The following is a 132095-nucleotide window of genomic DNA, read 5'->3' as shown; positions in this document are numbered from 1 at the left end:
TATGTCAAATAGTAAATAGTGGAATTGTATTCATTTTATTTACTGCCCTTTCTAAGTAATTCATTGTTAATGGTCATTCAAATATGGCATTTGTGTTCCTGGTTTCAATCCAGCTAAAGTTGAAGTGCAGAGTGAAAATTTTTTTTGTAGTATTCCCCAAATGGTGTAATACTTATAAACTTGGAACATTTCTCAGTTTGGAAAGTTCCATGCAAGCACTTACACTTGGATTCAAATTCTCTAGTGACCTCCACCAGGCATAGCTATCTGGTTAAGAAGCTCTCTTTGCATCCATGAGGGTTTGGGTTCAGTTCCACTGTGGGTTAGTGTCTTCTACTACAGCCCCAGTCCAACCAATGCCTTGTGAATGTATTTAGTTGTTGGAAACTGAGTGGAAGCCCATTGTATATATATATATATATATATAGAGGTAAACAGTAAAAATATTACAGACATGGACAAGAACATGAACACCACAGAGACGACACAAGAACCACAGGACGGACATTCGAAGCCCTCAGTCATCAGTCAAGAACCAGATCATCTTAGCAATTTCGGCTGATTAATCTTGAGATTGCTCCAATATGGCCAGCCAGCCAAGGGAAATCTAAGCCAAGCGCATTAGATCCCCTGGAAGAAAGCTTCGAATGTATACAACGCGAGGACGGAAAACGAACGAAGTACATAAACAAAAATACAGAATACGTGACACCAATAAGAATACAAAAACGTAAAAACAATAACGGTAAAAATAAAAATAAAAAATAAAATATATATATATATATATATATGTAGTGACGTCTGGAACCAGGCGTCATTACAAGGTTTTTTTTTTGTGCATGCTCATTTATATTGTGATTACATTTTTTTTTTTGAGTTGTCATATTTTGTGCCACATCTTGTGGGTGATCGGTAGCCATCTTGTTCTGGCGCCACTACAATCTTTCTATTTTCATGCTTCCACACTCGAGGGGGAGCCTCGTAGTGATGCCTGGTTCCAGACGCTATTTTGGGATTTTCATCCACACATGCACAAGGATTAGTGTCTTCCGGAAGGCCTGCCAGAAGTCCTTTATGCGCATGTGCAGTCATCAGCAGCTACTAGGCTTGACCGCTATTCTCTCTCTTCGCTCCTCCCGCCGACCAAACTAGACACAACCAAACAAGCTCTGTGTGTAGGCGATCCACGACTTAGGCGAATCTGTGAAGAATGCCTTCACAATTGTGATTAAACTGACTCTGCTGCCCCCCCCCCCCCCCCCGGCATCCAGGCTATCGATGTCCAGAGATGAAATGCTTATTTCAACGAAAATAAATTATTATTGTTATTTGTTCAGAGATTCTTGTTCCCGCTATTTTCCTTTCTACAACTATGTAAGGAATTGTGAGGCACCCAACCAGTGCCAATCTCACTTCCTACACATATCTTTATATATAAAAGAGAGGTTGTGTGCTGTCTGTCTCCTACGATTTAGATTCCTAATGAGCCCTTCTGGGTATTAGCGCGCGTCTACGATTTAAAAAAAAATTTACCATCAATTTCCCCCATTTTTAATGAATTTTTGGCATATATAAGGGAAGTAACTCTCTAAAAATTTATTATTAAATCTCAGAACGTAAAAAGCTACAGTAACACCCCCCCTTTGTGGTTAGCCATATTGAGATGGCTATTATACTTTACATCTCTAAAAATGCTTATATAGTTATTTCCCTTACAAACCTGAACAACGCCGGGCGATACATTTTTAGAGATGTAAAGTATAATAGCCATCTCAATATGGCTAACCACAAACTTACAGTAACTTTTTACGTTCTGAGATTTAATAATAAATTTTTAGAGAGTTACTTCCCTTATATATGCCAAAAATACATTAAAAATGGGAAAAATTGATGGTAAATTTTTTTTAAATCGTAGACTGATCGTAGACGCGTGCGCTAATACCCAGAAGGGCTCGATATGAATCACGACTATAAGATACCCAGTTTTGGTTAAACTGCACAGCAAAATGTGAGAGTAGTTAGGAATCTAAATCGTAGGAGACAGACAGCACACAACCTCTAGTATATATATATATATATATATATATATATACTAGCAGTATCGCCCGGCGTTGCTCGGGTTTGTAAGGGAAATAACTATATAAGCATTTTTAGAGAGCTACTTCCCTTATATAATAGCAAAAAAATGCATTAAAAATGGAAAATAATGATGGTAAATTTTTTTTTAAATCGTAGACTCATCGTAGACATTTTTAGAGAGTTACTTCCTTTATATAATAGCAAAAAAAATGCATTAAAAATGGAAAAATTCATGGTAAATTTTTTTTTAAATCATAGACTCATTGTAGACGCGCGCTAATACCCAGAAAGGCTCGATATGAATCACGACTATAAGATACTCGCTTTTGGTTAAACTGCACCGCAAAATGTGGGAGTAGTTAGGAATCTAAATCGTAGGAGACAGACACCACACAACTTCAGTTTTATATATATAGATATATGTGTGTGTGTGTGTATGTATATGTATATGTATATATATATATATATATATGCATGTATGTGTGTGTGTGTGTATATATATATATATATATATATATATATATATATATTGCTTTTAAGTGGCACCTGCACTGACAGGGTCACCAAGTACTTGCAAGAGAAAAAAAAAGAGGGGATGGGGGAATTGGAGGAGGTGATGTTGTGTCAGATGATGAAAGGTGTCTTGCCGTAGAAACAGGTGTTGCCATAGAGGAAGTACAAGGTTACCTGGCTGGAGAAAGAGAGAGAGAGAGAGATCAGGAATGAAAACAGAAACAGGTGCACTAACGCAAAGGAAATACATGGTTACCCAACCTGAGGGAAGTGCAGGAGGAAAGATAGAGAGTGGGAGACAGCAAGACAGAGATGGTGGAAAAATGCTGGGCATACTCACAATGGATGGGGATCAGAGTATAAATGGGATGGTTGAGTAAAGGAAGAGAGAGATATGGATGGTGGCAAGTGCCAGGGCATACCCTTGAGGTTCGAACGCCATAATATAAGTGGCAGTATATTACAAAGGATGTGTGATTAAAGAGTGTGGAGGGGAGAGGAGTGAGTGGTGAAAATCTGGGTATATATATTGAGTCAGGGGGCTACCAGATAGCAATGATACAGAGGAACAGGGCTGTAAGAACAGGATTGGGGAGTGAGAGCTAGGCATAGTTTATGAAGGAGGAAATGTGAGAAAGAGATGTGAAGATATAGATTGGTTTGTTGGGGTAGGGTGAGTGAAAAGTTTTCTTGTTACTTGTGGGTGGAACACACAGGTCTGGTGGCATGATATGGTGGCATAGGGCCAAGAGGACAGAACTGGGGAGTGGGAGGTAAGCATAGTACATGAAGCAGAAATGTAAGGAAGAGAATAAATGTAGAGACATAATTTGGTTTGTTGTAGTAGAGTGTGTGAGAAGTTTACTTTTTAAGTGTAGGTGAGACACAGTGCTTCTAGAACTCAGTTTCACTGACATGGGTGCGTCTTCTCTATAACTTTATATCGCCAGACATCTCAGTCCATTATCATATAATTCATGAGGCCCAACATCCTGAGATCAGTCCTTATCTCTTCATTCCACATCTTCCTGGGTCTCCCTCTTCTGCACATACCATCCACTTTCAGTGATTGGCACTTCTTTATGCAGTGCCAAAACTCACCTAACCTCTGCCTGTGCCACATAAAAAGCACTAAGTCCATTCTGCTGAGTGGTTGGTGTTAGGAAGGGCATCCAGCTGTAAAAATCCTGCCAAAACAGTCACAGAAGCCTGGTACAGGCTTCTGTCTGCCTGGCTCTTGTGAAAACGTCCCACCCATACTAGCATAGACGGCAGATGTTAAACGATGATGACAATGATATATGTTTTCTGTGATGATTTGAGACAATTCTGTAAATAATAATATTTTATAAGCTTAAAGCTTATAAGCAATCACTGTATATTGACTAAAGAAAATAATCTCATATTGGAGCATATAAGCCCTTGACAGAAAACCCACTTTTTTCTATTGAGGGCTTATATGTCTCAATGTTAGACTATTTTCTTTAGTCAATACACCGTGGTTGCTTATAAGCCTTAAGCTTATAAAATATTAATATTATTTACAGAATATATATACACACAGACACACACACACACATATATATATATATATATATTTGTCAATTAAAGTTACCAACAATAGTGTAGAGAAAGATCATTTTCAAAACTGAAAATGATTAAAAATGAACTTAGGAGCACAATGAGTCTGTAGCAGACGCTTAGTGAAATTCTCTCTCTCTCTCTTTTATATATAACATAAATACGGATGTAGCAGATAACAACTAACCTTTGGCTGTTTGGACCCTGTTGTGTCCACTACTCTGATTGGTTGGTATTGGCGCAATTTGTCTCTTGCTCTATTACGTGCCAATGTGCAACCCAACCAATCTCAGCCTTCTGACAAGGTCCTGTGACACAGTCTTCTAAATTCCCTGTTGGAGCCTCCTAATTCCTATAAAAGCTAGTTAAAAAACCATATTTTGTCTTTGGTTCTAAACCATCTAAGGTCTAACCACTGACCACAGAGCACACAGCCAGTTCTAGTGACTACACCAGCAATAACTTGGAGAAACATCAACACTTCGTTCAGCAACATTCAGGACCTCCATCTCCATTGCCTTCATCTTAACGTCGTCAGCAACATCTCTACATACACAGCAACATTCGCTCAGGTTTAACTCCTCACTGTTTGTGAATTACTTCACTGTGGTTAACAGAAAGTACTACCTGTGAGATCTCCTGTATCAAGTGACCGACAGCAGCATTGTAGCCACAACTGCTTACACGACACATGCTTCAACTGGCTCTGCTTTTACGTCTCAACTTCTTGTTACAGCTCTTCAACTACTGTGTACCTTACTATGAACTGGTATTTATCTTCATTGTGTCTGAACTTCTTCTAGTGTTCTGTTATAGACTCTTTCTATGCTCTGTATTTTATCTCACACGCATACACCCTTGTTTGTACACACACACATTATGTATGCATGACGGCCTGTATATTGTTATTATTATTATTATATATGTACTTATGTCACACACACAGACACACACTCTGCTAACACATAAATAAAACCTTTCTCTTAATATTCTATGGTTGTATTGTCTTTCTTTTCCTTCTGGCACTTGTACTCATTTATCCATTTTTGGCTTTTATTGTAAGCGATCGTGCGGTGTATTAAAGGAGTCATTCATTCGTTACCTCTCCTTTCGCTCGGTCATTCTACAAGTCAAAACAGATTGAACAAACTCCTAGTAATCAACATATTTGCTAATGCTAAAGCTAGAAAATGTAAATTTTAAATTGCAGTTAAATTGTTAGTTAAAATTTCATTTCAATATTTATATATATATATTCTTTATTCAAAGGTCCCTTATAATATTCCTTGATATTATCACAATATTATCAGAATCAACATTCCCATTTTATTTAGTGCAAAGCATTGCATCATTTCATGCCATCCACAATTAGTGAGATCTATTTTCTGGTAAGTTCACTGTCATCAATTTACCATAGGGAAAGTCCACCATAAGGAATGTTCACTGTGAGCAAAGTGATCGTCATTACTTTCGTTTTTTCCTCAATAAAATAGTTTTTAATTATTAATGGTGAGATACAATTGATATATTTTCTAAGTAAACTTTCCCCACAGTGAATTGATGGCAGTGAACTTTCTTCATGGTGAATTGATGGCGGTGAACACTTCTGCGATGAATTGATGGCAATGAACTTAACAATAATTGGTGAGATCAATGCACTTGGTGAACATTTTGAACTTTTACACATTGATATATATATAGGGAGGAGGTGACAAGTGAGTTCCAACCTATCATAGTTTGGAAGATGAAGGAGTGGACTGGGAAAAGACTGGATTATGTGATAGTAATTGTATGTTGATATGTGAACATTTCTTAATCAACCAAATGTTATTAGAGTGAATGGTGTAGAATATTTGTGTGTAGAAGATGCATCAATAAACTATTATTACTATTTGTAGCTAGGCATGAAATGATAAAACGTGTGTGTGTGAGCATGTGTATCATTCAACTATGGTTGTAGTTGAATAATATTCTTAAGGCCACAATTTACTCACATGCAGCATATTTCAGAGCTTATCGCTAATTCAGTTCTTAACCAAATTGAAAACTATTAACATTTTTGAAGAGGACTGGTCCCTAGCTACATTTTGGCATAAACAAATTGAGATTTGGTCCAGTAGAAAAAAGTTTACTTTAAAATTTGTAGCAACATTATAGGAGAGTAAGTAATGCCACCAATCAAGTTTAGATGTAAATAACTTTTTTTATATTTTAAAAGCAAGATATATTTATCTTAGCTTCAATGATAGAAGAATGCAGGCCAAGTTTCATAGTTTTGGCTCTTGCAATAAAAATTTGCATCAAAAAAGTTGTGAGGTAAAATACCACATAAAAAAATATTAGGCAAAAAATTGGATTTAAGTATAATTAACTTTTTTATTTTAAAAACAAACTATATTTTAATTAAGCTTAAATGAGAGAGCTCAATTTGAAGAATTTCATGGTATCAATCTCATGAAATGAACTTTTAAACGAAAAAAGTTATGAGTGTTTGTTTCTCAAATTTGAGGGTGATAATATAGTTCTATACTTTTATGAAGATAGTTCTATAAGGGACTTTTAATATATGTCACTGGCATCATTGGGGTAAGGTATCAACGACACCGCTAATTCACACATTTGATACATTATTAATTAGCATAATAGGATAGCCTGGAAGAAACATGGATTACATGGAAAAATGCAAGCAAGAGCAATAATATTCTTAAGATTATAAAACTGGAAAAGTACAGGACAAGAAAATTTTTACTTAAAATATTGCAGCTAAGGATAAAATTTGAGTATTAAAAATTATTTGATTTTAATTTAGAAAATAACATTATAATTAAAAAAGGTACCATCATTTTGTTAAAATATTGACACACTAGAATACTTAAAAAATGAGAGCCAGAAGTACCAATATAGCTAAAGCTTTAAGCTAAGAAGAATAGTATAATGGTAGGCAAATCCATTATGTAAAAAATAGGCAAATGAGAAGACTTGGCAATAACTTAGGCAGTAAAAGCTAATATTTTTTAAATCTAAAAACATTATTTGAAATTTTATCCTTAGCTGCAATATTTTAAGTAAAAAATTTCTTGTTCTGTACTTTACCAGATGTAATAAGTTGTCCTGGACTTTTCAAAGTGAAATAATTTGTCCTGTACTTTTCCAGTTTTATAATCTTAAGAATATTATTTCTCTTGCTTGCATTTTTCCATGTAATACATACATATGTGTGTATGTGCGTTTGTATGGAAACAGGTGAGGGCTGGTGACAGGTGTAGAAAATTCACCTTAACAAATTTCTTCTGACCTATGCAAGCATGGAAAAGTGGGCATTAAGGTGATGATGATGGTATAAGTAGTTGATTTATATAATGCAGTTTAGATCCTTGAGTGATGCCATTTTAACTTCAGTAAAAGCAGAAGAATTTTAAATAGTTGGCAAGAAATTATTGGTAACATTCTGATCAGTTAAATGCCATAACCAGTAATATACTGCTTAATGTTATAAAAATATAACCACTCAATTTCTGTTTGAGAGGGTGTTTTTTTGTCTGATTTATGGACAGCTAACTGATAATTAATGTGCCCCTTTGTCCCAGGGTGTATTTAAAGAGGCCACCATGTGGTTTCTGTTTTATAGCTGCTTCTCCAGTCGGGTGCTTTATGTAGTTATGAAAAGAGTTGTATTATATTCTTCTTAGGTCAATATTACCAAGTGAAATTGTCAGTATGAAGCCATCAGAAACGTTCTGACTAGTTATGGGCTATAATCAGAAATATACTGTTCAACATAATGAAAATAATAACCACTTATAAATTTTCTGTAGCCAACTTGTATAGTGAAGGTTTATAATTTTATTCACAAAAGAACCATTTAATTTCTCTTTTTAGAGTGTGCATTTAAAAAAATTATGGATAACTAACTGACAAGGCATGGCTGTGTAGTAAGAAGCTTGCTTCCCAACCACATGTTACACAGATTTAGTCCCACTGTGTGGTGCTCTGGGCAAATGTCTTGTACTATAGCCTTGGGCTGACCAAAGTCTTGTGAGTTGGATTTGGTAGATGGAAACTGAAAGAAGCTTGTCACACACACACACACATGCACATGCGCGCACACACACATGCATGCGCACGCACACACACACACACACACACACACAACTAATTAGGGAGAGAGTCTGCTTAGACGAGATGCAATTTGGTTTTGAGCTCGGTAGAAGCACCACTGATATGACAACTGCAGGAGTAATACCTAGCCAAAGATAAATCCCTATCCTTGGCTTTTGTTGACTTGGAGAAAGCCTTTGATAGGATCCTCCGATCCCTTATCTGGTGGGCAATGTGGAAACTGGGGATTGACAAGTGGTTAATAAGAGCTGTACAGGGATGCTGTTAGTAAGGTAAGGGTTGGCAATGAGTACAGTGAAGAATTCCTGGGACAAGTAGGGGTTCACCAAGGATCAGCCCTCAGCCCTCTGTTAGTCATCATAGTCCTCCAGACAATAACAGAGGAATTCAAGACAGGTTGCCCCTGGGAACTCCTCTATGCTGATGATCTTACTCTCATAGCAGAATCACTATTAGAACTAGAGGAGAAATTTTAGTTGTGGATGCAAGGTTTCTAATCAAAGGGCCTTAGAGTTAACCTGACAAAAACCAAAGTCCTAGTAAGTAGGAAGGAAAGCACATCACAAACCTCTTCAGGTAGATGGCCCTGCTTGATCTGTAGAAAAGGTGTACCTAGTGTAAGCTATGGACATATAAGAGGTGCAGCAACATCAAAGGAAGGTTAACCGGCAAGATAGCTTTTGTGTGCAGCAGATGCATGGGCAATAAACACTGCAGATACTAGAAGTAGTTGATAGCTTCTGCTACTTAGGTGATCAAGTCTGTAGTGGGGGTGGATGCTCAGAGAGTGTTGCCACTAGAATAAGAATATCATGGGCAAAGTTCAGGAAGCTCCTCAGAGTGAAAGGTAGATTGTATGATGCATGTGTGCAAACTGCCATGCTACATGGCAGTGAAACATGGGCCATGACTGCTGAAGACATGCGTAAGCTTGAAAGAAATGAAGCTAGTATGATCCACTAGATGTGTAATGTCAGTGTGCACACAGAACAGAGTGTAAGCGCCCTGAGAGAAATGTTGGACATAAGCATCAAATGTGGTGTGCAAAAGAGATGACTGTGCTGGTATGATCATGTGCTGCATATGGATGAGGAAAGCTGTGTGAAGAAGTGTTACTCCCTAACAGTGGAAGGAACCCATGGAAGAGGTTAGACCCAGAAAGACATTTGATGAGGTGGTGAAGCATGACCTTTGAACATTGGGCCTCACAGAGGCAATGACAAAAGACCGAGACCTCTGGAGATATGCTATGATTGAGAAGACCAGGCAAGTAAAGTGAGATCACAGCCATAGCTTACACCAGTGTCGCATAACCAACCCACTTCAAAAGTACCTTTGAATCGTCAGATGATATGCCGTGCTTGAGGAGACCTATTGAGTCAAAATCAAATCAAATGGAAATTGTAGTTGTGGCCACTGCTAGTGCTGCCTGACTGATTCCTGTGCTGGTGGCATGCAATAAGCACCATTCATGCATGGGTTGTTGCCAATGTTGCCTGACTGGCTCCCCATGCTAGTGGCACATAAAAAGTACCATCCGAATATAGTCAATGCCAGTGCTGCCAACCTGACTGGCTCCTGTGCCGGTGGCATGTAAAAAGCACCATTCGAACATGGTCAATGCCAGTGCTGCCTAATGGCTCCCATGCTGGTGGCACATAAAAAGCACCCACTACACTCTCAGAGTGGTTAGCATTAAGAAAGGCATCCAGCTGTAGAAATATTACCAGATCAGACTGGAGCCTGCTGCGGCCTCCTGGCCTGCCAGTCCTCAGTCAAACGATCCAACACATGCCAGCATGGAAAACAGACGTTAAACAATGATGATGATGATTATATGAGGGGATGCTGAAAAGTTCCTGGCTTTGAGGGTATCTCAAGAGGCCTGGTTGGAGGTCCAACCTTCTGAGTTCTTTTATATGGCTTAGAAAAAAAATGAAGGACTGCTGCAATAAGTATGTGAATCTGAGAGGGGAATATGTTCAATAAAATCATAATTAACTGATCCTCCTATATTTTCTTTTACCTAAAATCAGAAAATTTTCAGCACCCCCTTGTATATCAGGGAGACTTAGAAACCAGGAGACTTGTATATCAGGGAGACTTAGAAACCAGGAGACTTGTATATCAGGGAGACTTAGAAACCATGATGCAGACCAATCATGAAGGTAAAGAGTGAGGCAGGAGGGGAGTGAGACCTGAACCCTGATGGAGGCTTATCTGTATGCTAAATCCATCACTGTACTTATTGGTTAACTCTCACCTTACTAACAGAACCTCTGTACACTCATCTACCTCTAGCCCACCATATCCACCACCATGTCACTCTCCATCTGACAGTAACTTTGACTGAGCCATAGATTTAGTCAGCAACTTTTATAAAGTTGTACCTTAAGAACTTCCAGCTACCTCTACATTATATGCCAAAACCACCTCTCTCTTTCTCATCAAATGCTTTAACCAGAATGTCTCTAAATCAATGACTGTTTAATGGACTTTTGAGCTTCCATAATTTCCTTTTCTAGACTGGTTTGCATTTCTATATCCATCTAGCTCTAACTCTGAAGTTGCTAACCACTAACTCAATGTTGACTCATTGGGAAAGGACTTTACATTTACAAGCATCTGTCTATCCCCAATTCTGGTGAGAATATAGTCAATCTGGCTTGAGTGCTCACCAGACTGATAAATGATTAGATGGTTGGCTAGTTTCCTGAAGTTAGTGCTGCAGACCAGCAAGTTATTTAAATTACAGAACTGTAGAAGTCTTGTTTTTTCCTCATTTCTAGTGCCAAATCTGAAACCTCCATGAACACCATAAAATCCATTTGAGTGTTGCCCAACATATTATTGAAGTCACCAGCTATGATGATATGGTCATTGTCCTGTATTGTCGAGGTGGTCTGCAGACGAGACTCAAAGTCCTGTTCATCAGGCTTTTCTCCATTTCTGTCAAATTCATTCACACAAGGCTTTAGGCAACTCAAGGCTATACTAGAAGACATTTGTCCAAGGTGCCCAAGCAGTGGATTGAACCAAAGACCACATAGTTAGGAAGCAAGGAAGTTTCTTATCCACGCTGCCACTCCCCTCCTCTCTCTCTCTCTCTCTCTCTCTATATATATATATATATATACATACACACACATATACATCTCTCTTTCTCCCTTGGGGTCGATTTGATTGACTAAAGGTGGTGCTCCAGCATGGCCACAGACAAATGACTGAAACGAATAAAAGAATACACACACACACACACATATATATGTATACATACACGCACATATTTAAAAAATTATATATATACACACACACACACATGTATATATACACACGCACATATATAAAGAATTTCTATATACACACACATATATATACACATGCACATATATAAAAAATTTTGTATCAAGCACTTTTGCATTGCACATCAATAATGTTTTTATAAAAAAGAGTAATACACTATTCAAACAAATTTAAACATGGTGAATTAAAAATATAGATAAAAAGTGAAGACTCATTGAAACTAATAAAAATGCATAGTGTTCAGAAAGTATAAACAAAACGTCTCACAGAAACTAAGTTAAATAACAAAGCATTTATATTACACTTTCTTAAAAAAAAAATTGTAAAAAATTAACAAAAAAAGATGCTTGTCAGAAGTGGGATTCGAACCCACGCCCACATACGTGGACCAGAATACTCATTGTTCTGGTTAAGGATATTATCCTTGAGTCTGGCGCCTTAGACCACTCGGCCATCCTGACAGCTGCTTTTGCGGATCGCAAAATTCTTATAAATACCATATTGTCGATTTTTCTTGTAACTTTGTTCATAGGTTAATGATTATATATTTTTTTATATATTCCGATATTGATTTCTATAACAAATACTGCCACTTTCTATAGACGGATTCCATTTTCTTCTACTCGTAGCTATTTTCATGATGAATTAGATTTCTAAAACACTCTTTTCGATATCCCTTACCGGCTTAGGCATTTTTAAAACTAATTATAACATCATACATGTTTTTGGTGAACGTAAATATAGTCAGAGATAAAAGATTAAACAACACAAGAGTATCAAATCTTGAAATAAGTCGGAAATAAAACCATTTGTTTTTGGTTGATATATTTTACCCAACAGTCTCAGAAATTGATACTAACAGTTATGAAAATTAATTAAGGAAATATAAAGATTGAAGCCAACAAATAATGTTTTAAGTTGCTTATGAACTAATAATACACATGAGTTGCATAAAATGTCAACATAATTTATGTATTATAATACGTATGCGAAAAATATCACGTTTTCGTATCTTAAAATAGAATAACGAGACGAACCATGTACATACACATATGTATATCTATATATATAATTAGTGTAATATGTATAATAATAATGGTGTGAAATATGAACGATGACAAATTTATCGGCTGCAGCACAATATTTTATAAATGAATTGTCGATTTTAATCGACAAAAGTTATGAAATGACTAAGGACCGCGAGTTTCGTCAAGGTATAGACGAAACTCTCGGCCATTAAGTCACTTTGTAATTACCGCTGATTAAAAATTAAAGTCGTATTTCTACTGTTTCCGAGTTTTCTTTGTTCTGTTTATTTTACCAAACCTATTTCGATGGATAGCTTCGTGATTTACGATTTTATTGAACATTTTCATTAGATATTCTATTTTTAATTTAATTATACAGTGAAGTGAAAGTAAATTACATTTGATTGCAGAGAAAATAAATTTTTTAATATGTACAGGAAAAAAGGAAGAGATTCCTTTTGATACTGCCTTTGATAGACTATTTAATACATTAACTGCCTTTATTTTTTTTTCTTCTTCAATGAAGATATAACTAGATACGAAATTTTACCATAAAAAATAAAAAAACAAAAATGCTTGTAGAATAACAACAATTATTGAAAAAAGATGTTAATTCTGAAGTTAAGGCTACAGTACAAAATGTTACTTTATTATCATCTGTTGCTTTCAGAATATATATGAATATATATATATACACGAGTTGAGAATATTTCTGGTTCATAGAATTTATATAATAAAAATTTCTTAGACTAAAACATTGGTGAAATTATGGCGATATCTTGTGATTTCGGAATATAAATGCAACATTAGTGGAAATGAAACCAACAACAATGGGGAAATCTACATTTTCCTTTTCAGTCTCACACTACTCTGGTTGAGTAGGCTTATCATCAAAGGCAGCTCCAGTCGTGACTATCCCGGAGATCTTGTATATTAGGGACAACACGATCAAATGTATATATTGTTTTTATTTGTGTGATTTGAGGAAGAGATGCCTGCTATTTCCAGCAAGCTAACCTACCCCCCATATATAAATATATATATATATATTCTTTTATGTTTCAGTCCAATGACTGTAGCCATGCCGGAGCACCGATATATATATACATACACACATCAGGGGATCCCTTTAAAATATATTTGATAATCCATATGATTTTCAGTGAACGCCAAAAAAAAAAAAAAGGCATTAGTGATATATCTTCGTTTTTCATTGTAATAATTATACGAAACTAAAGCCCTGAAGAATTTTTACTATAGTATCACCTTTGGAGATTTTTGAAAATACTTCCGCCTACTACAACATTCACCTCTACTTCGACTACTCCTCCAACTTGTTCGCACGTTGTTTTTTTTTTCTATTTGGTGGAGGCAACATCAACTCCCGCTTCTAGTTGCCATCCTGCCACCACATTTGTTAACATTGCACCAACTGCCACTCGTTTCTTCGGCAACCTGGAGCGGTCCTTATTACTTCTGCAAGTTGCATGCCAAACTAAATTCTTCCGATTCATCATCTTATTCTTTATCCGGTAGGTTATTTAGTAACTCATTCTGCATAAAATTTTTTGTTGGTTCCCCCTCCCCGTTTATGTATTTCACTGTGGTTGCCTCTTATTATTCAATTCAAATGACGCCACTTGATCGAATTATTCACTCGAATTATATATAAATATCTAAAAATTAGGGAATGGAGTAGATCCAGGGGAAAAATTCACCTTCTGCGCTGAATATCATTGTATCTCAAAGTATGCAGTATTATAGATCCATTTTCTGACTTACGGATTCTTAGACGATTATATATAGGCGGTCAGTTTCGGAGGTGGTGGTGGGGACTGTGCCAGGTCCGCCTATATATATATATGTGTGTGTGTGTGTGTCTAAGAAACTATAAGTCAGAAAAAATATGCACTCGTGTATTTGTCACTTGAGTGGGTATATTAATCGAAGTACACAATATCGGCTGTAATGGCTCTATAATACTGTGTACTTCGATATATATACATATATATATATATATCAGTGGTACCCAATAATGAATATTTTAAGAAGAGAGATTATACAATGAAAGAGAAAAATTGAAATTAAATTAGTATATTTGGCGTATAAAAGAAATGTCTCTTTACATTTTCCCTTGTTCGTTGTCATAGAATCTAGAATTCTCCTTGTGTACAATGAGTCGAATCGTTGTGGGGTTAGGTAAAAAAGAAAAAGTGGAGCATTGTAAAGTCTAGCTAAAATTAAGGGAATTTGAATGGAAATGGCATAAAGATACCTTTATAATCAGCTGGTGAAAAGGCATTTGAGATAATTGTATTAGTAATTAACAATATAATGTAATAAATTTACTTTCCACCCTATCCTGTTTTTGCTCCATTCGTACTGTTCTTTTAATTGGTTCTCTCCTTAAAAATTGTATGCAAGAAAAGTGAAAAATCGGTAAAAAAAAAAAAGTGGAGGAGGGCAGGAATGAAAGGGAATATTCGTTTAGAAATCGCCATAAATTTGATGAATAAATGTTTCGAACATTTCACTAGTGTAACCCTTATAAATATATCTTAAACCGTTTGGTCCGCAATCCTTTCAAGCTGGTAAAGAGTAATGGTTCTTAAATTGACATCGTTGAATTAAAAAAGAAAACTATGCTATATCTTTGGTCCAGTTCATGTGAATCTTCTAGATTATGCTAATTGTCAACATTCTCTCGAGTACTTTTTTTACCCATTCAAATATGTGTGTGTGTATATATATATATATATATATATATAAATTTTTTCTATTTTTCTATCGTCTCCATTCACATTTTCAATAACTGCATCGATCTATTTTTATCGATCTTTATCATTATGTAGACCTTCTTGTTTCGTCGTTTACCACAATTATGTTATGGACAAAGTAACGCTTCTACAAAGATTCATTAATGAAGAACAACCATTTTCGCTCGTTGACTTGTGTTTTAGTCAAGATCGCATTTATTAATTAATGTAAGCTGTGTCTTCCATCAGAAGGTAATTTTGGTCAAAAAGCGATTGTCTTTAGATTAGTATTTAAAGAAAATATTTAATAATGAAAGTGAAATCGATGGCATACTCGTGTCGTGGTAGTGAGTGGTGCCTTCGTTTTTGTAATACTTCATAATGTATTCCATTATCTCCTTTTATTTCTATTTTCTTTACCTTTATCACATCATGTCTTTCATGCAAACAAATTATAATATTAATTAGCTTCCTTGACCGATTAACATAATTTAACGATTAATTTACCTGTAATTTTTTTCATTTTTATGAGTAAAATTTTTTAAAATTCATGGAAAAAAAATACGTTATATTTTTGAAAAGAGATGTTGGCGGGATATCGGAATAAGCACCCCCCGCACTCAAACGATTTGTTTAATATATATATATATATATATATATATATATATATATATATATATATATATATATATATATATGTGTGTGTGTGTGTGTGTGTATATATATATATATATATATATATATCTTAGACAGATGAATCTAGACATATACAACTTGTGAATTTCAGTTGTTGAAAGCTTGTATGCAAGTTGGCATTGTCAAACAGCCAAGACAATCTAACATGAAAACTATTGAGTAATGATAATATAATGGCTTATTAATTTTATTCAATAACTACATTAGTTTTTCCCCCCATATATATTTGTATATTAATATAAATTGGCTTTGGTTTATATTTATGTGTTATTTTCTTTGTGTCAGAATAAATCTTATTTTCATCTCCTTGTTGCATATATTAAAAAAAAAATGAAATCATATAAATTAGTGAAGAATAGTTTGAAATTAGAACAAATTCGCCGGAGCTAATTAAGAATTGAAACTCTTCTCACTGTCAATTGTAGCGCTCTCTAAGCACTGTGGTGAGTAGATCAATGTTTCGAATTTTAATTAAGCTAGTTGCTTTGATATGCAAAGCCATTATGTTTTGCCCTCAACTGTCTGCTGCCTACCATTACCCAATATCGATTTATGACATCGAGTTGTCTTCCGTACTTCTTGTTGAATAAAATGTCAGCTATCCGATTATATCATTTTTGCATTGGGTGCCTTTTTTATTATATTTTTTTTTAAATCTTCCAACTCAGACCTATAATCAGACATTCTAGTCACGAATTGTTCGTCTTCTATATGCAGGATTATATTATACAATGTTTCCATTTTAAAATGATGGAGTGTTGTCTGAAGGAGATTTGGCTTCTATTTCTAGCATTTTGATCTACTGCTTAGAGATTCTCATAGTTCCGTGATGGTACCTTTAGTTTCTCAGGTGTTAGGAAGGTTTTTTAGCGCCATTAAATATATATACTATTCTTAGTGCCATTGAATATTTAATATTTTTCTTATAATTTTTACATTGTTTTTTTAAATAGTTTTTTTTTTCTTTAGCCATTTATTTCATTGGGGAAAAATGTCGAGTTGAAAATTTCATTTTAAATTGTCATTCTTTTTGATTGATTTATTATAGAACTACCAATATTTAGAAATATATTTTAAAAATAAACATTTAAATTTGTAAATTTTGTTGGAAGTCTACAGTTTGTAAGAAAGCAATTCAAAATGTTTTCGATCTATTATAAAAGTACCTCCATGTAGTTGTGAAGACTAGTTTTTGGCTAGACCTTTAAGTCTGAAATGAGTTAATACTTCTCACTATTTTTATTTTATTTATTTATTTTTTACAATCAGATGTTTAGTACCAGGTCATCTTATATTTAGGTTCAATGCCAGAATATCAATCAGACACCCTGGTTATGATAATCCAATATATTTCTTTTACTTATTTTTATATGCAGAGGTGGGCACCGTTAATCAAAAAGTTAACTTCGTTAATTCTTTGAAAATGTAACGGAAATTAACGTTAATCTGTTAACTTTTATTGAAAAAAGACATAAGCACAGTTTAATACCCCACCGACTTTGTTGCTTCATAACTTCCAGAAAAATGGATACTTTTAAACGAAACTTTCACCCCCCCCCCAAAAAAAAAACCGCTTATATCCTGTAGATTAAGTACATGTAAAGATTTGTTGGAAAAAAATTTTTTTCGAAGGGGTTGAGGAGAGGAATTTCGGAAAATTCACAGGACCCGACATTTCCCCGCTCATAACTTTCTGGAAAATAGGTATTTTTTAATGAAATTTTATACAAAACCTTTGAAGCGATGTAGATTACGATTACAAAGAAATCTGTAGGCAAAATTTTTGGAAGGGGGCGGGGATAGGGAGGAATTTCTGGAAAACTGAGTTTCGGATCAGACGGCCCACATAAGTTGGATTTTCTCCGTTTTGACGGGGATTTTTTGCCAATGTTTTTCACCAAAGTCTTCAGAATGATGCGAGGCATCATTCACGAAAAAAAAGGAAATATTTTGTCACTCCCGCCACCCCTCACCACTTCAGTCCGAAAAGATTTTGGCCATTGTTATTTTCACTACGCACTTAAAACCCGCGAGAGAAACATTTTCGGTTTAAAAAACAAATTGTTAATAATTTCAGAGGAAAATGTGTGATTTAAGGGAGATCTGGCTGTTTCTAGCACATCCCCAAATCTCCCTCCTAATTTCTTCATCATTTACACATCTATTGATATTTTTCAGTATTCTTCCCATAAACAAATTTTATGGAATGATGATGTCAAAGTAACACACGTGAAGTCCCAACCGAGTGAGGCCGTGTTATGTGTGTGTAAGAAAAAAAAACATCTATAGTGTTCATATTAACCTGTCAGATGTAATGCTTATTTGTTTACGTTATTTTGAATTATTCAGGGTCATATTTGCTTGTAACTAAATTTTTTACATAGATTTGAAATTTTGTCAGTGGGTGCTTTATATACCACTGATTTATAGTTGTGATTTTAGCTGATCTTGTTGATCTTATGGGCAGGTAAATTTAATTAACAGGTATAAAAACAATAGCATTATGGATAAACACTAAAATTTAAATTCTTATTGGATCTTACCTGTTTGACAAAACTTTTGCCACTTTTCAAGATGAGGTACATTAATTTGAATTAATTAAAATACAGGTATAATTGGTACAAGATTTTATTCTTTTGGTAAATATTTTGTACCTCGGTGTGGAATAATTTTTTTCCACAGTATTTTTTTTTCAGGTGTATCTAACCTCCAAACCTGCTGCAAGCCACTTTTTTCTAGAAAAGAAAGGTTGGAGGGGTGGTGGAGACTGTTTCCTCTTGACAGAACAGAGAAGTTTCCCTGCTGTCTTTGCAAGCAACAAGTGGGTGGATTTGGTTTCAAATCCAAGCAGGGCCAAATGAGGCCCTACAAGTTATTTATAATAAGTAGCGTTATATCAGGGTTGAAAGAATGATATGTACAATATTAAATATGCTAGGGCAATCTGAAAACAAAAGAAACTTTTAAACGTTTACCGATTTTTATGAAATTTTTGGGTTAATGGACTTGAGTTAGAAGCTAAATGTAATGAAAGTTAATTAGTTCAATAATGATTTTTTTGGGATACACATTTAATGTGTCGTTTTTGTTACTTATAAAGACGAGTTCCAGTTGAGATTTGACTGTCATTCTCAGCAGGTCGAATGACCATGCAAAGACAGTGGCATACAGACAGTTTTTTTTTTTTTTACATGTTTTTCCTTTACTTTTTATCTTTGTTTTACAAATGAATTTGATGTATAATTTTAGAGGCTTGAAAATACACAAGCAAATTAAATTGCATGCGTGCATGTGTATATATATATATATATATATATATATATATATATATATATATATATATATATATTTCCTGTGAAATTCAAAGCTGGTACCTATTGTTACCTCAATTAACCTAATCGGTTAACAAATGTTGGATAAAACTAATATTTTAGATAACATTTTTGGTTAAATATATATGCGAAACTCCTACATTAACACCCTCTTTTCCAAACTAAGTTTTTTTTTAATTACAATTAAACTGTGTGTGTGTGTGGTAAAATCCTATTCTAGGTTTTCATTAAAATTTTTGTTTTCAAAACAAACCTGCAAGCACTTTGTATGATTTCCACTCTAAGACCTTACGCTAGTGTTTGTTTTCTCCCTTCTCTTACATATTACCAATTCTAAGAGTACTGGAGGGTAGCATTACTATTGCAGTTGTTTTATTTATTTATTTATTTTTATTTTGGGGAAGTAATGTTTCGGTATTTAGTACATTACATCAGTCATGAGTGACTGTACTAGTGTGTGTTTGACTTGAGCTCTATCAAGCAGATGAAAGACAATGTCACACTCACTCATGATGTCATAGACTTTTATCGAAAGATTACCAAAAATATTCCGAGTGTAATCTATCTCAAGTGCTTTTGTCATCCTTTATATATATATATATATATATAAAATATAGGATAGGATTTTTCGAAATGGCCAGCATATTAAAAAATACCTTTAAAGGTTAAATTTATAAACAATTTATAAGTAAGGGCAAAAGAAAAAATTTCTAATGCCAAAATATGCCGAAAATAGACATAACGTCAATAACCATGTAATTTATCACTACAAGCATGTGTTTCAAAGAAAGCCGACAGAAATTTCTAAAAAATTCCGTTATTACCATATTGGACCCGATTTCAGAGTTGGTTCATAAGAACCTTAGTAAGAAATAAGTGAAATACTTACTTATACCTGGGTATAAGTAAGTATTTCACTTATTTCTTTACTGCATTTATCACTGATGAAGAGAAGGTTCTTATGAACTAACTCTGAAATCGGGTCCGATATGGTAATAACGGAATTTTTTAGAAATTTCTGTCGGCTTTCTTTGAAACACGTGCTTGTAGTGATTAATTACATGGTTATTGACATTGTCTCTATTTTCGGCATATTTTGGCATTAGAATTTTTTTCTTTTGCCCTTACTTATAAATTGTATATATATATATATATATATATATGAAAAAAGGTTTGAAAATGCAATTTAAACGATGTTTATTTACTTAACCGGTTTCACTCTTTGGTAAAAGATTGTCAAAAGTAACATTGAATATTATGGGTTCAAAAAAAGTTTTTTACATAATTGTCACATTGAATATTATGAATTCAAAAATGTTTTTTTATACATAATTGTCACATTACATGTATAAATATAGTATAAAAAAGTTCAATAGTGTGATGAGAATATTTGTAAAAATTGGCAGAAAAGAATAAAACAAATATATTATTGGAAATTTGGTTGCGTTAATTATTGGTTGTCGCAAATTGTCACATTACATGTATATATATACAGTCTTTGGTAGAAAGGACATGTTAAAGACATAAGGAAGTGTAATAGTTTGGTGAGAAAGCTTGTAATATTGACAGAGAAAATTAAAATGGATATTTTAGACATCTCAGAATATTTTGAATCGAAGGCGAGAATTTGTTTTTTACTGACCTGTTTGTTTCAGCAGAAAAGTTGAATTGAGAGAGAAAAAAAGATGTGTACCCAGTTTGGTTTATACTTCCCCTTCAAGCATCAGTGATTTTGGGGTTATTGGGAGGTGAGTATGCGGGTGTGAATAGATGTGTCCGTGTGCCTGCTGGTCAGACAGCGTCTGTTTGTCACACACATATATACACACCCACAACAATACTATATTTATACATGTAATGTGACAATTATGTATAAAAAAACATTTTTGAATTCATAATATTCAATGTGACAATTATGTAAAAAACTTTTTTTGAACCCATAATATTCAATGTTACTTTTGACAATCTTTTACCAAAGAGTGAAACCGGTTAAGTAAATAAACATCGTTTAAATTGCATTTTCAAACCTTTTTTCATATATAATCCCACTCGTACGATACCCCACAACTCAACTTTTTTATATATATATATATATATATATATATATATATTATATATATATATATATATATATATATATATTATGTCTGGGGAGAGTCATTCTGTTTTAACGCCTAATTAATTAATACGCTCACCGATATATATATATATACACACACTTAATGTGTATTGGTAACAAATTTTCACCTTCTCAAAATCATAAATTTGCTTTTGTTCATATTTCATAATATTTTTATGAATAAATTTTATAAGATAGCTAATTGTACTAAAAATGGTGATGCCTCAAACATTTTACAAATATGGTGACATGACCCCACTTCTGCTTATGCTATTACAGGTCTATCACCAAAACTCGCCCCCACTTCTTTTTTTTTTTTTTTTTTTGAGATATGACTGCACAAACTACTCAAAGCTATGCAGTGCTATTATACTATAAATATATTTTAGTTATTTCATGTTTGTCTGATTTGGTTTGCTGATAAAATCGTGTTGGAATTGATTCTGCTTTAAATTTTGAAGTGAATAAGTCCTAGGATTGATATAATTGACAAATTTTCTTCAATTAAATGTGCCTTAACGCTTAATAGTCAAAAGAAAATAAATTGTTAATATTTGATAAAGTATGAGAGATGCTTCCAAAGCATTGTATTCTAACATTGAAAATGTTATCGTTTATCTGTTTTTCAGGTAGTGCCAATCTCTTTGTCAGCTGAGTATGTTGAAAAGTTTAATTTCTAGTTGTTAGTTGTTTACTTTTTTCAAAATGGAGGCAAATGTTATATCTAGAAAGAAATGAAGCTGCAATGTACCTAATTAGTTGAATATATTACTCTTAAATTTTTTATATATTCAAATTAATTAAAAGTTTCTCACTGAGACATACGTTTGAGCCTTCATTTATGCTGTTTACCTTTAGTCTACTATTTTCCATGTAATAATAATAAAAAAAAAACACCCATTCTATGTCAGAAAGAAAAATCCAGTCTGTAATCTAGTACCTTTGGATTAATTTTGGCAACTTGAACACTTTTGATTTATTCTTAGTTGCAAGCATGAACAATGCAGCAACTGTCTGCTTAGCAAATTGTCAATGTTATGAAGGCCTAGTCACATTTAAAATTAGAATTGATTGACTACATATTGAATTTAATATTACCAAAATGTAACATGCACTATAAGGAGTACATATATGAGAGAACCCGGTAGGACGAGAACTCATGGACTCACCATAAATAAATCTATTGAACCTAATAAATCATATAGTAAACTACAAACAGATTTCTTTTCAAATGGTCTGACAGAATTGTATGACCTGTCTCTACTTTATATTAGGAAAATAATTCAGGATCTAATCAAGTGGAAGTCAAATCAAAACATGCCAGTGAAATAAACTGCAGAAATAATAAATGGGTGGCCTTTCAGAATAGCTATCAGTACCACATGAGGAAGGAAAAAGACATGGAAGGGAAATGGGAAACAGGAAATTGAAATGTTTTTGGGATAAAATCCTTTCAAAATTGTAATTTTTAGTGTATGGAACACAAAATAAACAAAAACGAAAAAGTAGTCTCCCAATTCTTTGCCCTTTTCCTCCCCCATAATGTTATAGCCATTCCAAAAGTCTGCCACAAAATGTTGAATGTAGGTGTTTTATTCTCTCTCATATATGGCCTCTCTCTCTCTCTCTCTCTCTCTCTCTCTCTCTCTCTCCATCTCTATATATATATTCCGTTTTGTTTAAAATGCAGATATGTTAATCCTAAGTTAACCAACAATAAATTTTACTGGATTTAATTTTACATTTCTAGTAGTATTATTGCATTTCTTAAAATGCTATCTTGCATGATGGACTTAACCTCATACTTATGGCCTTGCATAATAAAATGTTTCTTTTAAAATTTCTTGCACTTCAAAAATGTATTGAGAATCACTAATTAACTAAGTTGTCTCCTGTATCTATTTTAATATGCAAATCAACAACTGTTAAAATTAATCATATGAATTAAAGTAGATCATATTTCTAAATTAACTAACTTCATCTGGAGTTCATGAAAACAAAGTAGCTTGCTTTTTTCTTTTAGTTGATCCATTTTTTTCCTACACACACACACACACACACATATATATATGTGTATGTATATATATATATATATATATATATTTATATTTATATTTATCAGCAAGTCTTTATATTTTGATTTGTTTTCAGTAATTCCAAATTGAAATCTCTTTGAACATTGTTTTCTGTTTGCCTTTCTAAAGGTTATTTGAAGCATCTTAGAATACTGTAATTATTTTTATAGCTGTTTTTAAGTCTAGAGATGTGATTAGATAATATTTCTGCTTGGAGCCACATTAATTTTGCAGTACATAATCAAATGTCATATTTATAGCAGTTAGTGCCTAAATCTTAAATACTGTTTTTATACCTTAGATTTTCATGAACAGTAAGATGTTAGAAGTATTTTAAAACTTTATATGTAAGACTTTAACTACTGAACTATGAGGTTATAAGCAAGCAAGTATATCTAAAGATTGGGTGGATGAATCAAAGTTTGAACTCAAGCTCTTGTTTTTTAAATCCCAAAATGTTAATTATCTTTTATTGCTTTATTTATAAACCAAGAAGACACTTTTACGATATCTTATTCCATGTAATTTCTGGTTATTTTCAATGGAAATTTTTTGAAGTTCTGATTGCTATTTTTTAATCAGGAAGTGCCAATGTATTGCTTAAGGGCCATTTTAGTACTTAATTTAATTTCAGTTATCCTTTGTGTAGAAAATTATTTCTTCATAACATTTTTGTATTTATGTGGTTTAAGAGTTTTTGCTAAGTCTTTGGTTTTTGTCTTTATAAATTAGTTTCTTGCCTGTTTGAGCATACTGAGAAGAATTTTCAGATCTGATATGGTTTAGTATTCATGTGAGTCAGTGACTGTGGTTAAGGTACTGGGCTTTGGGTCCAGAATGTTCTGTTGCTTAGACCTCATTGCATTTACTTCTGTAAACCTAGCTGAAAATATGTACCATGTCCACTTCATAGTTGGATATTAATGTATTCAGTTGGTGCCAATATCTTAATTCGTAGAAACATCGGTTAGCATGGTAAAAAGTTTTTATTTCTATTGAATTTGAAGGAAAACAACAGCATGAACATGAATTAGATTTTATAAAAATAGAATGTGTAGTATTAACTATTATAAAGTATTTTTTAAAGGTTTGTTTTCTTTTATGTCAATTATCTAAATTAAAACTCATTACTAAGTAGAAATTTAATCATTCACCTCTCTATTTAATTTTTATACTTTTCTTTCTCCTTACTCTCAAATCTTTGATATTACTAAAAGCATAATAACTATATGTCTGTTCAATTTTCTATTGTGCTGTTTGAAAATTTGGTGTGAAGTAAAAATTTCTATGTAATAAATTCTTAAATAAGTTAATTAGGGATGCTGATAGTTTGAAAATATAACACCAACCTTTTCATGTTTCTTAATTTAAAAAAATAAAAATTATTATGCAAGTTTATGAATTATATTTAAACTGATTTCAATGTTTCTAGGATATGTATGATTGTTACTATTATGTATTCCACTCAATATATATTCAGAAGTATTATTTCTTTGAAGTTTCACATGGATGAAGATGCACAAATTATCTATTTTATGGTTTCTTGATGAAAATAGTTCAGCCGCATGTGCAAACTTGTTTATCTACATCAGGTTAAATTGGATCATTATCAATGAAGTAATCTCTCTTTTTTTTTTGTTCACTGAATCTCTAACATATATATATGTATATATATGTATATATATATATATATGTATATATATGTATATATATATATATATATATATATATATATATATATATTCACACATATACACAAACATAATGTAAATCTCAAAAAATTTTGCATTCCAGTTTCTGTTATTTGCACATGTTGATATAAATGCATGCAAACACTATTTTGTTAAACTAGTTATTGAGATTAAGATGAGCCATGCCAAATCATGTTTGATCTTAGTGATTTGTGATATTTGCCTTCTTACAGAAGTCTTACCCTATTAGCTATAGCCACTGTTAATTCCACTAACTATTAATGTAACTCTTAATTCATTGATGATCATGTAGCACGATGCTTATTTACTGATTATCATTGTTATTCAGGGTTGTACTTCGGCATCTGACGACCAGGGTACTCTATGCTTGAAGTGCATAGCGAAGTATGCTAGTAAGACTGATGACTTTTTGTCTCTGCTCTCAGACTTACTGGCGTGCGTATCGCCATTCACTGTTGTCATCTGGTCCGGCAGAGGCGAGGGCTGTCACACATTGCACTCTCCTCTTGACCATGGTCGAGCCGGGTAGATTCTGTTATAACCCACCCCTTGACTTTCTGGTCATGTAGGAGGTCGCAACACCTCAATTCTTGGACCTGGTGGCATCTCTGACTACATACTTGTTGTGGCCTTGTGTTTCTGTCTACTGCTAACATTTACTGCTGAGTGTCTGCCTTGGTTTAGTGAACATCTACATTGTGTATGATCATCAGAATCAGCATTTTTCATGGAATACTTCAAGTATTTTGATGCACTGCTTGTGATCCTGTACTGGAGTAAGTATAAATGCTTTGTGAGTCAATGTTTAGTTAGAGCAGATGTCATGGGGTCTATCATGTTTATATAATGTTAACAGATTTAATATTCTCGACCCCACTGTATCTGTAAAAATCTTTGTAAACATTTTTATTTATTTTTACTTCAGTTTTTTTTTTCATTTTAAGTCATTTTAATGTTTTATTTTAATTTCTTCAAAAATTTAGTTTGAGTTGTCATTTAATATTCTTCTTAGAGAAAATTAATTTTATAATGAGTAAAACATGAAAGCATTTTTAAATACCTCTCTTCCAAATTATGAGAAAAATCATAGAGATGCTAGCTGAACTGGTTAGTTTAGTGAATTGTGTTACCTAATGAAGTTAACTAAGCTTTACTTACTAACTTAATATCAATGCTTACTATCAGTATTTGAAAGGATTAATTTTCAGGCATTCTAATCTCAAATTAACCATTTTGATTCCAAGCTGCCTCTGGTTCACTAATATGAACCTTCCATCATAATTTCATTTAAGAAAATTTCCTAAGTTAGGTTTTAAGTATCTTAATAATGAAATTAGATATTTTACTAAACTCATTCAAATTTTTTTTATTTGTTTTCAAAATTAATTGAAACACATGGACAGTGTATTTCATTAGGAATATTATAACAAAACATTGGAATGATCTATTTGAGAACAGATCTGATTGCAACAAAATGATTGACATCTCTTTTGAGGAAAAAAAGTAATTTTAGTATTTTGAGGTGTTTTAAACATGTTAGAATTGTTTAATTGCTATTAAAGACAAACCAACACTGGCTAATACAATGAAATAGCTATTAAATATTAAAAGTGCTTGTGCATACACGTGTACACATTTGAATATTTGTCTTTTGAAATAGTCAAGCCTTTATAAAAACTTTACCTTTTTTTATAAAATCATAGGTAAAGCTAATCATTATATATAAATTCTTCTATATTGCATTATAAAGTTAAAGCAAGTTCAAGAAATATTGATATTGTTATGTACTAGCATTACATAACACTTCTTTATATTCTGTCATGGTAAACTGGGGTTTTGCTTAGATCATTTTCATCCTCAAAGTTGCTTTATAATTCTTTCCAAGAATTTGTAAAGTAGGAATTACAGTTGTTAGATCAGGAATGCATAAGAAGTCTTTCATTTTTATTTTTGCAGAAGTTCAGGAGTTACTTTAGCAAATTGACATAATTGGTTCACCACCAAAATTGGGTGATTTTTCAGTCAAACCAAGTGAGTTTGAATTTATACACTTTTAATATAGTCAATTTATTTAATTAGACTGCTTAATAATTTTGATAACCCTCTTTGCATAATGCAAAAAGGTTATAAAGCTAAAAAAAAAAAGAATAAATTTACAAAACTTGAAAACTTTACATTGGTATTTTTCAGAAAATGTAATAGTTCCACTGTAAAATGTTTGCTTGTTAATAACTTAAAATCTTGTCGAGCTACTCTTAAATTGGTTAATACATGTGTTAGAGATTGAACAAAAGCCTTGTAGCTGTTACAATTCTACATTTCTGCATATATTTTATATTTATGTCTTTTGGATTGAAATCATTATTTGATTGCATCTCACAAAATCAGAATGTTCTTACTCATCTGAGGATGACCAGAGAATATTCTGATTTAGCTATAACATGAAAGATGGGAATGTTTAAATTATTAGTGGTCATGTAGTTTGTGAATTTTAGTGGACAGTTTGTTTAGAAAAAATTTTTAGAATAAAATCAAAGCTAAAATCTTCTAAAAAGTAGAGTCAGTGATAACATCTCACATTTTTATAGAAGAATGATGGGCATGAATGTTTTGGGTTAAGGTTAGCTATTCTGCTATTATCTATAAACTAAAGCTGTGAGCCAAAGATAAATCTTTGGTGAATGATGTAAGGGCATAGTGGATTAAAATGCAAGCAATAATTATGAAATACTTGCAGAATGGAAGTACTTTTTTTTCTTTTTTTTTTTCTTGTTGAAGAAAAACACTCGGGATAAGAATATTTAACAAGTATTAATATCAAAAATCTGTAGTAGCTGTAAAGTTGTAATGAAATAATGTTAATATATTAGTTTGAAATAATATGGTTAAAGAATCAAATTTCTGGTGGATTTTTGAAATGGAATTTTAAAATGAAAATACAAAAGTTTGAGCAATACCTATGTAGGAGTTTATGTAAATGTTTAACATATCGTATTTAAATACTTTGCTGGTGTTAAAGTTCATTTACTCTGTTTTCAGATGTTTTCTGCTAGTAGATATATTTCGAAATAACCAAATCCTGTTTGGATATAAACTTTATTGGTATAACTTTATAAATACATCGACATTCCAAATATTTTTATGTTTCCCTTGTCAATATTGCACCATACATTCTAGACCACAAATGTTTTACTACAAAAACTCAAAAACAGCACATATAGCTACTCAGTATCCATATTATTGTATACCCTTTAATCTTTGTTGTCTCTTGTTCACAAGATATTTGGCAGGAGTATATTTCCTTCAAATAGCGAAAAAAAACAAAGTTATTTCTTTGATAATTTGTATAACAAATTATTGGGTAAAATGAATATGCCTTAAGTAAAATTTGTTTATTTGCAGAACTTGATGAGCTAACATATGATCAGATTGTTCTCAACTCTTTCGGTGATGTTAGCAAATAGATATTGAGTGAGATATACTTGTATACAATTCTAGTGTCTTTAATTGCACTTGTTATCTAAGAACTATATTCTCCACTTGTTCCTGCCTTGTCCAAGCATTTTTCTTCATCAATATGTATCCATCAAGTTCTTAGTATTTTCTAATTAATGATTTGTTTTCTATTTCTTTGTCTCCATTGTAATATTCACAATTATCAACCAACATTTCTTCAAATTCTTTGTTCTTTTGTAAATCCTAGGAAGACTTCCATAGACTGAAAATCTTAATCAATGTTAGAGACAAATTTTTAAGAATATTTGTTAAAATCTAAATATCACTTTGCCAGTCATTAGATATAACTATGGTGTTACATACCATTTCAAAGCCCTGTAGTTTTAGAGAGAGGGTTAGTTGATTACATCAATCCCAGTACTTGATTGATACTTTATGTTATCGACTCTGAAAGGATGAGTGGCAGAGTTGACTTCGGTGGTATGTGATCTGATAATGTGAAGAGCTGGGAGAAATGCTGCTATGCATTTTGTCCACTATACTAGCAATTCTGCTCACTCACTGCTTTATGGTGTAGTATATTAATAACTAAGGTTGGCCTTTAGTTGTCAGCAAAGCTTTTCTACCCTACTGAGATGTTCCTCAAAATCCTCTATGGAGGCAATACCCACACTGTCTCTAGTTTGTCTAAAGCTTCAGACTCATCTTTTATCAACAAAGACTTTGCAAGTAGCTTCCTGTGGTTAAACATTCTAGTAATATCATGACACAGAAATAAATTCTCTAACGATTACATCATAAAATTACTTACTATTTCACATTTTTAAGCTCAATTATTCCCAGTGACCCTTTCAGGAATATGTATTTTGACATGTAAGAAACATTGTTCATAGCAAAATATAAGTGACATCAATCTCTACAAGACCTATTTTAGTTAGATTAATTTTGCTTAAAATGCTCCCTCTTTCCTTCTCATTTTATGAGATAATAGCTATCTCATAAAACCCCCTTACACATACTATCCTAACTCTAGTTATAAATGTGCTTACCTTAACTCCAATTACTTTATTGCCTTAATATCATCCTTTCTAAACCCATATCTATATCAACAGAAACCTCTAATCTGCAGGCACATTTTTAGGTCCCTTACACAACTCTCAAAGATCACCTTGCTCATATCATGGATTGTATTCACCTCATCTTTTTACTTCATGCCACCATTTTCATTACACTTAGGTATAATACTTCTGACGACATAGTTATATGGCAAGAATATCGCTCTATTGTCAGTAAGTTTTTTGAAGTCCCCTCTATATCTTTATTATTTCTAGAAGCCAGCACAATAGAAGTCCATCATTGCATTTCATTCACCATCAACTCATAAAAAAAATATCACAACACGTAATTCATTCATTAGTTGCAGTGTTTGCATTGAATTAAATTCTAACATAAGCAGTCTCCACCACTATTGTTGAACTGGTGTTGGTAATGGAGCAATATTGCTTAGACGTCCATCTTTGATTGAAGTTAATAAGCAAACTCTTCAATTCTTGGATTAATTCTTACAATAAACATCAAGTTAGTTAAAGTAGGTCATGGAAGACTTAATACAAAATAGATAAGAGTTTTAGATAGAGGATTTCCAGTTTTCTGCATGTTGAGGTAGGTGTATTGTTTTAATTACCTCAGTCTGCCCTTGCTGGATATTGTTGCCACCCACTCCTTGTAATTAGGTGGTTAGCATGAAATACAGCATTCAACTCTAAAAAATATTTTAATTACCAAATTTTCCTGAACATAAAAAAGTAAAATAAATTATTAAAAATGATTGTAGGGCCATTTGAGTGTGTATAGTTCTCTTTTAACTTGTAACTTTTCTGCTTAGGTAGGTCTAATCACAAAGTAAATTTTGAAAAAGGACTGCTTAAACATTTAATAGTAAAAGAGAAGTCTGAATTAATATGGTGTTAGACTACCCTTTGAAAGGGTCAACAGTTCATCTGTCATCAGTGCCATGCAGCAATCATGGCTAAGATTCTTAACTCAGATCATATGACTATTGTAAACATCTACAGTAGGAACATTTGACCTTTGTAAGGAACGCTATTTATGAGTTGTTTTGTATTAGGTTATGTCTGATTGAGCAGATGTATGATGAAGTGTTCCAGCCATGACCATCTTCTGTTTTTATATAAAGGACTATATTGTCCACATTATCCTTTATTTTAGACATCATATAAGATTTGAAGGAGATTTGGCTGCTGTAGCCAAGCAGTTCCCTTACTGGGTCAGCTGTTATTTCTAGCTGGTCAAGTGACTCTGTAGAGGCTTGTGTCGCAGTAAAGTGGTTGGTAAGCAGAAAATATTAATAAAATCTCTGGATATTTGCTGAATTATTCTAAACGAAATATCAGGACTTTGTACCATAGTGTTAAAATTAACCTAATACACAGTGATAAACATTGAAAAATCTGTATTGATAATTTACAAAGAACTTAGTGAGGTCTTTGAACAATTAAAATATTTGTATGTATTGTAAAGTTATTTCTTTAGTCTGAAGTTGTCAGAATAACATTTCATTTAAGGTTATTTAAATAAAGAACAAAAAAAATTTTTTAATCTAGTTCTACATTTGTTATTAAGGATAATATATCAAATTTACAGGTTGATAACATTCAGTAGCATCTCCAATTTAGCAAAACTTAAATTACAGTAAAATAAAATTGGTAGTTTTTAGTAGATTACTTCAGTTACTCTTTTCATTGATATTATGTCTTTTTTTAATTTTTTTTATTTAGTTTGTTTTTCATTTTCAAAATCTACAGTTTTTTTTTTTTTAAGTACTCACTACCCCACCAATAGAAAAGACAATCCTGCAGTTAGGTAGAATAAGGAAAATGTTTTAGGTATGTTTATATACGATGGTGACGTTGATGATAATGAAGCATTTTATAGATTTTTATTTTATAGTGATAAGGCAATCTTGTGCAACTTGTGGCCTGCAGGAGTTTCTGAATGGCATGCCTAATAAAAATTTACCTTGAATTTTTTAGTTGTATGGCCTACCAGATGATGAGCCATGTTTCATGCAGCCTGCTTCTCGAAAATGTTGCCCATGCCTGTTTTAAGGGTTAAATTATGTTGCTAGTATTGATTTTGATAGATTACAAGAGAAGGGTATTTTTGATACCTCAACTTTTGTGATATCATACGGTAGTAGTGATTATAGTGAAATATCACTGTCACACTGCTGTTTGAAATAGTCTGTTCATGCAACTTCGATTATTATTTTTTTTTTTTAGATAATAACATTTAGTGACATCATTATTATTTCTGTACAATATTTGATCCACATTTTTATCAAAATTGCTGGTAGATTGTCAAAGTAACATTTTGCTGTAGTAAGTGCTTTTCAATTTCATCATCTTTCATCTACTTGAATGAGTCTTCTTGAGGACTCCTCCAATGAGTCTTCTTACAGCCAAATTTTCTTCCTGATGCCAGCTTTTTAGCTTTCTTGTTTACAAATAAGATACTTGATTCACATCTTCCCATGTTGAATCAGTGTTACTGGACTCTTAAGTCCTGTGAGAGATAAATGTCATCTCTGTTGAAGTGGTGTCAATGCAAAGATACAGGTGGACAAATGCATGTATGCAGGCATACACACACAATATATGTGACAATTTTCCATATAGTTTGTCTATCAAATTTCACTCACAAGGTTTTGGTCAACCTGAACTCATGTGGTTGCGAAGCAATCTTCTAGGACCACACAGTCATGCCTGCATCTATTAATAGAGTTTAGAAAGCTGATTTATAGAAAAAAATTACCCTAGTATTTGAGTTTAGCTATGGAGGGGACTGTTTTAATTTTTTATTTGGTGAATCAAGTTTACACAATATCTAGGTATGCAGTTGGCTATAAATTTTTCCATTGTCTACTTGGAAAAAAAGGGCCTATAAACTTTATGAGTAAATGTTTATCCTCTGTCATGTTAATCATGACACTGTAACTGAAGAATAGAAGTTTTTCTTTAATTTACAAACAAAATCATTTTAAGCATTACTCATTGGTTCATTGTTAATGTAGGGTTGTGATTAAAAAGGGAAAATCAGTATGTAAGCTAAAATTCCTTCAGTTTATTTTATTTAAGCATGGAGAAAGCTCTTGCTTGGTATCTTATCTCACTGATCGAATTTAATAAGTTTGTACTGTTTAATATCTGTTTTTCATGCCTTAATCAGAAGAAAATTGTAGAAGAACTTTAATGGCTGGATGCTTTTCCTGTTGCCAACCTTTTATTCAAGAAGCATTTGAAAATGGCTACTGGACAATTTGTGGACAGGAAATGTCACTAGTTGTAACCCAACCAGAAATGATGTCACTGGTTGTTGCTGAGCCACAAATGGTGACATCACAAGTTATAACTCAGCATAGTTTTGTAAATGTTCATACAGACACACATGACTGACAAGCTTCTTTCAGTTACCATTTACCAAATTCCCTCACAAGGTTATTGCTTGGCTTGAGGTTGTAGTAGAATAAATACACTTGCTCAAGGTGTCATGTGGATTTTGCAATTGATGTGCAGTTTTGTTATTTACTTTCCAAAAAGGCAATGATACTCAGATATATTGCTGCCATTTGGATTGGTGAAAGTCCTGAATATTGTATAGATTTTACAGAATTTTCACTCTTTGATATGAAGTAGATGCAAAGGTAGCTGAATGTTCTGGAAATTTGGTGGAAAACTGGGAAATATATTAACTTTGAGGTTAGGGTATATCTGTTTAACAATTTGCTTTTTTAATATTTAGTAAGGTAATAGTATTTTTTAAAACTTATACCTGGTATTTTGGAGGAGCTATAGCTTGTTAGGTTGAAAATTGGTAATAAGTACCATCACTGTGTTGACTTCATTTCACAAACTAAATTTTGCTGTTATTACCCCCTTGCATTGCGGTTTCTACTTTTCCACATTCAATTTTACAGCATTTGAGGTGCTTCTAATCCTACAGTGCTACTCTTTAATTTTTAGGCAGAAATTTCTCTTAACCGTTTTCTTCCTGTGGACCAGTAACATATGAACTCAGAGGAAAAGAAAAGCCAATTAAGATATTTGCGAAATGATACCAACATTGCATGTAGCTTTCTCCTAGTTACCAGGACAAAGTGTGGAATAATAATTGCGGCTACTTTTAATAGTTGCCATTTGTTAAAACCCCAGAGACTGGTGGCTTGGTTACATTTAACAAATGCCAAGCAATGGCTTCTTAGGTTTTAACAGTACTTTACAACTGCAGAACTGAAAGTATAATAGACTGCGAGTCACCTGCTATGAAGTCTCCCTATTCCAAAACTCCTGACCCTTGTTCCTGCTCAAGGTAAGTATTGAGGTGGTCCTCAAGGATGGATGGGTTGACTAACTGCTCCATCTTTCACAATATCTCTTTCTTACTCTGCTACTTATTAATTTCTTTCTTTTTGTCCGTATCTAACTAGTTGCTCCCTATTCCTTTTAAATGTATTCATGAAATAGGCAATGCTAATAGACTCATCACCTCAGATCTTGTTAGAATTGGAAAAGTAAGAAACCCCTTCCTTTCTCCTCAGTTTCAATATTTTTTCTTAACGGACCTTGACCTTCACCTTTACATTAAGGTAAAAATAAAGATAAATAAGTACAGGATCACATGCAGCTTTATTGTTGTTGTTCTTGTTATACCTTTTTAAGGTTTGGCCTGTTTTTTTAGAATTACTTGTTTTTAAAAACTAATGCTTCCTACATTTACTAGCATTTGCTGTTGTGTTTGTTTGTTTGTGTATGTGTGTGTATGTCATATGTATATATGCATACGTACATAGATGATAGAGTTTACAATTTTTGTTAAATGAAGAGATGAGCAAAAAAGCCTTAAAGGTTCATTTTAGAACCCTAATATTCATTTCTTTAAGAATTTTCTCAAATAAAGTCTTCAAAAGTGACTTAGGAAAAATATTCAAGGTAATCTCTCTCTCTCTCTTTCTCTCTCTCTTGTGCGTGTGTGTGTGGAAGTGGATTTGTGTGCACACACAAAACCATTCATTTTTTTTTATATATCCTTTGATACACCTAATTCTCAAAAATACAAGAATTAAACCTTTAAGTAGAAATATCAGATCCTGGTTGTGTTGAGTGACTTAACTTTCTCATTGCTTTGGAGTCTCCCATCATGTGTTCATCCTTTATTGAATATTGGCTTCCATTGAATTCCAGTATTAATAATGTAAGATGTTGGTGTCATTTACTTAAAGAAGCCTGTTATTAGAAATGAAGTGTTAGTATGAAACTTGTTTTTCAAAACCTTTTTCATTTATTCATTTATTTATTTTTGTAAAAATGGTTTTCTGCTATTTATACAATAACTTTTAAGGCTGTCACATGAATTGCTGCTCAAAATACAAATATCTACTGAATTTTTTATTTTGTCACCTAATTTTTAAAAACATTTGTATTTGTATTCAATAAAATTGTTTTTATTATTTTGATATAATTTTTTCCAAAAGAAATTTACAGTTTTATTTATTGTAATCAATCCTTCACATGCTTTCTATAGGTAGTTTCATGTGTGGTAAGGCTAATGTAAGGGCATCTCTCTTTCCAGATGAGGCTTAATTTCTTTGACTAGTTAGCAAGAGAGAGGTGGCTGAGCAGGTCTGTCCGGTTAACAGTCCAGCTCTTTAGAAAAGAAGCTGATAGTCAAGCTTGGCTCTTTTATAGCACAGGTCCACAGCTCTGGCTTTAAGCTGTCTCATACCTTCAACAAAAGTGATAGACTGCAATGGAAGTCCCTGGATCTCCATGCAATGCAGATGACGATGAAGCACAAAACAGCAATGATGAAAACTGTCAGAACCACATACTGCCACCATCAACGCAAACGTCCAATCTAACTAATAATAAAAGGTTGTACTTTGACAGTGATGATGGTAGAAAAAACGACATAGACTATGGCTGCACTCCTGAAAAACGTCCACTAATTATGGCCCCTGTTTCTAGTGTTATTACCTGTGTTGAATCCTATTTAGACTGTGATCGAGAATCTAGACTTCCTAGTGGAGAACATTCTGCACAAACTTCTCATGTGTTTGAAATCATAGATGATATTGAACTGGATGATGATGGACTGGGTACTGATCTGAGTGCTCGGAGTTATATTTCAAACGGCCGGGAATCACTTGATCTTTCTAGTGACGATGATGATGAAGAATACTTGGATGATAATGAGGTCTATGCATGGCTGGAAGAGGGGGTTGACTCCCGCAAGTCTGGATCAGATGGAGAAACAAAAGATGACGGATCGCAGGGGCCAATTGAAGTACAAAAGATTGTTTTAAAAGGTAAACTATTATTATTCTTTTTTTTTCTTTTTCTTTTTTTTACTTTGAAGTGTCTTTCATCCCCATAAGAAAATTTTATAATTTTTATTATTTCTTATCTATTATCTTATAACTGCATTTCCTTTTGAATTACACAACTTTCTTTCAACATCTGCTATGATATCAGATACATGAAAAACTTAGACAATTTTATTCATCATTATTCCTAATTATGAGATCATTGAACTAAAAAGGTTGCTTTTTATATGTATAAACCTATTTACTTTTTAAAGAACCTGCTCTGATTAAAAAAAAAGTTGTGTAAAATTTCTTCTGATTAATACAATCAGAATTTACTAGCTACAACTATAGTTAATTATTTTAATTACAAATATCATGTGAAATTAACATTAATATTATATTGTATTTAGAACAAAATTTGGTTAATGATTTTATACTGAATTTTAGAATCTATTCAGTTTATACCTGTATCAAACTGAACAGATTTATGTCAATATTATTTAACAATGCTTTTTCTTTTATATAAATAAAATATATTGTTTCAGAGAGGGGCCATGATCCATTTGACATTCTACCAGAAGGCTGGATAATAGTAACTCATAATAGTGGCATGCCAGTTTATTTGCATAAAGAATCAAGAGTATGTACTCTCTCCAAACCATACTTCTTGGGACCTGGTAGTGCCAGAGTAAGTATATATACATACATATATACATTTTATTTTTGCAGCCTTTTATGGCTTATTACTTAATTTGGCTTCATACAATTTTGTGTTTTTTTTTTTAAAATAAAAACAAAACTTTCTTGTAAGAGGCAAATAGCATTACTTTTATATAAATTTCAATTTATTAATATTATACTCTTTTAAAGGTGCTGAACTGGCAGAATTGTAAGCATGCCAAGCAAAATGTCTAAGTCGCATTTCGTCTGTCTATACATTCCGAGTTCAAATTCCTCTTGAGGTCAGTAAAATAGTACCAGTTGAGTACTGGATTCGATGCAGTTGGCTTACTCCCTGCCCTGCAGTTGCTAGCCTTGTGCCAAAATTTGAAACCAATACTGTACTCTTCTAAGTATGGTTAGTACACTGGTTTTGACTTTTTATGTAGCAAGTTGTCTAAGACATAAGGCAATTACTGTTTACTTTTGGGGTTCTCTTGGAAAGAAAAGGTGTAGAGGAATTGTAAAATGTTTTTATGTTATTTATATGGATGAGGTACTATGGATAAAAAGAAATCTTAAAAAATTTGATGCTAAAAAGATGTTATGCTGTATGATAGGAATGGAATAATATTGGCTAGTATAAGGACAAAAGGTCGTGGAGACAACACAGAACTGTTTTGACAGTGCTAAAATCATAAGGCTTTCAAAATAGGTGTTAGTGTTGTAGCTATTCATGAGCAACTTTCAGCAAATAATTTTGTTTAGAGCACAAAGAGTTTGAACTCATGCACTTACTGCCATGTATCTATCTACATTTTTTGTGATAATTACACATTAAAAAAGACTAATTGTATATTTGAAAACATACTGCAGGACTTGGGCTTTGTTCTTGGTCAGAGTAGATGGTACTACTTGTTTCAATGTTTCCACCTTGTCAGTGGGTTAGTATTTACAAATGATGTTATTGTGAAAAGGGTTCAGTCATTTTGGTCACATATCTGAATGGCTCCTATTTAATCCTTTAGCCTAACTTAGCAAAACATATATCTACTTGTTTCAGCCCCTGGAACTGAAAAAAAGGTTATATTGCTATTCAAGTGTTTAGAAACACATTAAATTATAAAAGCTTATGCTGTTACAGTATGCAACAATATACCAGATATATTGTTGTATACTGCAACATCAAAAAGCCTTGATACCCTGTGGAAAATGAATCTTTAAAAGAAAACAGTGTAATGATCCTAGAATAGTTACTGGCAATCATTTCAGTTGATTGTTTAACCCTTTAGCATTTAAACCATCCATAACTGACTCAAATATTCTACCTGTTTTATGTTCAAACCTGCCAGTGTTATTCTAAAAATAAACAATCACAAGATCAAAATTTCTTCACTTTTGTATTTTGTTTCTATTTTGCTAGAAACATGACATTCCTGTAAGTGCAATTCCTTGTCTTCATTATTCCCGTGAATTGGAGAAAGAATGTCAGCGAGGTAATCTTAAAGATCTTGAACCCTTAACTATCACTGAAGAACTTGAATGTACAGATAACCAAAATTCTGAACCAGCTGAAAATAATGATGAATCAGGTGAGCTTTTCTCTTCAATTCAGAACACTGGCTCAGCTGTGTATCTTACATATCTGACGTTTTTTTTTTTTACTCTTTTAGCTCCTACCACATTTTTCTTTCCAGTTCCACAAACCCAGATAACAGAACAAGCAATCTTCAACTTCTCTGTCCAAAGCAAATTAGGGCATTCACCTATAACACCTTCATACACCTAATGAAAACTTTTTAAAATAATGTGAAATTTTTTCTTGAATATATTAATTTTTTAATGACATTTTTAGTAAAATGTTATGCAAACAAATAAAAAATAAAATAAAAAATCTTCATGGCAAAAGAGGAAACCTGTCCCATAAAATTCTAAAAGTATGACTTTCTGAGGTGGAAAGACTAGGTGTACTGTTCAGTTTGGTGTTTCACAATATGGTTAATGAGAGGTGGATATGAATGAGTAGGAAGTTAATAAGTGCATTTGTCAAAAAGAAAACAAGCCACAATGATAGAGGGGTATAGCATTTGTTATCATCAGTGCTCTAGTTTGATACCGCATATATGAAGGGTAGGGTGGGTGAAGTTTTGGGTCATCCCATAAATAATGCGGTTTTTTTATACTTCTTTTATTATTGAAAATTAAGATAAACAAAGTAGATCTCCCTTGTTGATGTTTGGTTTGGGTTTAAAGTTCAACATGGACTAAACCTTTCATATCCCACCAAATAGATAACAATACTTTACATGGGTGAAGACTTTCTTTAGCATGGAGTGTCAGTGTTTCTTTCTCTACCCACTGTCTTTGGTGCTTGACATTTTTATAGAGAACCCATTTCTCATCACCAGTCACTATTTGGTCCAAAAAAGGTTCATTCGTGAGATGTGACAGCAAAAAGAGCATACATTCACTCTCTACATGCGATTAGACTTGTAAAGTTTGTGAGGAACCCGTTGACCCTATTTGGTGACTTTTCCAATAGTACACAGGTGTCAATGAATGGTTGAATGACCAGATCCAAGCATCTCTGCTAGTTCCTCAATAGTTACGATTGAATTTTGTGCCACTGTATTTGCAGGATGTCCTTTCTGAGTTCTAGAGATCTTCCAGGACAAGGTTCATCTTCTAGGCTGTAGTCCGGCTCGGAATTTCTGGAACCACCATTGACATTGGCTTATGCTTATTGTCCAATCTCCATATGTTACATTAATATTCCTTGCACTTTCCATTTTGTTGTTACCTTTATTGAATTCTTATGAGCAAAATATGCTGAATATGCTCCTTTGTCACTTCCATTTTAGCTTTGAAAAAATAACTGTTAAAATCGAACTGCACTCTTCAAAACTTGCACTAAGAAAAAGTACAAGGTAAAATTACTACCTGCTTTTATAGCAAGTTGATGCAGGTAGTTTACCCCATCTCCCTCTGACTTTTAGTTCATGCAATTGATAAAAAACACATTATTTATGGGATAACCCAATACAACAAGCATTATTTTAAGACCACTTTTTTCTACTAAAATATGTTAGCTTTGTGAATCCCATGATGTTCTTCTTTATTTTGCTATATCTTCTACATCCTCCCACCACCAAACACCTTACCCTAATTTCCTCTGCTATCATTAGCTATATTTTTCTTGGTCATTTCTTTCCTTTACTTCTTTCCACATGTATTTCCATCACTCTTCTCGCTAAGTCACCTTCATCCTTCCTCAGTACGTAACCCAGCCATTTTATCCTGTTTCACTTCACAACACCCATCTCTCACTCCTATAAATTAAAGCATTTTTCACTCAGGCAGTGTATATCTCTCCCATCAGTTTCAGCAATACTCCCCTCATTAGTATGTTACTCAACTCTAGCTACCATTGCTAAGTTCAGTCTACTTTCTCCATTCAGTGTCTCCTAGGTAACTAAATGGTATCCTACCTTTCATCTTCATGCTGTTTCTAAGACCTAGTTCAACATGCTCTCCATTTGCAGCTGCTTGCATACATTCCTTAATGTACCAACTTATGTAACTGCCACATAAGTAAATAACACTTTCACACCACATTTTTTATGAACCCAGCTAGTGCATGTTGTACATTTAAAACAGCTTACTCTGACATGCTTCTTGTACATGGCACCTTTCCTGTTATTTTCACCTAACCATATGCTTTGCCTTTCTCTATCAGCTTCATCTTTCATTTGCCTTTATCTATTCACTTACTTCTTCAGTCTACCCACACTCTCCTTTGTTAACATCAAATCATCAGTGTACAGCAACCTCCATGAAAAACTTTCCTTTACATTTCTTGCCAGAACTTACATTGCAATTATAAATAGTAGTGGGCTTAATACTGCTGTCCACCATCTTTACAGTTGTACAAGCTCTCTAATACATCATCACCAATACTCTAACTATTCTTCCACTCTTTCTCAGAGTCCATCTTGTCACTTCATGAGAAATCTTATTGAGAGTTTTCTCTTTATCAACAAACTCAATAAACAATTTTTTCCTGTTTCTCTCGTACTTCTCCTGCAACTGTCTTACAGTAGAAAATTATAGTTGTTCGTCTTTATGTCATAAATCCAAGCTGCATCTTAACTTCTTCCATGTCCTCTTCTCAAACACACTTTAGAATTCCTTCATTCCATGCTTCAGTAATATAATTATTCTCTACAAACCACAGTCCAGAGAATCATTTCCCCCCTTGTGCAGTGGAATGAAAATACTTAACTCTCAATACACTGCAATACTGTGTTCATTCACCACCAGCCTAAAGCTCCCTGTTATTTTCTTGACACCTTTCCTTTCTATTACTTTTAACCCTCTAGCATTTAAACTGGCTATATCCAGCCCAAATATTCTACATGTTTATGCTCAAACTGGCCAGATTTGGCCTCTCACATCTACTTTACAATGTCATACTAAAAATATACAATCACATCTTCAAAATTTCAAAGCTATGAGATAATTTGTGATTAATTCAAAACAATGTGAATAAATAACCATCACATTTGGCAGAATAATCTGAATGCTAAAAGATTAATATATATATCTCTTCAACTTTTGTTGGCTCTCTTGCTTTACAAACCTACATTTTTTTATTGCTTCTTCATCTTTCTCAGTTATCACCTTTGCTGGCCCTTAGAACCAGACTGCTCTCTATGTTACTATCTCATTTATTCTCTACATTTAACAACCTCTCTATATCTCTACCATCTTCCTTTAATTCAGTTTGGATCCACAACAATTTATTTGAAGTTCATCCTTTAAGCAACTCACTTCTTTCATATCACATCTCCTTTGTTAATTGCTTTGCAATCTTAAACATCTCTTATTGATTCTCCTCTGAATCTATATAGTTTCTGAACATTCTCCTGTGTACATTCTGTCTGTGCGCTTGCTCCCCACTTTGTTTACAACCATATAGGCTGGCTTGGAACTTCCATTGCTGCCTCTTTTGCTATCATACTCCTTACCCTCTGTAATTTTTTTCATCATCATCATCGTTTGAAGTCTGCTTTCCATGCTGGAATAGGTTGGATAGGTTGACATGGAGCCAGCCAGCTGTCCAAACTCCAGTTGTTCGTTTCGGCATGGTCTCTGTACTGGATGCCCTTCCTAATGCCAACCACTGAACAGTGTTTGCTGGGTGCTTATTACATGTCACCAGCATGGGTGCATTTAGGCAGCACTGGCACAGGTGCTTTTTATGTTGCACCGGCACCTGAAAGGACAAGCCTTTATGTGTGGAAGACAGTGATCTTAACTTGACATGTCTTATCAAGTACAGCAAATCGCTACACCTGTCATTTCCTCAGTGAGGCCTAGTGTCCAATGATCCTTTCTCACTACTTTGTCTCATTCACCACTCCTCTTTTCAATTTCCTTCTTCAATCCCCCTATTTCCAAGTGTCTTGGTGTTCCTCTTGTCCATCTATATACACATCACCAACAGCTTGATCTGTCCGTAACTTCCAACGAGTTTCATGTTAAGCCTTATCCTCTACAACATTCCACATCTCTCTTAGAATATCAATCTGCATGCCTTCAGTCATGGTATTTCATTCAATGAATTCTCTTCACACCTGTCACTCTCAGGTTATAGATAGTAATAATTTCTTGATTATTTGTGTTGTTGAAGGATACATGACTCTCATAAGAGGCCGTTTTTGAGGTCTATTTAGGGAATTAGTGCAGATTTGGTATGAAGTTGCATGTAGGCAATGCTTGAATGCAAGAAGTTTGGGAAGAATGAAGGGTGGTATCATCTGCATTGTTGACAACATTCAGGCATTGATATATAGGAAGAAGAGTGAGGGAGACAAAGCTGAACCCTGGAGCACAGCAGAATTGTTAATGTGTGGATCAGAGAGTTCCATCAGCACATAGTGTGAACTGGCAGGAAGCTACTGATTGAAGAATGAGTTACAGATGGACAGTTTTACCTGGAGATTTGTATGCTAGACACTGTCAAAAGATTTGATGCCAAGGGTAGCAATGTTGTTTTTATCAAATTTCTTTTAGTAGAGCTGGCTTTATGAAAGCTATACTGGTGGTGATTAAGGAGGGAAAAGATTCCAAGTGGGGGTGAATGTTATTGTTTATGATTTTCTTTATCACCATTGAAATATTGGAAGTAACTGTGATAGGACAACAGTTGGCAGGGTCAGAGGAATTATTATCTTGAGAACATAACGCTGTTGTATGTTTCATATTAGGAGATCTGAAGGAATCGTTTGATTGGAGTGGAAAAGACATTGTTAGGACCAATATTTATAACCTTAGTTTGTGCAACCACAAATGCTTTCATATTTAGTGTACGTCTATGTGGTAGTGAGTCTGTAAAAGTGGAAAGGGGTAGTTTTCAAAAAGATTTACCTCGTGTGTGCAATCTGGAGTTACATGTATTGTAGACAGTAAATGTTGAGGCTTTCTCCACTGGAATACTGTTTATAGAACTATCATGACTGAAAAGTAGAAGAACAGATTCTACAAAATCATTAAAGATCTCTTGGTAAGGGACCTAAAATAATTATTGTAGTTGGGTAGATGGGAGAGATTGCTGGTTGTATACTGCATAGAGACTTCCTTTGTAGTTTGGGTGATGGTGTTGCTGGAGGGTATAAGTTGTCTAGTTCATAGTGGTGGGTAGTTTAAGTATTGTTGGTTACATTCTTAATCTGAACTATATAGCACTGCATTGAGTGAACTACTTAGTGTAGTATTTGAGGTTGTGAATTTTGATTTTGATTGTGTGTGGGGCATTCCTGAGAGGTTGGTTTCAGTCACTTACCTAGCTGTTTTTGATGAATCATGGGTAAAGCATGTGGGCTATCAAGGCTAGTTAGTATAGAACTGGCAGAGCATTAACCAATCAGCTGACATGAAATACCATAAAGTTTGTTAGGGCAGGGTGTATGTTGTGTGTGTGTGTGTGTGTGTGGTTGGTAATCACAATATAGCATTACTCGGACAACTTAGTAAATGCAGAAATGATGATGAGTTGATAGAAGTTATTTTGGAGATGAGAAAGAGATCAAGAGTGTTTGATATGTCAGTTTCTTCAGTGGAAAATGTGAGTTGAGAATGCTACAAGTTAATATAAGTGAATTGAGTTTCTGCCCTGGCAGCATTAGTGTGGGAGGAGAGTCAAGAATTGTGAATGTTAAAGATGATGACTTGAGAGAGAGGGTGAGGTTAGATAGATGTCCTTGATACAAGAAAATATAGTCAAGAAATTGGTAGCTGAAGGAGTTTAGAGAGCACTAGAGGAAGCAAATGTATTTGGAGATGTGGTGGAGGGAGACACTTTGAACCAGAGTTCATGGAAGGTTTTGTTACTGATATCCAGATTACATATGTGTAAACACCACCTTTCAGAGTGAAGTCTGAATACAGATTATAGGGTGTTACTTTAACATGTGGTCTATTGCAGTATCTGTAGTCTGTGCTGTGAAATGATCCAAGCTAGGTTAGGGTTAGACTGCATGCTAAAGTGTAAATTACCAGATAGATTGCATGTTAAAGTAGCACCAATTATAGACTGAACGCATCCTTGATCCAGAGATATAGAGAAAGGTTGAGGTATTTGTGTCTTGAAGAGGAGTATGATGTGTAGTTTGCATGGTGGTAAGAGGTGATATGTGGATCTATGCTGGCTTAGTATCTACAGATGTTAAGGTGAAATGTCTTGAGAGTTCATTTTTATCTCTGACATCTAGAGAATTGAAAAGGCTATTGGTGTCTCATGAAGTAATGATAATTCCTGCTGGGATGAAGGATTCCAACAGAGTGAACTTCATTCACAAAATGTATGATTCAAAAAAGAAATAATTGGCTGAGTTTGATTTGTTCTTTGCTCTCAGCTTAATCCACAATACCACATGCTTGTTTCATATCGTCATCATCATTTAACATCCATTGTCCATGCTGGCTTGGGTTGGATAGTTTGACCAGGGCTGGTAAGTTGAGGGGCTGCACCAGGCCCCAGTCTGATCTGACATGGTTTCTACAGTTGGATCCCTTTTCTAATGCCAACAACTCTGAGAGTGTAATGGGTGCTTTTGTCTGCCACCAACATGGGTACCAATTACATGACACCAGTATCTGCCACGACTACAATTTCTCTTGGTTTGATGGAGCTTCTTCTCAAGCACAGTATATTGCCAAAAGTCTCTGTTATTTGTCATAGCCTCTGTGAGGCCCAATGCTCGGAAGGTGTTTTTATGTGCCTCCAGCACAGATGCTAGTTACATGGCACCAGCATCAACCATGTAGCCTGTGTGAGGCCCAATGCCCAAAAGGTGCTTTTTACGTTCCACTGGCATGGGTGCCAGTTACATGATGCCAACAACCGCCACAACCATGATTTCTCTTGGGTTGACTGGTCTTCTCAAGCATGGCATATATTTATCAGCATATATTTATCGTTTTTGAAATTTGAATAAATTTTACCACTTTTCAGACACAACAATGGAAAGAGCCAAGCAGAAAAAAAAAAAGAAAATTTATTTGAAAACCCAAAATCTAAACTAACAACACACAGATAGGTGATATGTATAACAAATCAACATTTTTTGACATGATGCTGGTAGAAAAATAGGATTCTCATATTAAAGGTTAGTCATGGCTATATAGTTAAGGAATTCACTTCACAATCTGTGGTTCTGGATTTTATCCTCTGCACAACCTTGGGCTTACCAATACTTTGTGAATGCAGTTTGGTAGATGGGAACTGTGCAGAAGCTTATCATATATCATCAGAATCATTTAACATCTGTCTTCCATACTGGTATGGGTTGGACAGTTTCACAGGAGCTGACAAACTTGAGGAGTTTGCCAAGCTCTACTGTCTGATTTGGTATGGTTTCTACAGTTGAATGCCCTTCCTAATGCCAGCCACTTCACAGAATGTATTGGGTGTGTTTTATGTGGCACCAGCACCATATGTACACTGAACTGTAAAAGAAATGCGAGATGTGTGTGACTGAAATATGTTTTAATTTCATTAGGTCAGAGATAAATTTTGATAAATCTGATAAAGTCAATTTCTTGGATGCACTTTGACCACAGTCTATAGGTTGTTGTCATGTGTTCTGGTAGTGGGCGGATCCAGCACATCAAGATTGTAGGGCATGACATGTTTAATACTGTGTATGCCTTCCCTGGGTGTTCAAAACGGCCATACACCATTGGTACATGGAGTGCATGGGTTGGTTCATAAAAGCCATTGCTACCTATGCCCACACCCTGAGGAAAGCTGCCTCCAGTTCCACACGAGTTGTCAGCCTTGGGACCACCTGGTTCAGCTATCTCTGAATTTCATCCCACAGGTGTTCAATTGGCAGGCTGAGAGCTGGCCACAACATGGTTCTGATGTGCTGATGTAGGAAGTCCATGGTGACCCTGGCCGTATGGGAAAGAGCATTGTCCTGCTGAAACACATGGCTTTGGTGACATGCAGAAAAGGGCACGATGTGAGGTCTTAGGATCTGGTCAACGTAGCACTGTGCTGTGATGCCATAACAATGACAATGACAGCAACCACCACCACTACCGCCATCATCATTATTTAATGTCTGTTCTCTATACTGGCAAGGGTTGGATGGTTTGACAATAGTTGGCCAGCTGAAGAGCTGCCCAGGTTCTATGTGTTTGTTTTTGATTGGTTTCTGTGGATGGATGCCCTTCCTAGCATTGGCCACTTTACAGAGTGTACTGGATGCTTTTAACCTGACGCCAGCCATGGTCCTTTTAAGTGGAACTGGCACAGGTACTTTTACACAGCACTAGCACAGGTGATTTTACATTGCACCAGCACCCATGAGTCTGCAAAACTAGGATCTCTCAGCTGAGAGAGAGACATAGAGAACAAGCCTGTATGCATTAATGGCCATGATTTCACTTAGCTTGACGTGTCTTCTTGTTTATTATTATGTAGCTGTTTTCATATTCCACTGCCATTTGCATTATAGACTGATGACACACACATAACATAGATGGGCTATATGTGTGTGTAAGTAGATGTGTAAACACATGACCACGCACACACGGTGAAAGCATTTTTTGTAAAATGTCCTGTTCTATTATTAAAATTGGTACTGCTGTACAATCACTATTACTATCAAAATCAACCACAAGGATATACGTCTTAAGTTTTTCATTTGTTGCAACAAATTATTCTCTTGAAATTTTTTCAAACTAAGAGTCATAGCTACCAAAATTAAAGCTACTATCTGTCTTAGGTGAGTGGAATATTGTCAAAACGCTTTGATTAGCACTGGATCAATTGAATATGGAAGCCTATGATCAAAAGCATTCCACTCATGACCATCCTGTCTTGTATATCTAGGATTACATTATGTAGTATGTAAAGACAAAGGGTGTAATTAAAGGTAGATTTGGTTGCTATTTCCAGCAGGTTGGGTGACCATGTTGAGGCTTTTTTTGCATTAGCTAAGTGGAATATAGATGTGGAGAAATAGTGAACAAAGCATGTTAAAGAACAAAAAGTATACATTGTAATATTGGTAAATTTTATACAATAAATGTTTATCTATTAAAATCTCATGTTAACAGTAATGTGATAGCATGATTTTTGATGTTTAAACAAGACAACATTAAACTGTCAGTTTTGGGAAATTAGATAACATGTGACTAAGGAAAGTCTGTGGCAGATAGCTTATAAAACAGTTGCATTTTTCTCTCATTCTGTATAATACTTATATTGAGTTGTTTTTTTAATTTTATATAATAATGTGGAGTAATAAATGTGTTCCACATGATTAGTTAACCACTAGAGTAACCCTAAACAATCACATCATTTAAATCTTAAAGCTACAAGATAATGGATGATTAATTCAAAACAATGTCAATAAGCATAACATTTGACAGAATAATCTGAAAGCTAAAGAGTTAATAATGACCCACAAACTAAACATGCTTAGTATATTGTGCCACACTAACATGAGTTACGAAATTTCTTAAGAAATAGTTTGAATGATTTTGTTTAGCTCTTTTAATGTAGGTTTTCTTATTATTGTTACTGTTTCTGGTACCCAAGCAGTATTTATCATTGAATTTTTTTTTTTTTTTTTTTTTTTTTTTTCAGAATTCCCAGCCATTAGTGAGAATGACACTGATCAATTGAACAACAACCTGGAATGTAATACTTGCCCTATGGTAGATGTTGATGGCAGTTCAAAAACTCCAGCAGTTAAGATTGAGTGTGCTGAAGAAAGAAAAAAGGAAAATTCACTTGGTAATTATTATTAGTAATGTGTATAAACAAATTTGAATTGACAAATTAGATTTCATTTCAGTGCCATACTGTAAGGCACTTAATGGGTGCCACAAATATAACACTTTCATAGTTGCTAATAACAAAATCTGAGTTTATAGGTGTCCTTCAAAGCCTTCATGAAGTTCACTTATTTTTATCTTGTTATACTTGTGTGCTGATCTACATAAAAAGCACCCAGCACACTTTGTAAAGTGGTTGGTATTAGGAAGGGCATCCAGCCATAGAAATCAGGGTCAAATTGGGCTAGAACCTGATACAATTCTCCAGCTTGCTAGCTGTGGTCAAACCATCCAACTCATGCCAGCATTGAAAACCGATGTTAAATGATGATGATGATATGTACATAAATAATGCAATATGGTTTGAAGATGGGAAACCACTCTCAGAAATATGCAAAATTTAGATAAATACATGTATTCACATAAATGCATTGTGAACTTACATATAACTATTCATACACATACAAATATATGTTAAACATTTAAACAGGTACATAGGTACACATGAGTAGACAAAAAATATGAGTTAGATAACTGGACTTTTTTTTTTTACTTGTTTCAGTCATTTGACTGCAGCCATGTTAGGTCACCGCCTTGAATGGTTTTAGTAGAACAAATCAACCTCAAAACTTTTTGTTATTAAGCCTAGTACTTATTCTATCTGTTACTTTTGCTGAACTGCTAAGTTATGGGGATGTAAATGCACCAACACCAGTTGTCAAGTGGTGATGGAAGATAAACAAACACACACACACACACAATAGGCTTCTTTCAGTTTCCATCTATCAAATCCACTCACAATGCTTTGGTCAGCCTGAGGCTATAGTAGAAGACACTTGCCCAGGGTGCCATGCAGTGAGACTGAACCCAGAACCATGTGGTTGGAAAGCAAGCTTCTTACCACACAGCCACACCTGCACCTGGACATCTGTGCAATGATAAAAATCCAGACAAAATATAAGCCTATAGAGGCAGATTAACTAACAGACACATTTAGAATACAGAGTCAAAGTATCTAATTCTCATGAAAATGTTATTTTCTACTTTTGATGTGATGGCTTTATATGCAGGTAAGGAAAAAATTAAGGAAATTAGGGAAAAACAAAACAGCCTATGCCATGAGATATGTTGAGATGTGATGGAGGTTATAAAATTGTTGACAGCTCCCTCCTTCTGCAGCATCCTTGTAAATTCACACACACATTCACATGCATAGATATATATGTATATATATTGAGAAACATGTATTATCTATCTATCTATATATATATATATATAGATATATATGCATGCATGTACTCAAATACTCACTTTGTGTTTGTGTATGTAGATAGATGCATATATCCATATACACCCACACATATACATACACATGCATACTATGCACCAATGGTTATATACATGCAGGGAAATAGACATATATTGGCACACAGACATATGAATACACACATATAAAGATATACACATGTGTATACACAAAAATAATGGAACAAATTGTCAGGAGAAAGCTGATCACATTCCTTAAAGATAATAACTTGCTCTCTAAACCCAGCATGGCTTCTGCTCAGGAAAAAGCAGCCTTACAAATTTTCTGCAGCATTATGACTGGGTGTTGAAACAACTTATTACTCAAACATGGATAACTTATCACTCAATTATAGATATCTTAATTTTGGAAAGGCCTTTGATAAGGTTGGTCATGGCTGCAAAGATTCAGCACAGTTAGAAAACTTGGAGAGTAGTTTACATGAATTCTTAAAAGCCAGAAGCCAGGCTGTAGCAGCCAATGGAGTTCTCTCCAAGAGACATTAATAGCAAATAGAATGCCTTGGGGAACTGTCTTTGGGGTTGCTGTTGTTTGTAGTAGCCCTCTCAGAAATGCCATCAGTTATACAGGTAGCCACTCTTACTAGCAATGCTGATGACACAAAAGTAGCACAAACAGTTAAGGGTCATCTTGATGCTTGTACCTGGCATCTAGATCTTCTACAGAAGGAGTTATATGCCATGTACAAATAGGTTGAAGAAAACAACATGCAATTTAATGTAGGAAAATTCCAAACCCTCTGCTATCAGCCAACTTGTGCTAACATACTGCATCAAAAATGCTTTAGTCCAAAAGGAGAGATAAACATAGTGTGAGACTGTGGATTGATATGACCAACAATGCATTGTTTAATGTACATATCATCAAGATGATGACAGTGTGCAGGCAAACAGCTGGATGCATTCTGAGAACTGCAGGATAAGGGACTAGGAAACTATGTTGGTTCTATGGAGGGCATTTATCTTCAGCTGTCTGGACTATTGTTCTCCATAATGGTCAATACACAGTGTCAATTCAATACTCAGGGCAATTTTGCAGTGCTACCTCGAGAATTGCATCAATGAAACTCTTGAGCTATTAGGGGAGACTGAAAGAATTGAGACTCTTCTCTCTTGAGTGAAGGTGAGAGAGATATGTGGTGATATAGAAGATCCTAGAGGGGCTGGTACTGAGAATTATACCATTCTTTGAACAGGATGCAACTGTTCTGTTCCCAAGTTCCCACCCATCCCATCTAGAGTAAGAGACAGGTACTGCCAAAAACATGCGATTCAAAGGCCCACAGCTATTTAATATTTTGCCAAAAAACTTGAAAGATCTACATGGAGTGAGAGTAGATGTTTTTTAGGGGCACCTTGACCTGCTATCCAAATTCCCAGATGAACCTGTATCACAGCAAAAAATTCAAGCAAGGGCAGCATTATTATCAACTTGCTCATTCACCAGAAGCCAACCAGATAGGAATGGTTATTGAAAAGCTGATGATACTGGTGGTGCCCTAGCATGGCCACAGCCTTTAGGCTGAAACACAGAAGAATAAAAGAAATATATGTATGTATGTGTATGCATACATACACACAGATATAGTATAAAGATAAGTTGAAACGACTACTAAAATCCCTACAGCTTAATTTAACATCTTAGGAAAGTTATTGTTTAGGTTAATCTCTGGCATAAAATGTGTCATAATGCATCTAAATGATTGCAGCTTCTTTTTTTTCTAATCCCCCTTTTGTTATTTTTTAATTCTTTCCTTCAAACACATACATGAAAATCAATGGGAGTGACCATCATACTATACATACATACATTCGTACATAAACACACATATTATCATTTTGCATGTCCACTTTTCTATACTAGCAAGGATTGGATGGAATTTATTGAGGCAGATTTTCTATGGCCAGATGCCCTTCCTGTTGCCAATTCACTTCTCTTTCCAAGCAAAATAATAGTTCACCATAGCCAGACATGTTCTCACAGTATATATAATCAAACGGACACTGATTTTTAAGTGGTTGTAGGGGGACAAGTACTGACATACGCACACATACACATTATATATATATATATTATATATATATATATATATACACACACACACACATACATGCATACAGGGTTCCACACAGTTTCTGTTTACCAAATCCACTCATTGAGGCATTGGTTGGCTAAGAGCTGTAGTAGATGACGCTTGCACACAGTGCCACACTCGAACTGAACCCAAAACTACATGGAAAACCAGCTTCTTAACCTCACAGCCATACCTGCACATGCACACATATGCAATCACATCCATGCATATATGTGTGTGAATGTGTGCATGTGTACACACACATATCTGTATCTAATATATCATTTCACATTAACTTTTTTATGCTTGCATGGGTCAGATGGTAAGGTTAATAATTTCTCCATGAACATATTTGCATGTTAGACTGGAAACAAAGGTCAACCATTAGTATGATGGTTTACAGGTCATATGAAGTCAAAGCAAGAAGACAAATAGCACATACATATATACTCAAGTTGTCACAGAGTGGGACTAAACCGGAGACCATTTGTTGGGAAGCAAACTTCTTACAACACCTGCACCTACTACATGTACACACACCATCATCATCATCATCATCATTAAATGTCCGTTTTCTATGCTGGCATGTGTTGGACAGTTTGACAGGATCAAGCTGCTGCAGGGCTGCATTGAGCTCCAATGGCAGCTTTGGCTTGGTTTCTATGGCTGGATGCCCCTCCTAACACAAACCACTCTACACTGTGTATTGGGTGCTTGTTTCATGCCACATCATCTGCCAAGTAATTGCATGAATGGAAAAAGAAAAAACTCCCCCAACCAAGTGGGGTTCAGTATTTGAGAGAGGCTTAATGCTAGGCATTGAAGAGGACATGTCCACATATGTTGCTATAGAGAAGCTACATGACAGCTCTGCATTAAATAAGGGTGAGCGTTGCTAGGAAGACAAAATGGTAGTGATGGGGTGCCAGAGCAAGCCTTCAAGATCTGTAATAAGGTGAGCATAAGAAGATATGAACAGTGGATCAGTGAGGGCGGTTAGGGTGGATAGTTTCATAACAATGTGAGTGGAGAGTGACTTCTGCTGAATAGTGCCATAAGTAGAGAAATAATAGAAGGATGGAAGTTAGAAGGGCATGAGATGTGGGGAATGCTTAACAGGTCAGCATGGGCGTAGGGGTAGAACCTGGCATACACAAGCATAAATAGCATTTTTTAGGACCTCGTTTTTGCTGTTCATTTACCCCTATCTTCCTCAGAGACCATCAGATCACAGAGCGAGGAACTCTGTTGACAGCTATCTCCAGGTCAATGAATGCCAAGTACAATGCTTTACTTTCAGCTAAATACTTCTGCCATTGTCTTTCTAAGATGTGCCAAGTTGCAGCTTATTTTAATCAAATTCTGTTCCTAATCAATTGGGCTATAACTCTCTCTCTCTCTCTCTAACTTTTGTGACCTAAATCAGCAGTTTAATACCTATGTAATTACTCCTTTCTTGCTTCTCCTTTACCCTTGTAACAGTTGATTGTGATGCTGCTACACCAGTCAATTGGTATGACACCTTCCTATATAACCTGATTATATGAGTAGGCTGTATCCTTGTCTGCCAGATATTTTAAGCATCTCAGTAGTAATTCCTGATGGATCAGGGGATTTCCTTGTCTTCATATCCTTAATTGCTTTATCTATCATACTGCTGTCAACTGGGATAGTTAGTCCCTCTGTGCGGTTCATGTTTGGAAGGCTCTCCTTCTCCTATGCATTTTCCGCATTTTAATAACCTTTCATAGTAGCAGTTTCATGTCTATTTCTTTTCAGAATCATTAAGTGCAAGCATACTGCTGTCTATCCATACATCTTGACTCCCTTTGATATACTGTCTTGCCATCTGGAGCACCTCGATCCTCATGCCGTAACATTGGCAAGCTTCCTTCCTTCTGCCCTTGCTAAATAAACCTGTTGCCTAACTGATATAGTTCTTTACTGCTTCCATTTTTCTGGTTTTTCCAAGCCAATCGGTTTCACACAAAATACAGTGGAGTGTTAGGTAACAATCCAATTAAATAATTACGCTCATCAGAGATAGTTGATATGGAAGGGAATATGGTGACTACTCAACCGGTCAGTGGCTGCTGCAAAAAATGTGGAACAAAAATGAGCCAGGAGATTTAGCTAAGAGTTATGTCCCTTGGTTAAATATGGTGTGAAGCCAGCAAGAGTTATCTTGAAGTGTTTATTAACGTGGTGTCCCTGCGTGGATGGGGTGTGTGGTATGTGTAGCAGTGTCATATGTATAATTTTTTTGTGGGTGTAGGTATGTATAGTGCTGTGTTTGTTAGTCTGTTTTTTCTGTAATGGGTAAAGTTGTGGGGTTCTTATATTAGCGTGCGATGTGTAATGTATAATGGTGTGTGTGGGGGTACAATCTGCATGAGGGGGTTTGTACTGGGGGTAGTGGGGGATAGTTATATGCAGGATGCCTGCCTTATAGGGGTGTGCGTATGTGTACATAGGTGCATTGGTGTGTGTCTAAGTCAAACTTTAGCCAAATCCCCAGGCCCTTTTTTTTGTTCCAGCACTTTTTTCGCAGCAGCCACTGACTGCTTGTGCTAATCCATCTCTGACAATAGAGAGCAGACACCATATTCCCTTCCATATTGGCTACTTCTAATGAATGTAATTATATAATTGGATTGTTACCTAACACTCCATTGTATTATGCCCGAAACCGATTGGTGAGACCAGCCATGATGGATACTTAATGCTACAAAATTCAGATAATATACCCACTCTACTAACAGTTATATGAGTGCATCTTCTCCCTCACTTGTGGTCTCTTAGATGACTCACGTACATATATATATACATACACATCCATGTATTTTCATATTGTCATCATTTAAGTAAAAATAGTGATGCTTGTTTATGTCACCTGTAGCTATGTCCCACAGTTTGGTGCTTTTGTTTTAGATATGCAAAGACAAGTCGAATCCAAATACCTCACTTCAGCTACAAATACAGAATGGTGATAGGAAGGGTATGCATTCATAAAAAAACTGTCTAAATATGTCTTGTTCAAATCATGTTAGTATGGATAAAGTGGATATACAGAAGAAGAAGGTGGTGGTGGTGGTGTGTGTGTGTGTGTAGACATGGCTGTGTGATTAAGAAAATTTGCTTTCCAACTATGTGGTTGGAAAGTCTTCTACTTTAACCTTGGGTTAACAAAGCCTTGCTGATGGAAACTGAAGAAGCCCACCCTGTGTGTGTGTTTGTGTTTCCTTGTCTGGACATCATGTGATAGTTATGAGCATCACTGTCTTCCATGAAAACATGTCCAGCCATGGGGGAAATTTACTTTAGAAACATGAGAATTGGCACTAGAAAGGGTGTCTGGCCATAGAAAGTCTGCCTCAATGAATTCCAGTAACACGTGGAAAAGTGTATGTTAAAAAAATGATGATAGAAAACAATTATTAGCAACTAGTGAAAGTTGTTTTTCAGTTATATGATGTGCTGGAAATTGTGATAATTTTCAGCTTAACTAGCTCATACAGTGGCTCATAAAGAAGACAAAAAAAAAAGTCTGATGTCACAAAATACTATAAATGTAGACTCTGACAACTTTTAGAAGAATTAGCTGCAGAGAGAACTGCATGAGGTACCAAGTTTTTACTCTCAGTTAGATCTGAACTATTGCAACAAGTATCAGTGGAACTTAAGCGAAAACTAGTCAAGTGATTCTTAGTAGTCTAGTACTTGATTAATAAACTCTGTCAATTAAAACTCTTGCTTGTTTAATAAACTTCCTGTTATTACTCTGTTTCAATGAATTCAGGGTTCTTGTTCAATGAATTCTGTTTTTCTTTCAAACTTTGGTTAATAATTTATTTTCCTAACTTGAATATTTAGGTATCTTGTGATCTAACTAAAATTAACGCTTTAGTATTTAAACCAGCCACATCTGGCTCAAATATTGCACATGTTGTGTTCAAACAAGCCAAAGCTGGCCTCTCACAACTACCTTACAATGTCATTCTAAAAATGATCACACTGAAATTTCAAAGCTACAAGGTAATATATAATTAATTCAAAACAATGTGAAAAAGATAAGCTTTGTATTTGATAGAGTAATCTGAATGCTAAAGGATTAAGGGATCATAATTTTGTACTTTGGTATGTTATAATTTAAAATGATTAAATATTTTTGTTTTCAGATCCATTAGAATTGAGGAAGTATTGTGAAAAGAGATTTGAATTCAAAAAAATTACAGTTAAAAAATTTAAGTAAGTATTACAAACTCTTTAAAATCTCAGTGAGTGTTGGAAGCAGAAGTGTGTATAATATTAGTATTTTGAAAGCAATTACTCAGAGGGTCTAGTTCAAAACTGCTTTAACTCTTTTGTTACTAACCCGGCCAAAAAATTTTTGGTTCATAATACCAACCCGGCCGAGAGAACCTATTGTTATTTAAATGTAAATTTGAACCCAAATCTCATTGGTACATTCATTAAAACATGTGATTTCACTTTCTAAATAGTTGAGTTATAGTATCTGACATTGCTTCAAGTAATATCTCAACTCAGTGAATTTTGGGATATTTTTTTCCACATTTTTTTCGGCATCGATTTTTCTTCAACTTTGAAAATGGATAGGAGTTTCATGTTATCAAGCATTGATTCCAAATTTAAAGCTTTTTCAACGGAAAATAGGGAGATATCGAGAAAAAGAATGAAATAGGTACAAAAGCACGTGATGTACAAAATAATGAATAGGATATTTTTTTATCCGAAACCGAAAGCGGCAATGGCGACAGCAAAGACGATTTTACATCGGAATGTAGTAAAAAATTTTAAAAATGTTTTTATTAGCAATTTTTCTGAGGAGATAGTTTATCTATAGTCTTTCTTAGGAAGCAAAACCATTAGACTTTTATTTTTTTCAGTATGCTAGTTTGAAGCGATCAACGCGGAAACAAAATTACGCAGATTGTAAACAAACACAAAATGGGGGATCAAAGTTTGGAAAATTTGTGAAGCAAATACTGGGTACTGTTGTGGATTTAGTTTTTTATACAGGGAAACTAATGTTAGTCAGCATGGCTTAGGGTATGATGTGGTCTGGAAGTTATTGTTTGAAGCGATCAATGCGGAAACAAATTTACGCAGATTGTAAACAAACACAAAATGGGGGATCAAATTTTGGAAAATTTGTGAAGCAAATACTGGGTACTGCGTGGATTTAGTTTTTATACAGGGAAAATAATGTTAGTCAGCATGGCCTAGGGAACGATGTGGTCTGGAATTTATCACTTCCATACCATAACCAGGGCCGTATATTATTTTTTGACCGATTTCTTTAGTTCGGTCAAACTTGCGGTGGATTCCAGTATTTCAGTTTATTCCACCTTTATGGTACACCTGTTGTGCATTAAATTCAACTGATGATCCAGTGATGTGCACAATTCTTCTTTATCAAAATTTTGTTGCATATTCATTTGAATATTAGCTGATGATTCATTTTCTATGGTGATGTTTAAACAAAATTTTAATATTTTTTACCTTTTACTCAATTTACCTGGATTTACCTGTAATTAAAGTTACTTTGAGACAAAAGTTATGCAATAGAATTGATTAAGAACCCTTTCTTTAATTATGTTCCAAATATCACATTAATATGTTGATAAGTAAAAAAGTTACAGTTATTTAATGAAACAAGCCTAGATTCATGATTATTTTAGAATTTAATTGAAACTCATGAGGGGTGTATTTTGGTCAGAAATATAGTAACGAAAGGGTTAAGGCCTAGTTTGACAGGTTGAAGGAGCTGTGCTAATGTCCAGAGAATTGATGGGGTTAATGTTTTTGAACATTAACCACTGGGTACAGAAAGATATGGTTGGGAGTGAATTCCAGAGGAATGATATTCTGGGAGAAAATGTCTGGACAAACTGTTTAGCATGGGACCTGAGGGGAAAAAATGGACACAATATGGGTGATGAAGACAGGAGAGATGAATGAGTTGGGAGGACCTCAGTAAAAGTGACACAGATCCAGCTAGTTTCAATTAGTAATGGTTGTAAAGAAGAATGAAGGGAAAGCACATCTGTTAGCCTAGAGCAGGGATCACCAAACTACATGTGAAGTATTGGTTTCAACCTAAAAACCTTGGTATTAAGAGTGCAGCAAAATGTGTAACAATGTAAACTTGTCCAACCTATACTACCTTGTACAATCATGTTCAAATGGTAATGATTGATACAAGTTCAGTGAGTCTATAGACAGTCTCAAGTTTTGTTATTTGCTTATTTCATAAGCACAAGTATAGAAACAAGGATCAAATAGCCATAAACTGCGAATTTCTGTCTTGCCCTAGCAGAAGAACAACCAACAGCAGAACATATGAGAAGGAGTAACAACATCAACCGTAATCTTGTAGGGATGGAATCAACTATGTGTCCCTGTTTATTTTGATTGCAATATATAGAAAAAAAACCGACAAGTTCACATAAAATTTGTGCATGTGACTGGCAGTTTTTAATTATTTAAACAAATGCACAGCATTTGTTATATATTGATTAAGAGTTCAGTACACAATACATGCCACCACAATAAGAAAGTTGATTCAGTGGGTTGCAGCTGGTATGTAATGATCTTCCGAATAACCTTTCCCCAGGAGAAGCAGCTTTCCACCTGGTGAAGATTGGCGATTGAGTAGAACTTGCTGTAAATAGGGATACCAATCGATGACAGGATTCCATGCAGATAAGGGGCATTCAATGGTTTGGACAACTTGCTTGGCCTGCTCATTTGAATGTGGATGATAAGGAGGTGTATATATGCTCTTTATGCCAAGAGATGATAGCCAAAATTTCAATGTTGTAAATTCAGTACATACAGTCTGATACAGTAACTTTTGGCAGTCCAAACAGAGTGAAGAGACACGTCAAGCACTTTTTTATGTTTTACTTTTTGCATGAGGTGCAAAGGATAGCATCAGTGTCGTTGAAATATGAATCGACGACAATAAGTAAATTGCCAATTCAGTTCATGAAAGCCCAATCCATGTAAATATGTTCCCAAGGACCGTCTTTGTTCCATGTCACTATCAAATTGTCTTTCATACTTTGATTCTGCTGCCAAGTAGTGCAATTGGAAATGAAGGTAGTCGCATCTTGAGACATATTTGGCCACCAGAGCTCAAGAGAAATTTTATTGAGCATTTGCTGAACAGCCAAATGTGTATCATGACTGTCGCGAAGCACACTGTCACATAGTTGGTAGGGAACAAACATTTGCGTTTGCAAATATAGAATTCTGTCTTCTATTGTTAGTTGATCACGCACACATTTCAAAGGGAGGTTGCAGTTGTTTTGCGAAGTTCATTTTCTGGATTTGAGCATGCGATTGATTTGCTGAATGTGTCTGTTGCATTCAGTGATATTTTTCACATGATCAATGTACATGGCTCAACTGCAAAGACAATTCCCTCGTCCTCTACTTTCAATCTCAACATTGCATCAACATGAGGAATTTTAGAGCCAGAGATATGGGATATATCAAAAGCAAATGCCATTAATTGAATAGCTCATTGTCTGATTTTAGCAGAAACATTCATTGGGATCAGCTTTTTTGGGTGGAAGATATATTTTAAGGGTCTATGATCCATATTGAGTTTGAACCTTTTACCTAGCAGAAATTGTTTGAGATGGGTAATGGCCCATACGATGGCAAATTCACATTTGATATTTGACCAATTAGATTCAGCAGGTGTCAATTTTCTTAACACACATGGTGACCATTTTGTGAAAGTATTGCAGCAATGTTGTTCATTGATGCATCCATCATGAGCTTGGTATAGATCAAATGGCTTCAACACTGGTTCTTTGCATAGCTCATCTTTAATATTCTTGAATCTAAATTAACACTTGTTTGTCCACTGAAAACAATTGGCAGTAGCTAGTTTCTGCATGCTAATTGTTTTCTCATTGATATTTGAAATGAATTGCCGAAAGTATCCGATTAACCCAAGAAAAGATTGCAGTTCCTCAGTGTTTTTGGCTGATTTAATGCTATGATTCTGTGAGTGAGTTCCTTTGCAGGTTTAATTCCTTCTGCCAATATCCCGTGGCCTAAAAATGTGATGCTTATAGTATTTTGAACACATTTTTCTTTTGTTGACACAGCCTTGTTTCTCATGTAGTCTTCCGAGGATGGCATTTAAAAGTTTATTCAGGCTCTCTTCTGTCTTAACAAAGACAATTATATCGTCTTGGTAGGCAATGAAATTTTTTAGTCGCTTGAGCATTACATTCTCTATAGCATGCTGAAAAATTGCAGAACTATTTTTCATCCCCATCTGTATTCACATAACCAAGTATACTCCTCTTGTAGTATTGATGGTGCAGAGTTTTTGACTCTTTTCATTGAGTTCGATCTGCTAGTATGCATTGATTAAGTCAATCTTAGTGAAGAATCTTGCACCACTAAGCTTGCTGAACATGGTTTCTATTTGTGACAAAGGATAAGCTTCCGTGCATATTTTTTCATTTAATTGGGACACATGTGCAGTCGTCCATTTTTCTTTCTAATCCACATGACTGGAGAAGTTTTGAGTATACCACCCAGAGCACAGTTTTTAATTACACCTTTGGCTTCCAGTGCATCTATTTTCTTTGCTACATCTTCCTTGAGAGTAATAGATATGCTTCTAGCAGCACAGTATCTATCAGAGGCATTAAGTATTAATTTGACAGAAGCTTGCTCTCCTTTTATCATTGGCAGAAATGACACAATACTGCAAATTTTTTCAAAATTGAGCAGGTCACAACCTAGTAGACCATATCTGTGGTTACCTTTAATTATTTTAAAAGTATGGAGGAATTACCAACCTCCTTGTTTCACACTAAGGCAAGCGTCCCCAATGCATTCCATGTGGTGTACATCATACGATTAGTTTGAAGTATGTTGCCATGTAATTGTCATGCTATTATCCTTTGCTATTACAGATGAGGTAATGCTGCAGGGAGCACCTTTATCATACATCATGTCTATCATGTGCCCATTAAATGAGGCAGATTCAAACTTGGGCTTTTCCAATGCGTGACTGATAAAAGTCATGATTTCATCCTGATGACTCATCCTGCGATCATTCTTGGCGCTTTAGCAAACTTTTGTATAGTGGCCTTTCTTGCCACAGTTTTTGCAGATAGCTTTTATTGCAGGGCATTTATGGTGTGGAAACTAAAGTTTTCCACAGCAGTAACAGGATTGGTCTCTCAAATTTTTTCTTTTATTTTGCACATTTGTTTTGGAATAGGCATTGACTTCTCCTTTTGAAGTGTTGTTGCAAAATTCAGATATTTGCAAAGCATGTTGTAAAAATTGTACTGTAGCTTCTAAACTGAGTTTGTTAACATCATTAGCTTGAAGAACTTTCTCTCTTTCCTTGGTGCTGCTTTGACTGACAGCCAAGACAGTGTAAGTTTTTCACTCACTGGCATTTTAGATGTTTTCAGACTTTCAAAATCGCAGTATTCACTGGCATGTCACAGATTTGAAAGAAATTGAGAAATTGATTCATTGGGTTGTTGAATAGTGGAGAAGAATTTTGTTCTTTTGGCTAGTATCAGTTTCTTTGAATGAATAATGTGATATAGAATTGAATTTTTTAGATCATTGTAAGTCATTTTCATAATATTCTTCAAGATATTAATATCTTGGATAATTTTTAATTACGGAATTTCTACCAAAGAAATGAATTTCATAGCCATAGGACTTTGGTCATTACTTTGTAGGTTATCCTTTAATTCGTCTGCATAAACTTTTGCTTTGAATGCCATGAACCAGGTTGAGATGTCTTTGATTGACTGTAAGTTTATGTCATCAAGAGATTTTCCTTGCTCTATCAGCGATGACATTGCCAAGTTTTGTTGTTTGTGAATTCCTATCTTGCCGTAGTGGAAGAACAACCAACAGAACATATGAAAAGGAGTAGCAATATCAACCATAATCCTGTAGAAATGGAATCAACTATATGTCCCTGTTTATTTTGATTGTAATGTATACAAAAAAAAGTAGATAAGTTCATATAAAACTCATGCATGCCATGTGACTGGTGGTTTTTAATTATTTAAACAAATGTATAGCATTTTGTTTGATACTGATTAAGATTTCAATACACAACGGACAGCTTCTGAACTATTGAAATTCAAGTAATAGTGTTGTGCTAGTCCTTTGTGTTTGTTTGAGTTTGGTTCCCAGCATTATGTTTTAAAACTTGTGTTGCTTTGTGTTTTTATCAAAGAGAAATACGTTCTTCTGCAAACAACCAATATGGATTTGTAAACAAAACATTTAAGGAATTGGTTGACTTGTCTACATAAAAGATGGTACTTAACTTGTCTTGTATCTATGTTTGACTGAGAATCGCCTGTTGGTGTTTCAGGAGTCTCTATGTTGTTGCTGTACCTGCTACAAATAGCAACCTTCTTTAAATTGCATCCTATCATCTTAAAAAATAAAAACATTGGATAACAGTCTTAGATATACAAAATGGTATAATAGTCATATGTAGGACGCCTTTTATGGTAAGTTGGTTTGATTATGGTTTACTTGAGGCTAAACAACAACAATCATTTCTCTGTGCCCATTTGTTAGTGATTTATGCAGAATATCTTTTATACATAAACAGTGACCACATAAAAGACAGAACTGACACTTCACTTGTCATTTCATACCTTATCCATCTATTGAGTATCTTGGCAGGATTCAAGGGGTTTATTGTCAGTCAATTGAATCAGTATTTTTCCAAGCCACTAATTTCTTGCTACCTAAGTAGAATAATTAAAAACTGGGAACATCATAGGATGTAGGTTGAAAACTCTTGATTCTTTTAAATTTATTTCATTATTGCCACTCCTTTGTGTAATCATGATTATCTTTTGCAGAACATGGAAGGAAAGAAGACGTCACATGAGTTTAATGAAAAAGCAATCACGGCCAGCTTTAGTAAGTAAATTTATATTATGCCTTTTGTCATGGAAGTTTGTTTGTGGCAAACTTCATCATCAGCATTACCATCATTATACATCTGTTTTTCCATGGATTGAATTTGATGTATTTGATATTTCTCTATATCAATTTTCACATTTGAGTAACATTCTTTTCATTAATTACAAAAAGTTACCTATGAAAGTAACTCAAGTGGGGCAATTGCGTGATTTTAAATAATTCAAGTAGATAATGATCTACTGAATAACATGCAATTTATATTGTCATGCATTAATACAAAATTTTCTTCATCCTCTCATATAGCATATCAAAATTGTTTGAGATAATTCTGCAAATTTTAAAAGCTTGCAGCAAATTTGCAACATAAATACTTCGCTATTTCTAAAATGTTGAAAAATAACACACTTGATGAAAAATGCAGTTATATTTAAAAGGAATATCCTTTAACCAAAAAAAGTCAATTTTTCTTTATTTGTGTACACACACATGCACTTAAAATGAGTTTTTTTGGTTAGAGGATATTCTTTTTAAATACAAGTGCATTTTTCATCAGTGTGTTTATATATATGCGTATACACACACATACATACCTAAGTTTATTTTTCTGTTAAAAGTATTTCCCCAATCACAATTTATATGAATTAAAGTCCTTTTGAATTAATAATGAAAAAATTTGAAACATCTTGAGAGTCAACAGAAAGAAGGTCAAGTAAAAGTAGATGAAAATGTGACTTTTTCATTCCTATTTCATGCTGTCCTTTTTAATTGGTTTGTCAGAGAAGGGTATTGGCCATGGTCCTTTTCAAAATCTTTGAGAGTGGTGGTGGTGGTGGTGGTGGTAGGAGGAAGTTATCTGAATTCTTGCAATGTAGTGAATTCTGTTTCAAGTGGTCTTCCATACCATTTCCATCTACCATATAAGATTTTTGGGGTCCATGCAACCAAATTGTAAATTGGGGATCCACAATAGTATTTCAAGAGCCCCTGAAAAATTTTTTACTTTAGATGTATGTATCAATATGTATTGGAAGAAACACCTAGATTTCTTTCTTTAACGTTTTACATAGTTCAACCTACACAAGTTAATGTGAAAAACAAAATAGAATTTTGAAAGAAATTTCTATAAGACTAGTTTTTAAATATTGAATGGCTATGGGAGTTCACCAGAATAAAATAGTAATCAAAATGGTCGAGAACCCTTGCTTTAGTTGATCTGAGGTTATGGTGCTGTGCAGTGGGATTGAACCTGAGCCTACATGGTTGCAAAGAAAACTTCATCACTACACAACCATACATAGATTAATTCATATGAGTCTTTTTGAGGGGAAAAACAGTCTTTTTATCAAAATTTTGAATACTGTTTTGGTATATTTTTTTTTTTTTACTTACAGCCCTCAAATACCAAACTAATAACTTGCCCTGTTCCTTCAAGCAAGGGTGATGATAAAGTGAATCGACGGCGAGGTAATTACTAAATATTAAAACATTAGGATTGTTCCAATGATGGATTGATTACACACCACAAATTCATGAGGTTAAAAGGTTAAACCTTACAATATTTCTTCTAGTGTGACCCCTGAGTCATTTATTCTCTAAAATATGCCAATTAATGTGTAATGTATTTTTTTAGTTAGTAACTATCTCATCACTATTTTGTTGTGCATGTATAGTGAAGTTTTGATTAACTCTGAGATCTAGGAAGAGTGAAACATGTCAGAAGTCATCTCCCATACATGCCAGAATAATTAAAATAATGTTGAATGAATGAACAGGGCCATCCTCACGGCTGGAAGTTGTGAGTCTTGAACACAGCTGTCACCCTTGCCACAGATTGCGGTCTTCTGTCATTGACTAATATTGTCTTCACTCCAGGCATATTTCTAATTAGACTTTTTAAAGTTAATTATATTAAATGCTAACGCAAACTCATCTATTGTTTTTTATGTGAATGGTATTTTTGAGGAAGTACTGCCACAAAGGTTTTCTTTGGTTTCATCATCATCATTGAATCTTCTTCTGCCATACTGGGTTGGATTGGACAGTTTGACAGGGTCCAATGAGCTGGAGAACTGTTTTGGCATGATTTCTAAGGTTGGATGCCCTTCCTAGTGTTAATCACTTTTGTAAGTGTACTGGGGGCTTTTTTACATGATACTGGCATTAGTGAGATTGCCAAGTAACTTGCAAGACAAAGAAAAAGAAACCCCTACACTTAGTGTGGGAGGTGACTGTATGCCAGATGTTTAGAGGCTAAAGTATGACAGAAATTTGCACAGATGTCTTACTAAAGAGGAGATACAAGGCTGCCCTACATTATATAAGAGTTGATAGGAAGAGCTGGAAAGAAGACAATATTGATGGTGACAAGGTGTTAAAGAGTCCTCTCAAGATACAAGAAGGTGAGTATATTAGAGAATATGGATATAAAATTGGGAAGGGTGAATGGATAAGTTCATTAGAGTGTGAGAGTAGAGTGACAGGTAGTCATGGGCAGGTTCAGAGGTGACTCTAGGAACTAGAACAAGGCGTAAGTGTAGTTGATGGTAAATAATAGTATGAGAGGGAAGGTAAAAGAAATGGGTCTAGTTCAGAAAAGGTGATAAGTGGCAATACCAGAAGTATGGAGAATGGCAGTAGAATAAACTTGTAGATAGATCAGATAATGGGTAATCAGAAGGTGAAATTAGTCCCACACTCCTACTTTACAGGTAAGCAGTCCAAAGTTTATCTCTGAATTACTTGTTCCAACATATATAAAATTGCATGAATTTGCAAGAAATAGTGTGATAGGGTGAGATTTACTGTCCTCTCATTAACTACACTCTTTTCGCTGCTTCATAAATGTAGCATTAACCCTTTCGTTACCAAACCGCCCAAAGCCGCCCGAATTTACCTATTCATATTTAAATGAGAATATCAGAGCAAATCTCTTCAGTACATTCGTGAAAACACGTATTATACTTCGTAAACAGTTCAACTACAGTTTTGTACAATAATCGAAGTGTAATTTTAATTCCGTGAATTTTGGGAGATTTTTTTCCGAAATTTGTTCCCATTGTGTTTTCAAAATTTGTAATTCTGACAAAAAATGGATACGAATTTCATTATATCAAGCAGCGAGTCAGAATTCGAAGGATTTTCTACTGAAGACCTTCATAAATCTAACTCTATGACTGAAAAAAAAAAGCATGTGGTATTTGATAATGAATCTGATGTTTCATTTTCCGAAAGTGAAAACATTGAATCTGAGATCTCCGATAGCAATAAAGAAAACGAATTGGCACCTGAATGGAGTGAAAATTTAAAAACTTTCTTTCGGTGATTTTTCTGAAGAAACTGGACCAAGCCACAGACTTTCCCAGAAGGGTAAAGCCTTAGACTATTTCTATTTACTTTTTCGAATGAGCCTATTTGAAATCATTACGGCAGAAACGAACCGTTACGCTAAACGTAAACAAAGCGAAAGAAAGGATAGTTTGTTATTTCCCACAACCTTAAATGAAATTAAGGCCTATTTTGCCATAAATATTATTATGGGTATCAGAAAGTTACCCAGAATAACAAATTCTATCGTAAAATTTTGTTGTATACCCAATTGAATATTAGCTAATAACCCATTTTCTATAGCGATGTTTGAACAAAATTTTAATAATTTTATATTTTGTGGAATTTACCTGTATCTACCTGCAATTAGAGTGACTGTGACAAAAATTATAGTATAGAATTGGTTGAGAATATTTCATTAAATTATCTTCCAAAAATCAGATTAATATATCGATAAATAAAAAAGTTATAGTTGTTTAATGAAACCAGACTAAATTTATGATTACGTTAGAAATTAATTGAAACACATAAGGGGAGTAATTTGGTCAGAAATATAGTAACGAAAGGGTTAAGGTGGTTTATTCCCCAAATAAAACTCATAGGTATGATACTGTCAGTTCTACTCATATAGATTAGCTTGAGAGTTGATGTACAACTTTTTATTTCAGAATTTGTTCTAAACCCTAGTGGCAAGTCTTATGTGTGTATACTACATGAATACGTCCAGCATACAATGCGGGTACAACCACGATATATTTTTAGAGAAGTCGGTAAGTTTTTTTTTTTGTTTTTTTTACGTTCCTATTTTTCTTTGCAATTTTTAAAGCTATGAAAAAAAAACATTGCTTAATTTTTGTGATTTTCTACTGTTGTTTTAATTTTGAAAATCCATAAAACTATTTTCTTTAATTTTGTAGAAAATGCTCAAACTCCTTACAGTGCAACTATTGTGATAAATGATGTGGAATATGGTACGGGATTTGCTGGAAGCAAAAAAGCTGCTAAGATGGAAGCAGGTGAATTAATTTACATTTATTCATTTACTGTTCATTTAGATTTTGCTTTAAAATATATTTAATATTGGGAGCCTGGGCAGCTTTTCAGCTGGCCTGCTCCTGCCAACTGTCCAGCCCATACCAGCATGGAAAATGGATGTTAGATGATGATGATTGAGACAAATATTAAAAACAAGCTTATTTCTGCTTGAGTCATCCTTAGACTTTTTGTTGCAGAGTACATTTAACTATCATTAAGCTGTAATGCTAATTCTTCTTTCTGAATCACAAAGATATATAGAGGTGGTGCCTCTCTCTCTGGTTCCTGGAGTGTCGAGTTGAGAGAAAAAATATTCCCTTGTAAAGAATGTTTGTCACAGCTTTTCTTGAAAAGTGCAACTGAACTCTGCTCTCTTCACTTACACAGTGCTGAATCTGTTTACAACAAAGAATTATTAACATTTATGATACCTTTTTACTGTTAGGTGAACTTAACCATTACAATTTGTCTTAAACACAGATACAACACAATACTGGCGACTGGATATACAGTGCAATCCTCTCAGCTAGTTATCCAGTACCCTAGTGATTGAGCCATCTTGCATTCTCAAGCAGTGTTGAGTGTGTTCAAAATATATTATTCAAGTAGCTTACTGAACTTTGCTATCTAGTCTTTAAGGTGTATCTTATTGTATAGATTATGGCCTGAACACTTAGAAATTATATTTAGTTTATTAGTGTATATTGGCTTATTAAGTAAATTTTATTAACCCTTTAGGATTTAAGCTGGTCAGATCATACCATCAACATTTCAAAGCTATGAGATAATTTATGATGAATTTGAAGTAATGTGAATAAATAAGCATCACATTTGGCAGAATAATGTGAAAGCTAACAGGTTAAAGATTCTCCATTGACTTGTAATTGATATTTGTGTATGAAGATTTCAGCTTTATTACATCATGAAACAATGTTCAGTTAAATGTTTCTTTTTTTTATATATATATATATATTGGTTTGGGTTGAACCAAACTGTGAAACATTGTTTCAATCTCTCTATTGTTTACATGAAAGCTCATTATTTTTGGCTTTTTTATTTCTCATTTTAGCGAAAGCAACACTTAAAGTGTTAATTCCTGAAATGAATAAGATGACAGAAGACAACAAGAGTTATGAATCTGAAGATCTGTCTGTAAGTAAATTTTATCATGTTATTATAATGGCTTAATACAAGACTATATATACTTAACTGAGAATAACTAAAACAAATGTATAAGAAATTTAATGAACTGTTGTTGTTATTAACGACTCAGTCAGTCACTCTTTAATACTAGTAAAGTACAGATGATCTATTAATATAGACAAGTTAAGTACATGTGATGAATAATCTGTGAATGTTGCTGGGATTTTAGTAGTACTGTTGGTGCATGTGAACAAAACAACTGTGTTGAAATGGAGATGGGAGGAAAAAGTGTGTTCTGGAAAAAATGGTAATTGAATATTATAGAATTGTAATTTCAGAAGTGCCTAAAGGAATGGTTTTTTTTTTTTTCCTAAATCAAATTATTGATTTGTCAAATCTAAATTTAAGTCTGTTTGAAATGTATTGAAGTTAGTGTTGTATCTATTGTAATCCTAAGTTTGTTTTCATTAAAGCATATTCTTTTTCTTCAGCTTGTGTTATCCTAGAATCAGTTTATGCAGTTTGTCCTAATGTTAAATTTTCTGAAATCATTTAACAGAATAATGTTCATTTGTTTCAGTTTTTTGATGAAATTAAAATAGAAGACCCCCGTGTCTATGAACTTTGTAATAAAGCTGGACAGCCAACACCCTATCAGATCTTATTAGAATGTCTCCGCAGGTAAGCATTGGGTTTCAACAAGGAAAGCTTTCTCATTTTTTTGTTTTTATGTGAGGTCATTCTTCTGAGGATGAGAGATATTTCCTTCATTAAGGATAATATTTCATTGAAGTTGTTGGGAAATTAGTAAATAGTGGAAATGATTAGTTGTTATAGTTTTAGAAGGAACAATTCTCAATCTCCCTAATTATATTGCATATAAATTCAACAGTTTCCAGTGCTTTTCTATAAATCTGATATATATGCAAGTTGCCTGGATTGATATAAAGTAAGAATGATAACATTTAGGGCAATTGTGTACAAATTGGATTTTATGAATGGCATCATTGTGTTTTGTTTTTCTTATTTTTTATCCAATAAATTTTCCTACTGTAACAGGAGCTAGCTTAAAAGTCCGCATGGAATGTGGCTTTTAAGATAGTAAAAGAATATAGGTCATTAGCATTATTAGATCTTACTCAGATCTCCTTGCCTGTTTGGAATATGTAATTTTAAATCTAATTTTTCTATAAGTTTCTGTAAGCGATATTTTGTTTGTTTTTTAATGTAACTCATACTCTGATTTGTTTGAGCATGAGTAAATTAATTCTCTCAGTATAACTCTTCAAGTTTTAGTGATTTATTCACTCACCAAAATTTTGTGCCACTCCACATTGCCATTCAGTCACCATGCACATATACAATGTACTCTTTCCTGAGCCAAAAAAAGAGCCTCTGAGCCTCTACATGTCTAATTGACCTGCCAGGAATAACACAAATTTTCCTTCGATCACAGACTGCTGTCTAAGATGATATTTAAGACTATGTTGGATATTGTAGTATTAGATACATGGTGTCTTAAAGATGGGATGATTAATGCTGGCATGCTTTTGCTCATATGTCTGCTTAATCAGGGTCAACTTGGGGCTAAATGACTACAACAATGGATCTGTTCAGTTTGGCACAGATTTTTTTAATTAATTTTTTTTTAACTAAACAATTTCAAACTTTGGAATTTCTCACCCAGAACACAGTTTACTTTGAACATTTTTGACAAAATTTCGTATTTTAGAAGTTATTTTGTGTTGAAGTTGTTGTATTTGGGTAATTTTAGCCAATCAATGATGTGTATTCAGTTGAAGAAAGCTACTGCTGTTTGTGATAGTAATCGAAGAGGAAAAGCTTCCTGGTCATCTCAACTAAATGTCACCACTCTGTTCTATTTTATTTTTTGTTTACTGCCTGGGTTGCATATTACATGCTTTTTTAACTATGAGATGTATTGTTATTGTTATAATTTTATCTTACTATAATCAACAACAAACACATTTTGTCATTATAAAAGTCTTTATTAGATTAAAAATAACATTATCAAAATATGAAGGTAAAACAAGTATGCTTTGTTTTCTTCCAGGCACCAATGTACTGTTGCTATAGTCTTTCACATTGTTCACCAACCGATCTTTCCTCTGAAAAAAATCAGTGGAATCGGTCAATCTCCATACACAAATTATTTTCCTCCTGAAACTTATAAAAAAAGTACACATATTAAGCGCACTTTTCTATAAGCCTCACTAAATTTCCCAAGTAAAAAATAGCAGTTTATACACAGGAAAATATGGTAATTGTAGTGGCAGTGACAGTTTGGTTGCTAGTTGATAGTGTAGATGTGGCTGTCTACCTGTAGGGAGGGAAAGAGTAAGGAATGCAGGGTCCTGACTAGAAAGGATAAAGGTGGCACCTTCTTCACTTGACATACAAATAGAACAGAGTAGTGACATTTAGTAGAGATGACCTGGAAGCTGTTCCTCTTTGATTACTATTGCAAACAACAGTAGCTTTCTTCAACTGAATACACATCATTGATTGGCTAAAATTACCCAAATATGACAACTTTAACATGAAATAACTTCTAAAATATGAAATTTTGTCAAAAATGTGCAAAGTAAACCTTGTTCTGGGCAAGAAATTCCACCAGTATTCAAAGTTTAAAACTGTTTAGTTAAAAAAAATTAATAAAAAAATCTGTGATCCAAATTGAACAGATCCACAACAATAATCCTTTCCCTGTTTTTGAGATTGATTGCACCAAAGATTATGAGTAAAAAGTAAGATAGCTTTTAAACACAAAATTTACTCCTAAACTTTGGGTGATTAAACTCTTTGATTTAAATATAATTTTTTGAATTTTTTTTGTAGGAATTATGGTATGGGAGACACTCAGTGTCAAATGGAAATGAAGACTCTCAAGCACCAAAAGAGTGAATTTACTATGACTGTTGGGAAGCATAAAGCATCAGTAAGTTCTTTTATCCCCTCATCACCACTTGTCAACTGGTGTTGGTTTGTTTACATCCCTGTAATTTAGTGGTTTGACAAAAGAGACTGATAGAATAAGTACCAAACTTAAAAATAAGTACTGGGGTTGATCTGTTCAACTAAATCCTTTAAAATGGTGCCCCAGCATGCCTGCATTCCAGTGACTGAAACAAGTAACGGATAAATGATAAAAATTATTAGGAACCTTTGATGAAATTTTTATAATAATTGAAATATAATCTTGACTTTCCTCATGTTACTATTTATCAGTTTTGCTTAAAGTTGTTCTCTAGTACAATTTATTGTCCCTCTAACTTTTCCACATACAATTTCAATTTTTGTCTTCTATAATTAAAGGTTATTTTTGGTAAATGCTCTAAATCAATCGTTCTCAACCATTTTGTACTTATGGACCCCTTTGATACTTTTTTCACTCTACTGGACCTCCATAGCCATTTGTTGTATATAAAAAAAATCCTATTGTATTTTTATAACTAAATATTATTAGGAACTGTATAAAATATTAAAATATTTTGCACATGGTAGAAATATGATCGATTCATTGTACATAAAATCTTATTGGGTCTCCTTTTGTTTTGTTTAACTCTTTAAATTTCCCAGTAATTTAACTACCTGGTATATTTTTACTTTCAGGTTGTGTGTAAAAATAAAAGAGAAGGAAAACAACAAGCTGCACAGGCTATATTGCAGGTACGTTTTACGGTGTTGACAATTTATTTAGAAATTAGACTTAATTTTCCTTTTTCTGAAGGATAAAAATTGTTTGTGTTTATTTCATTAAGGAAATTTGATACAACTTTATATATAAGATAATTCATAAACTTTTTTATGAACATGTTCATTGTATAAATTTCCAATACAAAATAAATACTTCTACATCTCTATAATACATTTTCAACTCTTACTTATACCTCTTAAAAAAGGATTAACCCTTCAGCATTCACATTATCTTATCAAAAGTAATGCTTTTTTATTCACATTGTTTTGAATTATGAATTATCTTGTAGCTATCAGATTTTGATAAGGGAACTATTAATTTTTAGAATGATATTGTTGGGTTGGTGTGAAAAGTCAGTTTGAACATAAACAGACAGAATATTTTGGCCGGATATGGCCAGTTTAAATGCTAATGGGTTAATATTTTAGTGTTTTTTGAGCGAGTAGCTTTATGTGTATAGTAAAACTCAAGTCCTCATATATTCAGTTGACTTTGGAAACTATAATACAATTATTTGTACTATGTACTTGTTATTTTATGCTTATTTAATCACAAAGAAGAATACTAAATTTTTAAAATATTTTTCCAGCGTCTCCATCCACATATTACCAGTTGGGGTTCTTTATTACGGCTGTATGGTCGAATTTCATTCAAAATAATCCGTGAAAAGAAAGTAAGATATTTTTCCTTCTTGATGTTTCAAGTTTTATGTATTATTCCATTAAATACATTTTCTTCATTGTCTTATATTTTTTTGTCATACGAAAGAAATCATTTCTAGACAAGCCATACTTTGTTGGCATCAACTCCAACAGCCTCATAATTCCTGTCAGTTGAACTATTTACATCCGTTTGCCCTCAACAAATAGCATGTTATAAATAGGTCATTAGCATTATTAGATCTTACCATAAATAATTAAACATTTCTGTTACTGAATATAGACTACTTCAAATAATAGAGGAAGAGTTAACTTGAACATCTATTTTTATATAATAATTATTCAATGGCAATAATTAATAAGTTAAGAATATAAAATAAATTAAGATATCAGTAACTAGAAAAAACTTTTTACTATAATTATTTAGAAAATTAGACAACTAGGTAGTCTGAACCAGTGCTATTTTTTCTACCACTTTTATTCCTTATTGTAAACACTCATTCATTTATCAGCAGGACTAATAAATAAACAAGTATTGAGGATTAGAAGAAAAAAAGAAACTTTAAATAAAAAAAGCTTGCCATGCAAATTTTATTTTTTTTATAAGCAACTGCATATATCTAAAATTGGATGGTATATAATGTTTATGTTTTAGCATGAGTACATTGTTAGTTATCAAATTGATCTCTGGAACAAGTTACCTTTGGCTGAGCTAGTAAATTAAAAGGATCTAAATTGGAATGTCATCATCCCCGTTCATTTAACATCCATTTTTCTGTGTTTGCTTGGGTCAAGCATAATTTGTTGAGATAAATTTTCTATGGCTAGATGCCCTTCCTGTCATCAACCTTCAAATGTTTCCAAGTAAGGTAATAACTCCCCTTGTCTTTTGGGCATGTTTTCATGGAAGACTGGAAATCTCTCTCACACACACACACACACCACTTCTTTCAATTTATGTTTATCAGATTCACTCACATGGTTTTGATTGACTCAATAATATGTCTTAGTCCCAACCATTCCAATGGTATTTCATGATCACTTATCCCATCTTACATTTATGATAATATTTTCACTCTTCTCATATCAAACTTAAACAATTGATGTTGGAAACAACATTCAGCTGTATGCCATTTACTATAATCGATTTTATTACATATTCTAATTAATAAAATTCTTTCAGATTTATTAGTAAAAGAAATTACAGAGACAACATATACAAAGTATTTATTTCATTATCAGACTCTTGTTACTTATGAAAATTATATTTTTCAAATTATATCTATAATTTAATTTTTAAAAAATCAAACTCGGCAAAATGAATTATAAGAAAATTATAAAGAATTTCCATAGATGTCTTGTTTTGATATTGTATAGACTCCCATTTAGGATTCCTCCCTGGGATAATAAACTGTCAGAAGTTTGAGTTGTCTTGTATTTATTATTTCATTTCTGTCAGCACTTTAGTTTACTAAAGGATTTTTTTCTGCATTATTCTCTTTCAGGAAGAAGAGCAGAGCATTACTGAATTACAGTCTCAGGCCAAGTCCAACAAACCCAATACAGCAGTGTTAGAGAAACTCAGAGAAGAAATGCGCAAGATTAAATTACAGAGGGTCAGTATTTTGCAATTCTGGAAATATCTGGTTCTTTGATGTAATTGATTTTTTAAATTTTAGACTCATTACTATATATAGTCTAATGACATTTTTATTATTACATACATTGATAAGGCAGTGAGCTGGCGGAATTGTTAGTCCGCAGGACAAAATGCTTAGTGACATTTTGTCTATCTTTATGTCTGAGTTCAAATTCTGCTGAGGTCAACTTTGCCTTTCATCCTTTCAGGGTTAATGAAATATGTCCCAGTTATAATAATGAAATTATTGTGTATAGTGCTCAGATGCACTAAAACTTGTCAATGTTTCATGTTGCAAGACAGTGTGTGAGAGAGAATCATGATGTCATAGGAGAGAATGTCTGCATGGATGATGGCTCACTTGCATTTAATAAGACTGCAAAGAGAGAGACTTGGAGACACCACTATGAAAGGTTGCTAAATGAAGAGAAAGAATGGGAGAAAGAGAGTGTGCCGAATGTTGACCCAACTGAGGGCCCAGCTATCCGAATTGACAGTACCTTGGTAGATAAAGTAATTAAGGATATGAAGACAGGGAAATCCCCCGGCCCATCAGGAATCACTGCAGAGATGCTTAAAATATCTGGCAGTGTCAGCTATAGTCTAGTCACCTGTATAGTCAATCAGATGATACATGAAGGAGTCATACCCAATGACTGGTGTAGCAGCACCATAGTCAACTACTAAAAAAGTAAAGGTGATGCATTAGATACGAATAATTACAAAGGTATCAAATTGTTGGATCAGGTAAAGAAAGTCATGGAGAGGGTCATAGCCCAACTAATTAGGGAGAGAGTTAGTTTAGATGAGAGGCAGTGTGGGTTTGTGCCAGGGAGAAGTACCACTGATGCTATATTTCTGGTAAGACAGCTGCAGGAGAAATATCTAGCCAAAGATAAACCTCTGTACCTGGTGCTGGTTGACATGGAGAAAGCCTTTGAAAGGGTCTCCCCTGATTCCTTATCAGGTGGTCAATGTGGAAACTAGGGATAAATGAGTGGTTAGTGAGAGCTGTACAAGCCATGTACAGGGATGCTGTCAGGAAAGTGAGGGTTGGCAATGAGTATAGTGAAGAATTTCGGGTAGGGGTCCAACAAGGATCCTCAGTCCCCTCTTATTCATCATAGTCCTCCAGGCAATAATGGAGGAATTCAAAACAGGATGCCTCTGGGGAGCTTCTGTATGCTGATGACCTTGCTCTAATAGCTGAGTCACTATCAGAACTTGAGGAAAATTTCAGGTGTGGAAGCAAGGTCTAGAGTCAATCTTGCAAAAACCAAAGTCTTAAAAAGTAGGAAGGCATAAAAATCACAAATCCCTTCAGATAGATGGCCCTGCTCAATCTGTAGAAAAGGTGTCAGTAGAAACTCCATAAGATGTACCTGGTGTAAACTATGGACACATAAAAGGTGCAGCAATTTCAAAGGAAGGCTAACTGGGAAGATAGTTTGTGTGGCAAATGCTCAGAGGCAATAATCACTGAAAATGTGCAGAAAACAGCTTCCCAGCTTCCATCACATGTCGGGGAAAAACTAGAAGTAGTTGATAGCTTCTGTTACCTAGGTGACTAAGTCAGTAGTGGGGGTAGATGCTCTGAGAGTGTAGCTGCTAGAATAAGAATAGCCTGGGCAAAGTTCAGAGAGCTCCTACCTTTGCTGGTGATAAAGGGCCTCTCTGCTGGTGACAAAGGTAGACTGTATAATGCATGTATGTGAACAGCTTAGCTACATGGCAGTGAAACATGGGCTGTGTCTGCTGAGGACATGTGTAAGCTTGCAAGAAATGAAGCTAGTATGTTCTGCTGGATGATTAATGTCAGTGTGCATACATGACAGAGTGTAAGTACCCTGAGAGAAAAGTTGGACATAAGAAGCATCAGATGAGGTGTGCTAGAGAGACGACTGTGCTGGTATGGTCATATGTTGTGTATGGATGAGGACAGCTGTGTGAAAAAGTGTCAAATCCTAGCAGTAGTGGGAACCTCTGGAAGAGGAATACCTGGGATGAGGTGGTGAAGCACGACTTTCAAATATTGGGCCTCATGGAGGCGATGACGAGTGAATGAGACCTTTGGAGATAACTGTGGCCTATGCCAGTGTAGCATAACCAGCCATGTAAAAGTACACTTCAATCATTGGGCAATAAACTGTGCTTGCAAAGACCTGTTGAGTCATTGTCATGGCCGATGCCAGTACCGCCTAAGTGGCACATAAAAAGCATCATTTGAGTGCGGTCATTGCCAGTGCTGCTTGACTGGCTCCTGTGCTGGTGGCATGTAAAAAGCACCATTCAAGCATGGTCAGTGCCAGTACCACCTGACTGGCTGTCATGCCGGTAGCATGTAAAAAGCACCCACTACACTTTCAGAATGGTTGACATTAGGAAGGGCATCCAGCTGTAGAAACCTTGCCAGATCAGATTGGAGTCTGGTACAACTTTCTGGCTTGCCAGTCCTCAGTCAAACCGTCCAACCCATGCCAGCTTAGAAAGCAGACATTAAACGATGATGTTGTTAATGATGATGATGATGTTGGTAACAAAGGGTCTCTTCTTTAGAGTAAGGGCAGATTGATGCCTGTGGCTGCAGAGGATATGCAAATGCTTAAAAGAAATGAAGTTAGCATTCTCTGCTGGATGTGCAAGAGACATCAGATATAGTGTGCAGGAGAGAAGACTGCGTTGGTATTGTCTTATGATGCATATGGACAAAAACAGCTGCATAAAGAAGTGCTGATCTCTAATAGTGGAAGGAACCTGTGGACTTAAGAAGAGTGGGGCATGTTCCTTTTTGAAGATAATCTATATTATTCCTAATTTTTGTTTATATTCCTTACAAAGTAACAATTTTCTACTCCCACCACTATCACTAATACTTAGTTTCTTAGTATTGTTACCATTATTACCATTTGTATTGTATGTTCAAAATGTTGATCTCTGCAACTTATTCAGCTTTTTCACTTCCCCACAACATTCCGATATCACCACTCCCCCACGACATTCCCATATCATAGACTTCACTAATATATCTCAGCCACAATACTGTTGGATCTACCAACTTTTAGTGTGTGTGTATACGTGCACACACATGGATCTACATACATTTGTGTATCTACATGTCTGTATATATCTGTATTAAAATGAATTTTGTTTGTGAGGCAGTTTTGTAGTACAGTTTTGATTTTGGTTGGTACATTGATAGTTGGCAACTGCTGTGGATTTATGTTTAATTGGTGCATAGATGTTTATTATATTGCTGTTAACTTACTACAACTACAAAAGACTCATTGACATCCATATATTATATGGTTAATTATGCTTGACCTTTATTGGTAACTAATAGCTATTTAATAGAATTCTTCTAGTTATATGAGTGGCTACTTTTGGATCTGTTTGGAGCCGTTGGCATGAAATATATTGTAACTATCTTGTATAATATTCAAGAGTATCATTCCAGTTGTATAATAACTTTTCTGTTATATACTATAACTGTAAGTTGTAGTTAAATGAAACTTTATGTGGGCCTGTTAAAATTCAATAACAAAAACATGCAAGATGAGTGTTTTGTTATTTGAGCAGAAAATCTGTGTCGCAGACGTCTGCAAATATGATGTAACAATCGATAGTTGTCTAAACCATTCAGAACAACTTTTTGTTGTTTAAAAACCTGAATACATTACATACATTACTAAAAATGATTTCGTTAATTCTAAAAATAAAAGAATTTGCATAATTTTGTGTAATGAAATTTAATTATATTTTTACTTTTTGCAGGAATCCATCAAATCAAGAGGAAAGTTGAGGCTTGAATCAGCTGTCCCTGTAGGAAATGTGTCAGGATTAGACCTCTGATACTAGTCCTTTGTTTACAGATGTTTGTTAATTTATGCTATCAATGCACTTAAGATTACTCTGTTGTTTTCAATTTTAATGCTTGTAGCCAATTGTTTCTCTCTCCCTCTCTCTTTCACACCCACACACATTCTCTTTCTTTCACCCACCACCAACTTTAACTTGAATGTCATTTGAAGAAAAGTAATATTGAGTCAATGACTTGGTCATTTTTCCATTACTGCACTCAACTATCAATCTGATCTTCCACAAAAACACTACCCATTTCTGTCTGTCTTAGCCATAGTTGTTTGAAGTGTGATTGAACTATATGGCGTCCTCAATGTTTTTCTTATTTTTGTGGGTGGGGGGGGGTCTACTTTTGAGGAACTTCCTACATGTCATCTTTAAAAAAAATCTCTTTACACTTTCCAGTATCTTGCACTATAGTTGTCAATTGTTTGCATAGAACTGTTTGTTATCTCAAAATCCAGCAACTAATTACACTGTATCTTATATGTTATTTTTTTATTGCATTTACATTTACACTGCATCACTTCAATTAGAAATGTGTTGATGTTGTGTAGCTAGCCTTCCGCTGACTGAAGAGGGACAGATGTTTGTTTTTGATAAACTTCATTATAACTCTGGACTTTTACATGGAACTTAAAATGAAAGCATTTGCAGTCGGAGGATGAAGCACAATTGTTAATCCAGCCACCACTTCCTCCTAGCTCATCTAATTCTGTGTGCTCTCATTTATATATATACAGAATAAGTGGGTGAAAAATTGTGATAACCAAGGGAGGCAAGTACTCCTTGCCCATTCCATATTCTTCTATTACTGCCTCATTTAAATATTTGGATGTTGACATTACATATACACACATGGTTAGTTTCCCATTCCTAAGCTATCATGGTTAAAGTGAAATTAGCTAAAATTGGAGTAAAGTGATGATAGCCTTTTAATAATTTATTTCTCATATATCAGTTGTTGTGTATTGTGCGTGCGCACGCACACATACACACACTGATCAATATTTTCAGATTCATATGTAATTCTTGTTAATTTAAAATTCTCAACTAAAGAGGAAATCCAAGATTATGGTTGAATTTTCAAAGCAGATATATTTTATGGTTTATGGTGGGCTAACTCCTTCATATGCAAGCATACATAGTGTGTGTGTGTGTGTGTGTGTGTAATCTCTTTAATAGATACATTTGATTTTATTCTTATAGCCCCCAAGCACAATATAAATTGTGACTCAGATATTTGAAGAAAAAAGTTTGCATTGTTCAAAACAGTATCATGTGAGATACTTTATAGCAGGTAGTCATTTTGTTAGATTTTAAGTAGTGTCTCTTGCTCTAAAAATTGGTGTGGATATGGTTCAGTTATTCCTCTCTATTTGAAATGTAATCTGACCAGAGTTTTTTTTTTTTATTTTCTTCGTATTTTAGCTTCTTTTCATACATATATATTTGTCAGGAATCAGGATTTAAGTAAAAGTTTTGTCTCCTTAAATTGAATTATTCACATGAAACCACTTTTCTTTGTTTTTAGTAGATTATTTCATTTCTCACTACCAGAAATATCTCTGTTCTGATCCAATTTTTTTCCTTCATTGGTTGTTTTTACTATATATAACTGTTAAAAATGTAAAAGGCCCTAGCATTTATGTGTCTTTCCTTGAAGGGAATCTGAAATCATTTATGCTGGGATTAGTTTAGTGAAGTTACATTAGAAACCATTTATTTTATAACTATTTTCACTTTATATGAACTTGATTTTGGAGTCAGTCATCAAAAATCAAAATGCTTTTTCAAGTTGCAAGGACATTGGCTCAATTATGCATTTACTACTCTTGTTTCTCTTAGTCACTTATTTTCACTGGCAGCTGAAGGTAATTAATGCAGTGAATAAACACTGATATCATCATGATCATTATTATTATCATCATTATTATCAATTAAGTGGCTATTTTTTAAGTCAAGTTTAAACCCAGAAAAATGAAGGTAATAGATGTGTGAACTAGTCAATTTTTAATTCACAATTACCATCATATTGTCTCTCCTTCCATTATTCCTTGGCATCTAATACATTATATTGTCTTAATATTGTCTACAGCTGCTATTTCACATGCTGAATATGAATTTAAATTCTTCTCTTATTGTTCCTTTCAGTGTTCTTATACCTCATTACAATATATTTAGCTTACTGTAAAGGGACATTATCTTAAAACTCAGATTTAGAGGAAGTACACAGCTGTCACTGAAAATCTCTATACATCAAAGTTATATTTTGTACCTATGTCAGAAATCAATATTTTTCATCTTCAAGACACTCAGGCGCTACAAATCTTCCATATATTTCTCTTTCCTTGCAATACCTTAAAAGCTGTTGTAATTCTGCTGACAACTGATCAGGTATATTTTTTGCTACAATCTCTCCCTCTCCTTACTGAAGATGAAAGACAGTAGCCAGGTATCCAGGTATGACAAGAATTTGAACTATAATTCAAGCTCAAATTCAATGGCTTTAGGCTGTGCAATGTTCCTAGTGGATTGCCAGTGTCATCAAATAGTGTTTCTGTGATAATGATAGCAGTCTATCATCAAATGAGATCTCTCTGCAAACCTGACAGTAACATATCTGCAACAGCTGACACTAAAAGGTTTTTGTGAATATTAATGTGAAAGAATTATTTGAATTATCAGTAGCTGCAAAACAAGAACTTCTCTACATTATAATATTCCCATTCATAGCACATTCTTTTGTGAAGCTATAATTTCTTTGTCAAAGGCTTTTTATTTAGTCTCTCTTTTACAAGAATTTATGCCATCTTTTATCAGTTTTCTAATTTCATTTATATCTCGTTGCTATTGTAAATATCAACTTTTTCTTTTATTGATTCATGCTCTGGTTTCACCTCCTAGAGTTTTAACTGCTTGTATTAAACCTAGTACTTTATTTGACACTTATTTTATTGATGATGTAAGAGATGAAAGGTAAAATCAACCTTGGCATAATGTGACTAAATGCCACATGCTGATTTTGATTGACCATCCCATGCCAGTGTGTGTACAGACACACATACTCACTCAAACACGCAATGTTATTGAACAATAATAATCAGTATTCAACACTGCATTTGGTGCATTCGTTATTTGTGAATTAACAAAGCTACCAATAGTTTCATGTGGAAAAGGTATCCACATTTCTTCAAGCAATCTATTTAAAAATACTGGTAATCGTCTCCATTTTTGAATGGAGACAATTATCAGTGTTTTTAAAGGACAGCTTGAAGAATTGTTGATACCCTTTCCACATGAAACCATTGGTAGCTTTGTTGATTAAAAAATAAAGTGTGTATGTACATCTGATGATTTTTGTATATGCATTCTTCACAGTTACTCTTCTACTAAAATATAATTCTCAAGACTGCTTAACCTCCCCAAAGTGCTGCTCAGTAGGATCAAATCTGGAACCATGTGGTTTCTAATTGAACTTAACTACATAGCCATAGTCTGTTGTTTATCTTTTCTAGATAATTACTTTATCAAATGTAACACTCTCTTGTAAGAAGTTTACCAGTAGCATATCTATTGTTATAATGATTTAATACAATAAAACATGCAATGGAATTGCTTTAGCGACTAATTTATGACGCTTTATAGTACATTATGATAACAAAATATACCAAAGATTATCACAAAAAAAGACCAAAAATGAATATAACCATAAATAGTTTTAAATGGGTAGTATGATTGTTCCACAGTTAGTTTTTGTTTAAACATCTGATATCAGATCAAGTGATTTGCTAAACAAGTACAACTACATAATCAATTCACTGATTTTACTTAATTAGCACCATTGATCTGCTTCTTTTATGGAAATATGGGATTTGAATGAATTTGCTGAATGAAATACACTCAAACATTTTTAGTAAAATGCAATTTTACATTTAGTTGAAGAAAGGAAACAAAAACCTGCTTGTTTTGTTAGAAGAGGTGAGATAATTTCATTAAATTAATTTGATTGTCATGCTTAAGAGGAAAATCTGATCATTCTTAAAGACAGTGACAGTCTCTGAAGAATAGACAATATGAACCTACTTAATAAATAGAGGTTTTTACTTATGTAAGTGTGACTGTACTGAATGATGTATGAAAATAGATTCTTAATGAACTGAAAATTTCCTCTAAACTAGATAAAGAAAACAAAAGTCTAGTGGCATTTGTTAGCAATTCACAAAAAACAGAAGAGTGTATTTCAATGAATTAAGATTTAACTCTTAACATCCTGTATGGCACAAATCTGCACAACATCATATGTTTTTCTGTCAGTCCTATGGTGCCTAAAACCATCTGAAATGAACTACTCATGTTTATACTTTTGTGGTTTTTGGAAGTAATATGCTCTCTAATCTAGAGGAGAAAACTTTAAAATCCCTTCCACTATCATATAAATTCAGTGCATCCAGTCATACTTAGTTAAAAACCATGCCATTGTCTTGAGCTATTTCTCTTAGCTCCACTAATGTCTTTCAAGCAGTTTTTATTAGCCTCCTGCTCTAACTTGCCTACAGCTAGATTATTAATATATAGATATAAATTATGCAGGTCTTGTATATTTTTATCTGTTGCAATATGTTTGCAGGTACAATTTAAGACACTGACCTTTGTGTGCACTGCCATTAAACTAAATTGTAACCTGTATATTTGAGATTTTGGTTCACAAGCAGCTAAGAGAGGGAATGTTTGATGTTTCATCATTTCTGGCAGCATCACTAAAAATTATTTGCAGGATAGATTTGACTTCACTCTTTTCTTATTTTCATCTTTTCTATGTATTAGAACTATTTCTTCCATGAGTTAACCTTTTGCAGTTTGTTGAGGAACTGAGAAATTGGAGATTATATTGATTCAGTAGGCTTTTATTACGTAACTCTACCTCATAGTTTGCTAGCCTACTTGTCATTTTCTCTACTGACAATTATAATTAACAATAGAAAATAAAAAAATGCAGCTGTGTAGTTTGTCTAAATTACAGCTTGAGCAAATTTTTTTCTTTACAAATTTATTAATTTAATAACAAAGGCTTTCTGAAAACTGATATCTTTATTCCATTTTGAAAACTAACATCTATATTCCATTTTGTAAACTAATATCTTTAGTCCCTGTCAATCTTATGTGTTGTTTTGTTTCATTTTCATTTTGTCCACCTGTAAAAGATCTGCTGGAAAATTTCATTCTGTTTCTAAACAATGTTAAAATATTTTGCTCAAAACATAAATGTCTTTGCACTAACATTCCATCATAATATAAGATCATGAAGCTATTTGGCTTACCCTTCAGTCTGTCAACATCCTTTGCTTATGTTAAGTTGCTGTGCTACATAATTCATCTCCATCTTCTTTTACCTTTATATCAAGCATACTATTCTCTAAGTTAGTGATAATCTGGCATATATTTCAGTATTTAATTTCATGTCTCTTCTTTATTCCACTTTAATAAAAATAAAATGGGACAATGTAATGTGAATGTTGAGGATTCTTCACTGTGAGAGATTATTAGAGAGATTTTGCTTGTTGGCTCACTAGATTATTGAGGATGTTGATCAATGAATTGTCACTCTGTAATTGATAGTAGTAGTAGGTTTAGCATAATATACAATTTCAAAATATATTAACAGATCAAATAAGAGTTTAAAGTGGTTTAAATGTCAGCATTAATTTTTTTTATATATATTTAAAGCAAAACTGGGTTGTCTATTATGATCAAAATAGCACCAGAATTCTTTGTAGCAGTAGGTCAGTCATATTTCTTCATAATCCTTTGCACTATATATATATATGTATGTACTGTTTTGGTGTCATTTGTCTAAATTGTGTACTCTGATGCTGCCTATCAGCTGGTATTAGCCACTAAGTCCAGTTGCTGTACTTTTTCACCAATACTAATAAAAAGTAAGATATTTTGTTATCAATATTAATACAAAGAGTCAGAAAATGACCAGGTAAAGAGCTAGTTGAAATATGTCACTGTGATATGATTATTAAACTCAAACAACAATGAAAATCATGCTATTCATTGGTAGAGTAATTTTTTTGTTTTTTAGATGTATAAATGTATCAATCATAAGTTGTAACTGTAAAGATAAGTTGCTGCTGACAGCCTGCTGTATTCTGCTAACAGCAACTATATTCTGCTCTTTCCTGTCTGAGTTTGCCTTTGTGAAAAACTAAATATCAACCTAGCTTCATTGTTGGCTAATTAGTAACCACAAAAGGCATCCATGATTCTTATACAAATATCCAAGTTTGCCAAACAAACAAAACAGTATTTTCCTCTCTTTCATTTTCTAGTATAGGAAAGTAGATGTGAAAAAAAACACAAATTGCAAAATTTGCTAGCTGAAATTACTAACATGTGTAAGTGTTAGTGAGAGTATTATTTCTAATTGATGATGAATGCTTGTATAGCATGATCTTACAGCACTCCTTTACTTTTTTGAGGAGTAACATATAAACACTGTCTACTGTAACTGAAATGGCACACAGTAGGTACACAGCAATATCTTATGAAGTAAACTGTTTGAAAAATCATTGGGAAAAATAATTTTCTGTTGTTGATGGTAATGTTGTTGATAATAATTATGATGAATTGTGTGTGTGTTTGTGAGAATGTTCATCATGACTAGTTTCTCTGTACAGTGTTATTTTGAAGGCAGTATTCAATACTTGTTAAGGATATAATTCACCCATACATAAAACATTACTTTAATTGCATAGCCGAAAAATATACTTGAAATATCTGCTTAAACAAATCAGTCAAAAGTCTAGATTTGAAGACTTATCCAATCAATGCTAGCATGAAAAATCGGGTACTTCTCAAGTCTTGCAATCCCATGTTAGAAACATGGTGTGTGCATGCGCATGTGTATGTGTTAATTTATGTGTGTGTCTGTGTGTGTGTGTGTATATATATAGCACTCTTTACTCTCCAGCTGCTGGAAAGTTTTGTTTGTTAAATACTCTAGTATTCCATCTCTCTCTTCTCTCTCTTGCTACCACAGTAAGGACTTTTAATTACAGAATCTAATTTGCTGAAGTGAATTAACAAAATAGAAACTTAAATCCTCCTGGCTGGGTGAAAATTCCATTTGCACATTAAATTATTTAATATACATATTTTGTGATTTTATTTTTTGGAAGGAAGGGTTGAAGAGGGGATTGTGATGCAGTAATAACTTCCCAGCTAATCTAATCCAAACTTGGTTTTGATTATCTTACTGAAACTGCTTCACTTTATAATAATCACTAATGCTATAAATCTGGGGTTTTATACTTAAGTAAAAAAAAAAAAAAAAGGCTATGTATTTATGTATCAATAGTATTTGTAAAATGTGCGTCTGCTTTGAATTTTAAGTCTTAGATTTTGAAAGACTGAGTACATAGAGTACAAACAATTTTCTACTATGGAAATATTGCTGGCCAAACCCTGCTGTCTGGTTCCGTTCAAAACCAATGAATGTTTCTTCATTGCTGACCACTTCATTAATCATTCAACTCTACCCTTTTTCTGACCAATCATTCGCTCTGAAGATCTCCAGTAAATGAGACAATCGCTCAATTAAGCTAAAGATTTTGCTAGCAAAGAAATCAACAAAAAAATTATGTATATGTGTGACAATAACAATGAGTTCTATCTTGAATGTCTCCTCCTTTCTCTCCCCACCTCCTCTGTTTTTCTCTCTCTCGTCTTACACTGCTTAAAGGTTATGGAACATAACTTTTCAGTTGTAGGAGTATTCAGGAAGTTGGAGACAGTCTCCATGAAATTCAGCTGTGATCGTTACTTCTTAGCCGAACAATGCATTCTGTTTCATCATCATCACCACCGCCTCATGTTTTTACATATCACTTTGCCACATCTTTCTCTAGTGCATACTTTGAGGCGGGAATGATGAGGAAAATGAAAAGGTTTAACTTGTAGATCTTCCCATTTCACCAAATATCAACTGGTGTATTGCGCCTGTGATAGGAGTTGTTGGAAGTTCACAGCTGACCAAGCTATTTTCTTTTTGCCAGCTCCATTCCATTGTGTATATATCTTGACTGCAGGCATTACTGTCTAAAAGATGATTCCATCATCTGAACAGGTCAATGCTATATCATGGTAGTCAATATTGCACAAAATTTTTGTGCCAATTCTGGAAGTAAAAACAAAACAAAACAATATTACTTATTAAAGAAACAGCATATTGAACAAATTGCTTAATAACATTTAATCCATTGTTTCATTTGTATTCTTCTGTCTATTTCCTACAGTATTCTGAGGAAAAAGAAAAAAAAAAAACCTCTAGTCGAATTAGATACCAGAAAAAACTTGTTTCCGACATATATATATATATAATCAAGTCTGTTAATTCTTGCTCCAGTGTTAAGCTGTCAAATTAAAGATGATGTATTGAAGTTGTCACCATTGTGTTGATTATTTCTTTTTTGTTTTTTATGCAGATGTATGTTTTACATGCCTGTTTATCAGATTGGTTACTGTAGTGGGATCTTTTCCCTTTCAACGGCAGATCAAAAAATTAATTTTTTGTAACTGAACACTTTCAAACTTTGGACACTGGTAGAATGTGTCATATAAAACATCTTTTACTCTTAGCGTTTTTGAGAAAAGTTTATATTTTCAAAGTTATTTCGTGTTAAAGTTGTATTTAGGTAATTTCAACCAATCAATGACGTGTATTCAGCTGAATAAAATTACTGCTGTTGTTTGTCAACAACAACTTCCGGCGGTGTATATTTCGTTTGTCACTGTTATTTATGACATATTTCATCTCAGTTACGTTCGTGTGAATAAACGAGTGTATCTGAAGCATGTTTACTTCATGGCACCACCATAATTGTTCGTGCATTTCTCCTGCTTTTAGGATTTCTTTCCTGTTTTTCAGCTTCTATTTTCGGAAAGACTTCCTCCCCACCATTTTCTCAAATTATTGTTTTTTTAAACATTTTTTTGCGAAAAACCCAGCTTTCCAGATATGGATATTCCGGAAAATTGCCAAAAATCAGAATCTTGAACCCCCCCTCCAATTTCTTCATTTTTCACTTTTTTCCATAACTCTAACCCTAACCCCCTAAAGCTAAAACCAGTACAAACACATGATGTCATAAATAACAGTGACAAATGAAACATACACCACCGATAGTTGTTGTTGACAAACAACAGCAGTAATTTTATTCAGCTGAATACACGTCATTGATTGGTTGAAATTACCGAAATCCGACAACTTTAACACGAAATAACTTTGAAAATATAAACTTTTCTCAAAAACGCTAAGAGTAAAAGATGTTTTATATGACACATTCTACCAGTGTCTGAAGTTTGAAAGTGTTTAGTTACAAAAAATTAATCTTTCTATCTGCTATTGAAAGGGAAAAGATCCCTGTAGTGTTCCCAACAAATTTACATAATTCTATTTTATACTAAAATGGAGATGCACTTGCATGGGAAGTGTTTTGATCTGAGATCATATGTCAAAATTAAAATGATTGCAGTGTGGATCACATTTTAGCCATTTAGAAACACAGTGTGACTATGTTGTTAGTGACCAGGTGACAGTTTCAGGTGATGGAAATTTTGACACCATCATCATCATTTAGCATCTGCTTTCCATGGTAAGCTGGAGAATTGTATTAGGTTCCAATCTAATTTAGCATGGTTTTTACATGCCAGTTAGGTGACACTGACATTGACCACAGCTACAATTTCATTTGTCATGAGTCTTCCCAAGTACGGCATATCATCAAAGGTCTTGGTCACTTATCACCTCCATGAAGCCCAATATTTAAAGGGTGCCTTTTACGTGTCATTGGCATGGGTGACTGTTTTGTGACACCAGTATTAGCCACGACTATATTACATTGATCATATTACAAATAATAAATGTTTAAATAAAGTCAACAGTCTTTGTGTGTTACTGAATGGCTAATATGCATCTTCCATGCTGCAATTGTTTATTTTATACTAATCTTATTTCATTGATTTATAATTTTTATATATGATATGGTTTGAATATTAACCTTAATCCTGACCTAGTACTGTAACTCACAGTTTAAAAATTAAGCAAATTACTTTTCATCTATTAATAAAACAAAATAAAGTAATAGTGTGGAATGCACTATGATTTGTTGGCACGTGAAAGTAACCATTGTTATAAGTTGTTTAGCCTTCAGGTCAGCTGTTCTTGGATTATATTACCCAATGTTTTCTTTTTTGACACATTAAAAATGGGTTTCATTTCAGGGAACAACTGTTGTGTGCCATGTCTAACAAGTTGAGTGATTATATAAAGGCTCCCCCAGGATAATGTGTGTGTGCATGTATGTATGTGTCATATATATATATATATATATATATATATATATATATATATAAGCACCCACTACATTCTCGGAGTGGTTGGCATTAGGAAGGGCATCCAGCTGCAGAAACTCTGCTAGATCAGATTGGAGCCTGGCGCAGCCATCTGGTTCGCCAGTGCTCAGTTAAATCATCCAACCCATGCTAGCATGGAAAGCGGACATTAAATGATGATGATGATGATATGACTAACTAAACAGCCATAATTGTAATCATGTAAAACATTTCTTTAACCAGACATGGTAACACGAAAGCCTTGAACCAATGAGGAAGCTTCTACATGGCATCTTGTGTCCCAATTCATGTCCATATTATTTAAAGTTGTATGGTTCCCTGGTACCCACTTCTGCAGCTGTAGATACCATTATTTTGGTTCATAAGTTTGCAGTAATATATGATGGCACCATCAAATTAACAGTCTATCATTAATCATTGTTGCCTCACTCACCTTTCTACTACTAAAAGTTTGATCTTTAAACCTAGTTTTGAGGCCTGTACAAAGCTGTCAGCTGAACCCAGAACTCATGATAGGTAGGGTTGTTACTCCCTGAAATAGCTAAAACTCTACCTGCTAGCCCTAAAAATCTTTAAAAATTGAAAGATCGGAATTGTTGGTGTTAGGAAGGGCACCCAGCTGTAAAAACCCTGCTAAAACACACACAAGTCTGCTGCATGCTCCTTCCTGGCCAGCTCCTGTCAAACTAGTAAATCCATGCCTGCATGGAAGACGGATGTTAAACAATGATGATGATATTTATATTGATTCTAAAAAGATGGAATGTTTATGGCTAGAACACAAGATCAGAAGATTTTAATCTTTTGTTGTTCAGTGATCTCTTTTACTGAATGCTATTTTACAAATGCTCTCTCATTTAAATAATGCTAACACTTATTTTGTGATTATTCATTTTCAAAGATTGAAAATGATAGTAACAGAAAAAATATAAAAGTCAAAGGTGAACTATTTTGTATTTAATTATAGAAAGTTAATGATTTATAATCCTTTCTACTATAGACACAAAGCCTGAAATTTAGAAATCTCAAGGCTACAAGATAATACATGATTAATTTAAAGCAATGTGAATAAATAAACATTACATTTGATGGAGTAACCTGAATGCTAAAGTGTTAATATATAAATGTTGTACATGTCTTATATCAAAACAAAATAATGGAAAAATTTGGTATCCATGTCGTATGTGTCTTGATACAGGATAAGAGTTACGAAGGTTACATATACTGTAATTCTTCAGACAAAGATTCAAAAATAAAATGTTTGATTATTGTGGACATGCAGATGTGCTTTTTAAGGACACTACTTGGACTATAAGCCTTTATATACACTATTGGACATGTTTTAAATATTTTATTTCTTAGGAAAATTACAACCCCTCTAAATACCCAGAACCCCTCCTTATAGCCTATGCACCCCTGAAAGGGGACACTACTGCCCAGATTAAGAACCATTGCTAGACATTAAAGCCATGTCTCTCAACTATAGTAACTTCCTGAATTTTTTTCAGACTGTTCTTACACTGGCAGTATATATATATATATATATATATATATATAGGGTGTGTAAGATATTTGAGGACAGATTTATATTTATAAAAAAACGTATAACTTTATTTATCAAAAGATGCTATGAGGATAAAAATAAACCACCTTTTCTATAATGTTATTTAATAAAGCTACCTTCAGCTTCAACAACTGCTTCTCTGTAAGATCTAAATCATTTATATGCTTGGATCAAGTGGTCCTGGTTCATTTTGGACATTACTCTTACTATGGCAGCTTTCATAGAATCTTTGGTGTTATGGGTGTGTTCATTGATCTCTCAACAATGCTCCACATGTAAATTGTCCAATGGATTGAGATCTGGGGAATTAGGAGTCCAAATGTTAGGGGTTACGTGATCATGAAAATTTTCAGCCACTCATTCCCATGTGTAATAGTGCAGAGTCTTACTGAAACACATATGGTCTTCCATTGCATACACTATCTATCTAGGGGTTAACAATTATTCCCAGGACCTCAATGTAGGCAGCAGAGTTAACTCTAAGGCCTTGTGGAAAGAAGTAAGGAGAGGTCACATGTCTTTCATTGCTGACAACCCCTAAAACCATGACAGTTGCAGGAAATTTTGTATGTATAACACTTGGAACTTCAGAAGGGTGTGCACATAACCATCTGTAATTTTTTTTGTTAACTTTTTGATCTTGGTTGAAGTTTTTCTCGTTTGAGAAAAACCAAATCAAATCTGCTGGATTTTTCAGTTTGATTAAGAGCCTTTTATATCTGATGTAGTGATTTTCTTTTGCCTTTTTGGACAAATTGACCTTTCCTAATCATCAGTACAATATACCCATAGTATATAAATGCAAATATTTATACATACCCATATGAACAACATATATCTGCATGATTATATACATACATTTACATGTACACTATTTAAATTTAATTTTTTCATCTCAAACACATGCTTTTACAATCAAAATAATATCGCAGCAAATACAATTTGATCAGGAGTAAAATATATATTTATACAAAATTAAGGATAAAACCATACAAGTAACAAAGAGTAGGTGTTGGTTTTAGAACCATTTGGTGTCTATTTCTAGCATGTTGGTGGGGTTTATCCGCACCCTTTAATATAATTATATATTAGTAATATATATGTATATATATATAATATATATATATATATTTCATGTTATACTAAGAAGCAGTGCATGGTACCAAAATTTTCAACTTGAGTCAAATATAACAAACTACTCTAAATTGTTGTTAGAGTATCCACATAAGTAGAGCCTAGACTGATGAATTTGTAATGGTATTATATATAATAGGAAATGCACCCATTATGTAAATCTTCCTCAGTTAAAGCAGTTCAAAATATTTTGAAGTGCTTTAACTTAGAAAGGTTTACATAATGAATGCATTTCCTATCATATATTACACAAACCTGAAATGTATGTATTAAACAACTTCGAAATATCGCTATTTGGTTTGACTTCATTACTAAGTGTGTATGCACACACACACATATTTATATACCCCTTTAGCATTGAAACTCCCCATATCTAGCTCAAATATTCTAATTATTTTATGTTCAAGCTGACCAGATCCTACTTCTCACACTATTCTACAATATCATTCTAAAAATAAACAATCATATCATTGAAACCTCAAAAATACTGTCATGAGGTGTCATCTGTGTACCAACTTGATGTTGGTGGAAAGCAAAAATATCTTTCTAGTGTTGCATATAAAAATGATAACCAACAGTCACAAACAACAGAAGTTTTATCTATTGCACATAGTGTTTTCTGTGTTGGTCTCTGGATGAAAAATAGCAATGACATTAAATTACCAGGACAGACATACTACTGGGATCTACGACATTCTAACTGGTATATATCAATCTGTGGCTAGCCCATCACAACTGGAAAATAATCATGTAATATTCATGTTCACAAAACCTGTGCCTTCTAAATTGACATGAGAATGGAGACGTCAAGTGGTTGTCTCAACATTCTGGAGTTACAGTAAAAAAAACACTTATATAGGAGATAGTTCAATGAGAAAGTGCTAGAAAGTTGAATCATGATGGCTCAATGCTGACTGGCTGGTTAATTGGCCAATCATGTGAAATAACTGTGGCTTGGCTGTGATGTCTACTCAGCTATCCAGTAATTTGGTTTCAAATCTGCCATACTACTAAATAATGCATAATTAATTCAAAACAAAGAAGCATTACATTTAACAGAGTAATGTGAATTCTAATGGGATAATCCAAAAAGTCTAGATGGTTAAAGTACTTTTGATCAAAGCTCACCTGGAGTTAAAGAACATCTACATCAAAACTATAGGCTGGTGTATTAATGTTTACTCATGGCTACAAAAGGTAGAGTTTATTTTGATTAATTTTCTGTTTTCATTTTGATTTGTCTTACCAGTTAAAGTGGAACAATATCACTGAAAATCAAATTCTAGTTTATATGAACCAATGAGAGGAGCTCAGTATGGCTGCTTTATCTGCTAGAAATAGTAATCAAATATTCCTCAACTTACACAGTACTGTGTTAAGCAAGGCAGGATACATTCTGAAATATATGTAATAAGAATTTTTTTAATTCTTACCCCCTTCTTCCTACATTTACCTTTCTCAATTAATGGAAATTTGAAAGAAGTATCTAATTGTGAAAGAATGTGTGGAAGAGTTAGACCCAGAAAGATGTGGGATGAAGTGGTGAGAAAGGATCTTCAGACATTGGGTCTCACAGAGGGAATGACAAGGAACTGGAGATTTTTAGCAGTTTACTGTGCTTAAGAAGACATGGCAAGCTAAGTAAAATCATGGTTGTCTTTGCATACAGGCATGTCCCCTACATCCCTTTTCAGCTGAGCAATCCTAATCTTGCAGGCTTGTCAGTGCTGGTGTCACATAAAAAGCACCTATGCCAGTGTCACATAAAAGTGTCTATGCTGGTACTGTGTAAAAACACCCAGTATACTCTACAGTGGTTGGCATTAGGAAAGGCATCTAACCATAGAAACATGCCAAAACAGACATGGAACCCTGACAGCTCTTGTCAAACAGTCCGACCCATGCCAGCATGGAAAATGGACGTTAAATGATGATGATGATGATTTCAGTCATTTAAAATAGTGTTCTGCAACCTTTTTTCACTTGCGGTACATTTATATTTTTTTCCAAATTTGGTGGCACACCTGAGCTAAAAATATAACTAAAAGTATAGGGGAAAAAATTATATTCAGGTTACACTGCAGCACACCTAGCATTGTCTCATGGCACATCAGTGTGCCATGGCATACTGATTGCAGAGCAGTAAAGAATGTATCAATCGGACAGGTGGTTGCAGCATCTTTTCTCAAGTAAAACAATATATTTCTATTATTGTTTTTGTGGAAGATGAAAAAAAAAAAAAGTGATATGTAAAATTAAATTTCATGGGAATTATGTCAATATGAATCTGGTAAGAGTTGATATATATATATACATTTTTTTCTTTCAATTTAATTTTTATGTTGTGCAGAAAAAAATTTTTACAATATGGCAAAGATATGCAAGAAAAAAGAAAATGAAAAACAATGAAACTGAAACAAAAAGAAAAAAATAAAACTCATTTTATGATGAAAGGGGAGGAATAAGATTTTATTTATTTAAAATGTGAATTCTAAATGCTTCTGAATGTGAAATGCAACAAAATGAGGAAAAATAACCAAAACGAAAAAGAATTAGGGGTGGTTGTTGTCCCAAATAGTCAAAATACATTGATTTAAATTTGTTTGCTCTAGAAATGTGAAATACATGTATTTCAGAATATGAAAAACTATAACTTGAAGTGGGGAGGGAATTTTTTTAGAAGAGAACATGGTTGTCATGATGGTACAAGGGGGTGGGGAATAGGGGAAGACATTTAAAAATTATGAATTAAAACTTCTTTTTAGAAAGGCTTCCCTCCACTATTGTTTTGAAATGTATGATAACAAAAAAATTGTAAAATCTTGATCTATATGGAGAAATACCAATTTATGCGAGACAGTTAATCTGAAAATCCACTGCCATACCTACACAAGTGCCCACCCACTCCCACTCAACTTTGTTCCTCATAACTTTCAGAAGTATTATTTTATTCTTTTACTTGTTTCAGTCATCTGACTGTAGCCATGCTGGAGCACTGCCTTTATGGCTTTTTTAGTCAGAGAAATAAACCTCAGGACGTATTCTTTGTAAGCCTAGTACTTATTCTATTGGTCTCTTTAGTTGAACTACTAAGTTACGGGGATGTAAACACACCAACTGTTGTCAAACGATGGTGGGGGACAAATACAAACACACACGCACAAATATATACATAGACACATACTCACATGCACACACACACACAAACACATACACACACACAGATATATGATGAGTTTCTTTCAGTTTCCACCTACCAAATCCACTCACAAGGCTTTGCTCAGCCCAAGGCTATAGTAGAAGAAACTTGCCCAAGGTGCTACGCAGTGGAACTGAACTTGGAACCGTGTGGTTGGGAAGCAAGCTTCTTTCCACACAGGAAATTTGTGAAATCTTTTACAAATATGTTTCAGATGTGTTTGATTTGGATTATTCTTTTATTCTTTTACTTGTTTCAGTCATTTGACTGTGGCCATATTGGAGCACCACCTTAAAGGGTTTTAGTTGAAGAAATTGACTCCAGGACTTATTCTTTGGGAGCCTAGTACTTATTCTATTGATCTCTTTTGCTGAACCGCTAAGTTATGGGGACATAAACACACCAGCATCAGTTGTCAAGTGATGGTGAGAGGACAAACACAAACACACACATATATACATATATATATATATATATATATATTATATATATATACGATGGGCTTCTTTCAGTTTCCGTCTACCAAATCCACTCGCAAGGCTTTGGTCAGCCTGAGGACATAGTAGAAGACAATTGCCCAAGGTGTCACATATTGGGACTGAACCTGGAATCGTGTGATTGGGAAGCAAGCTTCTTACCACATATTGAAATTTGTGAAATTTTTCAGATAGGGAAGGAAAGGAGTTTCAGATAATTCACATGGGTTTACTTTGGTGTAGATTGTGATTACACTTTTTCTTTGACGACTGAGTTCCGTTCCGACTGACAGGTCATTAGTCAATTTCGTCGTATGTTGGATTTATACTTTCCCACACTATTTTCCTTCAAATGCAACTGATGATTGAAAGTGACTGAGTGAGAGACAGTGGCAGACAGTGGATGCCTGGATTTAAGAGAGGCCTTCATTGCCAGATACTGCCAAACTTATTGTATGCACAGCTGCCCATGGTCCGAAAATCAATTTCTCATCTATTTATTCATAAACACCTCTGCAGCCTCCGCCCTCCATTTCAAGGACAGCTTCCACTCAGACCAGGTCTGAGTTAAGAGAGCTACCTTTCTCACCACCTCGCTCCAATTCTTCTCTATCTGGAGATCTGGACCTAACCAGATTCCAAGCATTTTCACTGGCCCTTCCGTCCAATGTCCTACGATGCTGTCGGAAGGCATCGACTTGCCCCTCCAGGTGCCGAGTTGCAAGCCGACTGATTTATCCCGGTTGACTTTTGTTCCTGCCACTGCTCTGTAATCCCTTAAGGCCTCACCTACCCACTGTAGGTGCTCAACCCGGGATACGATGACGGTCATGTTGTTCACATATGCTGAAGCTGACTTTCCGCACCCTAGATCTTGCGGAGTGCCCCTCATAGTTTCCAACTTCCTCAGCAATGGCTCAAGGGCCAAAACGTAGAGAAGCGGGGAGAGAGGGCACCCTTGACGTACCGAATGTTCAATGCAGAACAGCTCCAAAAAGAAACTGTTTACTCAAACTACCGATTCGATGTTGCTGTATAAAGCGTTGAATCATCCGTGGAAGGTCAAGCCGAAGCCAGCCGCTGTGAGGACTGCCGCCAGATACTGATGGTCTACCCTATCAAACACTTTTGATTGGTCCAAATGGACCATAGCCCCACCGTTGCCAGGAATCCTATTTACCCTTTCTAAGGCATAGCGTAGAAAGTGGAGATTGTCATGGATGGTCCTTCCAAGGACGGTGCAAGTTTGCGCCTCGCCAACAAGTTCACCCACAACCCACGCCAACCTTTTTGCTAAGACCTTGGCCAAAATCTTCAACTCTGCATTAAGCAGAATGATGGGCCGAAAATTATCAATTAAATTCCCCTTGTTTGGGTCCTTTCTTAACAGCGCTACCACCCCTTGGCTCACAGACTTGAGAATTCTCCCGTTCTGCTGCCAGTTGGTGTACACGCATGCAAATAGGTGCTCAAACAATGAGTCCCAGTGATTTGTCCCCGCCACAGTCTGCCAACACATCCCCGACTTCCTTGGCTGTGATCGGCACCTCACAAGATTCCGCATCCGGCCTCGATAGACATGGCGAACTGGCTAGGAAGTCTGCGAGCTTATCTCCGTGCTCCAGTCTTCCGCTCCTCCCGAATAGCTGGGCAAAATGATCATGAAACACTTTGCACATCTCCACGGGTTCATTTACTGATCAACCATTTGGGTCCGTCAAAGATCAAATAGTTGAGTTGTTGCCATGCTGGCCCTCTACCACCCGGGCCCATCCGGCTGTGTTGATTCCTTCCTGTCTCATTGCACGGATCTTAGCCCTGACAATGCACCCTTTGTGTTTAGCTTTGCGGTGTTGGTCGAGTGCCAACCTCGCCGCTAACACTTTCGATGCACTGCCTGACCTCATTGCCTCATCTACTGCCTTAACTAGTTCCTTTTCTACTTTGTTTCTAGCACTAGCTAATTCTTTGCTAAACCTAATTGACTCAAATTTGATGGCTCTTTTCAGGGCGTACCACCATTTGTTGTTGATAATGGATCCGGTTAATGCCCACATTACTAATTGTCTAATCTGCTTCTAGGCTTCACAATCCAATATAATATTGTTTAGCTTCCAGTAACCGGTACCTCGTCTACACATGCTATCTATGTCAAGCGTACAGGTCACTAATTTGTGATCGCTGTAGCTGACGATATGGTGTTGTGGACAACTAAGTATTTTCTTATCTTTCCTTCTAGTTATGATTCTATCTATATAAGATCTGGAGTGTCTGGGTGGTCCAGTCTGAATCGATCTGCCAACTCGAAACGACTTAGCAGATCGTTGAGGTGAGGTAATCCCCTCCTATTCTTTCTCGAGCCGACATAATCTACACGTGCATCGCAAATTATTGTTGAAGTCACCTAGCAATACTAACGTGTTCGGCGTGCCAAGAAAATTCTCTAGGCTTTTGAAGTAATCTTTCTGCCCAGCTTTTCCTTCGCAGGGAGCATAGACAGCAACCAGCCTGAACACTTTACCACTGCTGTGCGTCACATCCAAAACGACCAACCTGCCTTCCGGATCTATAAAGACAGTTCTAATCTCTAAATCCTGGTTTTTCCTGACCAGCACTGCCACTCCTCCGCCCCCTCAAGGTCGACAGGGAGAAACGTATTTCTCGTAGCCGTTTAGAAGGGGCGAAAAAGCCTGCAGCCCACTCAGTCTGGATTCGGTAATTACCACTACATCCAAACGATGCGACCTAAGGTTGTTAAGGAGGTAGCCTTGCTTCCAATACGACCGCAGGCCGCGAATAAGGAGAGAGAGAGAGAGAGAGAGAGAGAGAGAGAGAGAGAGAGAGAGAGAGAGAGAGAGAGAGAGAGAGAGAGAGAAGAGAGCCGAAAGTTTAGGGAGAGGTTGCATGATCTGAAACTCAGATTCAGTCTGGAATTACTTCTAAATCAGTTCTGATCTCGGTTTAAACAATCTGCAAATCAGCTACATATTAGACCTTGATCTTAGCCATAAAACTGAGAAGCAAATCAACTAGATATAAGAGCAAAGGTAAGGTAACTAAAAAATGCAATGGAATTTATTAAAAAAAAAAGTTGAACTTTAATAACTTGGTTCCAAAAATTGCAAAAAAAAAAAAAGGTTTCGTCACTAAATCGCTGAACCTGCATACATTCGGTAACATCGTCTTCGATAAAATAACATCTGGTCCCAACTTCTGTCAAAAATTAATGTTAAGGAGTAAAAGTAAAAAGCGAAATTTGTTAGATGGAAAAGGAAATTGCTATATGTTGAGGGGAAAATAATGAGCGCCTAAATTCATCCGCAGATCTAACTGTCATAGATGCCTATTACTTTCTCTAAAGTACTTGTTATATTATAACAAAATAACCAATTCGTGATATTAACTCATTTACAAACTGTATTATGGAAAGCGGTAGACTCTTTTAATCTGCGAAACGAAACTTTCTTAATGAGAAATATTTAGAATATCTAAAAAAATATTTGTCGTACATTTAAAGTTTAAAAAATATACTATTTTTCGCAAAATTAAAATTAATTACAACTACTCAGAAAAAAAGAAAGAAAGAAAGAAAACGACACTATGTTGGCTCTTACTTCAGTTTGCCGGATTAAATTTTTAGGCAACTCAAATTAAACATGGGCATGTGTTCTACTGTATTACACAACAAAATATAATATTAACAGATACGGTAACGAACTGGTAAGAATTATTACAGAAACTAATCCAATATTACGATCACTTGTTAATAAGTTTTTCTTTTACATTTTTCTTTTTGTTATTATTGTGATAGTGTTATTGTTTATAATGAATGTTGTAGTCAAAAGCACGTGCTGTTTAAGACTAAGATCGAAAACCATTCACGGGAGATTTCAAATGAACAGTCATCTCTCAAAACAGTGTAGTTTGTAGGCGATTTGGCTACCGTTTGCATAAGGGTCCCTCATATGAAATATGAGCGACTGCATAAGGATCATTGATTGGTTCATATTTCTTAATTGAGAAATGTATCTGATTTCTGTGATTGTTTACGCTTTTAGCCGTTCAGATGATTCCCAAATATTTCATTCTACAAGAACAATTATTACTGAGAAACCAAACTAAGTGGCCGATCGACTTTGGTAAAAACAGTAGCCAAAACTCCTTCAAATGACAGCCTTAAATACAGAATGATAGATTATGCAATGCAGCCTATAATATAAAAAGCAAACGGCGGACGTGGGATGGGGGAAAATTGAAATTTTGGATCTTTTCGGTTTGAACGGCAGTTTTCTAGCGGTGTCATATGAAATTGTCACCCATAATTATGATCCTAGTATCGATCTATTGCATTTCAATCTGTTTTAGGGTTAGGGGTGGGGGGGAAAGGTATATTTTTTTCTTCACAAATGTAAATAAACCCAATCTGTTTCTTAAAGGAGGGACATATTCATACGGCAAAGAATGCTTTCACCTCAATAGACGGTCATTGATTGGTTAAAATTGCCGAAATGCAAGAAATTAAAGACGAAATATGTTACAAACTACAGAATTTTCTCAAGAAAGCCAAGAGAAAATGATGTTTTATAAACACATTCTACTAGTATACGAAGTTTAAAAGTGTTTAGTTACGTAGAAATTATTTAAAAAAACTGCCGGTCAAACCGAAAAGATCCGAAATTTTTAAATGCCGACTTTTGTCAATTTTTTTTTACAGATTCGGAATCTCCGTAGCCGAAAGGAGTATTTCTGTATATATAAAAAAAAAAAAATGCGGAAATGGGTGGGGTGACGGTCAGCCATATGACCCTCGAAATCCACACCCTGAACATATTACAACACTAGAGGCATTATTTGAACTATACACCCTTCAGTTGGTATTCTATCATCTCAGACAAGTTGCAAGACAGTAGAATGGAACTTTGGAGATTTCACACTAGTTCTAGCTGATCTAGTGACCATTTAGAAACTTGTTCGTTGTCTCTCTTTTGAGAGATGACTCTTCATTTTATTAAAATTGTTTTTTTTAAGAAAGAAAAATTGAGTAAAATGAAATCTAGATACAAAGTATTCTTTATGAAAAAAGGTTGTAAAAATCAATATTTTCAAGTCAGAATGAATTCTTTGGCAGTAGCTGAAAAATGTCAGATGAAGGGAAGAAAGCCTGTTATATGCATATTAAACGCTACGCACCCCCCACACACTATATATAATATATAAATATATGCATATATACATTCATATATGTACATACTTACATATATATGTATATATAGGTACAGGACATCAAAAAAGGGTTGAACACAATGAGAAACGAAAACATAGAAAACAAGCTTTTTTCGAACAACAAAAAAAAAAAACAGAGAAACGAGCCAGGCAACATAAAGAATATTCTCCTTCATCACTTGTCCCTGTTTCATCTTCTCCACGTTACGAAGGCAAGGACAATACGCAACTTCGTTGAAACAGTCCTTCCCGCAAAGCAAATTAAATAAAATTTGGGATTTTTTGCGGAGAGTGAAAGTGGTAACAAGAACAGGACAATGAGAACAAGACAGTAAAAACAAATGGTGATGGCTGTTAAGCCAAGCCAATAGAAAAATTATTCTGAATGCTAGGAGGATGAGTTTATGAGAGGAGACAGGTATAAGCATGTGTTGTCTTTAGGAAGGAAATGGGCAGAAAGATAGATTCCCTTTCGTCATGTGTCAGCGACAAGAGAGTCAAGGAGGAAGAGTGAGAGAGAGGGAATGGTGAAGAGGAGAGGAGAAGAATAGGGAAGGGTGGGAGAGAAAACCAGAAAGGATGAAGAACAAGAGAGGGAGAGAGATAGAGAAGAGATAGAAGAGTGCACATTGTAATTAAGAAGTAAGTATATACATATATGTCTTGCAAACAACTTGCACATGCAAGTGCTACCAGTTAAGAGCTCCGTATACCGGAAGCTAGCAAGTGTATGGGGTCATCAGGAGAGAATGCACGCCGTTTCAGGACCTACCTCTCAACGGCATCAATGCGCACTGGCCCCCCTCACTGATATGAGGCCCCGCTTGCTAGATCAGCTGGTTATGAAGAACTCAATATACTTCTAGCCATCGCTCATCGTCTCTTTTTAACCAAATCCAGTGGCTAGCATTCTCCACTGTAGATTGGATATCAGTCATGGTGGTATTGACTTTACAATGAGGTAGGCCTAGCGATAACAACAGTCGTCTCACGCTGTGTCCAACAAACCCTCTACATCCGACTTCGATAGGAAAATGTTCCGCTTTCCAGCCTGTGTCTTCACATTCCTCGAGAAGGTTTTCATTACGGTTCAATTTTCGAGCCCGAGCGGCGTCCATATTATCTTCATGAGGAACCGTTAGCTCGACTATATTTACAACTTTCTTTCTTTCACACCTCATCAAAATATCTGGTTTTTTCGAAACTGGGATGGGAAAGAAAACCTGGCACCCAGGTAAATCTGCAGTTACCTCCCAATAGCCGTTCCACTTTTCATTTTTCTCAGGAAGTTTCTTGATCTTTTTCTTGAAATGGATCCACTGACCTGGTCTCACGAAGGTAATGAAATATCTTGATGGTACTTTTAACGGTTTTTCCTCAGTGTTGTTGAGATGAATTTAGTTCTTTATAGCATTGAAGATAATCTTAAGGACCAAGTTGTGCCTCCATGTGTACCTGTTCAATGCTAATGAACAGTTGGAAAGAATATGTTTTAGTGTACCTACCTTTCCACATTTGCAGATGTCATTCTCTAAGACGTTCCATCTTACTAGATTCGTAGGTGATGGCAAAACATCATAAGATGAACGAATCAGGAAACTCAGCCGAGATGTCGTCCACTTCCACATCTCATCCCAACTTATCTTCCTCTCAACAACATGTTCTTCCCATCTCGTCATCTGACTTTGATGAACACATCGGATCAAATGAAGCTCTCTCTCTGCCTCTCTTGTTTTGATGCTGTTGCTAACAACAGATCTGCGTTCACTCCGCATCATGCTTGCAAACAGTCTGAACTGATCTGCGCCAAAACCAAGTCCTTTCCGATGGTTCTGCATTGCTCCCACCATCTCTCTCTCTCTCTCTCTCTCTCTCTCTCTCTCTCTCTCCCTCTCCCTCTCTCTCTCTCTCTCTCTCTCTCTCTCTATATATATATATATATATATATATATATATATATATATTTATTTATTTTATAATGGAGGAGGCCGTTCCTCTGGATTTATATATTTCTGAAAACGATATATATATAGCATTATTAAAAGAAAATGGAGATCAGGAAGTTAATAATTGTTTATTATTAATAGCAAATTGGTCATCTTCACTTACAGACATTTCAATTAATGCTCTATAAACATTAAATTTACATTAATGTGACATGAGCACAATATTATCAGAGGTAAAAAGATGTACATTTGGATGTTATGTATGCTTCTGTATTTATTTTGGCAGAGGTTAACACATCCTGTCATTAAATTATATATATCTATATCTATATCTCATCATCATCATCATTTAACGTCTGCTTTCCATGCTGGCATGGGTTGGACGGTTTGACTGAAAACTGGTGAGTCAGAGGCTGCACCTGGCTCAATCTGATCTGGCAAAGTTTCTACAGCTGGATGCCCTTCCTAACGCCATCCACTCCAAGAGTGTAGTGGGTGCTTTTATGTACCACTGGCATGAGGGCCAGTCAGGCAGTTCTGGCAACGACCACGCTCAAAAGGTATTTTCACATGCTACCTGCATGAAAGCCAGTCCGTTGGCACTGGCAACGCCCATGCTCGAGGTAAGGTGAGGCTGGCAATAATCACGCTCGAATGGTGCTTTTCACGTATCACCAGCACGGGAGCCAATCCGTGGCCCTGGATATGCTTCTTTTAATGTTCCACTGGCATGAGTGCCAATCAGGCGCTACTGTCATCGGCCATGTCAGTGATTTTGGTTTGTTTACACTTGCCTCAATAGGTCTTCACAAGCAAAGTTCATTGCCCAATGAATGAGGGGTACTCATAAGTAGGCTGGTTACGCTTCACATTCGGATGTGCTTTTAATGTTCCACTGGCATGAATGCTAATCAAGTGGTACTGTCGTCAGTCATGTCAGCAATTTTGATTTTGATTTCACTTACCTCAATAGGCCTTTGCAAGCAAGGTTTATTGTCCAATGAATGAGAGGTATTCATAATTGGGCTGGTTACATCCACTGGCACAGGCCATGGGCTATGGTCTCACTTGGCTTGTTGGGTCTTCTCAAGCACAGCATATCTCATATATATATATGAGAGGTATTGGTATCCAGAAGACCCAAGATGGCAAGTAAGGCTATGTAAGTGCTACAGGAGGACCGTAGTTAGACTCTCAGTTTGATAATAGGAGTGAGGAGTCTAATACGGGTCTTGTGTGAGTATGTATATATTAAATAAAATGAGACAACAAAGCCAAAGCTGTGTGGAATTTATAGGACATTTATAAAGAGAAAGGTAGTCTTACAGCTGTTTCTGAGATGTTAACAATATCCCTTCATCAGAAATGATATTAGAGAGTTAACTAGAAGGAAATAGCAGAGTTTAATATAAGGAGTTATTTTGCAAAAGGATGTATATAGGAAGTATAAAGGGAAATAAAAGAATAAAAATAGAAGTAAAAATATATGTAGGATGTTACAGTTGCTGTTCCATTATCCAAGGATAAATTCCAATAGGAGTTCATATTTTGTAATAACAAAATATGAACTCCTATTGGAATCTATCCTTGGATAATGGAACAGCAACTGTAACATCCTACATATATTTTTACTTCTATTTTTATTCTTTTATTTCCCTTTATACTTCCTATATCCATCCTTTTCCAAAATAACTCCTTATACTGGACTCTACTGTTTCCCACTAGTTAACTCTCTCATATCGTTCGTCTCTGATGAAGGGATATCACTAATATTCTAGAAACAGCTGTAAGACGACCTCTTTCTTTATAAATGGCCTATAAATTCCACACAGCTTTGGCTTTGTTGTCTCATTTTATTTAATGTGTATATATATATATATATATATATATATATATATATAATGAGACAACAAAACCAAGGCATTGTGGAATTTATAGGACATTTATATATATTACACGGAAAAAGGTGTAATTAATGTTAAAGCATATAAAGTATTGTACTACCATTAGTGCACTGATGCGAGTTAAGACTTTAAAAATTCCACTGTAATTTTGAATCAGACAATTTAATCTGCATTGCTTTATTTACATATTTTTCCAGGAATTGTGACCAGAACCTTGGATGAGTTATCTCCCCTGCCATTATATTGAGACAACTATTAACTATTTTGCGTAACCTAATCTTGCACTGAGATACTTGTATTCAACACGTTAAATATTTTACTATCCTGAGAAAACTAAAGATTATGAAGTGCATCTAATGTTGCTACAACAATCTATATGTTTCATGTTAAATTTTATTGTATTACAGTAAATGTTATATACTCTAAGTTAGCTTTTAACGCTACTTAACTCTATGAGTTGTCTCCCTTCTTGCTATTTTCCTTGCTTGTTTCTTGAGCCCTCTTCTGATGGAGTCAGAAGAGGGCTTAACTTTCTCCATCTGTTGCGGCAGCGTGACATATCTTGGCTTCTAGTGATTTGCTTATTCATCCCTTGACGTTATCTGTCCATCTTTTCCTTTCCCGCTCCACAGTTCCTTGAAGAGTGATCTTTGTAAGGGCATCTGGATTTTGTAACATGATCATAACATCTTTTCTTCCTTGTTGTGAGAAGGTCTTCTTAAGGGCCGATGTGATGCTAGATAGTTTGCAGACTTGTTAATTTGTGATGTGCTTCAACTACAAGATGCCAAGATGTGCCTATATCTCTGCAGTCATTGACTTAATGCATCCTTGCGAAACCGTTCAATGCATACCAGTATGGAACATGGACATTAAATTATGATGATTGTGATATATACATTTCATAATTAATAATTGATATTCATGCTTTTTAATAACTGCTTGTATTCTTATCTTATATGCATAGAATTATATTATATGTATGTATGTTATTATGGTTGTCATTTTGATAAATAAATAAATAAGTCAACTTTTTAATATCCTAAAGTTGATGAACCAACTAATGTGCTTCTCCATTTTCTTATTTGCAATATATATATATATATATATACATATATGGCAAATGAAAGACAGAAGATGGAATATATGAGAATTTATTATTAATCATGACAGTTGTTTCAACACATCTACCATCGATCCTTCATGGGTGGGACACTCAGCAACTGGTTCAGGAGCATCCCGCGGTGCTGATGTATCTCGTTGGGTGATAAATAGATACAACTCGTTAAAACAGTTCTGCAATGTAACTTCTCGTTTTGTAGAAAGAAAAGTAGCCAGATGGAGGAGATATTTTCATTCATATAGATGATCAAAAATAAAATCACAGATGGAAAAAAAGAGAAATGAGAAATGAACATGTAATCCAGCAAGAAAAATATTAAAAATAACTGCCAGAACAGACTGGAGCTTGGTCCATGCCTGCCCGGTCAAACCCATGCCAGCGTGGACGACGGACGTTAAATGATGATGATGATAGATAGATAGGCACAAACATGGCTGTGTGGCAGTGGCAAGAAGATTGCTTCCCGACCACATAGTTTCAGGTTCAGTCTCAGTGTGTGGCACCTTGGGGGGGGGAGGGCACCTTGGCTGTTGGTTTGTTTATGTTCCCATAAATTAGTGGGTTGGCAAAAATGTATTGTAGTTGATGTGTTGAACTAAACTCTTCAAGCTAGTGCCCCAGCATGGCTACAGTCCAATGACTGAAACAAGTAAAAGTTGAAAGATAAATATATATATATATTTATATATATATATATATATATATATATAATAATAATAATAATAATAATAATAATAATAATATAAATCATGTATAAATATATGCAATATATATATATATATACATATATATATATATATATATATATATATATTATATATATATATATATATATATATATATATACATATACATATACTTATAATTAGGGTTCAGCAACGATTTGCTTCACCACATACCGAAGTTTAGAAATAGCAGTCAAAAAATCTTAGCTATTCCTTCTACTTTAAAGGGGAAGCAAATCGTTGCTGAACCTTAATTATAAAGTATTACTTAAGCTTACCATGAAATGGTCTTTTTCATGCCGAATTCTACTTGGTGAAATTACTGATTACTTCTTAATTAATTAATTTCACCCTTTGTTATTATTCACGGAGTGGTTGGCGTTAGGAAGGGCATCCAGCTGTAGAAACACTGCCAGATCAGACTGGAGCCTGGTGCAGCCCCTGGCTTCCCAGACCCCAGTCGAACCATCCAACCCGTGCTAGTGCGGAAAATGGACGTTAAACGACGATGATGATGATATATATATATATGAACATATATGTGCTTAGAAATGTTTGTGTGTGTATAACTTTTATCTTTTACTTGTTTCAGTCATTAGACTGTGGCCTTGCTGGACCATCTCCTTGAAGAATTTTTAGTTGAATGTATCAACCCCAGTATTTATTTTTTAAAGTCTGGTACTTATTCTAGCCTTCTCTTTTGCCAAACTACTAAATTCTGGACACTTAAACACACCAGCACTAGTTGTCAAGCAGTGGTGGGGGTACAACATAAAGACACACAGAAACATATATGTACATACACATGGTCCAAACAATAAGTATCCAGACTGTTGCCATATTAACGAAGCTAAAGCATGCAGAGTCAAGCTGCTTGACATAGATTGACATTGAGCTCTGCTGTGCATGCGCACTAAGTTTTAACGTTCTAACTCACTTCCGCTGTTTACAGCAGTGCTTGGAAGGAAGGTGTGTAGCATATAATCATCGCATTGACCATGACAGAGAAAGTTGAGCAGAGAATCTGCATCAAATTTTGCCAAAAGCTTGGTGATACCTGCTCAGAGGCCTACACAAAGTTTTCAAAAAGTTTTACATCGTTCTTGACACAATCAAGGAGATCTTGTGCAACTGAAACCCGAGTGTTTCTTTGGTCAGCTGAAAGCAGTTTTGGCACAAACTTGACAGACATGTGTGTCTTACCTAAATCTTCAAGTGATAATGGACTGAACTGTAACTAATCTGCACATCCTCCAATAACTCACAGATGTTGTTTTTCCCTCAAAGCTGCACATACATCTGCGATGTTTTTCTCAGTTCTGCTGGTTGCAGGTCTCCCAGAGCATTTGTTAATAGTGACATTTTTTTGGCCATCTTGGAAACGTCTGAATCACTCATACATTCTTCTCCACACACTTTCTGCAACTTTGTGTAGGCCTTTGAGCAGGTATTGCCATGACAACTTTCTCTATCATGGTCAATGCAACAATCACATGCTACACACCTTCCTTCCAAGTACTGCTGTAAACAGTGAAAGTGAGGTAGAATGTTAAAACTTAGTGCACTTGCATAGCAGAGTTCAAGGTTAATCTTTGCCAAGCGGCTTTACTCTATGTGCTTTAGCTTCGTTACTATGGCAACAGTCCAGATACTTATTGATCAGACCTCATATATAAGGCAGGCTTGTTTCAATTTCCATCTACCAAATCCACTCACAAGGCTTTGGTCAGCCCAAGGCTATAATCGAAGACACTTGCTCAAAGTGCCATGTGGTTGGGAAGCGAGCTTATCATACAGCCACACCTGCACTTATATACATATATAATTAATTATATGTATCTGTATGTGTATATGAATTAGTGCAGCCTTGGTTTGACATCACTTGATGATTGTAAACGAATGTCACTGTCATACAGTTGTGTCATTTCCAATCTTTCATAAAAACGTCTGATTATGGGAAAATGTTACCTTACTTGGGAACAGGTGAGGGTTGGTGACAGGAGAGGCATTGGGCTGTGAAAAATATACCTTGTCAATTTTCCTCTGAGCCATGCATGCATGCAAAAGTGGACATTAAAAGTAGTGATGATGAGGATGCTGCAGCTGATAAAGAATAACCTTTTTTTTTGAAATTCTTGTTTTTTCTCTCTTTTTCAGAGCTTTATCGAAATGGCTGACATTGATGAAAAAGAACTAAATTCATTAGTTCTTCCCTGTCTGTTGCCTGCTGCTACATTAGAAGTAAAGAAAATGGCATTGGATGTTGCTGTTTCATACTCTGAACATGAAGTCGGTAAAAAAGTCTTGTCAAAATCAGAAACTTTAAAATACTTTATGATGTTAACTGCAGAATCTGATTGTGCAGTTTCAAAACAAGCATTTACTATTTTAATTAACATTCTTGCTGATACTGATATTGCTGAAAAGTTCCTGGAAATCCAAGAAGCTAAAGCCTTTGGATTGGAAGCTTTTGATAAAATTACTGACAGGGAATTTGAGTCTGCAGACATGATGTGTATGTTACTTTCTAATGTGAGCCGAACTGAGCAATGTGCTGCCATTATAACTAAATGGTTTCCTGAAGACAAAATTAATGGTATTGTTGAGAAAATAGTTTCAGCCTTGGTAGAACTAAATTATAACAAAAAAGGCTGTTATTTGCATCATTTATCTCTTGTGTTGTGCAACTTGTCCCAAGTTTCTCAAATTCGTGCAATATTACTTGACAAAGAAAGACGGCTGATTACTAAACTCATATCATTCCTGTCTTTTGAGAAATCCACAATCAGAAGGAAAGGCTGTGCTGGTGTTATAAAGAATTGTTGCTTTGATACAAGTAAGTTACATTTTTTTGTTGAAAGAAGTTACTATATTTTGTTTCTTGTCATTATTATCATCATGGCTGTATGCCACTATTAAAAAAGTAATGTTACAATGCAATCTGAGTTCAGACCCACTGCAAAGCACCTTGGGCAAGTGTTTTCTAATATAGGTTCATACTGACCAAAGACTTGTGAGTGGACTTGGTAGATGGAAACTGAAAGAAGCCAGTTGCACACACGCATGTGCGCACGCACATGCAAAACAACATCATCACATATGCATGTGTTTATTTATCTGTGTCTGTGTTTGTCCTCCCACCATTGCTTGACAACTGATGTTGGTGTGTTTATGTCACTGTAACATAGCAGTTTGGCAAAAAAGACCAATAGAATAAGTATGAGGCTTACAGAGAATAAGTTTTGGGGTCGATTTCTTTGACTAAAACTGTTTAAGGCGGTGCTCCAGCATGGCCACAGTCAGTTGACTGAAACAAATAAAAGAATAAAAGAAAACACATATACACAGACATACACATGCATAAATACTTCTAGAGCCCATAATTAAAACTATAGAACAATCTGGTTTCCTTCTGGCCATCATCCTTAAGTTAAATACAGGAAGTGATTGTGTTATCTCTGGTAGATAAAGTATTGCCCAGGTGCAATTGAGGAAGACAGTCTCTCTATGATGCTGTTTGGACTTGCAATGAATCTCATATTACTTTTCTTTGAGGAAATGTGAAGGTATATAAATGACTTACAAGATCAGAAACATTTAACCTGACACATAGCATCTTTATAGACAACCTGAAGATTATATACAGAAATTATAAATGATATGAAGAACCTTGATCTGGTTTTCACAATCTCAAAGGATAAAGCAGTGGAATTTGTTCATCATAAGTGTTCATATCTGATGAGAAACTAAAGGAAATTACAAGCCACTATAATAACATCTTTATTAATTGTCAGACTATTTATCTGATATCCTATGTGGATGGATCAATAGATATCCTGTGATGTCATTTGTGACGAGGTAAGTATGACCAATGAAAATGTTGAATGAAAACACTCACAGTGTTTTCTCCATACAAAACATCAGTGGCCCACGATGTATTTGCTATACCAGTACTCAGATTAATATTTGAACTTTGATTGGATGTTAAATGAGACCCAAGCCTTTAATATTAAAAACCTGGAGACTACTATCCACCACCAGAAATGGTCACATAAATAATGTTATTGACCTCCTGAGGGTCTTTCCTAGTATGTATGTGTGTGTTCATGTATGTATGTAGTGTATATATGTATGTGTGCGTGTGTTGTGTTTGTTTGTGTAAATAATAAAAGTGGTTTATTTGCAATTTAAAACCGAAAGGTAGAACTATAGACGTCACTAAAGTGACAATGGGTACTAGTTAGCACCAGCATTGCTAGAAATAAGAGTGGGATGATGTTTTGAGCTCTGTATCAGTTACTTCCCTTTATGCCTAATCGCCATTACTAACTTCACTTATTGCCTACCTCCAAAGTCGAGAAAAGTATCAAGTAAAGTACTAGGATGGATAAAACCCTTAAAGGCAATATCCCAGCATAGCTGGAACCACTGAAAGAATCTATTTTCCATGTTGGTACAAGATGATTTGTGACAACTGTACAACATATTATTACTCTTCTTTCCATATCAATGCATCTCTGAAACTCAACATCAAGGGATTTGATCTTGTCCCTTCTTATTTCTGTGTAAACCATATCTTAGGTCACAAACCAACATTTTATTCTTATTTCAGGTTGCCACGATTGGTTACTAAGTGACGTAGTTGACATTTTGCCTTATCTACTCTTACCTCTGGCTGGTCCGGAAGAATTTGATGATGAAGACAATGCCAGCTTACCACTGGATCTCCAGTACCTTTCACCTGACAAAACTCGGGAAACTGACCCAGAAACACGAAGAACATTGATTGATGCAGTTTTTCAGGTGTGACTTAATTGCTAACCTCACTGTCCTTGTTTCCTTTCCATTGCTTTCTCTAATATATCTGTTTCCATTTATTGTCTCTTATGTGTCTACAATGCAGTCTCATATCACTCCACTGCTCTCCTTAATATGTTACCATTGGTGTTTTTATGCTGTCCTTTTGCTGTTACCATTATTGTATCTCTACTTTGTCCCTATTTGTGAGTTTCTAATCTCTGTTGCATGTACCCCATGTTGAGATCATTGGTCATGGTATCATCATCATCAGCAGCAGCAGCAGCAACATCATCATCATTAACATTTAAGGTCTATTTTTCATCCTGGCTTGGATTGGACGGCTTGACAGGAACTGGTAAGGCAAGGGGCTGCACCAGGTTCCATAGTCTGTTTTGGTTTGGTTTCTATAGCTGGATGTCCTTCCTAATGCCAACCACTCTAGAGTGCACTGGGTGCTTTTTACGTGGCACCATCACCAGTGTTTTTTATATGGCACCAGCACCAGTGCTTTTTTAGGTGGCACCAGTATTTTTTATGTGGTATCAGCACCAGCACTCACATAGTGCTTTATATGTGGCACCTTGATGTTAGAATCTCAGTTCTGTTGTGGTGGGTAGGTCTTCTCGAGTACAGCATAGCTTAGTTCTCTGTCCTCTCTTTCTTAAGGTATTTTTTATTTTTCCTTACTTCATTCATGAGTTGTGGCTATGTTGGGACACCTCCTTAAAGTGTGCAGTCAAACAAATAAACTCCAATACTTATCTATTTTAAGTCTGGTATTTATTCTATCAGCCGCTTTCACCAAACTGTTAAGTTACGGGGATGTAAACAAACCAACATTGGTTGTCTAGTAGTGGTGTGGGGAACAAGCACAAAGGCACACACATATAAAATATAGGTGCAAGAGTGGCTTTGTGGTAAGAAGCTTGCTTTCCAACCACATGGTTCCAGGTTCAGTCCCACAGCGTGACACTTTGGGCAAGTTTCTTCTATAGCCTGAGGCTGACCAAAGCCTTGTGAGTGGATTCGATAAATGGAAACTGAAAGAAACCTGTCATATATTTATGCATATATTTATATGTGTATCTGTGTTTATCCTCCACCTTACGGCTCGGCAATTGGTTTTGGTGTGTTTAACTCCCTGTAACTTTGTGGTTTGGCAACAGAGACCGATAGAATAAATATCAGACTTTAAAAAAAATAAGTAATGGGGTCAATTTGTTTGACTAAAATTCTTCAAGGTGGTGCTCCAGCATGGCCACAGTCAAATGACTGAAACAAGTACAAGATATATATATATATATACACGCACACACATACACACAATGGGCTTCCACACAATTTCCATGTGCTAAATATTCTCTCAAAACGTTGGTTGACCTGGGGCTATAGTAGGAGGTACTATGTAGTGGGACTGAATTTGAAACCTCATTTGAAAAGAATGTAAATGTACCACAAATGAAAAAGGGTTGTGGAGCACTGGTCTAGATGCCCTTAAAAAGATAAGATTATCATAGCTGGAATGTCTTGTTCAGAGTTGAGCTGAGGATAAATAACAACAACAAATACTATATGCAGATATAGTTATTGTTGTTACATAGTCATTGTATATTTGAAGTAAATCCAACTCATAGCTGTTCAGTGAAACTTTTACCATCGGTGTTTAATAAAAAGAGCAGTGCTCAAAGCTGTCTAAAAAAACCTCCTACAAGGGAGACAACTGTAACGCGATTAGTGTGATTAACATTCAGTTTGTTCATAGGTAAATGTATATGCTTGTATAGAGGTAAAAAAAAAAAAAAAAGTTACATTCTCGAGTCAAACTGATTCACAAGGGCCTGTTTCACGGCATAAGTTAAGTTAAGTTAATTTTTGGGCTCAAAAAGCAAAAAGCAAGGCCATGTAGGGGGACATGGAGTTATGTACAGTGAGGGTGTTCATGCAAAGAGTTCAGGCCATTTCTGGTCAAGAGAGACTTTGATCCGAGCGGTCATCGGCATCTTCACTATCTCGTCCGGCAGCTTATTCCACGGATCTGCAACCCGGACAGAGAAAGCCCCTCTCCTTCGATTGAGATGAAATCGTCGCAGATAGAGTTTTTCGGAGTGACCCTGCAGCCGACGCTCAGGAGCAGGAGTGAAGAACAGTTCTTTCGAGAGGTTACACTTTCCGCTCATGATGTTGTGAACAAGAATGAGATCACCACAGCGGCATCGTTTTTCTAGAGAATAAAGGTCGAGCGTCTTCAGCCTTTCTTCATAAGACAATGCTTGAGACCAAGAACCATGCGGGTAGCCAGCTTCTGGACTCTTTCGAGATGATGTATGTCTTTGAGGAGATAAGGAATAGAGACTTGAATCCCATACTCCAAGATGGGTTTCACCAGCGGGACATAGAGCGGTAGGAATATGGCTGCTGTGAGCATTCCGAATGACTGTCGAATCAAAAACAGAACTCTGCGTGCTTTGTTGGCAGCATGGACGCACTGGGCGAAAAGGAAGAATCCACCAAGATACCCAGGTCCTTTACCTGGTCGGTCCTCTCTAGCAGCAGACGACCCGGCATATATATTCTCCACCTGGACAGGACGCTGATCTTGCAGGATTACTAATTTTTGCCAGCTGAGTGGACTGGAGCAATGTTAAATGAAGTGTTTTGTTTAAAAACATGTGGTGCCCAGTCTAGGAATCGAAACCACAATCTTATGATCATGAGTCCAACACCCTAACCACTAAGCCACGCGCCTCCACTAGAATGTAGAGGTGGGTTGCTCAAGAGCAGTGGTTCTCAGCTAGGACCTGTGTGGCTCTTGGAAGCCCATATAAGATTTTGCTGTTAAAATTTATGTGCAATGAATTGCTCATACTTCCACAATAAACAAAATATCAAAATAATTTTTCAATACAATTTGTAATAACATTTAATAATAAAAATACTGTGGGATTTTTTTTGTATACATTGAATGGCTATGGATGTCCAGGAGAGTAAAATAGGAATCAAAGTGGTCCATAGGCAAAAAAATGGTTGAGAATCATTGCTCAAGAAGGTTGAAGTTTGAAAGGAAGGAATCAAAGTGACATGTTTTGAAATTTAACTGAAGAACGAGATGCTGTAGGAAGTAATGGGCATATATCGAGCCTTCAGAACACATGCATTGAGACTGTTATACTTAGATGTGGATAGAAAGTCTGTCATGAGTCCTAAAGCTGTAGCTCCATCTTTACAAATTTGCAGGCTTTAAAAAAATATTCTTTATTATTGTTTTTATTTTTGTTATTATTGTTTTTATTATTTGTTAAGGTAATAAGCTTGCAGAATTGTTAGTATTGCTGGGCAAAATGCTGAGTGGCACTTTGTCTATCTTTATGTTCTGAGGTCAGCTTTGCCTGTCAACTTCTCAGGGTTGATAAAAAATAAGTGCCATTTGACTACTGGAGTTGATGTAATCAATGTACCCACTTCTCTGAACTTGCTGACCTTGTACCAACATTGGAAACTGTTATTAAATAAATTGTTTTAATTTTCACTTACATGATTTAAGTTAAAATAAGTATGTGTGTGTGTGTGTGTGTGTGTGTGTGTGTGTGTGTGTGTGTGTGTGTGTGTGTGTGTGTGTGTGTATGTGTGTATGTATGTATGTATGTATGTATGTATGTATGTATGCATGCATGCATGCATGTTTACATACACACATGTATGTATGTATATATACATGTATATGTGTATATATATACACACATGCACATGATTTACACACATATGTATGTGTATATATATATATATATATATATATATATATATGTACACACACGCATAAGTTTTATTGTACATTAGAGAGAGGGAAAGAAAATGTGTGTGCATGCATGAACGTGTGTATATGTATCTAACTTTTGGCATTAAATGTAATGTTTATTTTGAAATTATGCAAAAAAAATTTAGTTGGAAAGTACCATTTCCTTTATTCCCTGCTTCCTGATGAAAAGAGACATTTAGAGAAAGAGAATGAGAGATTTGGAGGAGTTGGGGTGATGATAAAGAAGTCTTTTACAGTTAGTTTAATGGAAAATATTAAAAAAAAAACCCAAAAAACAGAAGGGACAACTTTGTTGGTGCAGTTTGGTTAACTAGTCTTTTGGAGATGGTTTAGCAGGGGGAAGAAAAACAAGAAAACAAAAACAAATGATAACAAATTACAAAGAAAGTAGAACATAATTTGAAATAAAATTCTTCAAAGTTCTACAGTTGGCTAGTAGTGCCATGAATTAAAAAAAAGTGAAAATAATTTTGAGAAAAGGCCTTCCATTATTTTTTTAAAGGCAGTGCTCCAGCATGGCCGCAGTCAAATGACTGAAACAAGTAAAAAAAAAAAAATGTGAAGAAGGATTATAGGCACAGCTTGCTTCCCAGTCACTTGGTTCTGGGTTCAGTTTCATTGTGTGGCACATTAGGCAAGTGTCTTCTACTATAGCCTCGGGCTGACCAAAACCATGTGAGTGGATTTGGTACGTGGAAACTGAAAGAAGCCCATTGTATGTATGTGTTTGTGTGTATGTTTTTCAATTTTGAAAATAACAAATAATTTAGTAAAATGACGTTGTCATTATTAAGCTGCTTGACAACCAGTCTTGGTGTGTTTACATCCCTGTAACTTAATGGTTTGGCAAAGGAGTTTGATAGAATAAGTACCAGGCTTCAACAAAAAAAAGTTTTGTTGCTCTTCTGATTAAGTCATCCACTACTCTCCTATTATACTTAGATTCACCCTTTTGTTACCATATTTCTGTTGAAATGCATTGCCATTGTTTCAATTAATTTTGAAAATAATAATTTAGTAAAATAATGTCATTATTAAGCTGGTGTTTGAAACATGAACTAATATGAAATTTTGATGGAAGGTTTTTGTTTGGATCATTTTAAAATTAGGAAGTTTGTATCATAGACTCAGGGCTGGCCTCAACCTGGTTGGTATCAAAAGGGTTAATTATAATAATTATTTCTAATTTTTGCACAAGGAAAGGGACAAGATGGAATTTGAGCTTGTAATGAACCAGAAGAAATTTTATCTAGCATTTTGTCTGACATGCTAACAATTCTGCCAGCTTGCCACCTAGGGTTAATAATAAGCCTGAAATTTTGTGGCAGGGCACAGGTTGATTCCATCGATATTTTACTGGTACTTAATTGTTTTAGTCGATACTTTTACATCGATTACATCACTGTTTTACTGCTACTTAATTTATTGACCCTGAAAGGATGAAAGGCAAAGCTGACCTTGGTGGAATTTGAACTCAGAACATAATGATGGACGAAATGCCACCAAGCATTTTGCCTGATGTGCTAATGATTCTGCCAGCTTGCCACCTAGAGTTAATAATAATGATTTCTAACATTGACACAAAGTCACACATTTGCTGGTAGAGATTACTTAATTAAATCAACACCATTATTTAGTTATAGTAAAACACACTTGTCCAGGACGTTGCACTCCAGGACTGAACCCAAAGCCATGCAGCTGAGAAGCAAACTTCTTAACCACATAGCTATGTCTGTACCTCAGTATTAATAGATTAAAATTAGATGATATCTGTTAGTATCATTTTAGCATTTGCTTCCATGCCTCAAGAAACTAATTATCCATGATGTAAAACTTGAAAATAAATTTATTAAAAGAAAAACCATCATCATTCATCATCATCATTTAATGTCTGTGTTTCATGTTGGCATGGGTTGAACGGTTTAACCTGATCCAGTGAACCACAAGGTTGCATTGGGTTCTGTGTCAGCTTTGACATGCTTTCTATGGCTGGATGCTCTTCCTAATGCTAATCCCTTTACAATGTATACTGGGTGATTTTTTATGCCACTGGCACTTGTAGAGTTGCCAAATGATTTGCAAGATAGGAAATAACAAGAAAAGAGATAAAGGCAGGAAAGGAAAAACCTTTGTAACTAAGTGGGGTGGAGAGGTGATATTTATGTCAGAGATAAGCAAGGACCAGCAGAGGATACAAGTGGCTATTAATAAAGCTTAAACTTTGAGAAAAAAGAAACATCTTTGAACAATGTGAACTAATATTTATGCTTCTCTTTCAGTTGTGTGCCACAAAAGCTGGACGGACCTATATCAAAGAAAAGAACACTTATATTATCATGCGGGAACTACATAAATGGGAAACTGACAAAGCTAATGACATAGCCATCCAAAACCTTATTGACATTCTCATTGGAGATGAACCAGCAAAAGAACATGAAGATCTTAGCAATGTGGTTGTTCCTGAGAATCTGAAGAAACAATTTTTGAAAGAAGATGAAGAAGATCTTAAAATGATATCTGATGACTCTTAGAAATATTTTGAAATTTTCAGATTAAGTTTACTGCATCGCTTCTATTGATTACATGGTTATCTGTTCAAGCTTACTACTGCTAAGATATGTTGTAACCCCTGTCAACAAGACTCCTGACTGTGCTTATTTACTTCAGTGTCTTGTTGATACCAGGGACCACAGCAATTTTATTAATGAACAGTGAATGACTTTTAGCATTAAAACTGGCCATATCCAACCTAAATATTCTTCCTGTTCTATGTTCAAACCAGTCAGATCTGGTCTTTCACACCTACTGAAAATAAGCAATCACATCATGAAAATCTTGAAGCTATGAGATAATGCATGATTGATTCAAAACAATGTGAATAAATAAAAGGTTGCGAGCTGGCAGAAACGTTAGCATGCCAGGTAAAATGCTTAGCAGTATTTTGTCTGTCTTTACGTTCTGAGTTCAAATTCCACTGAGGTTGACTTTGCCTTTTATCCTTTCAGGGTCGATAAATTAAGCACCAGTTGCGTACTGGGGTCGGTCAAATCGACTGGTCCCTCCCTCAAAATTTCAGCCCTTGTGCCTAGAGTAGAAAAGAACAATGTGAATAAAAAACCATTACATTTCAGAAAGTAAGCTGAATGCTAAAGAGTTAATTGTTCATATGCTTATATAAAGGATTTATTTTATGTGTGTGTGTGTGTGTGTGTATACATGAATGTATATACGTATATATTTTTATGTGTGTGTATCTTTATTAATGGTATGGCTATAAGCCTTCAAAGTGACTTTGTTTTGTTAGGTATAGATTTTTCAAAGCTGATAGGATAACAGTATCTGGTGAAATAAAGTCGTTAGGTAAACAAGGTCTCAAACACAGAGGTCCTCTCTCAAGCTGATCTGTCAAGCACTTACACATTGCTGAGGAGAGCACAAGTCAGAGCAAGCTGCTTTATTCAAATGCCTGATACACAACTTCCCAAGAGACTGTCTTACAATGAATTGGCAGAAAGCAAGCACACACAAGATGGACAGAATAGTTCTTCAAGGATATACTCAAATACTCATTGAGTATATAGGTATATATATATAGAAGAATTTTTTGCGTAATAAGATAAAAACCCAAGGCTGTATAGATATTGGAGCATTTATAGATAGAAGGTCTTACAGCTGTTCCTAGGATATTAATTAATGATATCCTTTCATTGGAGACGGTGTGAGGAAAAATTAAGTCATAGTTAGTTTCGATGCAATACAAATAGAGAGTGCGGTGGAAGAAAGAAAATAGATGTAAGATATGTATGGGTATTGAATTTGTAAATCTGTTTTAATGGCATAACGGACGTTAAACGATGATGATGATGATGATGATGATGTATGTATATATGTGTGGAGGCGCAATGGCCCAGTGGTTAGGGCAGCGGACTTGTGGTCGTAGGATCGCGGTTTTGATTCCCAGACTGGGCGTTGTGAGTGTTTATTGAGCAAAAACACCTAAAAGCTCCACGAGGCTTCGGCAGGGGATGGTGATCCCTGCTGTACTCTTTCACCACTCTTTCTCTGACTCTTTCTTCTGTTGGCCTGCTCGCTTAGCCAGCGGGGTCGCATCATTCAAAGGCTAAAACAATGCGAACACATTGTGACCAGCGGTGTGTAGCAACATCTGATGGTCTGGTCGGTCATGTGATCATGTGATGTATGTATATATGTATGTATGTATATATATATATATGTATATATAAATCGAAGTCAAAATCGAATTGAACCAGCCAGGATCCCTGGTCTGGTGGTACGTAAAAAGCACTATCCGACTCGTGGCCGATGCCAGCGCCGCCTCCACTGGCTTCTGTGCCGGTGGCACGTAAAATACACCAATCTGACCGTACAACAGGCACCCATGCCAACCCCCTTGCTTGCGAAGACATGTTGGGGCAAGCGAAATCGAATTGAACCAGCCAGGATCCCTGGTCTGGTGGTACGTAAAAAGCACTATCCGACTCGTGGCCGATGCCAGCGCCGCCTCCACTGGCTTCTGTGCCGGTGGCACGTAAAATACACCAATCTGACCGTACGACAGGCACCCTTGCCAACCCCCTTGCTTGCGAAGACATGTTGGGGCAAGCGAAATCGAATCGAACCAGCCAGGTTCCCTGGTCTGGTGGTACGTAAAAAGCACTATCCGACTCGTGGCCGATGCCAGTGCCGCCTCCACTGGCTTCCGTGCCGGTGGCACGTAAAATACACCAATCTGACCGTACAACAGGCACCCATGCCAACCCCCTTGCTTGCGAAGACATGTTGGGGCAAGCGAAATCGAAATCGAAATCGAATTGAACCAGCCAGGATCCCTGGTCTGGTGGTACGTAAAAAGCACCATCCGACTCGTGGCCGATGCCAGCACCGCCTCGTCTGGCTTCCGTGCCGGTGGCACATAAAATACATCAATCCGACCGTGGCCATTGCCAGCCTCGCCTGGCACCTGTGCAGGTGGCACGTAAAAAGCACCCACTACACTCACGGAGTGGTTGGCGTTAGGAAGGGCATCCAGCTGTAGAAACACTGCCAGATAAGACTGGAGCCTGGTGCAGCCTTCTGGCTTCCCAGATCCCCGGTCGAACCGTCCAACCCATGCTAGCATGGAGAACGGACGTTAAACGATGATGATGATGATGATGATATATGAACTTAGATATGTTTCGACCAAAGATTGGTCCAGGCCATGTCTAACTTAATAGCACCACCTAATAGGATTATCTAAATCTTTTTAAAGTCAAGTTTTGCGGTATCATGGTCCATTCAAGTAGTGATTTCTTGTTGAGTGAATTGTATCCAGGTATAGGTGGCTTGTCCGGTATTCCTTGAAGAAATTTGTCCAGAATCCATTTAAAGTTGATGGGATCCTTTTCCTCTTTGATCAGTTTTGGGACAATGTTAAACAGGGCAGGGCCTGTTGAGGAAAAGAAATTGTGTCGCAGTGTATTTATGTGTTGTGATCCTGAATTGGGCAGGGGACGTATGGCCCATAGTCCCAGCCTTGGATGAACCTTGAAGCTAATGTTCAGGTCATTTGGGCAATGCTGGCGGTATATTCTCCACATCGTGCAAATGATCTACCGATTGCAGCGGCGCTGGATAGAGTAGAGTTTCAAGACTTTAAGGCAGTCCCAGTAATCGAGATTAGTCATGCCCTTAATTTGTTTAGTAAACTCCCTCTGGGGTGATTCAATTTTCGAGATGTTTTGTTTTGTACGGGGAGACCACAGTGGGTAGCAGTATTCGAGGTGTGGCCGTACAGAAGAGGAGTAAAGTGGGATGATGACACCTTGTTCTTTGGACCGGAAGGTTCTTAAGATCCAGGAGCTCATCCTACGAGCTATATTGACCTTATTGCTGATGTGGGCACTCCAACTGAGATTGTTATCAACAATTACTCCTAGTTCTCTGATATTATTAGGTGTGAGCGGTTCCCCTGAAGGAAGAGAGTATGGCTGTTTTAGTATAGTCTTTCTTCCAAAATGCATCAGCTCAAATTTTCCCTCGTTTTGTTGCATTTTGTTTTTGTCTGCCCATTGACTCACTGTATATTGATCAGACTGGAGTTGAGTTCATTCTTCTTCATTGATGATTTGCTGGAGCTTAGTGTTATCAGCAAATATTTTCACTTTGCAGTGTTTTATGACGCTGGAAAGGTCATTTATGTAGATTATAAAGAGGAACGTGCCCAAGACAGTCCCCTGAGGGAGACCACTGGTGACTTTTGCTGGGCTTGAGTGGACTCCATCGACCACAACATGTGCTCTATTCAATCCAGTGTAGAGGTTTTCCACGGATTCCAGCATTTTCCAATTTTGAGAGTAAGATATTATGGTCAACCCTGTCGAACGCTTTACTGAAGTCAAGATATATGACATCAGAGTTCGAACCTGTTCCCAAGGCTTTAAGTATATCCTCAATATGGTGTAAGAGCCGTGTTAGACAGTCCCTGTCACAGCGAAAGCCATGCTGATTTGCATTTAGGAGTTTGTGGATCTCCAGGAAGCCAGCTATCCTTGATCTTACCACTCTTTCAAACTCTTTAATGATGTAGGAGGTGTGTGAGATTAGGCGATAGTTGACTGCGAGGGATCTGTTTCCCTGTTTGAAAACTGGGATAGGAGCTGTTTCGGTATATAACCTGAGTCTAAAGAATTTCTCCAGAGGTTGGTCAGAGGAACTGCAAGTTGGTGTCTACATTCCTTCAGGAGACTAGCAGGGAATCTATCAGGGTCTACAGTATTTGACCTCATTTATTGCTGCTATGATGTCTGAGGCAGTGAAGCCGAGATTTTATGTTGGGAATCAACTTCGTTCGCTTCTCTTACGCGAATATCAGTGGGATCACTAAAGACAGTGCTGTATTGTTTCTGTAGTATTTCTGCCATTTCTCTAGCATCGTGTTGGGGAATGTCGTTATCATCGATCAATGGCCCAATGGGTTAGGCAGCGATTCTATGCTTATTTGCACATGAATTGAACACTTTTGGGTTCTGTTTGATTTTTTTGATTACCCACCGTTCCTCTGTAGCTCTTTGATTTTCAATGGAGGTTTTCATGTCGGTCTGCAGGTGAAGTTTTTCCAACTCCAGCCTTTTCATTATTGTTGAATGTGGATGTTGTATGTGGGAGTATTTTAATTGGTTGATTTTTTTTATTGAGTCTTTTGATGCACCTGATGAGTGTTTTTTCTTTCTAGGGAGCCGATTTCTGTTTGTGTTAGTGGATTTTGTAGGAGCGTGTTTTCAGCATGTATAGATGACAATGTTCTCAAAGTGCTGCCATGCAGTCTCAATGTGAGTGGAACTGAGAGTGAAGGACCAGTCGATGATGGACAGATCCTTTCTGATTGCTCCCCAGTCCGCTTTGTGGAAGTTTATGTTGTCAAATAAGTGCAGTGGAGTGGGATTGGCTGGTTTGGTTTTGATATGCCGGGAATTAAAATTGCAGAGTATCATGTGGTCTGAGAGGAGAATTTTTTTCAACTGAAATACTGTGAACAGAGCTAGAGTGGTTGGTTAATTTTAGATCCAAGATCGATTTATCCTGTCTTGTTGATTCGAGCACTAGCTGAGTCAGGAAAAATGTATCCATTAGATTAAAGAGTAATTCTGCTGCTGCTTTGATGTAGAACATTTGCCTAACTTCAGAGTATTTGTGGGCCAGTTTATATGAGGAAGGTTAAAATCACTCATCACTAGTATGTTTCCAGAGTTGTATTTTTGAAGGAAGGACTTGATTTTGTTGAGGCATTCTTCAAAGCACTTTAGAGGTGCTTGGGGAGGCCTGTAAAGACCAACAATGATTATGTCTTTGGCCTTGTTGAATAGTGATGTAGATTCACTATAGCCATTGGAAAATATGTCCTTGGTATCAACTGAAAAGGAGTCATGGAGAAAGATGGCTGTCCCCACCTTATTTTGGTCTGTGCAGTCTGCACGGATGATGGTGAAATCTTTTATTTTCACCTTGGCATCCATATGTGTGCTGTTTAGGTGAGTTTCAGTAAGGATAAAGAGAGGGGAGCCAACTCTCTATATATGGGATCTTCCATTTTAGGGTAAAGAGTGATGGGTTGATGCCATGTACATTCAATAGGAATGTCAAGGTAAAAGTAGTTTGATATTTGCATTGTTCTAAGAGCTCAGTGTTATGTCTTATGTTGTTCAGAGGTAGCAATGAGGGTAGTTTTGTATGGAGCTGTGTGTGTGTGATTTTCTAGTTGGTGGTGGGTGTGTTCTTTGTGTTTTGCATAAATGGTTGCAGATAGCTCGGATCTCCTGGCTTAGGTTGGCCTTCATATTTTCTAGATAAGTTAGTAAAAAAGAATTGCCTCTTTGGTTTGCCACTTGGTCAGATGATACATAGTTCATGTTTATGTTATTTGGTGTTATGATTTTTCCATAGTTCTGCCTTCGTTGTTTGGGGTTGTAGGAGGTGAAATGTGGTTTTATTTTGTTTTTGTTGTTGTCGTAGGTCTCATCTGGTGCTGTTTTTTATTTTTCGATCGTTTTGTGCCCTTCAGATGGTGATAGTTGCATTCTGGGTTCAAGCACATCTTTAGTGACACAGAAGTTTAGCAGAATTTATGATGGAAGAAGGTGCCTTTTGTGCATCCATATTTAGGATCAGGGCTGCCGCCTTTGCTGCTGCTTTTGCTGCCGCCTTTGCTGTTGCCTTTGCTGCCACCTTTGCTGCTGCCTTTGCTGCTGCTGTCGTCATCCAGTCACAAAACTACTAATTGTTATACAGTGAGATAAATGTCTGGTTTGCAATCAGTCATTAAATTGTCTGACAATATATACTAATATATATATATATATACATACAGTGTACATTTAAACACATAAGAGATGGCCATAACAGGACATCTGACCCTACTCCAAACCACTATTAGGGGTAATTTTGAAAGGGAATGAAAAATAAAAACATTTACCCTCTATTTCCTATACCATGGTTTCAAGCTATCTTCAGCAAATAAAATAATTTACTTGGCGATGCTCTCGTCAGAATTTATTAATAATGATATAATGATTTTTGGCTAATTGTTGAAGAAAATCGGCATTTTTTATACTTGCTGCCGATAAAAAATTATAACATGCAAACACGAGGCATGTTCTGTATTGCCTCGTCTTTATATGTTAATCTTGGCTTTCCTACTGACGAGAGCTTCGCCAAGTAAATTATTTTATTTGCTGAAGATAGCTTGAAACCATGGTATAGGAAATAGAAGTTAAATGTTTTTTATTTTTCATTTCCTTTCAAAATTATCCCTAAAAGGGGTTTGGAGTTTAACTACTCCTTCTAGTGGGTCAGATGTCTTGTTATGACCATCTTTTATGTGTTTAAATGTACACTGTATTTTTATATGAATAATATATAGTCTATTGACTAGTTTTTTTCTTCTTGCTAGACCACTGGTAGCAAAGAAATTTTCTTAATTCTTTTTGCAACCCTGGAATTTATTTATATATGTATATATATATATATAATATATATATATATATATATATATATATATATATTACACACACACACACACATACGTTGTTTGTCATATATGTAAATGGTGTGAGTATTCATTTGAAAGTGGTGTGTGCGTGGGTTCAGGAGTTAAACCCATCTTTGTCTTTCTCAGAATCATATGGAATTCATTTATAATTATTTTAGTGGTACAGAAGTACTTCGGATTTCTGGAAAGAGAAACGCCTGACACACACACGTGTGCGTACTCGCTCGCATACATCATCATGTATGCATTCATAAATACATAATGCACACATAAATATCTGTTTGTCCGTCTATCTATCTATCTATCTATCTATCTATCTATCTATCTATCTATCTGTCTGTCTGTCTGTCTGTCTGTCTGTCTGTCTGTCTGTCTGTGTCTGTCTGTCTGTCTGTCTGTGTCTGTCTGTCTGTCTGTCCGTCCGTCCGTCCGTCCGTCCGTCCGTCTGTCTGTCTGTCTGTGTCTGTCTGTCTGTCTGTCTGTCTGTCTGTCTGTCCGTCCGTCCGTCCGTCTGTCCGTCTGTCTGTCTATCTATCAACAGAACACGCTACATCCATCACATATACTATATCTATATCTTTTAGTTGTGTCAGTCATTGGAATACGGCCATGCTGGGGTACCGTCTTGAAGAGTTTTACTCGAACAAATCAACCCAGTACTTGTTTTAAAGTTGGGTGCTTATTTTATTGTTCTCTTTTGCAGAATCGTTAAGTTATGAGAACATAAACAAACCAGCATCGGTTGTCAAGCAGTGGTGAGGGACAAACATAACACACACACATACACACACACACACACACACACACCACACACACACACACATACACACACATACACACGTACAGACACACATACACACAGACACACACACACACACACACACACAACGGGATTCTGTTAGTTTTCGTCTACGAAATCCACTCACAAGGCTTTCTTTGGTCGGTCCGAGGCTATAGTAGAAGACACTTACCCAAAGTACCACGGAATGGGACTGAACCCAAGACCACATTGTTGGGAAGCATGCCTCTTATCTACACAGCTACGCCTGCACCTATAGCCATGTAAATGATACTTCTTCACAGTCATTTGTCCTGCTAGTAACAGCAGTCAAATCTCCCTAAAATCATACACAACCATCTTAAAAAGCGGAGTTTTCTTAGTTATCACTTAAAATCCAGAATGTCTTTGATCGTACGGCTGCTCGACCAGGTTGATCTGGAGTTACATAACAGCACATAATCATACCACACGCACACACAGACAGAACACATGCTTTTATAACATGTAAACACGAGGCATGTTCTATATCGCCTCGTCTTTATATGTTAATCTTGGCTTTCCTACTGACGGGAGCTTCGCCAAGTAAATTATTTTATTTGCTGAAGATAGCTTGAAACCATGGTATAGGAAATAGAAGTTAAATGTTTTTTATTTTTCATTCCCTTTCAATCTCACGTCCCCATTCCCTCACGCGCCTACCCCCCTTACGCACAGATTAGATTAAACACAGTTGATCACTACAAACTTCCACACTCCAGTCACCACACACACACACACACACACACACACACTACTTATAACACACAAGATACGACGTCGAATTTCCTGACATAGGTGGTCCAGAACCTCTTATAGTCCACGCTAATTTACGAACAGTAACTTTAAGTTTCCGCGGTCACCGGACTAGTTTACTGGTACTTTGCACATTAAAGTATTAATATACTTGTATAATTTATACTAATGTACAGGTACATGTATTTCATTTAATTATTTATCTTCTATCTTTTGCTGGAACATCACCTTGAAGACTTAATGGATCGACCCCCAGTATTTATTATTTTTTTAAAAAACCGGGTCTTATTCTATCGGTCCCTTTTGCCGAACCGCTAATTTATGGGGACGTAAACATACCAACACCGGTTGCCAAGCGGTGGTGGGGGACATCCACAGACACAAAGACACACACACACATAAATAGATATATGTATATACGACGGGCTTCTTTCAGTTTCCATCTACTAAATCCACTGACACAGTTTTGGTCGGCCCGAAGTTATAGTAGAAGACACTTGTGCAAGGTGCTGCGCAGAACCGCTAATTTATGGGGACATAAACATACCAACACCGGTTGCCAAGCGGTGGTGGGGGACAAACACAGACACAAAGACACACACAAATAGATATATGTATATACGACAGGCTTCTTTCAGTTTCCATCTACTAAATCCACTGACACAGTTTTGGTCGGCCCAAGGTTATAGTAGAAGACACTTGTGCAAGGTGCTGCGCAGTGGGACTGAACCCGGGACCATGTAGTTGGGAAGCAAGCTTGTTACCATGCAACCAGAGTAGATAAAACGCAGAGTAGATAAAACAGGGGACAACTGATGAAGGGATTGCTCTTTATGTTGCCTGCCTCGTTTCTCTATTTGTTTTTTTTTCGTTGTCCGAAAAAAATTCGTTTTCCTTGTTTTTGTTTTTTCCTGTTTTCGTTTTTCATTCTGTTCACGTTTTTTTGACGTATGTACCCATATATATGCATGTATATATACATATACATGTAGGTATATACATATATGTATGTATATATGCATATATATATATATTAATATTATATTATATATATATATATAATATATATATATATATATATAATATATATATATATATACGATTTTTGTTGACGGAAACTGAATGAAGCCACGCCTGCGCCTAAGTAAATTTAATATAAATTTGCTTAATTTCGAATGTGTTAACTATGGTGACCACTCCTTTGTGGCAAAAAATAATTTGGAAAGGTTTTGGAACGAAAGGTTCCATTCCGGAAAATCGATGTCGTACTTGTATATATCTACATGCTACCATGATGTCGTGTTCTATCTGGTAGGAATAGTGACCATGTTCGTTAACAACGCACATTACCGTTTTCAATCTACGGTACATTGCACAATACAGTTCCTGGATCTTATCAAATTTCTTTCAACCGCTTGAAATACTTCGAATTCTCAGTCTGTAAAATTAATATGTGACAATTATACGGTAGCCATGATAAAACTCCGAGTTTTAGATGTCGGGGCGGAAACCCACGCCGCTATCTCTTCAGTTATCATGTTGGATAATGTGGAGCTGAGATTCCTGCTCAAAGAAAAAAAAAATGGGATGGTCCCAGCTAAAATGCCTTTTATCGTGGTTATGATGGATCAGTGCTAGCCCGGAACAAAACAATAATAGCGACAACAACGACGACGGTGACGACGACCACCACCATCACCATCACCACCAAAAAAACTACATACATACTAACAACAGCAACACAACACACCAGGTATAATAAATATAACACTCACCCATTCACATATCACATGGACACATTATCCACGCGCAAGTCTATACACCCACAAACACTAGAATGGCTTTCATTTTTAATTTTATGAATCAGCTGTTGCTATTCCACCTAATTTCAATTCCACCTACGTCTACAAACATCTGAATGACTTTTTGACACATACACACCAATTGTCATCTTAACTGTATGATAAATAATTCATGAGGGTGTACGTAGAAAACCTAGAATTCAGACACTAACGTATTCATTCTCAATACTTTCTGACACATTCGAACGTTGAATATCCGACCACTGTTGCTTTCCGTCGTCGGAGAACACCCCGACTTCCCTTTAGGCGACGTGTGTTCACCGGGAATCACGTGTGCTATGAAAACGCCGTAGTCGCTTATAGGGAAATTTTTTCCGATGATGAGTAACAAAGATCAGATATGCACGTTCGAATCTGCCAGAACATATTGAGACTGAATAGATACGTTAATGTATGATAAATCCATCCTTTCTTCAAACTGCCACATACTAACTGCTACATGACCACCACCAGCACCACTACCACCAGTACCAGCACCAGCACCACCATCAGCACCATCATCATCATCAGCAGCAGCAGCAGCACCACCACCACCACCTCACATGACCAACTCCACCACTAAAAATTCAATGAAGGTAGATCTATACAGTCAGGTGACTACATAGTGTCGCTAGCAATGACGGCCAACGTATCATAAATCGAAGCCTGTCTGAAATAAGGAATAAATATATTGTGGGCGTCAATGATGTATGAGTATGTTGGACAAGAAGATGGGATAGCCACGGTTGGAACGCTGGCGAACAAAGAAAATTCGACACTGACCTTACAGATACTGAAGATGCTTCTATGCGGTTGTTCGACGTGTTAGAAATAGCAGATAAATCGCCCTCGAATTACATCCAACTGTTAGGACTCCCATGTCAAAAGAAGAAGCAAAAACAAAACAAAATAAACAACTATAAAAAAGTACCTAATAGATAATGAAGTCCTAGATACAGTGTATCTGAATAAAAACTGAGTTACTCATCGATGGAAAGGTTTTGATCATAATCCTGCTCGATCAGAACTGACTTGGGGCTGAACAACATTAACTGCAGCAAAGGAGGGCCGTATTGAATAATATTGTCTTGGATATGCAAAACGTGTGAATGGTCATGGATAGAACGCCTTGGATCATAGGTTTCTTCGATCGGAGCTGATACACGTATAAACAGCAACGTGTAGGCAATGAAATATCCAGAATGCAGAACTCTGAGAACCATCGAGTACATTAGATGGTACCATCAAGTTTTCAACGAAGACCTGCGTGAGCGCACGCATCAGCCCGCAGCCTCCCACCTCATAGCTATCCGTCACATGCACCGATATGGGTATGTCCTCTGCCTCCCATCAGGTCATCCAGCCTGGGCTTTACTCTCGCCCGTGGAAGAGGGCCCGTGGCAGGCCCCGTACCAGATAGCTGGACGTGATTAAGGGAAGTCTCCAGAGGCTCGACGTCATCTTGAAGAGCATGAAGTAGCAGTAAGCAAGATCTGTTGTTTGCATTGTGATGTCTGACCAGCAATTCATGCTACAGAAACATATAAAGAATACAGATTAAGAGGCGCTATCTGCATGAAAAACAATAACCAAGTTAGTGTTAACGGAATTGATTAAAAAAAAACATTAAAAAGCTAACTAGAAATAATTATGTGGTGAGGTATATATACACTTAAAGCTTAGTAGTAGGTCTTAAAACGAACCACATGAAAAAGTACATGCGATCAGAAGATGTAGCATAAGGGCGAATAGAGGTAGAAAGCGATGAAATCGAGGAGGTAAAGGAATACGTCTACTTAGGGTAAACAGTGAATAGGCACTGAGATATGGACGTTGAAATCTCAAAGAGAATAAGGGCAGGATGGAAGGCATTAACTTAATACAGGATGTTCTCCAAACAAAGCTGGTCGGGGCTTTACATGCCAGACTCTTCAATAGCTCTGTCCTACATGCGCTCTCATACGCAAGCCAGACGTGGGCTGCTACGAAGAGGTTAGAAAATCGATTGGCCACGATGTAAAGGGCCATGGGAAAATTAAGAGATCTCATTCGAAATGAGATAATTCGAGAACGGAACGGAGTGAACAATATGATCACAGAGTACTGAAAGTACAATTTTTTCTCTGCCGGACATGTCGCAAGGTTCACAGACAACAACAGGTTGACTCGTGCAGTTACCGAGTGGCATCTGAGAGATCGGAAAAGGCCACGATGATGGAAAGACGATTTAGTGAAGCAATCTAGGTCTATATGTAAAAGAATGGCGCAATCAAGACAAAATTGGAAGCGCATTGTGACCAGCTTTGTATAACAGCATCAGATGGTCTGGTCGAAGTTGTGATACTGTAATTATCTATCTATCTATCTATCATCTATCTATCTATCTATCTATCTATCTATCTATCTATCTATCTATCTGCCTGTCTGTCTGTCTGTCTGTCTGTCTGAAAATATTTTCATTACATTTATATACACATGAAAAAGCATGCACACATGCATATCCTACACAAACATGCACAACCACGCACACTCATATTTAGAAAGATCAGCTGTGTATTCTCTTTCTCACACATACTTATATATGCATACATACATGCATGCACTCACACACCAATTTCTGGAGATATTGCACTTGGAGTTGAATTCCTTGACAAATCAATGTTTTCGAGCATCCACTCACGTTAAACTTACATGCACGCGCACGCACACACACACACACACACACGTACACACACACACACACACACACACACACACACACACACACACACACACACACACACACACACACAGAGATTTCCAAATATGATGGACACTAGCTGCTGGTAATATATATTTCATACATTTTCTAATAACGCTATATCCAGATTCTCGTATTTAGATAGCTTGTCAGTCTCTTTAATTGAAATGTTACTATCACTGGGCATGACAAAGACTCAGAGTAAAGTCTTGCATCGTTAGTCATTGATTACTATGCCAGGTTGGTTTGTAAATACTTGTCAGAATGATTCTGTATACACCAGGGGATCGTTATTTCATGCCATTTCAGATACTTTTCTCGAAACTATTTTCGTGCCATTTATATATATATATTTACTGGCGTGGCTGTGTGGTTAGTAGTTTGTTCCCCAACCTCATGGTTTCGGGTTCAGTCCTACTGCGTGGGACCTTGTGCGAGTAGCGTCTACTATAGCTTCGGGGTCGACCAAAGCCTTGTGAGTGGATTTGGTAGGTGGAAACCGAAAGAAGTCCGTCGTATTGTATCACTGCTGTCCGACGAACGGAAATGTGAAACTCTGAGTAGCAGTTTGTTTGTGATGTTTTTGCAGTTTTAATGAAAAAGCATATTACTCTGCTTCCGGTATTCGAGTACTATTTTTTCCCACCTTGTTTCACATTTATGTGCTTACTCTGGTATATATATATATATATATATATATATATATATATATATATATAGTTAATCCAAACAAGAAAGCACAAAAAAACAACAACGCGAGGACGTGGAACAAATATAGTATTATTGGACGCTCAGGAAAGAAGGAAAGAAGGAAGGTTTAACGTTTCGAGCGGAGCTCTTCGTCGGAAACATAGGAGAAGGAAAGATCCAGAGAAGGGAAGACAGAGGAAAAAAATCGTCAACGGTACATACATAGGGAGAATTCAAAAAAAAGAAAATCAAAAGACGAAGACAGGTGTGTAGACAACAAACAGATGTATTAGTTTAACGCTCGGGAAGTGAAAAAGTCTTTAACGTTTCGTGCCTACGCTATTCCACAGAAAGGAACACAGAAAGAAACAAGGAGAGAAAATACAGAATGTGTTGTGGCTAGCGATCTATTATGGCATTCGCCATAATAGATCGCTAGTCACTATACTATATGTGTGTGCGTGCGTGTGTGTGTGTGTGTGTGCATTTGTTTTTATGCAATATGTGTGTGTATATTTGTTTTTATGCTCAGTTATAATAAAAACAATTTTACATTAATCTTATGGGCTACTCTATATTTTTGTAGAGCACAAATTTAATATTCTTATACAAGATTGTTGTTGACAGTGACTTCGAAGTTTCGGCTGGCTAAGCCGTCATTGGACTGTGATGTAGTAAGTTAGTCTTGGCTTTATATAGTATCTGTTGAGATAATTTTTTTCTGAGGTTAAATTGAATAACAATTAGGTTATAGGGTAGGGTATGATGGAGAAGTACTGCGAGAAACTTTTATTGATTAAATTTGGTTATGTTGTTCAGTATTTATTCATGCGTGTAGAACTTTGTAAATAGGTGCGTATATTTTGGTGCGTCAGTTTCAGGTTATGGAATTGTTTTTTAGTGATTTACAAAAAGAAATAGGTAGAGGAAATTCTTTGGTCAGCAGATGTCATTAATTTTAGTTATTTTTCGTTTTTTACTTATTTAATCCTTTGCTTTCGCAATGTAAATGCCAGAGTTCGAAGTTTAGTCCAGCATGTAAAAACTTGGCAATTGGGTGTAACAATTTGTCTTATAATGGAATTTTTAAGGGTTCACGAAAGAATGCAATGCAAGTAGGTACTATGTTTTAGTTGGTCAGTGAGCTTCTTTACTTGCTGTTGATGTTATTTAGGGTATTTACTCTTTGTATTTTGAGGGTGAAGGTTATTAATCAAGTATGTTATGGTGTTGTTCGTATAAAAATATTTTTGTCTTGTGCTTTGATATACACAATAGTATGTGGGTAGGTGTAAAGGTTGTTGGTCAGTATATTTCTCTCTAGGAGTTCGTTGTTCTATAAGCAATTTGATTAATATGTAGAAATTTTAACCTTTGTGTTTCATGGGAGCAGGATTAGTGGGTTATGTGCTTATAAATATTTCTTCGCTTCTGTTTCAAATGTGGGTCTATGGATAT

The 132095-nt window shown here is 35.4% G+C and overlaps 2 protein-coding genes and 1 non-coding gene across 6 annotated transcripts; 2 read left to right on the top strand and 1 right to left on the bottom strand.

Moving 5' to 3' along the window:
- Nucleotides 1-11943: 11943 nt before the first annotated feature.
- Trnal-caa lies at nucleotides 11944-12056 on the bottom strand. The gene is made up of 2 exons: nucleotides 12019-12056; nucleotides 11944-11989 (listed from the first exon to the last, which is right to left on the bottom strand). It is a non-coding gene; the product is annotated as a tRNA-Leu (tRNA).
- Nucleotides 12057-14021: 1965 nt separating this feature from the next.
- Nucleotides 14022-86304, top strand: LOC115208771 (microprocessor complex subunit DGCR8-like). Of its 3 annotated transcripts, XM_029777096.2 has the most exons (18): nucleotides 27270-27344; nucleotides 33812-34157; nucleotides 35418-36153; nucleotides 36699-36841; nucleotides 38237-38405; nucleotides 47975-48124; nucleotides 55745-55814; nucleotides 62477-62537; nucleotides 63932-64004; nucleotides 66533-66634; nucleotides 66782-66880; nucleotides 67969-68051; nucleotides 68623-68723; nucleotides 70902-71001; nucleotides 71676-71732; nucleotides 72350-72433; nucleotides 73925-74035; nucleotides 77830-86304. In XM_029777096.2, the coding sequence occupies exons 3-18, from the start codon at nucleotides 35595-35597 to the stop codon at nucleotides 77905-77907; spliced, it is 2040 nt and encodes a 679-aa protein (XP_029632956.1). In that variant the 5' UTR covers nucleotides 27270-27344; nucleotides 33812-34157; nucleotides 35418-35594; the 3' UTR covers nucleotides 77908-86304. The 3 variants fall into 3 exon arrangements, with proteins under 3 accessions (XP_029632963.1, XP_036358580.1, XP_029632956.1); XM_029777103.2 differs by lacking the exons at nucleotides 27270-27344; nucleotides 33812-34157 and adding an exon at nucleotides 14022-14155; XM_036502687.1 differs by lacking the exons at nucleotides 27270-27344; nucleotides 33812-34157 and adding an exon at nucleotides 14036-14155 and having other exon boundaries at nucleotides 35534-36153.
- A 12023-nt stretch (nucleotides 86305-98327) lies between these two features.
- Nucleotides 98328-117000, top strand: LOC115214006 (protein HGH1 homolog). Of its 2 annotated transcripts, none has more exons than XM_036502686.1 (4): nucleotides 98328-98431; nucleotides 107790-108468; nucleotides 110245-110429; nucleotides 116520-117000. In XM_036502686.1, exons 2-4 carry the CDS (start codon nucleotides 107802-107804, stop codon nucleotides 116775-116777), a joined length of 1110 nt encoding a protein of 369 aa, XP_036358579.1. In that variant the 5' UTR covers nucleotides 98328-98431; nucleotides 107790-107801; the 3' UTR covers nucleotides 116778-117000. The 2 variants fall into 2 exon arrangements, with proteins under 2 accessions (XP_036358579.1, XP_029638883.1); XM_029783023.2 differs by having other exon boundaries at nucleotides 98329-98431; nucleotides 110245-110435; nucleotides 116526-117000.
- Nucleotides 117001-132095: the final 15095 nt, after the last annotated feature.

Source organism: Octopus sinensis, linkage group LG1 (assembly GCF_006345805.1).
Source record: "Octopus sinensis linkage group LG1, ASM634580v1, whole genome shotgun sequence".
Lineage (NCBI taxonomy): Eukaryota > Metazoa > Mollusca > Cephalopoda > Octopoda > Octopodidae > Octopus > Octopus sinensis.
Note: the sequence above shows the minus strand (reverse complement) of the source record. Positions and strands in the feature narration are given on the sequence as shown.

Bases quoted from the DNA above. Each gene is read 5' to 3' on its own strand.
- LOC115208771 (XM_029777103.2), top strand. From the start codon at position 35,595: ATGGAAGTCCCTGGATCTCCATGCAATGCAGATGACGATGAAGCACAA. The intron at 48,125-55,744 runs GTAATTATTATT...TTTTGTTTTCAG, and splicing joins AAAAAAGGAAAATTCACTTG to ATCCATTAGAATTGAGGAAG. The intron at 66,635-66,781 runs GTAAGTTTTTTT...TTAATTTTGTAG, and splicing joins ATATATTTTTAGAGAAGTCG to AAAATGCTCAAACTCCTTAC.
- LOC115214006 (XM_036502686.1), top strand. From the start codon at position 107,802: ATGGCTGACATTGATGAAAAAGAACTAAATTCATTAGTTCTTCCCTGT. The intron at 108,469-110,244 runs GTAAGTTACATT...TTCTTATTTCAG, and splicing joins GAATTGTTGCTTTGATACAA to GTTGCCACGATTGGTTACTA. The intron at 110,430-116,519 runs TTTCAGGTGTGA...TTTATGCTTCTC, and splicing joins GAACATTGATTGATGCAGTT to TTTCAGTTGTGTGCCACAAA.